Source organism: Dryobates pubescens, chromosome 14, assembly GCF_014839835.1.
Source record: "Dryobates pubescens isolate bDryPub1 chromosome 14, bDryPub1.pri, whole genome shotgun sequence".
NCBI lineage: Eukaryota > Metazoa > Chordata > Aves > Piciformes > Picidae > Dryobates > Dryobates pubescens.
In genome coordinates, this window is record NC_071625.1 from 20,684,480 (window position 1) to 20,828,658 (window position 144,179).

Below are 144,179 nucleotides of genomic sequence, written 5' to 3' on the forward strand. Positions count from 1 at the left end.
CAGCCCTTTCTAGAACAGCATTCTTAGCATTGAGATTTCTCTGAAATTTCCTTTCAAGCATCTTGTCCTGGGCAGAGACCACCACAGTGCTAAATCTGGCATTCAGGCAAACCAAAACTTCCCATGGAAAAACAAACAAACAAGCCTTTCCATTCAGTTTGTACCAACATTATTAAAAATGTCTGTACTACAGGTTAGAACAGGATTCGTCTTTTTATGGTCAGTCCTTCCAGGTTATGTTTGCATGTTGTCACAGTTGTTAGATACTTTGAGTCTGTAGTGAGTAAGCACACCTCAGTTAAACGTGGGATGCTATGGCCATGCTGATGCCTGCTCTGAATTTCTGCTGTAAATTAGCATTATATGAGGAGCAAATTGTGTGTGTTAGCATAGAGGAGCAGCCCAGCAGGGAGGACTGCTTGAGCTGCAAATTCAGATGAGCAAGAAAGTGTCTTCCAAGCATAATTTTGTATTTCACTCTCTTTCAAGTTTGTTTCTGATTTGCAGCTGCTCTTCATTTTTTTCCCCCTTTCTCATTCTCCTAAGGTGCTTTGGTAGGACAGTGCCTTCAGGTGTCAATCTTACTGCCTCTTCTCTATCTCTTGGGAATGTGCTCTCTCTAGTCCCTGCCATAGCCTGTTATCATGAACAGCTGTGGACCAGTTTAAATAAATCAGTAATAAAGTTAGATTGCTGACAACAAATTATCTAGTCTATCAGCCCTTCTACTTGTGAAGCTTTATAGAACAGCTGTGCTGGTTGAACAGCTGTAGAATACACATACTAAGGATTTCTGAATTAGACCAAGCATGATTCAGTGGTGATGCAGGAGAGCCCATGTTCTTCCCACATCCTAGGCCTGAGTCTCTTGCTTTCCACACAGCCAAAATTCTCATGAAGGGCAGAGATTTGGGCTCTTTTGGCTGCCTGGACAGCATAGACTCCCCCAGGTAAGACTAGCCTTATGCTACAGGGACAGTTTGGTGGCAGCACTGCTTTTGGCCATGCTTCAGGTTGATTTCCTTAAGGTCAATGTAGACAGAGACATCACTGGCCATGCAGCCTGATCACACACTCTGTGCAGGGAACAGGTCATGAGAAACTTGGTCAGGAGGAGATCTGTGGCCCATAAACACTGCATTATCATCATGAAGCATGGGTCATCCTAATGTAGATCTTCTAGAGTTAAAGAGACAGCCACATCTCATAGTACAGGAATAAAAATTCATGAAGATAAATTAAAATAGTTCCTCCTTAGCAGGACACTTAATTGACTAGGTGCAGCAGCCACTATAGACCTCCTGCTGCAAGGCATAGGTAGATACTAATCTTCCCTTGACATAACTTCCCAGCTCTCCATCCCAGAACACCAGCTGACCCCAGATCCTGCTCTCCCCAACATCCACCTCCTCACACATTTATGGAACATCAGTTCTTCAAACTCAGCACCACTGACAAGTATCATTCATTAACTCGTCTCCTTTTCATACAGTCAAACCAAAGAGGAGGAAAAAAACATAACCTTGAGCAGAATCCATAAATGTGGATTAGGTTTTATACTGACTTCAGTGCAGACATCACCTCTGCTTTCATTACACGAGCATGCTAGCAGACCTGAGCTACCATCATACAGTTTCCATATCCCCTAACTAAAGTGTCCACGGGTCCATAAAATAAGTCATTACAAGTCCCAGTAAGCTTCCTAATACCTGACAGTGAAAGTAAGGATGGCCTTGACAGGTTTTCAGTCCCTGTGATTCTCATGCCAACAATACACTCATGGTCTGTATTCTAGTTGTTGGTCATATCCCAAATATTGCGGCAAGAAGAGCCAAGTTTCAGATATTTGATGCTAGACTGGTCCACTGGAATCTGTCCATGAATAATTAGTCCAGCTCCCAGAAAGGTGATGGAGTATGAAATCTGGGGAGTAAGATTTGGCCATGGTGTTCTCTCTGCCTCAGCCCTACTCTTCTGCACATACTGTGCAGAAACCAAGGATGAGTACAGGCTTGGGGTCAAGTAAAAAGGATTAGGCAGATGAACTGAATAGATAGGATGAACTATCTAAAAAGCTTCTTACAGCTTACTTTGTTTGAAGTAGCAGAGCTGTCACTTAAATGCTTTAGGCTAATCAGATGAGCAATCGCAGGTATTTCAAACAGAAACGTTTGGTATCATTTCATCGTCCCTGGAAGCACGTCTCTTTAGAAGTGCTCAGCACAAATTAGCCTTTTTCAGAATGTGTGAATTCTCTAGTACACATTAAATATCAGAAACATTTTAAACACTGTGATAATAGTTTGTGAATGAACCAGTATTATCTTCAAGATAATGGTTTCCTGTGTACTCACAAGATTAGCCACTAAGACAGGATAGGGAAAAAAAAAAGTGTTGGACTTTTTTTAATGAATAGTCATACACTCCTTCATTTTCTGCTAGCTACAGAGCTATTTGGTGTGTACACATATTACAGAAACAGGGCAGAATGTGGAAAGAAGCAAGACTTTTCCTGTCTTTTTTTTTTTTTTCCCTAGCCCCTTTTAATTAAATGTTTGAAACCTGGAAAGGGGCTCATTGTCTCAAAGACAGAGGACCATTTATCCCTCCCAAGCAACTAGGTAAAGCAGCACAGGATGCAGCTTGGTGACAATAATTAACCATAGAAAGACTAGAGGTGACTGGGCAAAGAGTGTTTCTGCAGAGAAGGACTTTGACTGATATCCTGTCTGAAACAGAGTGTAAGTAAATTTTATCTTGTTTCAACAGAAAGGATGTAAGCATCTAATGTGTCAGTGTGCTTTGGGCACAAGTCAGCCTGCCAGAGAAGCATACTCTGTAGATGACCTTACCAAGTGCTACCAAAGCCTTAGTCACATAGGACTCAAAAAGCAGGAGTTAAATATAAAGCTCCTGACACCCACACATATGCAAAATATACTGATCCCATGATGTCTGATTCTTTGCCATTTACACAGCCAATCTTTTCTCTACATCCTAGAGACCTAACATTTATTTCATATCCATAGCATTCCAAGACAAGACTTGGACAAAATCCTACAATACCACAAACTAACACCATCAAAACAGTATTTCTTTCTCCTAGAGCAGCCAAACCTGCTGGAAGTCAGAGTCCATGATGCAGTTTTTCTGCTGGCATGTGGGAGTGAAGATGAGCCTGGGATTTCTGTGCCTCTTTCTGGTTTTCAGTACTGGTAAGGATGATGCTTTCATACTTCCCAGGGAATAAACCAGATGTCTTGTTCAAATTCCTCCCATAGCCTCATTCCCACATCTGTAGCAGTCTTGGTTGTTTAACCCTGCTTAGGCAAGACTGATGGGCTGGAACACCAGGGCTGGTGCTATGCAGCAGAGTAGACCAGATGTTGGCAAAGGTCTATTCTTAAGTCCCATGTCATAAATCTAGAGGCAGAAGGGTTTATGTGGAAAGAGGGTTAAGGGTTAGAAGAGCTTCTACCACCTGGATCGGCAGTGCAAGTTTAGCTCATACTGGGTGAGGGTTGCTAATACAGGCATTGTATGAGGAGCTGTGGTTTACAGGCCTTTCACCCTGGATTGTCTATAGGCTTTTCTTCTTTTTCAGTTCACAGGATGTTAGGGGTTTGAAGGACCTCTGGAGACCTTAGAGTACAACCCCTCTGCCATAGCAGGACCATAGAAACTGTAGCAGGTCTCACAGGAATGCATCCAGACAGGTCCTGAAAGTCTCCAGAGAAGGAGACTCTACCACCTCTCCAGGGACCCTTTTCCAGGGCTGTGTGACCCTCACAGTGAAGTTCCTCCACATGTTGAGGTGGAACCTCCTGTGCTGTAGTTCATATCCATTACCCCTTGTCCTATCACAGGGTGCAACTAAGAGCCTGTCCTCTCCCTCTTGATACCCAGCCCTCAGATATTTATAAACATTTATTAAATCCCTTCTCAGTCTTCTCTTCTTCAGCCCCAGGGCTCTCAGCCTCTCCTCATAGGGCGGTGCTCCAGTCCCTTCATCATCCTGTTAGCCTTCTGTTGTACTCTCTCATGTAGATCCCTGTCCCTCTTGAGCTGGGGAGCCCAAAATTGGATGCAATAGTCCAAGTGGGGTCTCACTAGGGCAGAGTAGAAGGGGAGGAGAACCTCCCTTGATCTGCTGGGGACACTCTTCAATGCATGCCAGGATACCATTGACCCTCTTGGCCATAAGAGCACATTGCTGTTCATTCCTTCTGCAATACAGCCCTTGAGAACAGTACTCCATTAAATGCTTGCTCTAAATAACAAACACACACAGCCTGTGAAGGTTTGCTTAGATTTTCCTTATTATACTCTGCACCTTGCAGTTAATGTTGTGTGCAAGCCCAATGCATATCTTTACAACATTTTACTACTATTTTCTTTTAATTCTTGAGTTAAGGGCGTGAGCTCAGATCCTTAACCTACTCTCTTTCTTTAGCTGATATATGAAAGACCTGGTAAGTCTTTTAAGGCATCCTTACCCTTAGGCACTAGATGAGCTGCTGTTGTGGCTACTTGGTGGCTTGCTTTGCAGTGCTTATGCCCATCAGTTTCTGACATATAATGAATGAGAGCAGCAAAGTAACCCGGGGAGAGACCTCAACAGAGAGCTGCTTGGTATCTCAACAGGGAAAATTGCTTCTCAGTCTCTTTCTTCACTTCACAGCTTCATGCATAAGAAGAGAAAAGAGAGAGAAGCAAGTGGCAGTGCTGGCTACAGCAGGTAACAAGCAGTATGTCAGGAGACTGTGTGTGGGTGTTAAGGGGCATGGGAAGTATCGTGTTGGGCATGGAGGTGTTAGTGGACTGACCCCTCTCCCAGTGGGTGAGGAGATGACCCACCATTGGGAGCAAGGGCTCCTTGCCCAATCCAGGGCTTAACCAAGTCCCTGGTCAGCCTAACCTGTGTCCTTGAAGAAATCTAAAATGTTGTGGGTTTTTTCCCCCTTTCATTCCTTCCCAGCTCCTTCCTTCCTTTTTTTAATCTTCACTTTCTTCTATGCTGTGGACAAGTCCTGCTTTCAGCAGCTTGGTTATGATTTAGTTAGAAAAAATACTAATGTAATTGTAAAATTGCATTTCTCTCCAAGTTTGGTTTTGTTCTCATCTCAGCTTTGTGTGCTTTTTCCATCCTGGTCTGGTTTTTTTTCCACTGTCTCTCAAGTACACACAGACCTTCCTCCTCACACACACTGCTCTGCTTCTTCACAGCTTTGGGGGGGAGGGGGGGAAGCAAAAGAACATCTTGGGAAATTTTGACTTGGGAAAAATAAATAAGCAACATCAACAAGAAGAAAACATATTAAAATAAGAAGTGTGGTTCAGCTACCATCAGTTTATTCTGTCATAGCAGTATAGCCTCCAAGGCAACTAAAAAAATTAAAATCTGTATTTTCACCCCAGTTCCATGTGGCATTGGGGAAGGGAGAGCGTTTTCTAGGAACTTTCTCCTCCATTTGTGATCTGCCAGGAGAGATCTGCTGTTCTTTTGGCAGTAAATACCCACTGCCCAGCACGAGAGGGCACCAAGCCACTGGGCCTGTCTCTGTTACCCGGCAACCTGTGCTCAGGGGCAAGCTCAAGGGACTAGGGGACATAAAGCCTGACCTAAATCTTAGCCTACCATTTCTCTGCCCACTTGAGCTTGCTGTTTTCAGGCTCCTCGTTGCACTCCTGGCATCTTTATTTTCCCAGCACAGGTTTTTCAGTGCACTCCACTACATAACTGCTCATTTAGCCTGGAGAAGAAGAGGCTCAGGGGAGACCTTTTTGCTCTCTACAACTACCTGAAGGGAGGTTGTAGCCAGGAGGGTGTTAGTCTCTTCTTCCAGGCAAGCTGTGACAGAACAAGAGGACACAGTTTCAAGCTGTGCCAGGGGAGGTTTAGTCTAGATGTTAGGAAGAAGTTCTTCATAGAAAGAGTGACTGGCCATTGGAATGGGCTGCCCAGGGAGGTGGTGGAGTCACCACCACTGGAGGTGTTTAGGAAAAGACTAGATGAGGCACTTGGTGCCATGGTTTAGTTGATTAGGTAGTATTGGGTGATAGGTTGGACTCTATGATCTCGAAGGTCTTTTCCAACCTGGTCTGGTCTGATTCTATTCTATTCTATTCTATTCTATTCTATTCTATTCTATTCTATTCTATTCTATTCTATTCTATTCTATTCTATTCTATTCTATTCTATTCTGTTCTATTCTATTTTACTTGTGCCATTCTAGCAGATTTTTGCAGTACGTAAGAAGTGTTGGACATGATGATCTTAGAGGTCTTATCCAACCTTAATAATTCTGTAATTTTATGTTTCTATAAGGGGGTTAATGGCTATTTCCCTATGTATGCTCACATAGCCAGCTGCTCAGAGTCCTCTTCTTTTTCAGAGCTGCCAGCAAAGTCCTTGGATCTGGCTGCTATTAACCTGACAGAGCTGGTGAATAGTATGCTGAGCACAGCCCTCAAAGGTAATGGGACAGGGCAGGACAGGGCAGGGCAGGTCGTGCAGGCTGTCAGCCTGGCAGTCACTGAGATAAAGGGCTAACAGCATCAGCAGCAGGAGCCATAAATGCAGGGCATCTGCTCCAGAATTGATTCTAAGAGCATGTGAGCCCTGTGGATTTATAATGCAGATAGCTCTCTGCCCCCAAGAATTCAGAAATTAGTGTGTGTTTATATATAGACACAATATAATTACTTTTGGGATGCCTTCAGAAAGCACTTTATAATCCAGTGTAGGTTTGAATTTTAAAAAGTGCCAAAAAATAAAATGAAAGGAAGAAGCAATACAAATAATTCTACCCTCAGTGAAATGAGAAAAAAATGAGTCTCAGGCACCTCAGGAGTCTTTCAGAAATTAAATTAGTAGAGTCAAAACATGCTGTTCTCATAATTTGTTCCAACCACTAATTACAAGGGCATGTGTTTCTGCAGGTACCAAAAAACTCTTCTCTTTGCTGAGTGTCACATCTTACAGCTCCTTTGCCTTCCACAAAGTGTCAGTCACCATTTATAACAGTGAGTGCCTCAGTGCTTTGTTCCACACAGGAGCAGTTTCTCTCACACTCCCTGTGCACCCAGACAATGATTTATTTTTTTCCCCCCTCCATCTCTCTCTCCAGTTTCTAACGTGAAAAATGTTGACCCTGGCAAGTTCCCTATGCATTACTGCTACTGTTTGAACAACGTGACAAATGACTTGACAGGTTGGTACACAAAAGAGCTTGGCAATTTTATGTGCTTAAGTTGAATTATATTCTTTGGAGTTGAAAGCTGTAACCTGAAGTCTGCTGACTTCATCCTTATGAGTAGCATCACCATACTGAGGTCAGCAGCTGTAACTCATGACAAGTGGAAGCTCTGAACCTTGAGGAGACTCAATGAACTCAGTCCTAGATGACTGCACCCAGCCAGACAGTCTGGGATGGAGCCATCATTCAGGTGACCAGCATGGTTTCTATAGTGGAGAAGACCTCCCTTTTCTCTTTGGAATACAAAAAAGCAGCACAGGAGAAACAACCTGGCAATGCATGGTACAGTGTCTTAGTGTCTTTTCCCTCTTCTGAGATAATCAGCAGAGATGAACAAGGCCTCCTCTGCACCAGTAGACTCCAGTAACTTCACTGAGCTTAACAGGAGCAAAAAAAGCAAGGACCAATGTTTTCATACAGCTGTTTAATGGAGTGGAAAAAATCTTTCCCCTATAAACTTCATTCCCACCCTGATCTCATAGTATTTAGTATTCCAGGATGGATCTGAGAGCTTGGATTCTATGTGTGGTTAATGTAAGCGATCAAGAGTAGCTCAACAGCTAGGGACCAGAACCCATATCCTCTTGTATGTGTGTGATGACCACATACAAGCCACAATGGCTTTCATGTTTTTTCTGGAATCACATATCTCACAAGCCTTACTGCATGACGACTCAGTATGCCTTGGAGGAAAAGGGCAATGTTTTAGTCTTTCTGTCCCAAATCCATAATATCTTGGTGATTAGGGCATCCTCCCAAGCAGTGAAAATCCAGAGTGCAACACAGGGCTCATGTTTGTCACTCCCTGTTACTGCTATAGCCCTTTATGAAAAGTTGTAGCATCACACCATCATTAGTCATTTTTGAGCTGACAACAGCATGGCTATGTTTGAAGGAGACCTCAGAAGAGACAATCAGATGCCTCTTGGAAGGTCCTACATGGTAGAAGGGAAGTTAGTGCAGGCAAAGACTAGAGGCTTTAGGTCTCTTTCTACATTTAAGCAGGCTAAGCTGAGTGTTATTTAAAATTGTTCATGTGAACAGATAAATTCCATTTAAGTTTACTTTCAGGCACATTTGGTATTATTTTGGATATCATCTTTGAGAAGATATTTCTGCAGAGTATTCCAGTGGCTTCTTAAGTCTGATCTCCTTCAACAGGAACATTTTAAACTTTAAAATATTGTAAACATTGTCATGTACAAGGATATATCCAAATTATGATCATATAGAGAAGTGATTATTCTTTTTTTTGGCTTAACATGGATGTCAGAATTTGCCTTCTCGATCATAACCTTTCTTTATTTTGTTGTCTAGATTTTACAGCTTTACTTGTTGATATTGTCGGAAACTCCACCAGCTATCTCACAGAGATTTTCAAATCCAGTTCTATTCTCCCAGGTCTGCATTTCCTTTTGGCATTTACTGATGTCCTACTGGTCTGACTGACTCCTGGCATGGAAACAAACATAGAAAGATGCCTAAAAGCCTGTTGCTCCTACTAAGCAGTATTTCTGTTGCAAAGCATGGACTGCAGTTGTAAACAAAGTCTCCTTAGAGGATCAAGATACACATATAACATTTCTATGTGTAATACAGAGACATACATGTTTCTGTGAGCAGCTATATTGTGCTTGAAAAATTGCTGAATTATTATTATTATTAAATACTGCTTTTGGGGGGACTTATGATTCCCAGATAACTATGGGCTTTATTTTCAGAAGCTGTTTTGGGGTTTTAATGTAAAAATACTTGAAATTTAGAATTTTCATTAGATAGAAATATTTCCCCTGGAAACAGCATTTGTATTTGCAACTGGTTCAAGGTTTTTGTCAGAAATCAGATCAGAAGGAAAATATTTGGCCAGCTACAGTAGCTGCATACCATTTTGTGTTTGTGTTTTCAACTGTTCAAGATAGTATCAGATAATGAAAACTGGTAACAATGACCTGGTTTACATATTTTTTTTGCCTTTCAGTGCGTCAGAGCAATGATTCTGATTGTATCTACATCTGTGTGATGACAGGACAGACAGGTAAAAGTTAAAACCATTTCACCTCAAAATATTGCCCTGCTTATTCTCATTAATGGCATACCAGAAATGAGCCTTTCCCCATATTTGTAAGCATTTCTATTTGCAGGGAGAAATTTGTCTGACTTTTGGGAAATGCTGGAAAAGTCTCCTGTTGTTAATTACACATTTTCCAGCAATGCATCTTCTGACCTGGGTAAGTATATCCTGGAGAATAAAAGAAGCAGCAACAACAATGAAACCCACATGCAAGTAGCACTTGCAATGAATACTCCATCCTCGGAACGTAGAAATATTTCTTCAAATATGAATTAATATTTTTATTATATGTTTATACTATCATTATACTGGAATGTTTTATATTACTTTGTGTTCTGTAATATCACAATTCTAAGTAACAATTTCCAATTTTTAAGTTGCTAGCTACAAGGTCTTCTAGTTGAGGAACAAACAAAACTGACTGGGATGAGAACTATTGCAGAATTCAGTGTTGGACTGGGGAGGCTCCCTGATGCTCTTAATTTAAGTGGGTAATGGCCTTAGCCCTCAGCATCCATTTCCTCCTGCCTTTATGAGAGCTGCCTTCAGAAAGGACATGAATATATTCAGCAAGTGTGCTGCATGGCTTTTCCACCCAAACTTCCTTCCCAGGTTGAGCTGCACTCCAGATGCTCACCTCTCATTGCTGCCCAAGACTATTTTCAACACTTGACTGAAACAGGAAATAGTGAAAGCAGTGGCAAGATTACCTATGCTGAAGCCTGTAGGATGCTGTTAGAAAAATGGCATTAATTTAAAAAGACAACAACTGTTAGATCAGAACCTAATTTACTTCCTTTTAATCACACAACATGTGATGGATGGTGAGCATTCTAACCCCATCTTCTTGTACCTCGAAGACCTAGATTCGGTTTTTTCAAGCTTCGTGAAATTGCAGGAAGACTCAAACAAAACACTGGCTGCATCGACAGAACATGTGTGGACTTCAAAAAGTAAGCAAATATTGTCAGATCTAATTTATATTCTCCTTGATTAATGTCTTCACAAGTGAGCATGGGGTTTTTTTGCTGCACAGTACTATGTATACTCTGTACTACAATTACAGAGTAAGATGGAAGTTTGCCCATAAACCACAGAAGATCATCTAGGTCAGTACTGCTCTGAATGGGGGAGGGATAATAAAAATTGTGTGAAAATCCTTTTCATTACAAAAAGAAATTTTCTCAAAAGGCAAAGAATCAAAAAAATGGTTGTTGGTATTAATTTTTTAAAAACTATTTCCTCTCCATTTTATTGTCCCTTTTTTCTTCCTTTTTCTCCATCTTTCATTGCCATTCAGTTGTGTGTACCCAGGCATTTAATACATTTAATTGCATTTATTTTCACTGCAGGGCTACATGATGGAAAAGTACTAGTCTGCCTTATTTTGCAAGGCTTCACACTTGCTTGCATGTAGCAGAAGCCAAAAGAAATTCAGACCTTGACTTCATACCTTTGTCACTGCAGCTGCAACCCTCCACAACAAAACATCTACATTTCCCCTAGCCAGTGTGCTGTCTTTTTGTCAGCTCTGATTTGCTTAACCACATACTGACCTTTCCATTTCTTCTGGCCCAAACTGTCATTCCTGCTTCAAAATGTCATCAGTTCCCAAAATCCAGATTCTACCCTGCAGTACCTGCCTGCTCTCCTTCACACAGACAAGAGCTTCCACTTCTTTCTTCTATAGTGAAGCATTTAGGACATGAAAAATAATTTATGCAGAAAACCAAACACCACCACTTTGCAGGAACATTTCAGTTCCTTGTTTTGCTTATGAAAGCTTGCAATGTTATCTGCTTCAAGTATTATTGACACTCCCTATGTTTCTGTATTTTTAATGACACTGAGAGGTAGCCACTCACCTGCCAGGGAGGCACTCAGGAGGTAGATGAGATTTCAAGGGTGTGTTTTTAACATTAATGCCTGCTTGTGTGATGTGCTCATTGCTGCCATAGGGCACCAGCATCCACAGCATGTTGCTGGTGCCCTCCTCCTGTTTCTGCCTCTTCTGCTTCTCCAGCTACCAGGATCCCTCTTGTCCAGAAAAAGGAGGAAATCCCCACCACGAGGTTCTCGGCATGGCCAAAGACTGCTGGAGCAAAAGGATCACTGCATGTGGATGATTCCAGACCAGGAGGCACAGCCATACCCCCTCCAACTGCTGGGAGGAGCTTAGCCCTGTTGCCAGCTCTGCAGCCCAGCACCAGTGAGTGTGGCAAGGAGTGATGCTGTTTTACCCTGCTAGCAGGGGGATTTAGACTAAAGCTGAAACTGCATCTTTTGAGGTAGAGGCTGGGAGGCCCTTCAGGGAGACCTACTCTAGGTCACTAGTGAGTCAATTTCTTATTGTAAGGAAAAAAAACCCAAAACCAAAGCCCAACACATAACAAACAAACAAAACCCAAACAAACAAAGCAACACAAAAACAAACCACCAGTTATAGGGCCCATCCTGTAGTGTCATATACTTTGGGGGGGAAAAATGAAGTCTTGCTTTTCATGGACACTGCTGACAGATTAACTCCAGATTTTGTGAGAGGATCTGTGGAAAGGCAATACAGAGCTGCTTCTCTTGGTCTCCAGCAAACATATATTCTTCAAATCCTACATTTCCTTAGCCCTCAGTCTCCTCAAGATCTAGCAAAGTCCAGATTTTATCCTTCTTATTTCATCTGGACATTTTTATACGACACTGGAAATATTGGGTGAGGGAAATATTGGGACTCTGGCTGTTGAGCTGTCTCATCTATAGCAATTCTTCTCACTTGTCAGATATAAAAAATATCCTGAATGACATGAAGCATGTATCTTTCTGTTCCCATAGCTGACATGGACATGTTTTGGATGCAGACAATGTCTCCTCAAGAAACCAGCAAAGTGATGCAAACAGAGCCAGGTGAGATGGGTCTGAGATAGTAACAGAGCATGTCAATTGGCACATTTATGAAATGTAAAATAAGATCTATAGAAATAGCTGTAGATGTAGAATGCATTATACATCAATATCTATGGAAGTGCTTATTAGTGGTCCATAGTTATATTCTTTTTCCTCTAGGTTTGTCTTCCTCAGTACTTCCTTTGCCACCACACAAGCCTGGTGTGTCACTAAAACTGTACTCAGCTACCCGTAAGTAGCTGCGTCTTGTGCAGCAAAAACAGAAGTGTGTTTGAAAGTGTATCAGTGTGCATGCAGAAATAATGTGCATTTAATTGATATGGTATCTTATGTACTTAGAACGTGTCCAGTTCTGGGCCCTTCAGTTTAAGAAGGACATTGAGACTCTTGAATGTGACCAGGGAAGGGCAACGAGGCTGGGGAGAGGCCCCAAGCAGAAGCCCTTCAAGGAGAGGCTGAGGGAGCTGGGATTGTTTAGCATGGAGAAGAGGAGGCTCAGGGGAGACTTTATTGCTCTATACAACTACCGGAAGGGAGGTTGTAGCCAGGAGGGCTTTGGTCTCTTCTCCCAGGCAACCAGCACCAGAACAAGAGGACACAGTCACAAACTGTGCCAGGGGAAGTTTAGGCTGGAGGTGAGGAGAAAGTTCTTCACAGAGAGAGTTGTTAGCCATTGGAATGTGCTACCCAGGGAGGTGGTGGAGTCACCACCCCTGGGGGTGTTCAAGAGGGGATTGGACGTGGCACTTGGTGCCATGGGGTGCCATGGTTTAGTAGTCATGAGGTCTGTGGTGACAGGTTGGACTTGATGATCTTTGAGGTCTCTTCCAACCTTGGTGATTCTGTGATCCTATGACTGCTTCATGCACAATCACATATTCAAAGTGTAAATTCTGCTGTGCTGATGGAATGAAAATAGGTAAATGCTGTGCTTTTTTTTTTTTACATGGATTGACTATTGCAGGGTCTTAAATTTCATTCATTTCAAATTAAAATATCATTCATTAAATCTCCCTATTGAACTAAATATTAAGTCAGTCCGTGACACATGAAATCTACAGAACTGCCCTGAGTTTGCAGTGCTACAAAACTCCTCTTCAGCTAAAAAAGGATTGTTATCAACTACATTTTCAGGAAGCTTTTCTTCTTGTTAAGCACCACAATAGTTAGAAATTGAGAGTTAATGCAAGATGATGTGCCACTCCACTCATAAATACCTTCTGTTCACATTAGCAATACATTTCTATTTACGGATCATTTTTTAGTAAGAGATTACGTGCTTTGGAAAACTGGACTTGATTCAATGCCTGGTGGACAATATGAACTCTGGGAGGGTCCAGCATCTGCTTTGGTTGCTGGATGTGTGCATCTGCACAAATTTGCAAACCAGGAGCAGCACTCAAGGCTACAATGTGGAATAAATCTCAGCTACAAATTCAGGTCTTGAGAACTGAATACAGCTAGTTCAGCTCTAGGTACTGGCATCAGGGACACTTAAAACTAGGTAAAATCCTGTAGACATTTTCAGTACCATTGGGATCCTTCCACCCTGTCTCATGCCCTTGCTCCCAGTGGTCACACTGGAAACCAAGTCACCTGACTAGCTGCAGTGCAACGAAGTACAGCTGAAGCTGCATGTATGGCACAGTCCCTAATTGTGTGTTTCCTATCAAGCTAGTTAAGGAAGCAAATTTGGGGAGTATGTTGGTGTACATGTTCCAGCACTGATACTTATAGGGAAAGCACATTGATATTATTATGATTTCATACTGGAGAAAAATCCAGACTACTGATCCTAGGATCCAGGTAAAATCTGTGTGCCTGTATTCCAGATGGGAGCTGTAATTGTCTGCTCTTTGATGCAGCATAATCTTTTCAAGAAGAGAAATTTAATAGCTACCACTGAGGTCAGTGTGGAAAATCCTACAGTGTACGACACGGGCAATAACTGTGTTCAGCCCAAGACTAGGAAGGTAAACAATGGTCCCTACTTTTTTCAGATTAAGCAGGTGGCTCCATTCCAAAGTTTCCTGGGTTTAAGACTATGTCCTGCCAGTTTGGCTGCGTGGAGCTGTGATGGGAATAAGAGCTCATGGGATGGTCTGGCAAGAGACTGCTATTGGTCTCTCTGCTGAAACTGATTCTGTGGGTACTACAAATGAATGGGAGCACACCTCCTGCTGGGTGGTGAGGACTGTCAGAGGGAATTCTGTAAATCTGTCCCCCAACTGATTGGCAACTGTCTAAGAGAAGCATAGATGCTGGGTGGTGCAAATATATAGGACTACATTTTGGGAATATTCAGTATTATTTGACTTAATACTACAGGTAGAAGCAGAGGAATCTAAAGAACTAAAATGCTAGTCAAGTAATACTTTTGCAAAGATCTGTTTGGACATGTAAAAAACACAAGAAAAAATCAATGTGATGAAATAAAGGTCTGCAATTTCTGAAGGATGGTAGGCAAGGAGAGCAAAAAATTATATAATATTATAGGGGTTGTGATGGATTAATAGGAAACATGGCAAAATAAATTGCACCACCCTGGAATTGTCAAAGGAAATAATGGGTCTTTGATGTGGATGCTGCTGATGTGGATGCTTTGATATTAAACTGCTGCTGACAGCCTGTCAAAACAGGAGAGGCAAAGTGGAAAGCTGATCATCACCAGCAGGTTTTTTCAAGGGAAACTGCAGTCATATGGTCCTCCTCTGCTAGTGGAGATGACTCAGAGCATTGGGGATGCAGCCAGCTCCCTGATTCCATAAAGACAATCCCCCAGGTCTTCATTTTGGTATTAAAATCCATGTTCTGAATTCCCTGCTAATACCACCATTTCTAATGGTATTTTTCAATATGGACTTCCCTTGTATCATTGCTGAATTCCAGCAAGACTTTATTTGTCTGTAAAGGTTTGGGGTTTTCTGGGGGAGGTAAATATATCTGAGTCAGAAAGATTCTTTCACAAATCTTCAATTTTTCTGTCTCTGAGAATAACCACATAGTAGCTGAGCAGTAGCATCCTACAGTTTTGGCATCATTTGCTTTTCCCCTTAATTTTGCTGTTGTTGCCTACAACAGCAATCCAAGATCAGGATTCTGTGCTGTTACTTTTTGTAGCTTTTGCTGATTCTGACCAGGTTTTTCCATAGCTGCCAGCCCTCTTCTGGTTGGCTGAGTTTATCAGTGTATGTTGGCTTTATTGTCATAATTTTCTTAAAAGAAAACATTAACTCAGTCTGTTAGAAAAGAAAGCAGTTGAGAGTACACAACTCAGTGGAGCACCTACTTTCAGAAATTAATATTGTTATTAGAGATAAAATGCTGACCAGGAAATAAGGTTTGACAAGAGGATCAAGTGATCAAGACTCACTGGGACTGAGTCAAGGAGCAATTGTGGATGTTAAGAAGCTTTTTGAATCATGGAGATTAAAAAAACAAAACCCAAATATTATATATTTTATCTTTTTTTTTTTAAATCTTTCTCTCAATTTACTGCTCTTTAAAGAGATTGAAATACTGGAGTTCTCCTCTCATGCCTCAAGACAAATATTTATTGAATGGAGAAAAAAAATGCCAATGTCATATAGTATGACACTCTTGGTGGTGTTAAAAGCAGAATTTGAGATAAACTGGGCTTCCTTACCTTGACTGAGGGCACAGTAATATGTTCTGGTAATTAACACCTACCAAAAATTCTGCACAAACCCAAAGGTCTCATCATGTCTTGTCGTCTTTGGGTGACTTCTACTTGAGGATTAAGTAACAGCCAGCCAAATGGAAGTGACTAGACTTGTGTGCCTGGTCCATAGTGTTTGTTCATTTGCTGTTGCGGTTTGGTGTGCACACTACAGATATTGGAGACCTAGAAGTGGGAGCCAGCCTGTTCTGAAAAAGCTGGGAAACATGGATTTCAGTGAGATCAGGGAATGGAGTCACAAAATGCTGTCTGCCTGCATATATCAATCATACATTTGGGGAAATAAATCAAACAGTGAGACTGCAAAACAACAAAGACTGAGGACTGAGACTTTATGCCAAGAAGTAATTTCTTAAATCACAAAAGTGGATGCCAGCTGATCAAATACACAAATGTGTGTATTAGACCATGCAGGGAGGGAGATTTTAAGTCATAATTATTCACAGTAGCCATAGCATTTCTTTTTGCTGAAGGCAAAATTTAATCTCAGTGTCAGAGGGATGTGATACTGAATTAATAAAGGAGAAGTCTGTTTACTGCAGCAAGAGCTGGTCACTTATCTGCCTGTGACAGTAACATAGTCATTTCAAACAGACAACAGCGAAGATCTGCACAGAGAATCTGTGGTTCCTGTATTGTCTGGCCTCTTTTGACTGATTCAATTCATAGAAAAGAAAATTCTTAGAAAGAAACTCCTGAAATAAATCCCTGCTTCTATTTTATTAAAATTTCAATCCAAAGCAGTAGGAACTTATGAATTGAATACAAAAGAAGACATTTATTGCAGAAGAGATTAAAAAACAAAAAACCAAACATTGCTATGAACACTGGAAATTTTAATTTCAGCAATATAATGTGAGCATGCTATCCAATCCAAATAAAATTAAACACAGCATTAATTGAAATGGATTTTCAGCATTAAATAAATGCAGCATTATGTAAACACAGCATTCATTTAAAATGAAGTGATTGTCAAACATGAAAACCAAGTAATTTGTTTAACTTTCAGCTTCTTTGTTTGATTTCTCTTTCCCACATAAATTGAAATTGCAGTCATTCAATTTACATTTAGATAAAGCTGAATCTCTGCTGGCAAAACACAAAGCTTGAGTAAAGCAATTACACCTGTTAGACAGGCTAGAGAGTACCCACTTCAGTGGAGGCTTTAAGATTCCTTGGAGTGTGGCCTTTATCAGGTTTTAATTATTCACAGTAACTTTTGCATCCTTTTGCATGGATATCTTGTATTAAACCCTCATTGCTGCATGCTCTGATGTTTAGTTATTAACATGAAGAATGTTTATTAAAGCCCTAAATCATTAATTTTTAATTGATGTCAAGTTGGAAAAAAAATAAATAAATCAGTGTGTCAAATTCTATGAAGTGGACAAAGCCTCATGACATTTTCCAAAGAGAAATAGGACTCACTCTTGCCCATCCCTGACTAATTGTGCCTGATGTTTGTGTAGTGCTTTCAACACACAACTAGCTTTTGAATTAGCCCTTGAGTTTGAAAGCTGCAAGCATCTGCCTGATACTCCTCCGTGATACCTGCTACTTTGGGCAAGCACTGGCAGAAGAGAAATAGTTTCATAGTGCTCTCTTTCAGGTTGGCAGTGCCTTTATTTTCCTCCTGCCCATGAATGCCATTTTATATTAAATTTCTTGTCAGCATTAGACAGCTCAAGCTTATTTCAACAGAACTTCATTAGTCCAAATTTAACCTCTGTAACCTCTCCTATCACATGACATAAGATGGCCCAAATCTATAAAGCATGTGGGACATGTGAACCTGGAAATGCAATTACACTGTCTGAGGGGATTATCCTCTGCAGGTAAGGCAGTTTATCTACACACGGCCAAATCTGCTGCTAGTTACACAAATAGAAAAGCCAGTTGACAATCACACTGCAGCTACCTTCTCTCTGCATTCAGGCTCCTCTACACCAATAAAAATGTATGTGAGTGGGACAGTCATATCATGCAAAATGTGCCCTCTAACAGCTTGGTCCCTGGTCTTCAGAGCCCCAGCATGGTGTTTACAAGGATGTCCCTCACTTTCCAGAGTGGTGGCATAGTGGAGACATTCCTGTAGAACTATTGCTCTGTGCAGGGGAAAACACAGGTGTGCATGTAGCTCCTTGGAGTCAGATGTGATGCCCTGCAGCGCAGGTGGCTTTACTGCAGTGACCCAAAGTGTCCTAGTGACACAGCATGTCCTCCTCAGAGCCCTGTAATTAAATATGCCTTTTAGCATACAGTATATATTCACAGAATTATAGAATTGCATTTTTATTTTCTATCAAGTCCTTCAATTCTGACCTGTTGTAATGCAACTGTTAGCTAAGGTACTATATGGTGTGTGACAGATAATGGTTTGGAAGAAAAGACTATGGCAGATGTTAGGTTTCAATACAACAGAAAACCCTGGAAAAGGCTTCAATTTCCCCATACCTTTTCTCAATTTCCCATTTTCACCTCATGTTCTCTTCTATAACAGAGAGTCTGAAGAGACATTGTAATTGTCACAGAAAAATTGCATAGCAATTCAGGATTTTTTTATAAGCTGCCATCACCTATTCTGTAGTACTGCTGTCTCTGCAGTCGGGCGCAGCTGCATTTACTGTCAGGATGAAATGTTTGATGTGCAAATGTTTATCTCTTGCTGCTGACTGTAGAAGTTTCAATGAATAGTATAAACTAGCTGTTTTTCCTTTCAGTTGGCTAAAAAGAGGGATAGAGGGAGTTCACCCCCAGGTACATCATTTCCCTGCATTCTTCCTAAGTTAAAATAGTATCGTGGTGGTCTCTTGAAGGAAAAAACCAGTAGTTAATGAACTGGCTTCTGGCAAACAAATAATAAAATGAAGAAATTATTCTTAGTTCCTCTAGTTATTTGTCAGTTTTCACAAAACCTGTGGGAATGTATTTATCTAGAGGTTCTTTACCCATCCCTAAAAACTGGTCTGAATTTAGCTGATTATTCAAACTACTAGAAGCAAGAAGGGGGAAACTGACAGGAAGTCGTAACCTCTGCACGAATGAAGTTTAATTTATTAACAAGGTGAAAAAAAAGTGATGGTAAGAACATTAAGAGGCTGTTTGTTTAGTAGGTCAGTCATATTTAATCTAGGATTCATGTTTAGAAGGTGGGTCAAAGGACACTTGTGGAATTAGAGGTGATTTTGTTCATTGAAGTAGCACATGCATATAGAAAAGATCACGCCCAATAAACTTACAGTGCCATTCTTTGTCTTGCTTTACACTGATGTTTCAGTGGCTACTGAACCTTAACCTAAACAGGAAACAGCAGCAAATTGCATCTTTAGAGTTGTTCCTTGCATTTGTGATAAATGAAAGAGAAGTGGATTTAAGTAACTAACTAATAATGCTAAATAATACTAAATAGAACAGAATACTTGTGCTTTCATACAAGCAAATTCCAGGCTGTGTGCCGTTTCCTTTCAATTATATGCCTCAATCATATTTGATTTTAAGATCTCTACACAAGTTTATTAATCTGCACATTTCTCATAGTCCAGATATGGGGTTTTTTGCAAGAAAAATCAGTGGAACAAGCATTTCAGCAAGTTCAAAGTTGCATTTTTCCCTAGGGTGCCCACAGGCGATCCTCAAAGAGTCCCGTGTGACCTCACCTCCTGTCACTCTTATAGTTCAAAAGATCAATCCCTGTGTGATGGAGTTGTGTAGGTTTTTTCAGCTATGCCTCTGTGTTGGTCAGAGAAGATATTCCAGGAAGGAAGCTATGAGGTAAAACTTGGCACTTTTTCCTCTCTCTCTCTCTGTTTAAAATGCTCCATCAGGCTCTTTTAAAATGACAATTTGCAGTCACCAATGCTTATTTTTAAGAGTCTGTGGTTACTGGCTGAGACCCAAATGGGTCCTCAGTGCACTAATCAATGCCTGGTCTGGTTTCCAGTGTTCTAACAAAGTGAATAAAACTGAGCTGAATTTTCCTAAGTATCTAATAATAATATCTAATAGCACCATTGAGGTTGCAACCCAGCTTTTTATTTCCATGTTCATTATTAGCAGTATGATATCCGTACAGCTGTGCTTATGAAAGGCAACAAGCTACTACTCTCCTCACTACAGGTACTGTGTTGAATACTATTCCTGGTTCTTGAATAATGCAAGTTATGTCTGTGAAAGAGTCAAAAGACTTGCTTACTCTTACAGTAAGTAGATTTTTCTCTTTATATCTTTACATACCATATTATGAATGCATAACAAAAAGGTTCAGATTTCCACAGGAGTATTAACTATCTTTCATGAGATAGCTATTTCATCTCATAATATTTTTGAGGGATTAAAAGAACCCCAACTTATTATTTAACTTTCATTTATGTTTTTAGCATTTTCCTCCTCTAATGACAGGTTTTTTTGTTGTTGTTGTTCTTTCAGCATTAAAACAAAAATGCCTTAAAAATATCTGTGCGTCGCTCTAGAGCACTGAAGAATTCTACTGCAAATTGGAAGATCTGTGGCAGTTTTATTAGTTGCCTCCTTCATTCCTCAGTGTAAAAATCAGGATGCAACATGTTAATTGCAAATATTGGTGACATGACAAGCTATTAACCAGATGATAACTTAGAAATGTGTCTTTCTCCAAGGCATTGTAAAAATAATGTGTAAAAACAGATGCATTTTGTAAGTGATGCAACTGCAATAAAAGCATTGAAAGACTTTTAAAAATCATATTTTATGAAGTGTACTTGTATGGTTGACTAGTGAATGGAAATAGCTTTTCTGCTTTTATTTACAAGTGTAATACAGTAATCAAAATTTACACATATAAAATAATTTAAAAGAAACATAAAATACTGAAGAGAAGAAGGATTTTCCTAGTGTTAAATGCATGCAGGTTATCCTTTATTCCAAATCAAGAGTCTACCATTACTTCAGCACCTCATCTAGTGCAGAGCTTGGCCAAAGGAATGTTCACACCTATTGTAGTCTTACTGAGTGATATATTGGCATGAACTCACCAAGATTCATCTCCTTTCTTATATGCATCTCTGGTGAATTAAAAGCTAGTACTAAAATGGAGTAATGAAACAAATTGCATGATCCCGTATTTTGATCCACCGCTGATCTACGTGATAAAGGACACTTGTGTGTGTGTGTGTGTGTGTGTGTGTGTGTATAAGAAATTTCTGCAGGAATACAAGTCCCTTGACAGAGGGCAAACTTCTCTGCAGTGATAGGGTGAGCCTGAGACAAGTCCCAGCATTGGGACTGTAGGTAGCAGCCATATCCATTTTTAGGTCTTGGGAAAGCCTGGGAGCTACTATCTGCATGTGTTCATGGGGAAAGAGTTAGAAGGTATCACACAGTTATGGGTGTCTTCTCAAAGAAGCTGAGAAGGGATTAATAGTAGGTGTTCCAAATGACAACCTTGTCACAGTTGTTTAAGATCTACTGTTTGGATTTCCCAGGAGAAAAGTGAAAACTGGCTGAGGGTACACTCTGCCCCAGCATGCAGATAATGAAGATGGTAAATGAGACTGAACCCACTATGGACAGCTGGAGTACACCACTAGTCGCTGGCCACCAACTAGACACTGCGCTGCAATCCACCACCCTCTGGGCTTCATCATTCAGCCAGTTTTCAGGCTGTCATTGGGCTCCTCCAGCTCATACATCAACAGCTTGTCTAAGAGTATCTCGTGGGAGACAGTGTCAAAGGCTTTCTGAAGACAATGTAATTTGGAGGGCTTTGGTAGAGCCAAGCCTTTTGTTCGCAAAAATATTTTTGCAGCTCATGCTTTGCCGTAATCCACAGTTTGTCACTTCTCTGTGCTAGAACTTGGTGGACTGTTTGCCTTTGTTGATGGCATCTTTGAAGGGTAGATGCATCTGGCCCCAGCAGAAAGTGCACCTTCTCGATCAGGAGAAGCCTTCCTAAAGCTCATTGGCTCAACCTTCTCCTGGATTTCATTCAGCTTTGGATCACAGCCACTGTGGATAGATGAGAGCAGACTTCTAAACCCTGAGGAATACCAGTGTTTAAAGCTGTATAAATTTTCACTCATCTTTCATCACTGAATGGTGCCTCTTGCTAGCCTATTAAGGCCACATTCAGATCCCCCAGAGATTTTGTCAGTGATTAATAACAAGGAGATGATTGTTACTTAATTACAGCCAAGAGGATTAGGGAAAGTTACTATACAGCAAATGCACCTGCAGAACAGACTTCTCAGTATAGGTCCTTTACATGGCTGGAGCTATGTTACTGGGATACACTGTGGGCATAATGACTTTAAGGAATTTCATGGAAGAATTAATTAATAAATGTTGAAGTGGGTTTGATAAAGGAAGTGATCACATGGGTGAGGTATATACCCAAGTGAGTATAAATAACTTAGTACTGACTTGGTTGAAATCCATTTGTTCTTCATCCAACTGCTTTTGAACAGCCTCCCTCAAGGTAAGCCTTTCTAGATGTACTACGTAAAACAGGAATCAGAAAGAAGACAATGTAGAGTAGGTTAGCTGGGACTGTGGAGTTGGAGATTAAAGTACAGGTAAAGGATTTGATACAACAGACTGTAAACTTGTCTTGTAAAAAACTCCATGCTTGACTTAAACGATCATTTTAAATATAGGGTAAACTGTGACTGTAGAGTGAAGCAAAGTAATATAATGAGTTACAAATTAACTGGGCTCAATAGAAGTAATCCCAGAATGCCTATTCATTTATATAATGGTTTACAATATCTGCCTAATTCTGCCTAATATTTTACTTAATTCACCAGGCATACCAGACTGCTGTATGATGTTTTCCTGTCACTGGATTAAACACAGAATGATTGTAAATCTACTGATGTCCCTGTCAGTGGTGGTGTACAGTGGTAAGTGACAACATATTTTTATGATTTTTTTAAATTATTATTTGGCATTTATGCTTAAATACTATTTTAAGTGTGAACATTTGGAAGCAATACTTTAAAAGTGTGCCTTCTGTCTCCTCAAACCTAGTTGCTCAACACCCAACTATACTGAAATGTTTACCTATGGAGCAATTATAAACCATTTTCCTCAGGATTTGTAGTGAAGTTAGAAATATTTAGTGGGCTTAAAAATATAACTAAAAACTTGCAACTTCCCTTCTGCTAGCATTTGTCATTACTTAAGTTCTTTAGACTCTAAAAAAGTTGCAAGCTTATACTCATTAAATGCATGTGTATTGCCTAAATTCTCCAAAACATTCAGTGCATCTCGAAATGTAATTCATGTTCAGCCAAAGCTCCTCCTCTAAATTTTATTATGAATAGGATTACTTTTTTTAACCTTCATGTAACTCTTTAGATTTTACTGTCATGGGTGAAGAGCTTCCCAGTGACAGGGATGGGCAAACATTTCAAATTTCTGCAGTTCCTGCACTCTCTAAGACTGCTATTAAGAGTAGCAGTGTGCAGTGAAGATAAGGACTCTGAGGAGGTCTAGCACCATTTCTGGTCACTGCATGGTGATATTTCTAAAGGCAGAAGAAAGCTAAGCACCTTGGTATAGAGAAAACTCTGCACTGACCTACTTCAACTTCACCAGTAGCTTCCCATTTAAGGGGCTGTGTGCATCTGAAATCAGTAAATAAACAGGTCTTACACAGAACACATGGGCTGATAAACATTGATCCAGCTGACACCTGAAGACTCCTACTATACAAATAGAAACCTGTAAGAATATTAGCAATTTCCACAGCAGTGTCAGACACAAAATATCTATACCATTTATTAATGAAAAATAAAGGGTTATTTAGTCTCCAGATGTAAAGTGGAATATATATATATATATATATATGTACAGAGAAAGAGGGAGAGAGAACCTCTACTACACTCAGAAATATTTGGACCTTCAGAAATTGGAATGAGATTTTCCCCAAACCCAAAAAATCCCTGCCACAACTTTTAGATTCTTTTCACCCAGGCCAAGCACAATCTGAGCACAAAGAATTAAAATGTTACCATTTCAGAGGTTTAGAGAGGATCATTGATTTATAATCATGTGGGATCTGTTCTGCTATCTCTGCTTTGAGGCCGAAGCAAATGCCTGTGCATGAACTGGCATCTTTGTGAGGAGCTAACGTGATTTACCCTGAATAAATCAAATAGGTTGGGTTTGCTGCACACTGACTTTCCTGGCACAGTCAAGGTTTCTGCTGCTGAGGATTACTATGTGTGTGCCCATGCCCTGTGTTATGACGTTTTAATTAGCCACAGTTACAAAAAACAGCTGCAGGTGCACTGATGGTTTTTTGATGGGATTTTTCAGATTGCATTTCAGAAAAGCATTGTGAGCATAGCAACACCATAGACAGAGTCCAGAAACGTTTTAATATGTATCTGAGGGATGAAATAAATGTTATGATTATGTTAAACAACTGGAAAGCCCTAGTCATCTCAGGATATGTGCCAAGTCATTTAGCAGGCTTCAGAGAAAGGCAAGAGAAGCTGACCTCCCCAGGGACTTAGGAGGTTTAAAGGATTGATTTTTGTAGTGCAGCCTTTCGCAAGCTGCACAGGGAATGAGCAGGACCCACAGCATAGAAAAGACATGACACCAAAAGAAGAAAAGACAATCATCCAGGAAGTATTTTCTCTTTGTTCCTCCTTCAACAATTTAAACAAAATGAAGCAATCATGTTAGCAAACACTGGATCATTGATCTTGACTTGGAGATAATTAGGAATATCGTTCTCTGTAATGAAAGGATTTGCAGAGCCAAAGATTTGCCAAGCTACTGACCCTGTGGCAGAGATTTTTCTCCAGGGGTGCTTCAAATATTTATGTGTTAATTGGTGTGTGCAAATTAAGTCTGCAGGGAAGAAATAAGGGCAAGTGAAGGATACTGGAGCAATCACAACCTCCAGCAGTTCTGTGCTGTACCTTTGTCTGTTCTCCTGTCTGTCTCATTTCAACTCAATGAGAGTTGCCAAAATTTTTGCTGAAAGAACTAAATGATCAATGGCTATCCACCAGCCCACAGTGGGTTTGAGCCATAGTGTTATGCAAGGTGAATACTGGTTCTAGATGCACTTGATAGAACATGGCTTGGGAGAAGGAGGCTTTGGGCCAGTAAATAAGAGGCAGTTTTCCTTTAGCAAACATATGTACATTATACAGTATTCACTGCTATTTATTTTGCAAGACTCACCATTATTTCACTTGAATCTGAATTCCTCATGGCTGTCAAGCTTTCAACAGACTTGTTCCAGTTCTCCTGAAAGTCCAGCCTTTACTTGGAGACCTCTTCTCCTTTGTGGAAAACAGGCACTTTCCCTTGGACCCACTGCAGTGAAGGACACTTCTGTTGAATTGCTGTTCACCTAAAGGCTTTTCACTGTGACCAAGATGTTCAGGAAAAGAGTAATATAAGAGGAAGTACCTCTTCCTGCCTCCCTCAATCCCACATCCATATCTGCCACAAAACTTGACAAATTAATTGCTGGAGGCATGTAACTGTTACTGTGAACATCTTGTTCTCTTCACAGAAGTTGTAGGCATTCTGAGAAGGCCATATCTACAATCTAAAAGAAGAGAAAGTACTATATTTTACTAATCCTCTGCCAAAAGTAGAGTTAAGCCTTACATCTAAAAACCCCCACTACTCTCCTTTGCTCTCTTACATCTATATTTATTTATAACCACCAACTATGCCATGAATTTAATGTTACTTTTTTTTAGATTCTTGAGACAATAAACACCCTTGACGTCTTGTATTTAAAGAAATGGGCTGGGGTCGGAGTGGCTGGAGAGCTGCCAAACAGAAAGGAACCTGGGGGTACTGATTGACAGCCACCTGAACATGAGCCAGCAGTGTGCCCAGGTGGCCAAGAAGGCCAATGGCATCCTGGTCTGCATCAAGAATGGAGTGGCCAGCAGGAGCAGGGAAGTCATTCTGCCCCTGTATTCAGCACTGGTTAGGCTACACCATGAGTCCTGTGTTGTTCTGGGCCCTTCAGTTTAAGAAGGACACTGAGACTCTTGAACATGTCCAGAGAAGGGCAATGAGGCTGGGGAGAGGCCTCGAGCACAAGCCCTATGAGGAGAGGCTGAGGGAGCTGGGATTGTTTAGCCTGGAGAGGAGGAGGCTCAGGGGAGACTTTATTGCTCTGTACAACTACCTGAAGGGAGGTTGTAGCCAGGAGGGGCTTGGTCTCTTCTCCCAGGCAACCAGCACCAGAACAAGAGGACACATTCTCAACCTGTGCCAGGGGAAGTTTAGGCTGGAGATGAGGAGAAAGTTCTTGACAGAGAGAGTCATTAGCCATTGGAATGGGCTGCCCAGGGAGGTGGTGGAGTCACCATCCCTGGAGGTGTTCAAGAGGGGATTGGACGTGGCACTTGGTGCCATGGTTTAGTAGTCATGAGGTCTGTGGTGACAGGTTGGACTTGATGATCTTTGAGGTCTTTTCCAACCTTGTTGATTCTATGATTCTATGAAAAAGGGTAAGTTTAAATAGTTACCAAGTAAAACATTCCCCCTGAAAATCATGCAGAATATAAGGAGAAAAAAAAAATTGGGAGGGGAAACAACAGTTACTAGATTTTACCCTGGTTCAAGACATGGTGAACAAGAAAAATAAAGTCTGTAAAATCTACCACAGTAACTTCAAAAGGAGAACTGAAGAGAGAAACAGTGATATGAAAAGAGGTTAAAAGACAATGGGTAATAAGGACTCAGAAAACTAAACCTGCTGACTTCAAGTCAGTGAAGAGCACAAGGGTACAGAGTGGAAAAATCTGGGACAATGCAAGCAGTTGTGCAACTAAACTAGTTTGATACAATTCTGCTGATTTACTCCAATAAGAGCTGCTGTTCAGAACAGCACAGGAATATACAGGTTAGCACATCCTCAGTAGCAATACCTGTTTAGCAGAAGACTGATTTTAAAGATGTTGTCAACATGACTTATCAGTACAGTTCTGGGCTTTCCTGGGTGCAGATGGAGCTGGGCAAGTGTTTCATGACTTTGATAAATCAGCTGGCTGGTGTAGGAAGGTATCGAAAATGCCTGCGGTGTATGCATCATAATGAAGTAGATGTTTCTGCTGTTGCTGGGTTGGTTTGGTTGGAGTTTTTGATTTGTTTGTGTTTGTTTTGTTTGGTTGGGTTTTGTTTGGGGGTTTTGTAGCTGTTGTCATTGTCTTTTGTTGTTTTAGTTGGTTGGTTTGAGGTGGTTTGTTGTGTTTTAATCTTTTTTCTTCTTAAATTTGCTTGCTGAGGTAGGTGGCCAAAAATTGGAGCCACCAGCATTCCTGCCAGAGCTTCTTGACACGCCTGAAAGAATCTTAAGTAAGAATGGTTTAAGCTTTACTTTCTGCAATATCTGCAAGGCAGGGGGGGATCACTCACACTCCAGGAGCATTGTGGGGAAGTGTGCTGTTGGCACGTAGCTATTAACTCTTATCTCAAAGTGGTTTAACAAATGAAACCAGGCCAGGGGCAGTCTGGGGACAGTTCTTGTCACTTACTTCTTTAAAAAGAAGTGTGGTTTATTTATTTTTTTCATTTAGACAATGCCACATTCTTCAATGGAGTCTTTCAAAATGTGGAAAGTGTTGCATTGTTTTTTGGTAAGTACATGTTCCAGTTGTACTCGGGCACTGAACAGAAATCCCCTGGACTTTCCTTTTAAATATACTGAAAAGGAAGAGGGATTTTTGAGACTGGATTTCCCCAAAGATTGTTACAATACAAAATACTGCTGAATGTTAAGCATTGCTGAATATTCCTATGTTACTGCCTTGTTTAGACTCTGCATTAGCACAAATATCACCTACATGAGAGCCACACCTGCCTCATCTCCATTTACCACTTACTTTGTTGCTATTCTCTTTGCAGACTGCCTGGGTTCTCACTTCACCTGGTTACAGTCCATCTTCACTAACTTCCCTGCCCTGCTCAACTTTGTGAACAAAATGAAGTGTGTTACCGGTTTATGTCCCAGGGATTTTGAAGACTATGGTTGCTCTTGCCGCTTTGAGATGGAGGGGTTCCCCGTGGATGAAGCTGATGAGTAAGTCTTATCCATGAGCTGTTCTCTTCTGACTCCACTGGCTGTCAATGCCCTCATGCTCTGGTGACCAGAAGCATAACACTTGTCCAAATGATTTAAAGATAGTTGTAAAAAACTAGAAGAATTCTTCAGAGTGAATCCTACATGATTCATGCCTGTTTAGTCTAACCATTACTTACTTGCAACCTAAATATCTGATATAATGTACCAAAGATAATTTTTGACTCTGATTTATCAGCCCTATTCTGTGCTATCCCTACCTGACAGTGAGCACTGTCATTTTGCTGAGCCAAAACCCTGCCTTGGAAACAGCTGTAGTTGAGATGATCATAATCTACAAGATGTGGTGATCCATTTGCTTCTTTTTCCTCATAGCTCAGAGTCCCTCTTTATTTTCACACAGTTTGAAGTGGAGAAATAATCCCATCCTACAGATAAAAGCAGAGTCCTCTACAGCTATGTGTAATTCCGCCAGTACAACTCTGGTAACACAGCTGGTTTAAACTGGTTACAAAGAGCAGTCATTAATGTAACAGGTTAAGTACATACCCATCTTCTTGACACATGCTACTCAGTGGTCTCTAAATTCTGAACAGCTCTTTGTGAACAAAACCTCATTCATTTCTTTGTACTATGGAATTTTCTCTCACACTTAAGTCAGTGCCAGAAACTGGAGGGCTGTTAATAGGGAGAGTGGGTGAGCACTGATCTGAGCAATTTAGTAGGTTTACAATCTTCCAAAAGTGTTAGCACTGGGAGCTGTGCAATACATCAGCAATGTAAGCTCATAGTGGACTGCAATAAAAATGTTAGCATTTGAGTGGGATTTAAGTATCAACAAAATCAGGTTACAGATAAGTATGACTTCAAGTGGCAGTTAGGAGGTTGCCCTGAATACCTTTGTACATGCAGAGGTTTTAAGACCCTGGGGCATCCAGGCACAGAGAAGAACACTCTAGCTCAATGACTTTTCCCAGAAACAGACTCCTCCAAACTCCACTGTGTGCTTTGGAGGGATACTGCCCCAGAACCTGAGGGGCTAGTGGATAAAAATGTAATCTCAGGCCAGGACAATCAAATGATTGTTCATTGTAATGGCAGGAGGTGTGAAAAGAAATTTAAAGGGAATAAAGATCCATCCACATCTAAATAGCAAAAAAGTTTTTCTATAGTGTAAAGTAATTCATTAGTTCCCTGAGTGAAGTCCGCAGTGACTCAGAAGGGACTAATGTCTATAGTTAGATGGAAATTAATCCATCGACTTTCCAGCATGCAATGGCTGGGAAAATGAAGATCTAACCTTACTAATGGAAAAAAAAATAAAAGCCATGGGACTTCTTATGAAAGGTTTTCTGAACAATCATGATGACATGCTGAAATGAGAGCTCAAGTTAGATCAGTGGATTGATACCTGAAGAGCTGAGCACCTGGTCTTATTCTTCACTTAGCTTCATTTTAATGCAGAACAGCATAAATACAGAAATAGCAGGAAGTTCCATCATCAGTTTTGTCCTGAGAAACATCCACAGAGTCACTTTGTGTTTACAAATTGGTTAGTAGATTTCCTTAGCAGAGCATGGCACCCTCACTGCACTTTGCAGTAAGTGGAGACTGATCATTGGTTTGCCACTGACACAGATAATGCTTTTGGTTCAAGGGACTCTCCTCCAAAACAGTGGCTGCTACATGTCTTTCTCAGACACAGTTCCTACAGTGCTGCTTAGAAAATAATTTTTCAAACTTTGGGGATTTTTGCTGCTATTTCTATTCCTTGGAAAAGAGCTGAACATCTCACTGCAGGTTTTAAGGCACTGGAAAATGTTTATGCCCATAAGCCCGACCTTTTCCCATTTGCTAGACTAGCCAATTGTCTTACTTAAATTAGGAGCCCAGTGTACCTCCATATTCCACAGGGGAAGAGAAGTATGTCCAGAGGACAATCCATGTTTTACAATCCCTTGCTTGTTCAAGAAATGTTGATGTAGTTGTGAAGCACTTAGCAAACAACAACTGCAGGGAGTTTGTATTAGATTTACTATGCAGTTAGAGGAGCTCTCAGGTGCTGCCACCTCACTGGTACTCAGACAAAGACAGGAATTGGTCCCAAAACAATTCTTCAGATGGAGCTTACAAACTTCAGTCTCACCTCTGAAACAAGCCACAGCAGTGTTTGTGGTGCAGAGGAACTATCAATGCCTCTCTGCTGAATGCTATTTGCCCTCTCCTTTATTTAGTACATTTATATGTTCTGCTACAGCAGATTACAGCAGGGAGCAAAACTGCTACTGGTTAGCAGAGACACTGAGTGCAAACTGGGCTCTGAGACTTCATCAGCTGAGATAACAATAATCATGAGCTCTGATTCACCGCTGGCAAACCTTAAAAACTCTGATCACAGTTAGGACTTGGACTGTGTCACTGGCTGTGAGGACAAAATAAATATTGCAATAGTTTTGGATTTTTTTATTTACTACAGTGAGTGATTAAATATGAAGGCAGCCTGCAAGGGGCAGATGTTTGCTCCCTGCTGTGGTCAGTGAAGGAGTGCTTCTGTACAGCGTTGGGTTCAGGGTCTTGTGCAGGGCTGTGGATGATGTGCAATAACACATTCACCGTGTCTTTAGCAAAAGACCCCCATGAGCTGAACTAAAGGTAATTCCTTACTTTGTGATCACAAGTTTATCCTTCCTTCAAATGTCAGTGTTGTCTTTTACATTCAGCAAGGTCAAGACCAATGGCAATTAAATAAGAGACCCACATTCTGAGTCCACATCTCTGAAATGAGGATTTTTCAACCTAAGTCTAACAGCAAGACCCTGCTTTATTTATGTACCGATTGTATGTGGGATAAATGATGACCAAGTGTTTTCTTGGTGTTGCATTTATAGATGATGTTAGTGAAGATAGATGCTTCTATAATATAGGAGTAGGTGGCTTGCCTGTTCAAAAATAGCTGAAGAGGATTTATGGGGAGCTTGTTGTTATAGCTCACTTTTCATGTCTATTCATAGCTGAAATGAAGACACAAGGTTGCTAACTGCCTTTGTTGTTTGGTGGTAGGAGAAATCTGCTTTACTCCAGTGTGAGGAAAGTATTTCCCCTTCTGATGGCTAGATGGTGGACTTTAGTTCCAATTGTTGCACAGAAGAGAAAGAAACAGAGGATAACATTGAATGTATTTATATAATCCCAATGAGACAAGGAATTCACAAGGCATTGCAGAGACTTTTAATATTTCAGGAAGACTAGCCTCTGTGCAGTTCTCCAAATCTGCAGAGAGAAAGATTTTTGGAAGAGCTGGAGCCGAGACTTTAGAGCTGAGATGTAAGAACTCAGTTTCTGCAAGAAAAGTAAATGTGGTCTCCCACAGCATGCAGACCTCTTTTGACATTTTTTTGCATTCTTAGGCGAGAAGGACATGAAAGAATTGCAGTCTGATCTTGAACTGAAATGAAACCGTGTGAGCTTTGTGTTATTTCATGTTTTTAGCTGCTGTTTTCAGCACCGCAAATGCTATGAGGAAGCAGTGGAGATAGACTGCACATGGGATCCATCAAAGATTTCTACAGATGTCAGCTGCTCTACTGAAAACTTGACATGTGGTAAGATTAACCTGTGCATGAGCATAATGCTGAAGCTTCACCACGACCAAGAAGTTCTTTGTGGTGTATCTACCAGAAGTCATATAGAAATTAAGCAGAAACAACCCCCATGTATGCATTTTTAAGGACTTAAGTTTTCTGCTCAGTGGCAAATGGAAATAGGAATACACAGAAGTACAAAGTCCAACTAGGTAGGAAAACTGAAGACTAGAAACTTGCCAGGGCTTCTTTAATGGGCAGTTTCTTGCTGAGGTCTCCCTGACTTTGCAGGACCACTAAGCATTGCTTGAGGTATCTCCACACATCAAAAATGCAGTGGATGCTGGTGAAAGGTCTGAAGAACACATCCCTTCTGAAGTTTCAAGGCCCAGTATTCACATACCATATTCTTTGCTCACAGCATCATATACACTCCTCGGATGCAGTGCAGAAACCATGCTATTATAACAGGAGTTACTCCATGCAAAACTAATACAGTCCTGACAAGTGCGGATGGCAGCTCTTTAACACCTAATCAATTCTAACATAATTTTTCAGTAAATATTGATAAGCAGAAAAGACTACATACTGCAGCATGATTTGAGGATCCCAGCAAAGATGAGCAGAACCCACAAACCAGTACCTTTACCACTTGTTAAGTAACAGTCATATCCAGTTTGCTTTTCTTGTTTCTCGTTAAACCAAGTGAATTTAAATATGAATAGTACTTTTTCCACCTCTTTCCATACTTCAGAAAAAAACCCAGTCCCTATCAAAACCTGAAACAGAAGTGTGACAGCTGTGAAAGGTCAGCATTGTGTTTTGAAACCCCGAAAGATAGAAGGTTTAGTAGTGGGGAAAACAGTATTTCCTGGGAAACTGTTTCATATACTTTATAAAGAGCAAACCACAAATTACATGAAAGGCTTGGCTTGTGGACTGTGACTTCTTGAGGTTATGAGGAATATTTAAATTAAGTTTGTGAAATGTCAAATTTGATATCAACTGGATTAAATTCTCTATGGATAAACTGGAGGCAGCAAAGCACTGCTCTTCAGAATGAATTGGCACAGGCAAGAAGTCTGCTGCCAGCAGTGCCAGGCTACGTTGGATGGTGTTTTGAAAACAAGCTGTTGAACTATGAAATTTGACTGTGTTTAACCTGATGAAGCACAATATAAATAGGTTTTGACTAATTAATACAGACACAAACAGTACAGGGAGGGAGAAGCAGGATGTGGAAAAGATATTTCAATAGTACTTTGTTTGGATGTTTATTTTATTTCCAGAGTTTGGGGATCCCTGTGAACAGTTCCTTTGCAACTGTGACAAAGATGCCATTGAATGTTTTGTGAATGCACATATTAACTCTTCCTTGAATGGGCTGGATGTCTCCTTCTGTCTATCTCTGGTTACAGGTAATAATAAAGATCTGATTGATTGTCTCTCCTGCCAGTTTTAATGCTGGCATCAAATTTGACCCAACAAAAATGAAGCGGTAGCTGGGTGATTTCCTGCACTAAATCTGGCAGTCTGTCCTGTTCTCTGTTTCATGTCTCCTACTCTGTTTCATTTACTCCTACTCAAGTGAATACTGAGACAGAAGAACAAAGTGGACTAATTGCCATCCTGGAGCAAGTCCAGAAGAGGTTACTGAGGTGTTGAGGGGGCTGAAGCACATGATGAAAGAGGAGACATGGGGAGATCTGTTTGCTGTCCTTAATACCTAGTGGAGTGTATAGAGCAGTTTGGGCTAGACCCTTCCTGGAGGTGCACAAGGGCAGGACAAGAGGAAGAAGACAAAACTGCAATAGGGAAATTGCAATTAGGTATGCAGACTTTCTTTTTTTTCTTTTTTTCCTTTTTTTTTCTTTTTTCCTTTTTTTTTTTCTTTTTTTCCTTTTTTTTTTTTTTTTTCCGTTTTTTTTCTTTTCTTTTTTTTCCAGGAGGCTCCTGCCAATCCTGTGAGATTCTTGCCAACCTGAATCCATGGGTGATACTTGGGGTGATTAGTGACCCACCAAGGTTACTAGCAGGAATGCCAAACTGAAAATACTGCTAGCTCAATTTCCCTTTAAATCATGCAAAAACTACCTGAGAAGGCAGAAAATAGGCCTCCTCTGATACTTGGCTTCCACCTTGGAATGAAAATCCTTTCTATACATAAAGGGGATATTTATCTCCATTGTCATACACTAATCTGTTCTCTGGAGCTAAAATTACAGCCTTGCAAAACTGAATATCTGTCCTGTAGGAAAAGGGCAGGATTAAAAACTTAATTCATATGGATTGCAATCAGAGCATGGCAGGGGGAGGACCCTTTAACTCCCAAGCTGAGAGAGCTGTGAAAATGTGATGCTAGTTTTTCTAATCCTTCAGCTCATATTCACATCCTGCAGTGGTAGGGACATATATACACATCTCTATCACCCTCTGGATGTGTGCATCTCTTCATGAATAGTTCAAGGCAGAATTAAAGGCCACAGGAAAGTTTGCATCAAAGCCAGAAAATTGTTTCATGTAACCCAGTAATCTTTCACTGGGATCAGATGGCTCTAATATAAAGTATGGCAGTTCCAACACATTACAAATAAAGGGGAAATTGTGAGGTGCTAATAGGAAAATCATGCTGGTTTTACCACTGCTGGGAAAGACAGATTCAACTTCAGCTCACTGAATACCTCCACTATTTTTAGGCTCCTGATTATATTTCCTAAAGGAAAAAAAAAATAATCCTTTGAGTGAAACATTTTTATTTGGTGTTCACTCATGCTATTACCTTTCTGTGTAGCTGTTCTGCCAGGTTCAGGCTTTGAAAAAAAGAAAAATAATCACTCCAGCTGACAAATTTCCAGGAAAAGGATTTCACTAGATTATTACAGAGAACAAACAAACCAACCCTGAATGCAATGGGGATCTATTTGCCTAAATATTTGCTTCAAGACAAACAAACACCATGAACTCCTGATTTATACTGTTCAGATTAAACAGTGACAAACTCCCTTCTAACACTTCAGTCTGTGAGAGAACTTTGTCCTTTTCAGAAACCACCAGCAAGAGAGTGATGACAACACCTCACATGGAAGGTATGTCCTTATCTCTGTAGTTCTTTGACTGGAGTATAACAATTGAGATAAATTTGTACTCAGAAAAATTAGGTTTTTTGAAATCTTTGAATTCCTTTTTGAGAAGAAATGAAAAATTTTAGCAAGATGTCAAAATATGTAAGAAGGGAAAAAAAGGTCTGATAAACTAAAGCACCAGTTTTGTGACAAGCTTTTACACGGGTGCACAGGAAAATTTCAGCCAAATGGCTCTTTTCTGAGAAGGAATCCAGAAGGGAACTCTGAATGTCCTTTACAAATAGTATAAGAAACATGTTGAAAGCAGCTTCAAAATATTTTCAGATGGATCCTTTTCTATTGCATGCACACTTAAGGCTCTGCTTCAAAAAGGTCCTGAGCCAACCACCTGGACTTGAACATTCAAGCTTTCTGTCTAAAGGTTTAATTCTTTTAATACCTTCACTACAGGCCACATTTTAAAATATGTACTGAAATGACAATTTAAAGAATGCTGATTTCTAGCCAGTTTCTGTTGTTGACTTTGACACTTAATTTGGCTTAGGCATTTAAACAAAATTTGTACTGTGCACTGCTGAGTAGAGTTTAGTATAAGCAAATGACTAACTATTAAGGCAGGATTTTAATAGTTATGTAATTATCAATAATTAGGCTTGTATTTGTTATATTTGTATCATATAATAACTGTGCAGAAAGCACAACAGTAGTAATATTCAGAAACAAGTTCCATTTGGATGGCCTCTGATCCTGTTATGTTGAGATGAAGTACTCTAATGTGCATCCTGAGGTATGACTCTGGAATAAGAATGCTTTTACGTTTGCAGATCTCCTTCTTCATGGGACTGACAAAACAGAGGCTGTGACTGCATCCCTAGAAGAAGGTTTGTAATTACAGTGCAAGAAGCTCTCAAAAGCTGAAAGACTGAAACACAAGAATAAGTTGTTTGCTTTCTTTATGCCCTGATATAAAAGTAGATATAATGGTCTGGTGATCGAATTCAAGACTGAATGAGAAGCTGATATTTTCCAGTGTATACACATGACATGCTTAGCCACTGTCTACAGTAAGTTTCCCAAGGGCTCAGAATGAGCACTTTACAACAAACCCTGTTTTCACCCAAATAGACCTTTTTTTACCCTGGGAACACAGGTTGCAGCAGGTGAGCTGTTTGGCAGAAACATGCTGTGTGAGTGTCAGCCACTGGACCCACAGCCAATTGCATATTTTTTGCCTTTGAAAAGACATTTCATTATACAAGAACAAGCAGTGGCATGAGGAAAAATTTCAGCATGGCTTATGGTAAATGAGCCAGCAGTTTTGTGGTTTATTTATTTGCAATGTGGAGGTCCAGGCTGAAGTCCCTTTTATTGGTGTGTTTTGGGTGAGTTCCTAAACCATGAGACCAAGTGGCTCTTCCAACAATCTCAATTTTTTTTCTGCTACAATCGATAGCTGTCATAGTCAGGAATGGATGCTTGCAAAATCTCATTGCTGAGGTGTGAGAAAGCTCTTCTCTCCCTACCTGCATGGTGTGCACTACAACACAAGAGGTCACAGACAGAAGTCATCCAAAATCATGATTAGCTCTGTGAGGGGACACCTAGTAACTGAGGGTCAAGTCATACAATACTTAAATAGAGGAGACCAGTCTTGGACCAGCCATTGTCCAGTTCTGTTGGTGCACTCATGCAGTGTGGCCTCATTGCAAACAAAGCCATCCTGTGGTGCACTATGTGAATGCAACAAAGACTCTGCACAGCTCAGAGAAACTTGGAAGTAATTTTAGGGGAGTGGAGAGTGGTAAGTTGTGCTTTTGAGAACTTAAGAATCTGATTTCAAATGGCACCATGCTACTCTATGTGAGCTATTGCCCTAAATGCTTCAGACTTTAACAGGCAGGCTTTGGGGTTTTTGTTGGTTTGTTTGTTTGTTTGTTTTTCTGTTTTTTGGTTTGTTTTAATTTATTCAGTTTTTAAGAAGTGCCACATGCACAAAGGTACCTGCCTGGAAAGGCTTTGTGCCAAGTATAAGTGCTGGCAGTTCCTTCATACCTATTATCAAGGTTGGGGTTTTAGCAGATATTTTTTTGTTGTTGCTTAACAACAGCTCAAATATTGGTTCATGTTGCTGCTTCTGGGAAGCTTGGTAACAGAAAACTCCTGAAGGAGTGAGTGCACTTGCATTTGCACATCTGTAAGTATCATCCTGTAAAAACAAATTGCTCATGCTCTCCAAAGAGGCATAGATCATCAAAAGCCTCTTTAGGAATTTTAGAAAGCTGAAAATGTATCACAGACAGACTTTGAAGGAAACTTTTGGAGAGCCACTTGCCATTTAATGGTTGTCTCCCCATTTAAGCCCAAAGAGGCTTCAGCATTGACAGCTGTGGGAAATGCATGAAAATAAAGCTACATACTGCTCAGAAACTCCTTCAAAGGCAAAAACATTATTCTTCACATTGCAACCTCCTAACAAAATGCAAAAAGAAGCTGAAATTTTTTGATCATTTGACAGTGTGTTTATCAAAACACAGCTGACAAATAAATGTTATCAGGTAAAGGCATAAACTAGAGGTTAGGGAAGTATTTGGCCTTATAGCTGTCTATCCATATTTGACTTTCAATGAAGGCAAAGTGTTCATGTGAAATGCGGCATCTTTATGCAGCAGTGATCTCACTGTTAGAGACCTAATCTTGTTTAGGGTATTTGTCAAAGAGATTTAATAAAGAATTTGAGACTTCAGTCATATTTATGCTCCTGCTTTGTTAGTGTAAGGCACATTATTTGAATGCAGGAAGGAGATTATTGTATCAATATCACTTTGTTTACAATGATCAATGCACTGCTGAGAAACCCAGGCAAATCTCTGTAGATGAAATGCCTGGATCTTCCTGCTTTACTGAAAAAAAGCCGCTTGACTTTTCTTAAGAGTCTATGCTGACAACTTGTTTTCCAACTTTACATTTTCTGTTTTCAACAGTGATTTCTTTTGAGCCCACTGAGATTGTCCTAGGGACTTCCAAAGATAGAGGTAAGAGTCTGATTATACTTTTGCTGACAAATCAGGCACTCCTGATTTTGGTTTATGAAGCTCTGTGCCATCACAGTTAAAAATCTGCAGCACAAGATTTCTGGATAATCTCTCTAGTTCTTCTGCTGACTTCCACATCCTTCAGCAAAACATTTCTCCCAATTACCCTCTTTATAATACAAGGCTAATAGTGATGGTTAAGCTTTCTGATATGTTGGGCTAGATGATCTGGAAGGTCTTTTCCAACCTGGTTAATTCTATTCTATTCCTATTTGTATTTCTATTCCATTCCATTCCATTCTACTTCTACTTCTACTTCTACTTCTACTTCTACTTCTTCTTCTACTTCTTCTTCTCTTCTCTTCTCTTCTCTTCTCTTCTCTTCTCTTCTCTTCTCTTCTCTTCTCTTCTCTTCTCTTCTCTTCTTCTTTCTCTTCTCTTCTCTCTCTTCTCTTCTCTTCTCTTCTCTTCTCTTCTCTTCTCTTCTCTTCTCTTCTCTTCTCTTCTCTTCTCTTCTCTTCTCTTCTCTTCTCTTCTCTTCTCTTCTCTTCTCTTCTTCTCTTCTCTTCTCTTCTCTTCTCTTCTCTTCTCTTCTCTTCTCTTCTCTTCTCTTCTCTTCTCTTCTCTTCTCTTCTCTTCTCTTCTCTTCTCTTCTCTTCTCTTCTCTTCTCTTCTCTTCTCTTCTCCTCTTCTCTCCTCTTCTCTCCTCTTCTCTTCTCTTCTCTCCTCTTCTCTCCTCTTCTCTTCTCTTCCTCACTCCAGAAATTCATTGCAAAAATACAGCAGGTAGGTCATGAGCATGATGCCTCTGTTTTTTGTACAGTTACCACGAAGGACCACAAAGGCACAGCTCCATCTCCTCCCATCATCTCACTAAAAGGTCAGTGGCTCACAGCTTTCCTTTTCCTTTGACTTACACAGCAATACTTCATCTATAAGCATCATAGTTAAAAATCCACACACGGTGATGACAGGGCTGCCAGGGAATCAAATTTAGATCAGGGTCAGATAGCAGACACACAAACAATAAAAGCAGACGGAGAAGCACTAGCTGTTCATTGCCTCCAGCTACTCATTTGCACTCCTCATACAAATATTTGTGAGAACCTCTTCACATAAGGTTTTCTGATATAATGATTGGTTTTTAAGTTACCTTCACTGCATCTGCTGCCAGAAGAGTTTGTTTTGGTTTTGCCTCCTCCTTTTTTTAAACAGAATTTCACAGAATTCTTTCCCAGTCTAAAACCTATTTCAGCTTTTGCAGGTGTTAGTGCTTTGAGTACAGCCACACTGGTAGCTACAGCTAGAAGTGGGCCACCTTGGTAGACTTGAAAGTTTTTAGTGGTCTTTTTTATATATAAAGGATTATTCAAACAGACTGAGATGCACCAGAAAAATGTGAAGGAACAATGAATATGAAGAGAAGAAAGTAGTAATTTTTTGATCCTGATTATACCATCTGAATGGTATCCATGTCTTCCATCCCATCACAGAAATTTGGCATTGCTGTACTAAGCACTGGTCAAAGTCATTAAATAGTATCATAGTATCAGTCAAGATTGGAAGGGACCACAAGGATCATCTAGTTCCAACCCCCCTGCCATGGGCAGGGACACCCCATCAGCCTGGCCAGAGCCTCATCCAGCCTGGGCTTAAACACCTCCAGGGGTGGCACCCCAACCACCTCCCCAGACAGCTCATTCCGGGGCTTCACCACTCTCATGGTGAAGAACTTCCTCCTCATATCCAGCCTGAATCATTCCATTCCCCTGAGTCCTATCACTACCTGACATCCTGAGAAGTCCCTCCCCAGCCTTCTTGTAGGCCCCCTTCAGATACTAGAAGGCCACAATTAGGTCACCTCAGAGCCTTCTCTTCTCCAGACTGAACAGCCCCAACTCCTTCAGTCTGTCCTCATAGGAGAGGTGCTCCAGCCCTCTGATCATCCTCATGTTCTTCTCTGTTAACTTGAATGTATCAGAAAATCTGTGTGCTGTGTTGAAGATCACCACAGCTCCCAGCAGATTATTTGTAGTATCTATTCTTAGGCTAACACCACAATTTCCTATGCTCCTGCTTTATTTTCCACATCAAGCCGGAATCTCTTTCATTTCAACACATAACTGTCAAACCAAGTGGCAGAAAATGTGAACCATGGTGAGCTATTAAGGTGTTGCTCTTTATCCCTTTTTGCAGCCTTTCATGGGCTTCACTGTGTTCTTAGCAGTACTTTCATATTTTTGTAATCTAGTCTCTTATCCTAGGACAGGATATTTTCAACACATAGTAAAGCCAGAACTTGAGAGGGGAAAAACTTAAAGAATTTGCATTTAATCATGTGAAGAAGTTCAGCCAAGGAATTAAAAAAAAACAAAGGCTTTTAAAATGTGGAAACACAAGTTCAAAAGTATTTTCAAACTGTCTTGTTTGTGAAATGCCACATTCTTCATACTGACATTTAGAAAGAAATGAAACCATTTTATTTCCATTTTGTAACAGTTTTAATTTATAAGTTAGTTTACATTGAAAAAAAAAATATAAAAAAGATTCAAGTAATCCAGGCTGGGGTCGGAGTGGCTGGAGAGCAGCCAAACAGAAAGAGACCTGAGGGCACTGATTGACAGCCACCTGAACATGAGCCAGCAGTGTGCCCAGGTGGCCAAGAAGGCCAATGGCATCCTGGCCTGCATCAAGAATAGTGTGGCCAGCAGGAGCAGGGAAATCATTGTGCCCCTGCACTCTGCATTGGTTAAGCCACATCTTCACATCTTGAGTCCTGTGTCCAGTTCTGGGCCCCTCAATTTAAGGACATTGAGACACTTGAACGTGTCCAGAGAAAGGCAACAAGGCTGGTGAGAGGCCTCGAGCACAAGCCCTATGAGGAGAGGCTGAGGGAGCTGGGATTGTTTAGCCTGGAGAAGAGGAGGCTCAGGGGAGACTTTATTGCTCTGTACAACTACCTGAAGGGAGGTTGTAGCCAGGAGGGGCTTGGTCTCTTCTCCCAGGCAACCAACACCAGAACGAGAGGACACAGTCTCAAACTGCACCAGGGGAGGTTTAGGCTTGAGGTGAGGAGAAAGTTTTTCACAGAGAGAATTGTTAGCTCTTGGAATGTGCTGCCCAGGGAGGTGGTGGAGTCACCATCCCTGGAGGTGTTCAAGAGGGGATTGGATGTGGCACTTGGTGCCATGGTTTAGCAGTCATGAAGTCCTGGGTGACAGGTTGGACTTGATGATCTTTGAGGTCTCTTCCAACCTTATTGATTCTATTCTATTCTATTCTAAAACATTCCTGATCAATAATAAAGCTTTGGGTAATCTAAAAATAAAAAAGATGTCATGCAATCCTTGCTGAAACGAAACACTCCTGACCAATAATAAAGCCTCAGATAATATAAAAATAAATATCAGTTTAAGATAAAAAAAAATTCTTATGGCTGGTTTTTGTTTGTTTTCAATGTCCACTTACTTTCCCCTTTATATTTCCTTGTGGTTACCACACAGTAAATCCTTCAGCTGCCCAGCTCTGCATCAGTGAAATAATCTTCTTCCATTTAATAATGTTGCTCTTGGTTTTGGTAAATTCATGTGAACGGACACCTTTTTAAAAGCAATTTTATTCAGAAAATGACATCTTAGGACATCTCAGCTTCACTTCATCTCTCTGTAAGGCTGACTAACCAGCAATCCATATAACCAGCGACTGGCACAGCTCTTTACCTCAGTACATAACATACAGAATTAAAAAGAACAATCAGCAGTTAAACCAGTCATCATTTAACCAGCATCTCTTCTCCTGAAAGACAGGAGATGTGAAGAAACAGCCAGTAGGGATATTCATTGCTTTTCCCATTCTCATCCTGAAAGTGTTTTTTTTTCCTCTATGACCATCAATCCACACCAGTTCTGCCTGAGGATATTATTGTGACTGGTTATCTAAAATTGAAATCTTGCTGTTTATTTTCCATACATTCTGCTTTTCTCTTTCCACTTAATCAGAAGAGGATGGATTTATGGAAGCTGTGGTCCCAGTGGAAGAGATAACCACCTCCCCAGCCCCATTCCCAGGAGATACTAACTCAATGCAAGTCAAAATTGTCCCCACTGCAAAGATTCTTACAGCCACATCTACAAGGGCAAAAGAAAAAGGCAAGTAAAAACTGAATTATAACTACTCTAATTTACAGCAACTCCTTATTTCTGTTTTCAGCTATCCAAGGTTTCAGCATTTCTCATAGGTACATAAAATAACACTATTTTCTCCTCAAATCTGGACAGGTTACATAGAATACAGGGTGCACACCACTTAATGTACTGGAAAAGGCAGTTCACTGTAAAACACAGATCAAGAAAGCTCAACTAATCATTAATTAACAGTCTTTCAATGACAAAATAAACATATGCTAGAAGACTGCCACTTGATTATGGTTCAGAATATGCACTTTTGAAGACATTACTGAAAGAAGAGTTTATTCTACCTTTGTAAGTCTTATCTATGTGTATGTCATCTGTAGAAACAAGCCCTGCAAGTGGTAGCCGGAGCACAACTTCCTCTGGAATAGGTCTCAAACTAGTGCAGTCTGATAGGGGACCAAATGAACCTGCAGGAAAAGGTAAATAATTTTTTTTTGGCTTTTGTCTGTTTGTTTGTTTTTTCTAGTTATATCTAATGAAATATTCAGTTATCTGTCTATTAAAATAAAGGTAGGTTCCTATTACATATAAAAATAGTTATACTAAACTAGGAGGGCATGCACATATGTATTGGCAGTTGTAAGAGCAGCAGAAGTCATCACCTGGAGACACTTCCAACAGTTTAACCTCTTCCAGCAACGTGCTATCATTAACACTTACAAAACCTATTTATAATAAGGCTATAAGCACATTTTTTAAATGCAGTACAAGATCTAAAAAGAGCTCTGTAAATGTTTCCCATTGCTTTTGTTTTAGGCAGTATTTTAATCACATCTTTAAGTCACTTTATTTTACAAGCAGAAGCAGCAATAAAAGGAACTTCCCCTGCTCCTCACTCTGACCTCTTGCCAAAATCTTGCCAGTCAGCCTCTTTCTCACCATTCCTGATACTGTTTCAACTCCTGATCAGAGTTCACAGAAATCCCAAGACATTTCAGACCTGTCACTGCTCTAAATCCACATTGGTGGATTGTCCCATGCATCTTGTTAGGCTTCTCAAGGGAGAGAAGCAGTCCCAGAACTGGAAAAGAGCAGGCATGAAGAATCAACCCAGCTTTTCATCAAACTGGAAAATTTAATTGCAACACACCAGCTATAGAAATTGTGCATCAGTGCATGAAGCTGGTGTTTGTTCTTACTGACTTAACATGATTGAGCAAAGACTCAAGCAGGTGTATGGGCAGAATATCCTGCTGGGGGAAGCAACCCAGAGTTGTCCCTGGAAGAAGCATGAAGAGTCAGTTTATTGCTGCAAAAGGAAAGCTGAGAAGAGTCATGAAAGCAAGGAGGATGCACAGAAAAGAGAAGCTTTCCTCTCTCCCATGATCCAACCATCAGCCTATTCAAGTCCTTTTCCTGGAAAAGCAGCAAAAGAGGTCTTCTTAACATCATTTTTTTTCCCTGATACAGAGCACAGTCTTCTCTCAAATCTTACAGATGATCCCCACAGTATCAGTTTTCCAGAGTGGGTGAAGCCCCAGAGGCATTAGGGTTGGGACACGGAAATGCCAAAATGTCAACAGCGCAGTGACCACGCCAACAGATTGCTCCTGCATTAGGGCTAGGGGGTATCATAGCTTGAATTGAGCTATATTTCAAGTGAAAGAAATTGTTTCCTCCAGCACAACATAGTTAATTATTGCCCGGCTATTGTTGTGCAAGCACAGGAGGTTAGGACTCTACTTTCTGAATTAATCAAGACAGAATGTAGTGAAATCTAGGTCTGAATATTCTAGAAGAAAAATGTAACTCTGAAGGATTACAAAGGATATTAAGGACACTCATTGCAATCCAATTTGACTTGCAGCCCTATCTTCATAGGGATCTCTCTCCCCTTTAAATATTTTCCTTCCACTTCATCTATCTTGTTCAGAAGTATTCTAAAAAGCGTAGGTCATGGACTGGAACAATAATTTAGAAACAGCAAAATGTTGTCCTTAAAGGTTTCTGATGGCTCTAAAAATACATCTATGGTCGCCAGGATGCAGTGAAAACATGATGTGTCAAACTGTATTTTTTGCTTTACAGTATGTGAGCGATTAACCTTTCTTCAAGAGAGAGGCAATGGAAGAGAGAAGAGGGAGCTGCCCCAGCTAGGAGAAATGCTGTTCTGTTTAACCGAGCGATGCCCAGAGGACTTTGAGTCTTACGGTTGCTACTGTGGCCAAGAAGGAAGAGGTTATCCTACTGATGCTCTGGACAGGTGTGGGCTCTTCTAGAATCTGCCATTAAGTGTGGCTATTATTGGGGTGCTATGGACCCACAAAGATGTTGTTTGGCCTGGTATAGCTATTTGTCAGCAGTCAGGCCACATTTTGGGGAAACACTGTCACTAAGACACAGTCTGTTATTACATCCATGTTCTAGAAGGGAGCTACTAACTCAAAATAAGAAAAGAGCAATGGAAGGTAAGTAGAGCAGAATGAAGAGTATCAAAAGAAATGAGGATAAGGGTTGCAATGGAACTTGGCTAAGAGGTGGTTTGGAAAGTGATTTATGAAGATTTAACACACACCCAATGCCACACTATCCTCAGAATAGAGTAGAACTTGGGTGAAGTACTGCCAGAGCTGCAGCCCAAGAGACCTGCCATGGTCACCTGTGTGCTGTCATGGTATGACTGACAAGAGGAGGAACTCTGGAGTAATGCAGAGAATTCAACCAAATCAATCTCTGCTGAAATTATTGTATACAACTAAAACCCTCCCTCCTGGTAGAAGTTCACAACAGGTAGGGCCATATCAGGGCTTAGTGTAGCACTCAGCATACAGCACATACCTGCACACAAAGGAGACTGAACACAGCACGTGACAGACAAGTCAAGGCTCTGGCTATCATGATGCTGTTTTCAGATTTACAGCCAACAGTATCTGAACACTTGAAGACCCTTCTCACAGTGGATTTGGTCAGTTACAATTGTAATTATCTGGTTTAAAATGAAACCACCCTCACCAGCACCACCTCCCTCCCAGTCCCAGAAAGCTACAGCACTTTTGAACATAGGATACAAAAAGAATTAGGAAGCAGGCAGTGAAATTAGGAAGAGGTATAGGAGGAGACTAGGAACAGTTTGGATTGTTTTCCTTCTGCTTTATGGAAAAGATTTTTCTGTTATATGAAATCTAAAATTCCTTAGGTTTAATGGCCATTGCAAAGAAAGAGACAAAATAATTGCAAATACTCTGTGCTACAGGAAGAGCAGATATTTTTTCCATTTACATCTACTGCTTCAGGTGCTGCTTCTCTCATCATTGTTGTATGGAACAAGTTAAGAAACTTGGATGTGCTGCAGAAAGAAGTTCAAGATCTGAAGTTGTTTGTTTTGATCATAAGCCAAAATGTAAGTTTGTGTTAGAGAACTTTCTCATGTCCTGATGAGAGAGCACCAAGGCATTACAGACCAAATGTCACCATGCCTGTGAGCTGCTTGAGCTGAGTATGGAGACAGAAAAAAAATTGGCTTACAAAGCTATCAATAGTTACTATAACCTGAGAGAAAAAAAATTTGAAATAAAGATTATTACACCAGGTCAAGCTGAGAAAAAATATGTTCAGATACTTTATGATGGGAGGCAGAAATCAGCCTATTGTTGTCTTTACAATCACAAATTCAACTAAAGGCAGTCAGACCTTCAGCTGCCCAGTGCCCTGGTGTCAGGCTTAGATTTAGATAACTAAGGGTGAATTTGGAGACTAAAACTCAAGGCAGGTTTGAAAATATTATTTCCAAAAGCTCATCTACCCCTGGAAAATTACACATTGACTAATTGCAATGGCTGTCAAACATTAACTCTGAATTTCCTTTTAAGGTATTGGTTGGACCATCTGTGAGAAACTACTATGTGTTTGTGATAAAACAACAGCTGAATGCATGGCTTCTGCCTTCTTCAATGAAAGCCTTAAGTTTCCACACAGGCATGAGTGCCAAGGGGAGAAAATCTCATGCCCAAAAGATCCTTATGAGAGGCCTTCAGTGGGCACAGAAATAGGCACCGAGATTTCCAGCTCCGAGGAGAGCAGTGAGGAGGAAGGTCCACTACTGAGTGTATTAAGAAGAGCAAAGAGAGAGACACTCCGAGCCGCTGGAAACCCCAGAACTGTGCAACATGGAGGCAGATAACCAACCGCACCGTGTGCACCTGAGAAACGGCACCGAGACTTTCAGTCAGTACCTTACTCTGCCTCACCACTGTACTGCAGTACACTTTCCAGCATGCAAATCATAGACTAAGTATTAAATGTTAGGCTCTTTACTATAGTGAAGTCAGCACTATGGACCATCTGTTTAGAGCAGATATTGCCTTAAATAATTGACAGCATCTTTATAGTTTCATTAGATTTCTATATAAAAACTGTTACGATCAAAGACTAATGTTTGTTCACTGTGTAGATGGTTCAGACTGGATCTTGCTGCTGATGATTAAGTATTTCAGGTTTTTAATTAAACCAATCTGCAACTACTCCAAACTCTTTTGCAGACATTTTTGTTTAATGAGCTTAGCACAAAGCACTCAAAATAAGAAGGAATTCATTTTCTTCTATCTAATTTCCATTTTCAACATGGCTTCTGTTGGTCAGTCAGATCATGACAGTAAAAGACACATTGATAAAAGACTATTGATAAATAGTCCCTCCTCACCTCTCCTGTAGGGCTGGAAGGCTACTATAACATCTCTCCAGAGCTTTCCCTTCTCCAAGCTGACCCACCTCAACTCTTTCAGTGTCTCCTCATAGTGGAGGTGCTCCAGCCCCGTCATCACCTTTGTGATGAGCCTACAATTAGTCATAGACTATAGAAAGAAGATGCCTAACCTTCTAAAAGTTCCTAAGTATACATGAAGTTTTAATTAATGCCTGCAGAAATTAGGAACAGAGGTGCAAATGAAAAAAAGATGACAATACAAACCTCTCAATATTAAGATGTATCTCAAGTGAGTTAGAAAAGGTCCTAGCTTCTTGAAAATGAAGAAGGGGGTAACCAGTAACAGTATAATACTCAGCCCCACTGGATGGCATCACTGTTTGAAGAACGCTACCTATGGGTATAAATGTATACAGACCTTCACACACAAGGAAAGCTTGCTTCCTTGAAACTGATACCTCAAGCCCAGTATGCTTTCTAATGAGGGAGGCCTGAAAAGCACGGCTTACTTTATCTTCTTAAATCTTACATACTATTAGGAAATGATTTTTGTATTGTGCATCCTCAAATTGTGGTGGTCTTAGTAATAGTAATGGTTTAATCATAAATAAAAAGCATTAGTTTAATGATGCTGAATGCTATGGCATCTGCAAAAGCATGTAACAGCAGGCCTGTTTTAAAATGCAAAAAAATTGATGACACTGACATTTTAACTGTGAGCAGTAAAAATTAACTGACACCTTAGAAAACATTCATTTTAAGTTTTGATCTATTTTATTGCTTAAATATAGATTGCACAGTGTGTTCTTACATTTACTGAAACTGGTTCATTACATACAGTACAGAATATATGACCATCAGAACAACAGACAAATTTGCCCTACTCTGATTCTGACACAGGCTACTCCTATCTTTTGAAATTAACATGGATTTAATTTACTTTAAAGTGATCCAATACCAAAAGCTGTAATTTTTGAAAATGACATAATGAGAAAGAGAACCCAAAGCAAAAGCTGGTACACACTTAAACTGCTGGATACCAATTTATAAACATAGTGACAGTACTCCCACGTGTTGCAGGCAACACAGGGCCAGTATACATATAGAGCTTTTATGTTCTGCATCTTGTCTCAAGAACATAAAGAGATAAGTGAAAAAAAAGCAGCTTTACCCTGTAGAATAGCATTCTTAATTAATTTGGTTTGATTCATTAGCTACATATAACAATAGCTACCAAAACAATACATTTTACAGTCACTCCCATCTTGCAGCAGTCCAGAAAGGCCAAAGTGAATCAATTACTAACCAACAGACTCCCTGAATTTCCAGAAAGGAAGAAGTATCAAGTGAACATACAGAGTGTTACAAGCTCTTAATTCCCTGCACAATACCTGCACAACACCTGCATTTCCCAAACAAAGCTCATATGAATATTGAAAATATGGAAACCTATCATTACCATAACCAAGAAATACTTCATAAACAGAAAATGAAATGCTGAAACTAAACATTTCCACATGCAGCATTCGTGCAACAGAACTCAATCACAGAAACAATCCTGTATTTACAGCACAGTCTCCATACTGCAAGAGTGCAAACAGAAGTACATCTTTTATTTCTGAGACTCCTTATTTTCTTTTTGTACAAAAGTGCACAGTGTTATTCTTATAAAATGACAGTGGATAAGTGTTTCACATTGTATCCCTTGGATAGATTTATTGTTAAAAAATTACACTCTTCATATAGGCCAGAAAACTATTATGTCTTACCTTAAAAAAACAAAAAGTGAAAACTAAAAGCTAGAGTCCTATTTATGTGTAGACTGTGGTCTGATCAGGCTGACACGCTGCAGCAGTAAAAATCACAACGGAATGCTGTAGATAAGGGGCTGTTTCGTCATCCACTAACAGCTGTGATTGCACTGTTAAACTGAAAAGAAGGTCTCAATTACCTTTTGAGTTTTGTGAATGCTTTCTGAAAGTCTCAGCATGTTATCTCATAGGTTTAGGTAGCTGATATTTCTCTGATGTTGCATTACATCACGCTTTTAAAAGCAGTCCAGTGGAATACTGCACTACAGTTCAAAAAGCTTAAAATCCTTTTTATAGTAGGTTTGCAAATGCTCGAAACAGTCAGCAAATTAGCTGGCCTGATAACCATTCAGATCTTAGAATTATGCAATCATAGATTAATTTAGCTTGGGACTTCTGAAGGTCACCTAAACTAAGCTCCTGCTTAAGGCAGGGCTAATGCAAGTTAGATCACTTTGTGTTCACGGCCTGATCACTTCATCTAAACTGCTGGCTAACTTAAATATCTTACATTTATTATAGATATTTGAGAAGATTTGTTCATGGCTGTGTTGCTTCACTCCAAAGCAGACAGATCAAGGGCCTTCAAACATTAACTTCCTATTCATGACATCAACAAAAGTTGTTTTTTCTTTTGCCTGCAGAATTTAGTGAGTCATAAAGACAGCCGACAATAATAATCAAAATGTCAGTGATGTACTATACCAGTTTCACATTATTTACATTTTGATTGCATACTCAGATACATAAACCTATGAAAGTTATGGTTTCTAGAAAGGTTTGAGAAAAGAAACAAAACCAAACAGAGATGCATCTCTAAAATGCTTCTGCTTGAAAGCATATGTAATAAACTCTTAGACTTTAAACGGTTTCATCCTGTTTTCTTTCAGTTTCTAAAATACCATTAAAAAGCTGTAATAAACTACAGAGAAATAGTAGAATATATCTGTAATTTCTATATTTATGCTTTTAAATGCTCTCAGTTTAATTTCTGCTATACTAAATATATTTCTCATGTATTTATACTAAAGCAGACAGTAAAATACTACTGCATTTTCAGAAGTACAGTCTGTAAACCATATGCCTTAAGACATGAAAAATATTGCACAGTTCAGTGCTTCCAGAGGAAATTTCCCCTCTTACACAAAGCAGCTAATTTGAAACAAGAAACACAGGACATATATCTCTAAAAAGCATGTTATGTGATGCATCCAAAAAATACTTAAGTGTCCATTTATTAATTTACTGTACTTGAACACATGTAAGACACTGTTTTTTCCTATGTTCCAAAACAAGGATGTTGATCAGTTATGATAGCATGAACAAAAAGGAGCTGAAGCAGTGCTCCACTGGTTACATTTAATGAGATGAAGCAAGTCAAAAGCATTCTATTTACACTTGTAATTGAGATGGAGAGGAAAACAAAACAAAAAGAAAAGAAAAAAAGGCTTTAACAGGTTCTTCAGTTACAATGCCTCAAATTGAAAGGAACTTACAGAAATACAAATTCTGAGAGTAACTGAAATATTCACCAATATGGCAAGACAAGTTTTAAATGTGACTTTTACATGTACTGAAATGTGAAAATGAGGAAACGTGACATACGAGAAACCTGACTTCAAATATGTTACAGGACAACTCAAGACATTGTCATGAGTTTGGCTAGAGTAATCTGTATTTGGCTTATGTCCATCATTATCAAATTATTTTAGATGAAATAGTAAAATTGAAAACTCATCTTTTTCTGTCTATTGTACTCTACTCTAAATAATGTCCATCAGACTTCAGAAGACACTTAATACACACAAAGATCTGGAAACTTCATCTCGTAGACTGGAACAGACTGGTAATGAGCATGTCCAGCAGTAATGGTCATCGTTCCTGAGGGGCTAGGTGGAGGACTGTGAGAAGAACAATCAATACATCAAATTTATTATCACAGAATCATGGCTGTTATTACAGGGATTGCTTTCTGTTTTATAAACCTTGAGTACTGTGTCCAGTTCTGGGCCCCTCAGTTTAGGAAAGATGTTGACTTGCTGGAACGTGTCCAGAGAAGGGGAACAAAGTTGGTGAGGGGTTTGGAACACAAGCCCTACGAGGAGAGGCTGAGGGAGCTGGGGTTGCTTAGCCTGGAGAAGAGGAGGCTCAGGGGAGATCTTATTGCTCTCTACAACTACCTGGTCTCTTCTCCCAGGCAACCAGCACCAGAACAAGAGGACACAGTCTCAAGCTGTACCAGGGGAGGTTTAGACTGGATGTTAGGAAGAAATTCTTCATAGAGAGAGTGATTGCCCATTGGAATGGGCTGCCCAGGGAGGTGGTGGAGTCACCATCACTTGAGGTGTTTAGAAGAGACTGGATGGGGCACTTAGTGCCATGGTTTAGTTGATTAGATGGTGTTGGGTGATAGGTTGGATTCTATGATCTCGAAGGTCTTTTCCAACCTGGTTAATTCTGTATTCTGAACCACAATATTTAGTTAATTATTTTCTACCCATTAAATGTGTTTAAGAACATTATGAAGTGACCATCTGAAAATAGTCACAATTGCTTTGTAACTCATCTTTCATTTATCATATTTTTCTTGCATAAAGCCTTACCGAATGGTGAGTTCCAGTATCTGTGCAAGTCTATCATGGAGCAAGTTTGCCTAGGAAAAAGAATGAAAATGGAATTATTATTAAGTAGTATGTATTAAACCAGGCTAAAATGATTGTGCCAGGCCATACCACATAACCGCACAATAAATCTACACAGCTTTTCCTGTCTCAAACTCTTTTCTCACTGCTGCAATGATTCTGAGCACCGAAGAGGCACATGCGATTGAGTGAGCCTGTCTTTGAGCACAGGGAATTATATAGCAAATTTTGCTGTTGCAGATAGAAGTTTAAAAACCGGGAACATATTTAGTTATTGAAGATATATAATGGGGTAAGTACTGCTCCATTTATTCAGGATGAAATATGAACTCACTGTGAATTTAGATTTCCAAGATAGCAAGGAGAAACACTAAGATGAAGAGTGTATGAGATCTCCACTCCTTTTCAAACCATATGTAACAGTCAAAAGCACACTTTAAATAACTAGAATCTCACAACATAGATAATAGTGGAGACAATAACTGAACTTCTTTAGTAACAGCAGCAGTAACATGATAACATAAATGCCCTTTAGCCAGCACATCCCCATTTATGTTTATTTTAATATCTTCAGTGCTATCTAACATTTTTCAGGAACTCACTTTGGTTTCACACTGTGCTGCAATTTCTTCAAATGGTGCTTTCTGGAACTTTTCAATCACAAGACGTCTTTTTTCTTTCTCCTGCTCTTCAAGCCCATTGTTATCTTAAAAAAAATGAAAAAAAGAAAAAAAGTAAATTTGATAGACAAAGATTACATTTGCCTTTAAGTGACAAACTTCACATGGGCACTGCAGAAGCAAACACGCACTGTATTTGAAGTGATGGAACCATACTCAAGCAAGCTGTCATCTGTCATTGCTTCTAAAGCAAAAGGCAGAGAACCTCACTGAGCTGGTCTGAGGACCTCACTTTTGCTCCATTCTTACTGTGTGCTTTAATTACAAGCACATGTTGTAATTTGCTTTATGATCTGGACTCAAGACTGCACCTATCACTCACTGCATACTAGTTCAGCTTCAAGAGAAAAGAAGGGAGTGTTCTCCTTCCCAGTGTCATGCAGACAGGTGGGTAGAACTTTCTATTAGAATTTGGGCAAAGTGAGTTCAACCTCTATAGGCTGAGTGACTGACAACCAGCTGGAACTTCCCAGTATCTAATGAATTAAAGTACCTCACTGATGAGGCAAGTTTGGCAAACTCAGATTGAATTATTGTTTACAATGTCACTGTCTGCTGTTGAAAACATGAATGTCTAAACCATTTTTGGATGATATTTTGGTGGCTGAACAGCATTAATTGCCAATTATGTATAGTGACATATAACAAAGAAACTGGGTAATTTTGAGTTCTGGAAGTTGGGTCACTTGCCAGAAAAACACTCTTTAAAAAATGAGTGGTTTTGAAGTTCACAACATGTACCTTGTAATCTCCTTTTCTGAATGTACTGAAGACATGAACATTTTTAATATGTAAAAAAGTATTTAAGGTGCTTTATAATTAATCACTCAATAGAACTTCAAAATCTCATTATTTACCATTTGGGCAATGAGGGCAACATTCATAGATAACAGGCATTTCCAAGGCTTTTCCTTCAGAAAATCAATTTAGAAATAAGTCATGGAAATGTAAAATCAATTTCTACCTGGAGAGATACATATATAATGCTAATTATGTTATTCTGGTCACACCTTTTTCTCCAGGAATTCTACTGTCATCTAGAACCATGCTGCGTAAACACGATTGTAAGGAATAGAATAGAATGGAATAAACTAGGTTGGATGAGACCTTCAAGATCATCGTGTCCAACCTATCATCCAACACCACCAAATTAACTAAACCATTCAACCAAGCACCCTATCAAGTCTCTTCCTAAACACCTCCAATGATGGTGAATCCACCACCTCCCCAGGCAGCCCATTCCAATCTTACCGATTGCTTTCTTCAAAGCTTCAAAAGTGATTTCTTCAGTATTATCAACCTAAATACAACGAAACAAAACCTCTTCAACATCACATAAACTTCTAAAAATATAAGGAATGCAATAATAATAATAAGGCAAAACCAACAGTTTTTCTGACTTACAAGTTTCTAGTAGCTTTATCTGGAGTTTTTTATGACAACTGATGGATCACTAACTCATATTTTTAAGCCACTGAGTTGTTTCTATGCTGATAAGTCTGAGTATTGTTTCATAGACAACTGTTGTGAATATAGCAGCTGTTTCCACTGCTTGAGTTTTTCAGTCATCAGTGATGTGGTCATCAAGGTGCAGCCAGCAAAATTAGAAAATAATGGTTTCCCCTTAAAGCAGCTGAAGGAGAAATACTTTGTTTCATGTGCTTCTGATTAATATTTTTTTTTGTTTTAAGAGAGGCAAACAGTAATTAAACTGAGATACTACCACATTAAACTGGGACTCCACACAAACATTTTGTTTTATCTACAACTACTATATTCTCTGCATAAAACATTGGCATAATCATTTGAACTCTGAAATGGAAGTTTTTCTCATTTAATCCTACTTTCAAGAGATGTTCAATCACATATATCACATAGTTTTAGAAAGGAGTCTAATGACAAACACACCCGTTCCCATTATGAGCGTTTACTTTCTTCACAAAGCTAAAGATTGTGATAATCTGTCTTGTATTTCAAAAGCTTTTTTCTTCTGACTCCTAAAATTTCATGTAGTCTGTCTGTATCCTTGCTAAATCACAATAGCAAGAAGGGAATAGAAAATATCATTTGAGGTAACATCAACACAAAGCAGAAAGGAGTAATAAGAATAATGCAAAACACAGCTCCCTTTTGTCAGTAACTTCCAAGATGACTCTTGCTTCTTTGTGATATGTTTATATTGTATTTTTAGCTAACATTCAAGCTTGACTCTGTCCAGATGTTCTGTTTCAGCCCTTAGCTGGTTTTAAGCTTGAAGCTGCTAAAGGCAGGATCAATTTGCAGGTACAAACATCTCATTTTCAATGCTTAATCTCCACCACAGGTAGCAGAAATCTGGTTAATAAAAATCATCAGAGCCTTGAAAAAGATTCAGTAGAAACAGAAATCTATTTTAGGAAATACTTTAAGTCAAGTGTTAAAAGATGTGAAATAATTTTAATTATAAAGCAGTCTTCCTAAGGGATAATTAGCACAAGCTCCTGAATACTACATATGAACTGTTCATTGCTACTTTATCCTTCCTGTGACTGTGAAGCGCTTCCTGCTAAACTCTTCTGGAGGGGAAAAGTGACATTTTAACACCATTGCGTATGCTGTCTGCCTCACCTTTACCTGCCCTTTCCAAAGGCAGCAGATCTCTCACTAGTCTTGTACCTGTCAACTCTGTGTGGATAAACAACATTCAGATACTTCAAATGATGCAGGAATCTGTTTGATCCCTCAAAATGCAAAGAAAATATTTTAGAGTATTTACTCAAGAAAGTATTACTTGTTTGGCATATATATGTACTGCTACCCTATATCCTGCAGTACTAGCTGTAAAAAAATATGGTGAGAATATAACTTACATTTTTACACTGCAAGATCAGTACCACTGTCTCTGTCAACACATTTCTACGAACCCAAGAGTTTAAAAAAAAGCTAAAATGGTTTAACTTTTCTGTAACTATTTGATATTAAACTTTCTGGGGAAACTTCATTTGCATTCTTCCACCCCCGATGCTGCTGTAAAATCCTGCGATTTTCATACCTTGTCCTCTGTGCCGTTGCCAGGCAGAATATCCACCTGAAGAGAGATTGTGTCCACAACGCTCTTCCTCCTGGAGAGTCTGTCCTCATCTAGAGGAAAAAAACAACTTATCTTGCTTTCTGCAGAACAGTCACCCAAATGCCTACACATTAGATGCAAATTTGTCTCTATATGCCTATTTAACCCAATATCATCTATTTTATCATTTGGATTGTTGTGGGGGAAAAAATCAGTTACTGCTCTAAACTATTAAATGTGAAGGGAAAAACCTTTTTATTGCTCCTTTCCCCTCTCATCTTGTATCTTGCCAACTTTCCCTTAAAAGTCAAGAATTAAAAAAAAATAGGTAAGACCTTATTCAGCTGCATAAGAAATAACATAGCACATGATGATACATTGCACCAGAGTAATTTGCAAATTACACTGCAAATTTTTTTGATTTTATGAAATTGAAGTAGTAAGGTCATAATGTGAAGGCATTCTGAAAGAGGAGAGGGCTTCTTGGAAGATGATTTGTTGACAGAAGAAATAAGAGATTTCTGAATGGAAATTAGTAACAATCCTTCCCTATTCGTGTTGCAACAAACTATCAAATTAAGCAGGTCTGAAAATTCTACTTGGTGAAAAGACATTTTCTGAAATTCTAACTTCCTACATGCTAGCAGGTCCATCTGGCCTAAAAAGTTGTCAGAATAAGACCAACTGTGCTGATACTAAAAAAGAACATCTTATTCTCTTTTATGCTCATTAACGCATAAATAGATTCTGATTGAATGATCCATCAGTTGAAGGATCTTCCTTCTGTAACTGCATCCTTAACACACCAATAACCTTTTCTCTCTTTTCACATTTACATAAGATTTTAAAAAACAATAAAAATACATTTACACAAGGATCCTCTGATAAATGGAGGATCGAGCAGCTTGATTTTCATTTATCGCATTTCCAAAGCCATGAATTATGATATTACATTTCAGATTTTACCCAGGATCAGGCTATTATCATTATCAAATAACAGCCTTGCACTGCAAAATGTAAGAAGCACCTATAGGCACTCAATACTAACATAAGGAGAACAAGTGTTCAAGTACCCCACCACAAGGTAATTTATGCTGTTTCTTCCTTTGTTTAAACTACTTCTAGCAGAGTGCTTTTGCAGTGCAAATATTGAGCATGAACAAACAGAATTCATTCCTGCAGAGCTGAACATACTCAGCTTTTTAAAAGCAAGAAATAGCTTTCAGAAGCCATAAAAATGATCAAGAGGCAGTGAAAGAAGATGATTAGTGAAAAAACGCCTGAGTTCTAACTGTCTTTGCCAGGTTCTCAGAGACTCTGAACATTTGAAGTGACATTTTGAAGGATTTACTGAAATTTTAATCCCTGATGGCTCCCTGATTGGTACACGACCCATTACACAGAGTCTGAGGAAAGCACCTCAGCTCTTAAAAGTAAACACAAGGCAAAACCCACATCTTTGCTGCCATCTTGCTGCTCTCTCTGTAACTGATGCACAGACACTTTGGATAGAATTCATTTTTGTACCAGATCTGTCACTATATACACCTAACAAAAATGCCCATTTGTCTTTAATTTCAACATGTTACGTGGGTAAAAAATTGTGACAATTGCAGGTCTTTTTGTTATGTGCTATATAAAGCTCATCTACACACACAGGAAGGAGCCCAGAGGCACAAGGGCAATGGTGGAGCCCAATAGCCACTGCCCTGGCTGCCAGGGCTCTCTTAGGAGCCCTGATCCCATGGTCAGAGGTGGCATTCATCCCATGGGGCAATTGGAGCAGCAATCTGGGTCACTCCACTGCCTGAGGCAGGTTCAGTCAGATTAACACAATCACAAAACCGATACTGATAGCCCTACTGTCTGCTCAGAAAAAGGAAACAGGAAGTTTGATATTGAAGAGTTCCAAATCAAGAGTAAACACAAAGGCAAATCTTGCAGCAGCTAACATAGCTAAAGGAATATCAAATAGATAAGCAAAAACAAAAAGGCAGGAAGAAACACTAAGTACACCACAATTTCTGGCTTTAAAGGTCTTCTAAAAGCATGGGGTTTGTAGACTGTGCACATCCTACACCGACACACCACAGCTAGCAGGACAGCAGGCTGACCTACAACTCATTGTTACCTTTTGACTTGTGTCTGCATTTATGAGGTTTTTTGCCTGATGGAAATAGAGCTAGATTTTAAAAAGTTATACATGTATAGACAGAAAATGATTACATGTACATTTAGTAGCTTCTTCCCCCCCATCCATAGTAAGGAAGACAAAAAGGTACAAGGAGTTGCAAATATGAATGTTTTTCAGGCTAATAGGTGCCAACACCTGAAACAAAACCAACAGGATGATTTTATACCTACAAGTCATTGTCAAGAATTACATAAATGATATTCAGACATACTACAAATAATTAGGGTAAAATATTTACTGACCTCTTGTATTCAACCACAACTTTCACAGGTATATACAAAAATGGAATCTTTTACTAGAAGTAATGTTGTTTTGAAACACTCTAGTAAAAATGAAACATTTCAGTGAAATGAAAAAGGAAAAGTTTCGTAACTCCAGAATACTCATCTTGGGTCCAATTTAGTTAAATGAAAACCTTGGAAGCTCACTATCCCACATGATAACAAACATGGAATCATTTTGGCTACTGCTTGTTACAAAAAGACTACAGAAAGAATAAAGCCCATCTGATTATCATATTCTAAGATTTAGCATTGAATATGTTTGTTTCTCAGCATACAAAGAAGCAGCTGTCTAATACTTGCAGCCAAGCTCTCTTAACCTTGATGTCAGAACTTAGGTCTTCCTGTGTAGGAATGCACTTTTATCAAAGTATCCAGGAAAACTCTAGCAAGGTCACTTGGTTATGAATACTCCTCAGTTTTCAGAAGAGGCTTAACACAAATTTCAAATCACACTTTCTCATTCCAGTCTCTCTCACCCAAAGGCAGTAAAAAAAATAATGGAGAATGTAACATTTCCTTACTTGCTACCTACTCTTCCACCAATACTAAAATGTAACCTTATCTGGTTTTTTTGGATGTTAGAAAAAACTGATCTGCCAAGTATAGCAACATTTTCCTTTTTAGAAGATGACAACCAACAACAGAAAATGAACACTGCATCTCTGTCAGAACATATCACTAGTCTGCCTGCTAGCAGACAAGCCCACATCTGCTGGAGAGCTCATTCCTTCCCATAGCAGCTTATTCGAGAGCAGGAAGCAATGCTTCTTAACCATACTGCAAGTGTGACAGACCTGCCATTCACTGCCCATATGCACAATGCTGCTTTCTCTGTATGAGCTACAAAACAGAAATCACATTTTCCTACTAGGTACTTTCAATTCACAAAAAAGGTCACGCTTCAGCCTGACATGTTCCATAGTCTTTTACAATAGCAACCAGTTATGTACGCCACAAAACATACAAGGTTAATGAATAGATTCTTCAAATTTATTTATTATTTTCAGTAAGTTGCTCAACTGGCTGTTGAAATTATGTTAAAAGTTGAAAACATACAATGTCATGTGCCAGCTACTCATTCATGCATTATTCATGTATGCTGGGTAGCATGAACTCTCACAAATTTTCAGGCATACTTTTATTTTCACTGTTACCTGACACTAAGCTAGCATAGACAACTAATGGGAAAAAAATGTAACATTCTTGATTAAATTAATATCTGCTTATTGAGAATTTGACTAAGACCAGTAACTCAATACAAGGCCATACTGCAAAAGGATGGAATATGCTCTACACAGTGTTCACATAAAAAGGATGAAGTATGCCGACCTGCATAATCCCTCCTCACTCAAGTTAATAGAGGAACCCAGCAATAATCACTGCAATCTTCCCAGGTATCCTTTCTAAAGTAAATATTTCATTAAAGAGAGTCAAAGTAGGCTCAAGAACTTTCTTGTAAATCTAAGAAAGGAAAATAAATCTTTAAAAGACACAAAGGTTAAACTTCTTAGCAATAACACAGTAGCTAATGAGAAAAAAAGTGAGAAAATGAAACTATACTATGATTCAGTTTTGTTGCTAATAAATAGTCACACTGCAATTCACTGCCACACAATGCATTAAGAAAGCATTCTTAATAACTGGTACTGATTAGTTTTGCCACTAATCACCACTTACCTGTTACCTGGGGTACATATGGAACTGACAGTCTTTCCACACTGTATCCACTGCCTCCTAATGATTCTGCAATCTTGTTCGTCAGGAAAAATAAATCTTTTTCATGCTTCTCTAGGGATTTTGGAAGACTGTCAAAACATATATTTGAAATTATTATCACTAGAGATTTGTTCATTAAGTAAAATATTTTTTCACAGTCTTCAAAGAACCAGAAAGGGTCAGTGGCAATGATTTGATGGAAATAAAACTTGCTTGTTTTTTTTTGTTTAGGAATGAATATACTCCCCCAAATTAGTCCACTGAATATTTCTGCCATGTTTTAAACTACTTTAATACTTCTTGTTTATCTGAAATACATTCCTCACCTGTTTTGCTACACCTTGAGAGAATAGTCTCTGTTAAATAGAAAAAAACTACAGAGTAGTATTTGCCACCTAGCAGCAATGTGCCCTTGCAGCAAAAAGGACACAGGGTATCCTGGGCTGCATTATGAGTACTGCCAGCAAGTCAAGGGAGGAGATCCTTCCCCTCTACTCAGCACTACTAAGGCCATACCTTGAGTAGCGTGTAAAGGGCTAGGCCCCCCAGGACACAAGAAACATGGAGTTAGGGAGTCCAACAAAGGGCCACTAAGGTGGATTATGAGACTGAGGCATCTCTCTAATGAAGAAAGACAGAGAGCTGGGATGGTTCAGCATGGAGAAAAGAAGGTGATTCTTACCAGAGTGTATAACTACCTTAAGGGAGGGTGTGAAAAGACAATAGAGCCATACTATTTTCAGAGATGCCCAGTGACAGGACCAGAAGTAATGGGCACAAACTGAAATACAAAAGTTTGTTTGAACCTCTTTTTTTCGCTGTCAGGGTCACTAAGTTCTGGCACAGATCGCCCAGAGTGTTTGTGGAGATGTTCCAAAGACATCCGGATGCATCTGCTTGAACAGAGAAGTTGCACCAATGATGTCCAGAGGTCCCTCCCAACCTCACTCACTCTGATTCAGTGACAATGCATTTTGCTGTGTTCACACTTACACCAAGCACCATATTGTGCAGATAAAAGTGCCTCTGACTACAACTAAAAAAACTCAGAATATCATATACGCTTTTAACATTTGGTTTTCTTCTGCTTATTCTGTGCATTATTAAAGCTCTACATTATTTTTCACAAATGAAACTACCTTAAGGATCTGCAATTTTTAATAGTAAAATAGGTACTTCACTGTTCATCTACTTACTTGCATTTGTCTTTAAAAATTGTTTCTGGTAAAAAATAAGATGCTTCCAGACTTCTAGTTTCAATCACCTGAAAAGAAACAAGACAAACTGATTAGTTTCATTGCTATTTTCTCCAAGGACTAAGCTGTTTAATGAAGCTCTACTGTAGCAGATTAACAATCCTTCACTAACATCTACCTCATTGCAAGTAAAGCCTTTAGAATTTCTTTTGACCAGATAAAGATTGTGGCACACAGCTTTCAGACTAAAAATCTGTTTCTCAAGGTCTTGTGCACATCAGTACTGTTTTACTGAAATCAGTGAGGCTATACATTACATATGGCACCATAAACAAAATAAAAATGCTATACCTTGAGAGAAGATTGTTCTGTGCATAATTTTAAGAGTCACCAAGTAATGCCACCAGTGACTGAAGACAAAGAGCAATATTAGTGGACATAAGCACAGAAGACTAACATCAACCAACCACTTGACAGAAGTTACTTACCCATTTTACAACAGAGTGCATACTATTCTAAATTACTTGAATTACATAACTGTGATACCTTGCTGACATGCTGACAAAAGGCAGGAACTGCAATCATCTGACTCAGAAAGTTTAGATAGGCTGCCACCAATGCCATGACACCACAACGGTTAAACATTGGCAGATTGTCCTCATTGATGATGGCGACGTCCTGAAATATAAAGGATAGCATTACACATCCCAAAGTTAACAGGTTGTCCCAGATACATAGAAGTCAACGTTATGAGCAGTAATACAAGCTGACAGATAGTCATTATCTGTTACTTCGCATTTAATAGTTCTTATGTTCAAATTCTAGTCTTCCAGCACACTCCTGAATTAAGTTTATATTGATCAGAAGTTAAGAGAGCTTGAGGGATTCAACCTCTATGAAGAGAAGCAAATCTACTCAACTCAAACTTCTGCTTCTCAGGTAGAAGTCAATGACTGGTAGTCTTTTGTCCTTACTGCCTGCAGATCATAACATTTTTTCAGGAAAAATATAAATAGCATTTGAATAATAAAAAACCACTTTAGAGTCAAAGATACTCTACCACAAAAAGAATTATTTAATGCTTATTAGCACTTCTGTGTTGATTCAGAATGTATTATTTTTGCTTTATTAAAGCTCCTTTTCATCAAGAACTTGGTTCAGTAACGCATTTTAAAACTAAAGACTCACTCTGCATTTCAGAGGTTTCATAACGCAGGTGCACACTAAAGAATGAGGCTAGGGGCAGAGTGAACCGGGAACAGAGGACACAACTCCCTCAAATTTCCACAGCACATGCTAGCACTGTATTTTTTTGAATGCTTTTATTTCAACACAGATCCTCCTACTAAGTTAAGCAGTTTCACTGAGGACTACAAGCAAGCATGAAATAATGTTTGATCCTGTAAAGGAAATGTTAAGGCATGAAGCCTGTCAACACACTGTTAAAATTTTACTCCAAGATGAGATTAAATAGCCTGGTTTGACTAGTATTTCCAACACCAGTTAACCAAAAGCTTGCTTCCAAGGTGTGGACAATGCATGCATTTTATATAGAACAATGCTGTAAGATGACAAGTTGTAGGAATACCTTGTTAATCCACTAATGAATGTCTCAGTTATTCTAGGGAATGTCTCAACAAATTTCCCTATCTGTTCTTTTCTGAAGAGAGCATACTGTAGAGGTTTCTAAGAAAAATGTTTAGTTGAAGCTTCCCTATGAAGTACCTAAAAAGTGCACTGAATGCTGCAATTTCTAGTTTGAAAATCAATACGCAAACAAAGAGTAGGTATGCGTATTTCCAACCACAAATATAAACTGCCAAGCAAGGAATCCAATAGGGACTTAGATTGATACCTGCAGAGCAACAGCTAATCGAATGAGGTCAATAACCACTTCTTCATTGGCTAGTTCAATTGTGGTAAGAGCTAGAGATGTAAACAGTAGTTCAAAGTTTTTTTGGACATTGTCTTCTTCTTTACAGCCTAAGTAGATGTGCCTGTACAACTGCTGACCATGCTATGAAAAAACAAAGACAGAAAATTAGCATTAAAATCATAGCACGATAAAGGTTAGAAAAAATACTTAAAGGTCCTATATTTGAACTCCCTATTCCAAGCAGGGACAGCTTTGATAATAGACCATTTTGGATAAAGAAAACCCAATCTATGTATACACATACCTATGCAGACAAGTACATGATTAATCAAGAAGAGCACTAGTTTTTAACAAGTTTCTTCATAAATACAATACAGTTCTATTTCATGTTGAGGTGTACAGACATGATACAGAAGATTGCACATTCCTACTGAAGTATTCAGAAAAAATAAGTGTCTTTTTATGAAAAGGAGGATAAAAAATAAAAAGTGTATCTTGAACCACTCTCAAGAATGTTCAAGTAATGGAGAAGGTTTAAGGATTATCCTTCTGAAGACATCAAATTTTTCACTAAGCAAGTCTTGAACAGCAAACCAACAAAAAATTCTGGAGGGTGTTTCAGGAGATGAGAAAGGCTTATGTGCAGAAAGAGGCTGCAGCTGTAGTGAAGAACATAGGTTAACTAATGAAAGACTCTCAGCTTCCAGAGTGACTTTCTTTGTAACACTGTGCTTAACCAATCTTTTGTAAAGAAACTATTATCTCAACGCCAGAAAAAGAAAACCACACAGAAAGACAGAATGAGAAGCAGGTTTTGCATGCAACACACAACTCAGTACCACCCCAGCATTCTTAATCTGTAGAGGATACAGGTCTGCATCAGATGACAGATAATTTTCAAAGTAAGGACTAATAGTTTATCTCTGGAAGTACTAGGTCAGCTTTATAAGGAGAAAATACCCCTCATTTTTAACATCTACTTTTGAAGCAAAGCATAAATATTGGCCTTTTTAATATTTCTGAAAGCAAATATATAGTTGTTTAAATATATATTTTATTTAGGAAAAAGGAAAGAGCTATTAAAACACAGAAGCTATTACAAAATAAAATGTTAGCTGCTTAAAGACAGTATATTTGGAAAAGTAATGAACTGATCCACCTCACTACTAAAGAATTGCACTTAGAAAATTTGTTGCAAAAACAGTAATAGAACAAAAGCAATGCATCTGATTCAGTTATTCTATCTTCCTTTTAGACAGAGAAGTTAACTTTTTCAAATATATTACCTTTTTCATGAAGCTCACATCTTGCCTTGAAATTTTGTCTCGTTTTATCTTTAGATCAGAAACATCTGGTATTATTCTACAAAGGAAACAAAAGTGTCCTTTTAGCAAAAAGAAGTTGAAAGGGAAGATGATGTAAAATATAAGAACTACTCGAATCTTAGAAGTAATTTCCACTTTAATTACACCCATGTTTAACAATAACATTCATATTTCAGTTGAAGAGGAAGAACCATGCACAGAACTATGACAAGCCCTTTTTTTTCTAATCTACATGAAATACCATATTCTATTTTCCACAGTTAAACCAGCAAGCATTAGGAACAATCATTTAAGGCACCATGCATAGAGGCTTATCTGTGAAACTCTTGTCATCAATAGTGAGAACTGTGCATTTATCTAAACAGTGCATTAACATTTCACATTTGGAAAAATACTTAAAAATCAAGTTCTTATTCAGATATTAAACTAAAATTTCAAGCAGACCAAAGTCAACAAAAGGAACTACCGTATCCCTCGGAGCTTGGCTCTGTTGTCATGCCGGTCAATGAGATTATGGAGTATTTCTAAGACCAGCTGCCTTAGCTCAGAGTCTTCCATGAGTGAAGGAGACAATAATGGGTCCAGAAATGGTGGAGGAAGTGCATTAGATATTGTTGTTGCTTTGTATCCCGAAGTCACCTGTAAATTGTTGGAAGTAAAATTAATGTGTGTCATTATTGCACCTTAAGAATTACTTGCAGTTGTCATTCACCTTTTAGTGGGCTTGCTTTGGCATCTGAAAGGTGGATTCAGTCTGAAGTATCAAGTTTTGAAGATTCATAATCTCATTATGAATTTGGAAAGACTTTAAAACTCACATTCAAATGACCTCTCTCATCTGTTTTAAAGTGGTATTTCTCAGGATGGTTCCTGTACTAAACTCACCCCCCAAAAGAGGTATTATTTAGGATTTTATTTTTTTTTTAAACAGGCTGTGAAAAGTTGCAGAGTATAAAATGAAGATGATTTTTGAGGTTGTTTTTTTTGTGTGGCTTGTTTGGGTGAGGGTTTTTTCCCAGTTTTAATTTTTTTTCATCACTTGTTTTTCTTTTTTCTCAGTTTTGTGAGGTTACATGAAGGTCTCTAATCTATCACTCCGAAAGTGGAAAATTGCTAATATTACAAGCAGTAAGGCTGCAAATAAAAGTGCATACTTTGAACAAAGTGCCAAATTTTAATTGTCTGTATAACATTAAGTGGTCTGCCTGTCTGTATGCATGACAGCAGACTAATTATGTTATGAAGTATTATTGTTTTGTAAAGAATACATGATATACAATGCTCAGCTCAGTAGACAGAAAAGGCAGCGTTCAGTAGTTTCTAGCTCTTCGCTATGTACGCAGATTAAACCTGGTATGCCACAACAAAAGCCTTGCTCTGAACACAATTTTCTCCTACATTTCTCCCCAATATCTATCCATGTCTGGGTAACTGATTAAAAATCAAAACATTCCCTTCCACATCTTTGTGCCAGGATGGGATTTTACTTCCATATTCTAAAAGAGGTTCTGAAAAACAGAAGTCAGTGTCTAACATGTTGAATTGCTTCCACATGCATTATTTGAACCTTTTAATGCATACAACAGGCTATGCAGCACTCCCAAAAAACTAGAAAAATTCCTCCTGACTTCAATGGAAACTCTTAAGATTGGTGAGATGAATGTGGTCAGGAACAGTGAGGCATAGTTGAGTCTATCCTTAATGAAGACAACATGCAAAATGACCGCCTGCAGCCCTTTCTAACTTGTTTTCTCTCCTTCAGCTGTAACTGAAACTCAGCTCTTTTGCAAGACAGAATATAGGCTTTCATATTCTGACAAATGAATAACAGTTTAACTGATTTGCCTAAAACCACCCTGACATTTCATGTCAAAGCTGGGAAAGATAGTAATTTTGCAGGAAAGCATTCCTCTGCTTTAGTCATCAAATCATTCTTTACGGTATTTTTGCCGCTTCAGTCACTAAACATTTTTTGGCTTCTGAAACAAAATAGGCCAGGATTCTACAGGCAAGAGCCTCTTTTCCCACCCACTGCTGATCCTTATCACAATGTATTTCCAGAAATAGTCTTTGAAGTTCTACAGTTGAAAAATGTATTTGTGACAAAACATTTAATCATACCTTACAAGAAAATTGGGAAATACCAGGAAGGTAAGAACAAAGCTGCCTAAGGCTCCAAGGGCTTGGAGACATGCATGAATTCCTTGAGTTTTAAAAATATTACCCACTCCACTAATTGCAGTTTCTGTGGAGTCACAGACAAAAGTGATTTCACTTTGATGTTGCCAGCGTTGCTGGCAGAACTAGTCAAATCAGCCTACTCTATGATGTTCTTTTGGATCTGCAGTTCCAATTATAACTGATATTCACTGAGGGGCTCTAAGAGATGGAGGAATATTTCTTGAGCTGCTTGTATCCTAAGTTGGGAAAGCGCTGTCATCATTTACCCAGCAGAACTTCAGATTTATGTAATATGCAGTTATGCCTAATTCCATAAACCAGACTTACAATACTACACTTAAATCTCTACATGTAAACATGAAAGTGAAACATTGTGTGTTGGTAACTTCAAATGACTTACCATAAGCAAAGATCTCAGCAACATGATTTGAATCCTCCTAGTTCCCATATCACTACAATTGGAAAAAAGATGAAAATTAGTTTGCTGCATATGTTTGCTAAATAAATAGGGAAAATCTAAATCCAAAAATTCACTGGGATTTCTGCAGTTTGATTCTTAATTTGAAGTCAGCTTGTACAGGACAAATCAAAACCAAAATCATTTGGAATTCCTGCAGATATTTAAAATGTAGCCCTAGTTGAATTTCCCTCATTCACAAAGCACACATAAAAGAAGTTACAGAATTAACCATCATTAAGCAGATAATTTCATATGTGGGGAGAAGAAACGTTTTAGTGAAGAATAAGTTGCATTCCAATCAGTTATCATTAACAAGTCTGAAGATTGATTTCACACTGCTGACCCTGATTAAGATTGCATAGTATGTAATACAGCCCCCAATGAGGGGGAATTTGGATTTCACTTTTCTTAATGTTTTTCACTTCTTATCAGGATTATAAAATCTAATTATTTTATTAGAAATTAAAAAATGTAGGCTATACAAACCCAAGGTGACTGGTATCCAATGATTGTGAAGTTGTCCCCAAAACAGGCACTTTTCCCATAATGAACATCATAATCTCTGATCTCTGGTAATCTGGAAGATTGCTGCCAAAAAATCCTAAATAAAAAAAAGTAAATTAAATCACTGACAAAAACAGAGAGCAATTTCCTGAACTGGGGGGAACCTTAGGGAATTAGAGAGACTCAGGACCTGGACAGGGCCAGGAGTGAGGGCAGCTGTGCCCTCCTCACACCCATGAAAGCAGCACCTGGGGAACACTGGAGGTCACTTTGTGAGCAGGAAGGAAGTGTAGTTCTGCCAAATCTGACCAGGGAACAATGGTAACCACCCAGCTGGTGGCCATGTCCTCTCTAAGATCTGCACCCACCATGACTAATGCAGCTGCCCAGATAGAGATCTGGTGGGAACATGCAGCCACCCAGGTGTCAAGCTGTGTGATGTGTCCTGTTCTTACATCAGTACAGCACAGCAACAGTAAGCACACCCATGGGAGCTGTGTTCAGGTAAAGGGAGAAGCAGGGACATGTAAGTGAGCCTATGTCACTGCCATTACTCACCAATTGTTTGAATAATAGCATTCTGGACAATCCTCTCATCACTCTCCTTGGAGCTTGTGCTGAAAGTGGCACTTCCTGCTGAGCTGCGCCTATCACTCAGCTCAAAGTCAACACTGATGCGCAAGTGCTTCAACAAGGTATTAAAAACCTCCAGAACTGTTGGGCCTGGAAACAACATGTACCAATGAATGCAACAGGTAAAGATCTCAAGAAAATAAGAAATGACCTTCCAACCCCTTTTCAGCATGAATCAGATTAAGCTTACAAGAAAAGGTGAAATTCACTGTTTAAAGGGATATGGCCTAGGGATAAACTTTCGAAGTGTGCCTACACCTTGGTATTTTAGAAATTATTTTTGACTCAGGAAATGCCATCAGGCATACAGGTTGCACTAGGTTTGGCAGAGCTGGAGTTAACTTTCTCCCTAGCAGACTGGGTGGTGCTGTCTTCTGGATTTGTGACTAAAATATTGCTGACAACACACCAGTGGTTTTGGCTGTTGCTGAACAATGCCAGCAAGTGTTAAGGTTTTTCTTCTGTCCAAATAGAGAGTAGGTGGGAGTGTGCAAGATGCTGGAAGGAGACACAGGCTGGGCCAGCTGCCCCAAATTGACCAAAGGGCTATTCCTCTCACAGCAGCTGTATCACATAGTGCGATTACTCTTTGTCATTTTGTAGAGTCACACGCAGTTCTCTCAGATTTGTGACTTCTTACCAAACAGAAACTCCTGCCTTCCACAAAGTTGAAAAAATTAATAGATATATTTTTACAATACACAGGAAAACAGTCAAAAGACTAAGTAAGTATGCACCTGTAAACCAAGTAAGAATTAGAGCATTTTTATCTGGGGGTTGGTCTCTTCTCCCAGGCAACCAGCACCAGAAAAGAGGACACAGTCTCAAGCTGTGCCAGGGGAGGTTTAGGCTGGATGTTAGGAAGAAGCTCTTCATAGAAAGAGAGATTGGCCATTGGAATGGGCTGCCCAGGGAGGTGGTGGAGTCACCATCACTGGAGGTGTTCAAGAGGGGATTGGACATAGCACTTGGTGCCATGGTTTAGTTGATTAGATGGTGTCGGGTGATAGGTTGGACTTGATGATCTCAAAGGTCTTTCCCAACCTGGTTAATTCTATTCTATTCTAACAAAGGAGAAAAAAGTAATCATTACAAAGCTTTCTCAAAATATATGCTTTAGTCTGAAAATAAAGCAAAAATGAGTGCCATTCTTCAAACCTATCCTTTGACCTGATGCCTTTAATTTAAAACAACTTACCTATTGATCCTTTAGCTGCTATTGCAACTGCTTCCAAAAGAACCTGAATAATGCCAGCACGAACGCGTGGTGAGTCCCTTTTGCGAACATCAAGGTGTCCAAGAATTTCTTGTATTACATGATGGGAGTATTGTGCCTATTAAAAAAACCCCAAAGAAACAGAAAGAAAAGTTTCATCTGTGAGTTCAGTAAGAGTAACTCATACATCATTCAGCTATAGTCATGACCATGTTCCTATTCCGCAACATTCTTACTCATGAACCTGTCTAAACTTCAATCAATTCATGATTAAATATGAATTAAAATAGCTAACTATCATGACAGATGAAGTCACAGAGGTCAATCCATCCCAGTTTACAAAAGCTTACAGTATTAAAATATCCAGGAACATCTTTTGGGTGTCTGTCACAGACACAAACAAACCAACAATCAAATTTTGATCATGTTTACAACAGACAATACAGCTTGTAACTGATTAGAAAAAAAAATCAATCAACATAACACATTTACATGTGAAATTGGTTCCTTCAGTTGTAAAAGCAGTACAGCTGTACTGGCATGAAGAAATGACCAATTTAAAGTGAGATTTATATATCAAGCACAGTGTCAGATCAGCATGCCTACCCTGCTCCTTCCTCTGTAGTGTGCCGAAGGACTTCCATACTACTATCCATTGAGAATACTTTAACAACTTTTTTTTTCCCCTTCTACAAGTGTGTATTAAGTGAATGTAAATTAGAAAACTTCAAAAACCATGATTAGGTTAAGTGAAAGGTTTAAAGACTAAGACAAAGGAGTTTGTGAAAGGCATCTTCTGGATTCTTTGATTCCATCTACCACCTATAATTATCATGGTGAGGTGAGCATTTAACCCCATCTCATGTGCTTGAAACATGTACACAAGGAAAACTAACCCTGGAGAAAATCCTACCTGTATAGAATACATGATGATTTTGAAGCAGGAAACAGCAAATTCATTGGGATCCCAAAGCCTGTGATGGTCTAAATGCCTGTAACAAAAAATGAAGAGATACTGAATGGCAACTTGCTGTTTTGTCAAAATTCACCTCATAGGGATTTTCTCCATACATAAAGCTTCTAAACAATGACTTGCTACCTAGAGCAGAAAAGTAAATCTTCTGAAAAAGGATTTGGTTTTAGGTAGCGATAACAAAACATTTAATATTTTCATAGATTTTTACTCTAAATAGGATGAAGAATTTGTTTTGAATCTAGAGCTATGAAGCAATTAAGGCTGAATGTTACATCCAGAACAGAGATTTTAGGAACTCTTTTCTTTTTCACAGGAGTTTCATAATATTTACAGAAAACAAACAAACAAAAAGAGCTACTCTTTGTATATATGCCCCTTCATCACTCTGAAGTACTTTCTGCAAGAAATATCAGAATCAAAATGATAAATGGATCATTTTGTCTTTTACTAGGATAGGAATCACCAACAATAAACATCAGCTTACAGCAAAGACAAGAAATTCTGCTTAAGTACTATGCTGAAATCTATCAAAATAGCACACATCAAGTTTTCCAGAAAGGATATCCAAGTATTTGAAAAACTTGACAAAAATAAATGCATTTTTAATTCTAGAAGACAGAAAAAAAAATTATTTGGGATGCCTTTTAATTGGAATGATTTCAGTTTAAAAAAGCCACAGCTGCAAACAAAAAAAACCCAAACAAAACCTCAAAAAATCTGCCCTTTCCTACATAATCTAAATATGCCTCAAATACCATACTTGAAAGCATACAGGTAAAAGCAGTCAGTATTCTGCAAAGGACAAAATAAAAAAGACACAAAAAAAAAGGACAAGAATGACTGGATTATTTAACTAACTTTGCCTAGAATCTGGAGGTCTCAATTAACTCACTGGCCAGCTGCTATCAGTCTAGTGACTCAGCTGAGTACACTGTGCTCCTTCAAGGTTGATTAAACCTGCTGGCATAAAACTACCCTCTCTCCTGTGCCCTAAATTATTTTGCAGTCCATTGCAGAGCTAAGAAAACACACTGCAGTTTTGACATGTTACATATCTTTAACAGAAATTGCTACAGGAAAGAATTTTAAAGTGTCATTTGAAGTGCCAAGAGTATAGCACATTTGCACTACCAAATATTAAGCTGGACTACCTGTTAGGGATAGCTGCCTTTCTAGCGCACATTCCAAACAGAAAGAAATTTACCTCTTTAAATCCTTCAAAGCTTAGTGGCTCATACCACATTTATTGAGGTCTTCTTTCTTCCAAATATCATTCTAGTATAGTCCATTATTTTTTGTAGATGATAGCTTATTTTAGCTAACCTGTTTAGCTTTTGTCTCATCAAATATAAATGCATACTCCCCAGTATCTTCTCCTGGTTGGAACTGATCCTTTAGTATTTCAGGGAAGCACATGCGCTGTTACCCTTGATGGTTCTCTTTACATGCCCCAAAGATCCATTCAGCCAGAGTGAAAAAAACTTGATAGCTGCAGTTAACCACAAAGAACTTTCCTCTCAAAATAGACACACAATTTTCCTCTTCCAAAAAGGCAAGATATTAGCTGCTTCAGGTAGTTGAACCAATGGCAAGAATCCATTTGTGTTGTTTAGTAGGTCAACATACACTCTAGCCCCAGGTATTTTGGAGGACTGAGAAACATTTTTTAATGAAACACTCAACTTTGCAACAGTTAGACTCCTACCAGACTGGTACAATAGGTATACATGGTTAAGTAAGATAATAGCACAGTTCCTTGCATTTAATGCTTCTGGGTATAAAACAAGGTGCTCCCAAATTTTTCTGTTCTCAATATCTACCCTAATTTCTTTTTGCATGTCTGTTCATACTTAGCAGTTTGAAAATGGCTTTTGGCAGCTTGAAAGCCTTTCAATCTATGAATGGAATACTCGAGACTTTGTGGAAAGAACTAGGCCATTCACATGACAGCTTGGTATCTTGAAAATCTACAATAGGAAAAGCCAGGGTTTGCAAGCAGTATCACTGAATCTAGAGCTTCCTGCAAAGGTTGCTTCTGAGAACATGGCTAATTTGCAGACACTAGCAGGGGTGAGAAAAGTAGATTTAAGTGATCTCCACCTTTTTTTTCACATCACGTTTTAAGAAGCAACTAGGGCAATGTAGAGAACTGAAAAACACTGAACTTTATAGTTAATTACATAGAGTTCTAATTTGTACTGTAAGCACTCGCGCATCATGTGCATACTGCGTGCACATCTACCCTTCACAACCGAATGAGCTGTAAAAGATATTCCTCAAAGAATATGAAAACATGTCTTGGAAGAAAACTGCAAGAAAGAGAAATCTCAGTTTTTTACATTAATCCAGACACAGTATTCCTTTGTGCTACTTGTATTTCATTTGGCTGGTCTCTTCACTGACTGCAACAGTCACTTCTGGGACATTAGTATCTTGAACAAGCAGCTCCATTTTCAAAAGAAAGGCCAGCTGAGGCATCAACCTATCTAAATCATTACAACGCACTTCTAAAATTGGTACAACGTGACACACATTTCTCCGTAAGTACCTTCAAGCTAACAGATAGGCAACAAGGTGAGATAAAAAGAGGGGCAATTTTTTGAAGAAACATGAATAAAATCTTTTGGGTTGTAAAGGAGGAATGAATTTATGCAACATAATTAGAGGATGAAATAACAAAAACCTTTAAGATGAGACCTTCCATGAATTTAACTTACGCGAACACTGGTCTGACAGCATTATTCATATTTCCATAGGTTGCTCGCCCTAAGAGTTCCCTGAAACAATTCTCAGCCAGCAGAGCAGGATTTTCTTCTTTCTCTCCTCCTGTAGGAGAGGATGGAGGGCCTATTCTGCTGAAATAAGACAAAACCACATTGATGTTACTAATGATTAATATTTGTTTTCCTTACTATACGCCACCCTTGGCTTTACCACAAGTCATGCTCTCGAGCTAGGCCATAATTCTATCTCAAATATGCATCACACTAGAATTCTGAATAAAATATTTCACTCTCACCCAGCAGGAGTATAGATCAGCATCTGCCCACTTACTGCTAGCTGCTCTACGAGTAATTATTTATATGGCAAAAGCAATGGCTGTTAATACAGATTTAACTTGTTACCCACTGCATGTTGATCCACTGCACAAAGGCCATGACATCATGCAAAAAGTTAGCGAGTGTCATTTTTTTTTTCAGACTAATGATCTCGTTCACCTGCCCATACTAAAGCCCACCACTGAATTCGTACTGTGTGGGTGAGTGTTAAATAAAACTCCAATACTTCTGTACAAACAGATGGCTTGCAAGTTGAAAAAAAAAAATCTGACTGAACTAACTGGAACATTATCACCCACACAGGTACCTCCAGCTAAGAGTGTGTACAAGTTAGTCACCTTCTAACTACCAGCCTCCCGACGTTACTATGGAAAGCACAGTATAATAGCATAATAGTAACTGTAACATCTGCATCAGTACATACAAATCTCTTAATTTTTAATCTCAGTTAAAATATAATACTTCATCAATCTCATTTTTGTCACATAGTATTCTTTACCTCTATGGTACCACTGGGCAACTGGATTTCCATAACAGTAACACAATACGTTATTAAAATCTTGTAAAGGAAAACAACCCAAACACCTTTCACATTTGGAAATATGCTTTTAAGATGTAAATACTGAGGTCAGTTTCCCTGTACTTTATTTATAAAAGTGGCCCTTGCTGAGTGTTTTTTTTTCCATTAAAGGCATTGCTCTGAAAGAAATACAGTAACTGATCTTCTGACTGAAGAAATAACAACAACAAAAACATATTAACTTCATTTTATATGGAGATTTTGATTTATGACTTACTAAATCTTGCAGTGCAAAGTTAATGTTTTATAGTAATGGCCAAGTTCTGTAAAGTTCAAATATTCTAACTTTCTAGTTTTCCTTCTCTCCTGGTAACTGGGAATTAGGATGACTATTTAACATCGACATGGTACAAAAAGAGAGTAAGAATGTTGAATTAAAGACAGAATCCCAACACAAGAGAAGGAAAACTGAAGAAAACACTCACTGTTTTGGACAAACTAAAACTTACTGGGGCCTGAATTCAACCACCAAGCTTTGACAGGAATAGCCTGTCCTCACCTTGGAATAACCAAATATCAGCAGCTGCACTGCAAACAGTGAAAGGTAAAGCCTTTCTACAAGTTTCCAGTTTCCCATATTCATGTTTTGTGTTTTGTTTTTCTGTTTTGTTTGGGTCTTTTTTCAATTTTTTTTTTTGTTGTTGTTGTTTTGGGGGACTTCTGCTATTTTTTTCTTTGCCCAAAGTCATCTCCTTTTCAGCACAGAAGAGACCTGAATTACTAAAAAAAATTAAAGGCATTTTATATGTATTTCTAAATTGAAGTGCTTGAGGCATTGTGCCATTAAGCTTTTACTAATATTTCAGCTGACCCGTTGAGAGGTGGGAGATTGAGGAAAAAAAACAGTATTTCAACCTAAGGTGCAATATTACTAATTGAGAAGCATTGTACTTATAGATGGCAAACTTTTTTTTGCACAAAACACATTATAGACACTTAAACAGGGATTCTGTCATCTACATTAGCATTATGCAACTGCGCATTAGATTTGTTGCCAACTGCAGTACACCAGAACCTTAATTATACTTTCAGTTCTGCTGTGCAAGGTTGTGCATTAAATATCTGTTAAAGTGTTCACTAAGAGCATTTGCTTTAGTTAATGTTCATTCTTCAGCATCATAAAACCTTAGCTTTAAAGCCCTATAAAGTCAAATACTGAAATGCCACAAGTCAAATTAACATGCTAACATCATAGTTGCAATATCTTCTGATAGTAAAATATGTTCCCGTGCTTTAAGATTCTTGCAATCACAGAATGGTTTCAGTTGGAAGGGACCTTAAAGAACATCTAGTTCCAACCAACCCTGCCAAGGACAGGCACATCTTCCACTAATCAGGTTGCTCAAAGTCCTACCCCAAATGTCTTTGATCTAAAAGTTGCAACATAAACACCCTGTTGCCTCTGGTAACATCAGTGACCAGAAATAAAAATACCTGTCAATATCATCAATTTTTTGCATATTAAACAGCAAAGATGGTACTATCTTGTCCATGTGCTGAGGTTCCCATATAGTTGCTCGAAGTTCATCATTAACCGTTTTTCGCACCACTCCCTGAATGCCCCTGATTCCAGCAATTCGGATCCTAAGGAAAGAGAAAAGATCCTTCAAATTGCAAGCTTTTAAGAAAAATGCAGCTAACAACAATTCAAAGAGCTGAATCGATGTTCAGCTCACAGATTTTTCACAGCTGCCCAAACAATTTAATGCATAGATACAGAAAAAGATGAGTTCAACAGAAACGTAAATAATACAACGTGAAAAACCTTAAGTTTTCTGAGGTGCTCAGGAGTTAAGTCCTGATTGACAACAACTATAAAGAACACATCACTAGGGGGAGCTGAAGTAAAAAACTTGTGGTGCTTGCATTATGTAAAAATTTGGAGTATTAATTCATGAAGGCATTTCAGTTTCACACAAAGTATCATACTGCAGACATCAGGAGAATTCAATTTTAATGAGCAATTCTCAAATAGTGTAGAGCCAAAATATGCTTTTGCTATTCACAAGGGTAGCCCCATTAATTTCTCAAATGAGTTACAGAATTCAAATACATTTACAGCAACAAGTAATGCCTTTCTGGAAAGAATCCATGCAATCTGGCAGGTAAAATTCCACTTAAATATTCTAGGAGGTCTAGTTACCTAAGATTTGCAATATTTGGTCCTATTTAAAAAAGTCAAGGCTTTCATTTTCTTCCTATGGAATGAACTACTCCACTAAACAGCCTTAAAAAAAGCTGTGTTACAGACTACATTAATGTGTTAAAAACAGTTTTCTGTAATAGAGAAAACAATGGCACTTACTCAGTCTGTATTTCTGGATCGTGGTCACATGAATGGCACATGGCACTGAATCGAGACACAAAGAAGTCATAGCGTCTGTGATATGATGGTGTGTCTTCTTCTATGTTGGCAAATTTGACAAACTGGCAAAATGAAATACATTTAAAAAAAACCCTTTTGATACTGATTTCTCCCAAATGAGTAACGAGTACTAAGCTTTAGAGTGGCAAAAATACTTAACTTCAGAGAAGAAAAGCTTAAATTGGAGACCTTTTCTCAAAATTAGAGCCTTTCCACTAGAACTTCATCAGATCATTATGAAAGGTTGAAACACACTATGCAATATGGAAACACTGAACATTTCAACAAGTGTAATCAACTCATAGAATTATTTAGGTTGGAGAAAATCTTTGAGATTGTCTCGACCAGCCATTAACCTAACACTGTCAAGTCCACCATTAAACTATGTTCCTAAGTACCACACCTACACACCTTTGAAATACCTCAAGGGACAGTGACTCAATCACTCCTCTGAGCAGACTGTTCCACAGATTGGTAATCTTGTCAGTAAAGAAATATTTCCTAATATCCAATCTAAAAGTCCTCTGGCACAACCTGAGGCCATTTCCTCTCACCCTATTGCTTGTTTCTTTGCTACAACCTGCTTTCAGGTAGCTGGTTAAGCATTCAAATGTTACACTCTCACTAGAAGGTTCACTGAGAACAACATTCTGATTCACCAAAATTCCTGAAAGGAGGTTGTAGAGAGGTAGGCACTGGTCTCTTCTCACAAGTGACAGACCAAGAGGGAACAGCCTCAAGCTGCCCCAGGGGAGTTTAGACTGGACATTAGGAAAACACTTTTCATGGAACAGGTTGTCAGGCACTGGAATGGGCTGTCCAGGGAGGTGGTTGAATTGCCATCCCTGGACATGTTTAAAAGTCATGTGGATCTGGTGCTTGGGGACATGGTGTAGTGACAGACTTGGAGTGGGCAAAATGGCTGGACTTGATCATCTCAGAAGTCCTTTCAGCCTGGATGATTCTATGATTTAAGGGAAATAAACTTGGAGGCACCCTATCAGTTCTGTCTGTCTTTACAAGAAGGAAAAAGTAGAAGTCAGGGCATTAGAATGCAGTTGACTTTAATTTCAGTCACATAAAGATACCCAGAAAAAAAACTAACAACAATCCAATTTGCAAACATCTATGAACTAATGAAGGAGTAAGTAACAGTCAACATGGATTTGTCAAGAACAAATCACATCCATGCAGCCTAAATTATTCCTAGGACAAAGAAATATTTATTTTTTTTTAATCCAGATGAGGCAGCACCTGTCATCCTTTAACTTCAGTGATGCTGTTGACAAAAAAATAGACAAAATTGTCAAAGGGAAGCTAGAAATACACTGTCAAAATAACACTCTTCATAAGACAGATGCAAAAGGGCTTGGAAAAAACATAGAAACACTTGTAAATCATCAAACTAAAATAATGTATTGACTGAGCTGAAGGGGCTTGTCAGGAATACAGAAGTATTTGAGTTTCATGAAGCACAGACTTGGATGACAGAATGGGCTCATCAAATTTGCAAAGAGCACTAGGCTGGCCAGAGCTGTAGGCATTCTTTATGCCTGATTCTTGACAAACTGGAAATAGGACCCAAAATACCAAGGAAGCAATTTGTCAGTGACAAATGCAAAATATAATTTTAGGACAGCTATACAAATACAAGCCAGACACAGCTAAATGCAGAAAAGAAACTTTGGATTACAATAAGCTGCACATTTAACACCAGTCAATGCTGTTTTACTGGTATGAAAAACAAAATATATTATGATACATCCGTATCACCCAGGACATCCACAAAGAAATTTTGCAATCAAATTGGCACTAAAGCTCTTAGATGAAGTACTGTGTCCAGCTAAAGCATCAGAGCTGAAGATGGTGATTAATTGATACAGTCTTTCAATTATTCAAGGGAGGAACAAAGCTTTAAACACACCCCTGTTATAAAAGACTGAAAGACATTACATTATCTAGTCTAGAGTTGCCTAAAAGGTATTTATCTTACAAGGTACAGAATGCAGCTATAAAAAGAAAATAAATAAATGGTTTTCTTTGTTGGTAATTGAAAAAGCAATAATGGGCTTACACTGAAGCAAAGCTACCTAAGTTAGACATTATAAAACCTTTCTATTCTAAAGGGTGCAGACTGCCTGAAGACATTCTGGATTCTCTGTCACCAGCAGTTTTAAGAACAGACTACAGAGAGAAGGAAAAAAAGGTAAGAGAAAGGTTGAACATTGGCCAATTCTGCCCCAAGGCAGACAAATGTCCCATTAAGATCCCTCCACCTTTTGCCACCCAGTTTCTTCTCACCAGCTGCTAAGCACAGGCTGAAGCATCTCTTGTACACTTACTGAGATGCAGAATTTACTTTTATCAGCAGGTCATCCACATACATCTAGACAAGCCCAAAGTACTTCACTTACAGCACACTGATGTGTGCAAGTTTTGAGGTAGCTTTGCAAGCTGAAAGTGGAAGCTTTGCATTTCAGAAAAACACCAACACTTTTCCCTACTCTTTTTCTTTTATGTTTTGCTTTTTTTGTTTGTTTTGTTGTGGTTTGTTTTGGGTTTTTTTCCCTGTTTTATCTAGAACACTTATCCCTTTGTGGTGGTTTGGCCCTGGCCTGGAGGCCAGATGCCCACCAAAGCCGCTCTATCACTCCCCCTCTTAAGTGAACAGGGGAAGAAGGGGAAAAAAAATAATATAACAGAAGTCAGGAATAGGACAGGAGCAATTTTAGTAACACTAATAAGCAAACAGCAATAGACCACATGGAAGCAAAAAGCAGAGAGAGATATGTCAGTCTCTACTTCCCATCATCAGGACAGTGGTCAGTCTTGGGAAGCAGGGCTCTCTAAGCTTGGTGGCTCCTTGGGAGGATAAACGCCATGGACAAATCCCCACACTTGCTTCTTTCACTTCATTCTTATACCTAGGCTAACATCATATGGTATGGAATAATTCTTTGGCCAGTCTGAGTCAGCTGGCTCAGCCGTGTGCCCTCCCAAGATTTTGCCCACCCCTCAATGTACTCTTGGGGCAGGGAAATACTGAAAGGACACAGCCTGGATACTGGATTCGACAGTAGCCAAAACACTGCTGTATTATGAACTACTGCTGCAAAAAACCCACAGCACTAGAAAGATGCTGCGAGGAGAATTAACTCCAGCTCAGTCCAACCCAATACACCCTTTCAACTGCACTACCAGTTGACTCACTCACTGAAACCTACAGACACAGCTGAAAATGTTACAGTCTGTGAAACTGTATTCTCAGCCAGTACTGAAAATGGAGCAAAATTGTGCAAGACCAGTTACATGTCTTTCTATAGTCAGGTGATACAAAAGTGAGAAACAACCAAAACCCAATTCTGTATTGTTTACTGCCAGAGTCTGAAGGATAATTCGCTAACAGCAACCATAATTTTTTCAGCACAGCAAGTTATTAAAATGATAATTTCTCTCCCAAAAGCCCCTGGAAATGCTTTAAGTGTCTAATGTCTTACTGGTTTGTTTCACAGAATTGTCAGTTACAAAACAGAAACAGATTTCCCAAAGATTTTTCAAGAGGAGAATCTAATTAGTCCTTAGAATGTCATAAAATCCAGGGGTGGAGAAAAACCACAACACAACAAAACATTAGGAGCATTTTTCAGACATTCAGATGTCCAAGCCTACAACTGATTCACCACCAAACTTCAAAGCATATATAAGAATTGAAGCAAAAAGTTTAAAGAACACAAACCACTATGTGAGCAGCCACAAGAACATTAACTCACCTCTCATTTCATATTAGCATATTTAATATTAACTAAAATACAACATTATTTGATTAACAGGATCTGTCAAAAAAGAAAACTTTATATACCTTGAATAACTATTTTGCTAAATGGAAATTTACTGTACCAATACATTGCTTAAGAATAGAATAGAATTGAATAAACCAGGTTGGAAGAGACTTTCAAGATCATCGTGTCCAACCTATTATCCAACCCACCTAATCAACTAAACCACACAACCAAGCACCCTATCAAGTCTCCTCCTAAACATCTCCAATGACGGTGACTCCACCACCTCCCCGGCAGTCCACTTGAATGGGCAATCACTCTCTCTGTGTAGAATTTCTTCCTAACCTCCAGCCTAAACCTCCCCTGGCTTTCTAAGAATAAATGACGAACTTAAGTGACGACAGTGTCAATGTCTTTCTCCGGATGTTTCTGCTGCACCACAATGGAGCTTTGTGGCAGGGAAGCAAGTACCTGGAAGTTATACCTCTCTAAGTGGCACAAATGGCATGAATGTTCAGAAAGGTTAATTTTATTTTTTTTTTTTATTTCCTCATGTGTAGAAAAAAAGCAATTTCATCCACTGAACATACAGTATTTCTGAGGCATATTGCAGGATTAGTACTCACATGACTGAACATTTAGGCCACAGGAAAGCCAACTGTGACTACACTCTTTTGAGCTGCTCCGTCCTTCGGTGAAGTATACAATTCTACTTAATTATAGAGTTTTTTCCCCTTGTGTAGCAGTGGTGCTCTTAAGCTCTTCTTGTTCTCAATAAATATTTTATCCTAAGCACCTAAGATGTTTTCAAGAATGCTTGAAATACAAAAGTTATTAAATCTACAAAAGGACAAAACACTTATCAAAGTCCAAGCACTTGCCTGAGATACATTTACAAAGCTTTTATAGTTGTAAACATGTCATTTAGTCATAGCAAATGCTTGCAATCACCTACTGGTAATTTACAGCACTTTTACCAGGGCAAACATCTTCTATATTTGTACATTGCAGAAAGTATAAAACCAGAAATTACATTGATAATATCTTATTATTTTGAAAACAGTAAAATTCAGTCAGTATAAAAGCACACAAATCTATCATGAAATAAGGGAACATATTATCTGTTCAGAAGATGTTTGTTCCAGAATGAGTCAAGAAAGTTGGCTCACATTTCCAAAAAGAGAGAGAGAGGTTGTGTGAGTCCAGTAAGTAAATAATGCAAATTCTCAAATTAAACTCCTAAGGACATATTTTCTTACCTGTCTTATCACTTTTAGATGGCCAGTAGAGTAAAAAAATAAATTATACTTTTTAATGTATGCTGGATGTCTTTAAAGGTCAGTGTTTTGCAGAAACCTGGCATCATATTTATGTTTGAGTTATGTTGTTGAAAATATCTCCCCATAATAAAAAAAAAGAAGAGCAGCAAGAACAGCATTTTTATTTTTTTTCCCCCATCTGAGCTCTCCAGTCTGGTGTTACACAGCCTGCAATGGTCTCAAGTTGCAGATGGGGGGGAAAGGAGGTGCTGATAGTTACCGCCTTTTATAGATAAAGCTACTGTATTTCCTTGTTATTGAAACTATCATGTTTGTAGGACATAATGTTTTCATATATAAGACTTCTATAAAACTACACAGTACAGCATTAATGAGAAGTGTGTGAATTCGTTTATGTATTTCACCAAGCGTGCAAAAAAGACAGACAAAACAGAAACTTTCAAACACTGGATGGCTGCATTAACTTCACAAAGTATTAAAAAGACCACAATAATTAATAAAAAATAAGGTGGTCTGCAATAGAAATCAGTGATTTAGTTATTAATAGTTACAGTCACTGACAGTTCTTATTTTGAGTTTTACTGGAAAGGAATGGGTACCTTCCCATGCTATTTTATTTCATGCCACTTGCTCAAGGTGAGGAGAAAGTTCTTCACTGAGAGAGTCATTCGCCATTGGAATGTGCTGCCCAGGGAGGTGGTGGAGTCACCATGCCTGGAGGTATTCAAGAGGGGATTGGACGTGGCACTTGGTGCCATGGTTTAGTCATGGGGTCTGTGGTGACAGGTTGGACTTGATCTTTGAGGTCTCTTCCAACCTTGGTGATACTGTAATGTGTTCCAGCCACAGCCTGGCAGAACCCCTTCACACTGGGAAACTATGTGCTGGTTTCAGTACCCTATTGGCCCATTGATCTTGGGCAAGAGTTATATACAGGCTCATTTCTAGTTGCTTGTGCCTTGCTCAAACCTTGCGTGCTTGAACCTTGTCTGCCATGAAGTTGCCTCAAGTTGCATAGCCTCGAGTTGCCCAATCCAGCACCTGGGATAAAGCCACATGCATACACACTGCAAGCCACAAGAGAAGCCACAACCTTAGGAGTCAGAGCCAAGCCTGCTTCCCCTTGTGACCAGGATTTTGCTGTGCCTCAGTTTCCCCAGGACAAAGCAAGTGCCCATTGTGGAAAGGCGTTGTTAACAGCCTGCTGTCTGCTGAAGCCAGACCAGCCATCAAAGACTCCGTGGCATTCCTGCTGGCAACTTGCCGTGCCTGGAACGTGAGAGCGCCCTAAAGCCTCTAATACACAGCAGCAGCACTCTCTACCTGGGTACAACCAGTTGTGAGTAATTAATTCACTGCCTCTTTGGCATAACTGTTCTTGTCGAGCCTCCCCGCTCACTGTGGTTGAGCGCCATTTCGCTCCCAGGGTATTCTCTTTCTGTTATATTCCTCCCGGTTTGCATAAAATAGTTAAATTGTTAAGAGTTGCCCAAATACTGTACATCCCCATTGTAAATATATTCTAACTGTACATCAAACCTTTTGATATGTTTGGCAATTTTTATATTAATAAAAGGTTATTAATATTTTAATATTGCCGTGTCATTTCTAAATAAAGGAAATCTTATATCCCTTTCAACAGAAGCATAGAAGTTTTACCACAAATTCAAAGATTCAAATCTGTCATCTGTTCACTCCTAGACAGGAAAAATAAGTATAATGAATCCATTCTATCCTAGTAATATAACTGCTATGGTTAAAAGCAATACATTTAATTACTTGATATGAGAGATTTAGACAGTTTACATGAAATTTAGCTACTGAAATTGTGCAAAATGGTTACAGGATGAAATGTAGCATTGCTGCAAATTTCAAAGTAAAGGCTTATCGCAATCAGCCTCCAGATTCTGTAAAACTTAAGCCAAGGAAATCTTACTTTTTCCCCAGCACATTTTTTTTCAGTTTCCTCACCAGCATATGCTATCCTAGCATATGGTTAATAAAAATATCTTCCATGAGAGAAAAAGACATTGTGAACTTTACAGACACTGCCAATTTGAAATCTGAATTGCCAATCTGAATATCAACATACTGACTATTGAACTTCACCTGTCTTTAAGTATCTGCCTATATAAGGAGGTTTACCATTATGCCAAAAAAACCCCACAGCTCAAAACAAACAACTAAAATCATTGTTGCTGTACAAACTAAGCTAACATAATTTACGAACGTAGCATATAAACAAGTAATGGGAATTAGTAACATGTAGCCTGAAGATCAGGCATGAAAGTATATTCTTCATCAAAAGAATTGTAAAGCACTGGAACAGACTGCCCAGTGAAGTGGAGTCACCATCCCTGGAGGTATTTAAAAGACTGCAGATGTGGTGCCAAGGGATATATATTAGTGGTGACTTGGTAGTGTTAAGTTAATGGTTTCTCTTGATGAACTCAAAGGTCTCTTCCAACCAAAATGGTTCTATGATTTGACATAAATAAAAGTCAAACAATTGTTTCTCTGAAACAGTCATCTTCAGGTTTTCTTTAAGAAAACTTAAAAAATTAAATTAAAAAAAAAAAAAAAAAAGAACTTGTTAAAATGTTGAATGAAACTTTAGACTTTTTGCAAGAGTATCAAGTAGAGTAAGTTCTGTATCAAGGGAATAAACAAGACAGCAGCTTTTTCCAAGACTTTAATTAAAAAGAGATTTGTTTCATTTGAAACCCTGATTTCTGAGTAATCACAGGAGTCTCCACAGTTGAAGCAAGATCTGCATGTGGAGAGGAGAAAAAACTACAACTCAAATAAGACAGTTGAATCCTACTTGAAAGAGATCAATGAAGCTCCAAAAGTCAGCTTTGGGACAAAAAATAACCAAGATCTATTTGTAGCCACAATCAGACCGCATACCTTTTAGAGTGTAAGTAGACTACAGATTTGTATTGGTGAGAAACTGAATTCAATCTCCCAAAAAAATAGGGAATCCATTTCAAAAGTTCACTGAATTTTCACCAGTTTAAAGGTATTTTTCATATGCAATTTATTCTACTCTTCCAGACAGTAGCAGTTTCCACTCCAAAGTGGTACAACAGAATAAAGCACATGAAAGATTATTTAGGCACTCTACGTTCTCTGCTCTTTTTGGATTTTTAATTTCCTTTAAGAGTGTAGGAAAAACTGAGAAAAGGCTAAACATGATGGTAAACATCCTCCATGTCTGACAAAATTTAAGAACACCGGATGTCAGTATCCATGGTAAAAGCTAAGCTGTCAGTGCCAATAAATCTTGCTCCTCTGAGTCAACACAAAAAGATTTTCTTTCCTCTCCATTAACTATAGAAGGCATCTAGGGAAATTAGCATAATCAGGCTAAAATTAGTCTCTGGAATAGTGATGAAGGGCCATATAGATTCTCTGTTCTCACAGAATGTGACATCTGATTTAGGAAAAAGTAATTATTTTTGGCTACTCAGTTTTACAACAGACAAGTACAAATTATCTCCTAATTAAAGAAGTCCACTAATCTGCTTTGCTCATTAAAAACTTCACAGGGAACTGACAGGGATATCAAACATACTACCATAAGGTAGAGCTCTGTTCAATGACATTTGTTTGGTAGTAAAACATGCCTTGTAAAGCACAAGGAAGGTTGGGAGTAACAGCCACCAAGGATTTTAAACAACTGGGAAACAACTTGCATCTTGCATTTGACGGCCCAAAAAATAAGTTACAAAGCTGTCTGCCAAAGAGGTCTTGCACAGGCATTAATCTACAAACAAATTAAAAGACGCAGGGTAGTCTGGCTTAAAGATATTAAAATAAATAAGTAAGTGAAGGAATGAATACATAAATGTATCATTACTCTCAGTAAAGCCTTGTTTGGGGCACAAGGGGATACTCCCCTCCTACATCAGAGCAAGCACTCTGTGTTTCAGCATAAGAAATTCTATTCTAAAGTAGCATCACTCTGCTACACCCTCCTGTTCCCCCGAACTGCAACTCCATTTAATTTCATCAGCTGGGAATCATGGCCAAAGGAAGGTCCAACGGTTTTACAGAATCCACAAAGAACCCTTACACTGCTGACAACAGTGAAATGCAAGCATTACTTCTCCACTCGTGTAAAAGCAACCATTCTAAGATAAAACAGTCCCCATCACAATCCTAGTATGTATGAGATTCCTGTGCTACTAGCTGGGGAATATGATGGTTAGAAGGAAAATAAGACATAATACCAATCACAATCACCACTGTTTGGAAAACACAATGTAGGAACCTTCAGTTTGGCATTTCAATAATATGGAAAAATTTTTACCTCCTGGCTGATTTTCAGCTAACAGAAATCTTTCTGCATAGAATTAGTGCTGTGGAGAAGGATGTTATCTCCTGCTTCTCATACCATCTCATTGCTGGAGAGCAAGAAAACACTGTCTTACCTATATAGGAGGGCTTTGTTTTTTTTTAAAGTTTCAAAATAAGAACTGACAGAACAGCTTTCCTGTTCCTTCCAGAAGAAGTTATTTCTGCAAGGGATGAGCCATCAAAAGAATTTTAGACACTTGAAACTGTTTTTCTGCTTCCAGCTGGTATCTGCTCTGTCTTTAAACCCAAACGGTATATCCTGCCACATACAGAATCTTCTCACTTCATGTTAACTGGCAGATACTTTGTGTGACTTCTGAAAACTACTTTCTCACAGCAAGTAAGCAGAAATTGATTCTGATTTATTATTTTTACTCACAGAATTAGTTCCAAGAACTTGCAGCTTTGGTTCGCCTGATTCCAGTAGCTTGGCCACCATATGAAGGAAACTTTCCACAAATGGTTTTATACTTTGAGAATGGCAAGCCATTAGAAGTTGGTCCAATGCCTCCATGGCAATTAAAACATATCTGAAAATTAAGGGGGGAAATTGAGTGTTTTCAGGAGGGATGTCATAACACTTGGTAACAGAGGAAATACAGTCCCATTTTCTTTCCTTGCACAATTTGTTTTCAATTATAAATCCCAGCTTTCCAGTCTACAGATCCTCCGTCTATCCAAATCCAGCATGGAAAGCCAGCAACTTATCCATGCTCCTGCAGAGGCAGACAACACACTAAATAAATGAAAAAAAAAGTAGAGAAAAGCAGTAAAGAAAATTAATTATCTTAAAGAAAGGGCACTGATCCAATATACAAAGTTATACATAACAGTTTTCGACATCATGAAGGCCAAAAATGATGGCCTGTGACAGACACTGCCTTCCTCCCCCCAACTACTTTCACTTTTTAGACTCAGTGTTGTCCTACTCATTTCCACTTTCTTTAAAAATTTTCTTTTGACTCTACATTCTTTAGAAGTTCTAGCTCAAACAGAACTTATAGTATGACACAATTTTCAAGTTCCCATTTAAATAAGATTTAGTCAAAGGGGCTGGAAAAAAAACAAATATCTATTAATTTCCTGACACCCTGAATGACATTCAAGGGTGTAATGGATTTATGTGGCAAGGTTTTGGTATCAAGGGGACTGCAAAGGTGGCTTCTGTGAGAAAACATCAGAAACTGCCCCCATGTTAGACAGAGCCAGCTCCAGTTAGCTCCAAGACGGACTCATCATTTCCCAAAGCTGTGCCTTTCATCAGTACTGGCAGAACTCATGAAGGACCACAGGGGAGCAGATATTCACACTGCAGACCATGAAGGGTCCCACTGAAGCATGTGGATGTGCCCTGAAGGAAATCAACAGAAAGGCCGTGCTGAAGCACACTCCTGAATAAGCTGTGGCCCTGTGGTGTGGCCCATGCAGGAATAGCTTTTCTGGCAGGGCCTATGGTCTTTGGGGGACCCACACCAGAGCCGTCAATTCCTGAATGACTATACCACTGGAGCAGTTTGTGAAGGACTGTCTCCCACAGGATGGACCCAATGTTACAGCAGAGTTAAAACATAAGGAGGAAGGAACAGCAGACAAAAATGTCATGAGCTGACTACACCCCCCATTCCCCATCTCCATGTGTTGCTCAGGGGACAGGATGTAAAGGAGTCAGGAGCAAAGGTGACTCTGGAAACAAGGGGGAAGGTGTTTTCAGCTTTGTTTTTATTCCTCATTATCCCACTCTGTTACTAACTGGAAATGAATCAAATTATTCTTCCCCAAATTTCAGTGTTTTTTTTTTTCCCCCCATGATGGTCACTGCTGAGTGACCCCTGAGCTCACATTGACCCATGAGCTTTTTCCATCTTATTTTCTCCCTCACATCGCTGAGGAGTGAGATAGTAGCAAGGCAGGCACCTGGCTGCCAGACAAGGTTAACCCACTACAAAGAGACTGGGTGTGTCTCGCCTTCTAACTTGATCAGAATACGCAGGATGAAACGCAGCCAGACGTTAGCATCTAGTCTTAATGCTGACTTATTTCCTTACCCATAGCGATGTCTGACAACATCTCTGCTCAGTCTCTCTGCCAGGTAAGCACCGATTCGATCCAGCTTTTCTGGTGCAGAAACTGCATAGAAAGTCAGCTTCTCCATATCAGCTTTAACAAGACCATCCTAAAACCAGGCATAGAACACAGGAAAAAAAAATTTCACCAAAAGTAGAAATATTTCAAAGTGTTTTTCCTTTTGTCTACTGAACATTTAAAGATCTAAGACATACAGATGGGAAGCAGCTACTGAAAAAAAAACAACCAACAACTTAGCTGCACAAAATCAAGAACATAAAAAAATTAAGTAATATATTCTTTAAATAAATGAAGTAACTATCTTCCTCCATTGTTTTTCTCAGGGGAGAACAGGTATTACCAAAGAAAATATCTGATCAGGTATGTCATCAGGTCCAAGAAACACTTTTTGTCCTACTAGTATGCAATGTAATTTCTTTTGCTATTCCCCCCCCAAAAAAGAACATTTGATGCATAATTTTGACACTATAGTTTAAGTATTTTAGATTGTAGCCCAAATATTTTATTTCTTCAGTGTCACACCTTCAACAAGGCTGATGTTTAGGGTATCTGAAGGGTAATTGTTAGAACATAATCAAAGATAGACATATTAGTTCCAGTGTGGACTGTGATATGGATCTCCACAGGTGAGGATATAACTACCAGTTAAGAAGGAAAAGGCTTTTTGGTCTTTAGGGATTTTTGTTTGCTTTTGTTGTAAGTTCACAAAGACATTACCTTTTTTTCAAATAAATTACTTTGAAACTTTTTACACACTCATGATTAATTCATGCTTTTTTATCAAGCAAGTTTTCTCATATTTTAGAAATGCCTATAACTCTGAATCATCAGGGACTGGCTTGTGTCTTGCACTGAGCTAACTAATATTATCAAAAGCAGAGACTAAGGAGGCCAACTCAGCTTCTGAGTGATAATGAAGCTGTAAGACTACAACTGTAGCAGTTTCAGGTGTTTCTACAGTTGTAGCAAACAAGTAGATTAATAAATTTAAACAAAACAGAACTATAAAACCAGTTCCATTCTTTCAACATACTGCACACACAGAAAACTTTCCTTCAAAGCCAGTAACATGCACTTATATAGTGACTAAGACTAGTTAATACCACAGTTTGGAAAAAAGCCTATGTAAGATAAAAGCCAAGTGTTACACAAATACTGGCTGTTCTGTTCACTTCTACTTTAATACAAGATAACAAAAGGTGGTAATATATTTTAAAAATACAGCAGCAGAACCATAAGCTCATGGTCAGTCTGTACCACCATGTAATTATGTACAGATATAGGCACTACTATAAGGTAACACAAAAGTTAACTATCTTCACAGAAAGCAAGAGCTAGGCTATAAAATACTCCAAGACTATTTTCAGTGGAATGAAAAAAATGTACAAGAATAACTGGAGAAAGGGAAAGGAAACACAACAATAAAAACCTCTTTTGGATCACAGCAGTCTACCAAGAACTATAAAAACTTACACAATCGATATATTGAGAGGTAAAAAACCGAGATCTTGTAGAGAACCAGAAAATGTTTACACCTGCAGCCATAATGTGTTTGTGGTTCTAAACAGTTATCAAGTTAAGTGCTACCTCTGCTGCAGAATACTCTAATTAAATCTCTACTTCTCTGAAGAAAACACACTGATTTTACTCTTCAATATGCACAGCACTGCTTTGAAGAGGGAATTACACCAGATGATCCACTGAGGTCCCTTTCCAGCTAAGTCATTCTGCTAATGTTTATTAAAGCTATTAAGTGATAAAGATTAATTTAAGGTAGAATGTTAAAACAAAACAGAAATAAAGGGGGAAAAAAATTACTAAAGCATTAGTTACTAATCAATTTTTTTTTAAAAGTCTGTTCCTTAAAATGTAAAACTTATCACTCACTTTTGGATCTTCAGGAAATATGTTATCTACCAGACGCTTGTAGCGAGGTCGCAAAGCAGCACAGCAACAGCACACTCCTGAGGAGAGATTTACCCAAGAGCGTTAGAATTAAGTTTGGGAACTTTGGTGTTCTCATGTGAAGCGATGAGCTGACAAGCAGTCAGTTAAGGTAAATAAAAATGACTGAGAAGTCAAATGCGCAAAACTACTATTAGAAGGTAATACTAGATGGATACTAGAAATGCACCTCTCATCCAGCCATACTTAAAAACATGCAGAAAAAGCAAGATGTGTCAAAACTTAATAATATTTTAATGAAAACTATTTCACTTGCTATTTTACCTTCATTCTGAATGACAACTTCAAAACACATCTAAACATGCATTATATTCACTCCTCTACTAAAAATGTCAACTACAAAACCTTCAGCTTTCAGGCAACCATATAAAAGTATATAAAGGCCAACATATAAAACAAGCTCTCCTTTCATTACACCATTATTTTACTGGGCATGATAGGAAAGAGTTGCGTGAAAGATATTTTTCTGTGATAACTTCCACTCTGCTATGCTTTACTCATGTATTCTGACAACTCTTGCAATCTATTTCAGCAGAAAGAATTATTAAAGATAAATCTATTACGGGGCATTTTGTGCACGAGCACAATTTAAGTGCAAGTTCTCTTCAGTGGTCTTTTAACTCAACTATGTATCACCAGTAAGCTGAACACAGTTACAACTTAACACACAATGATTAAACCGGAATATTGAGAACTCTTCTGTGAAACAGTGCTGGGTTTCTCTCATTAAGTTCTTCCTCTGTTGACATCTCCTACTCACACAAGCCAGTTAATTAAAAAAAAAATAATTAATGAATCTAAATTTACATAAAAGGGGCATGCCCTAAGTAGCTAAACTCAATGCTATTTCATATGTCACTAGGAAAAAACAAACAAATAAACCAAACCCCCACAAAACAAACTATCAAAAGAGGTTATAAACCTATTTGAATTAACCCAGTAATAATCCGGAGAGTCGTACAAATATATTCTACTGAGAGTAATGCTGTGTAGAAGTTTAGGATTAAGTAAAATCATAATAAGAAAGCAGTATCCCATTAGTGTATCATGTATTTATTACTCAGTATTCAGAAATTCAAGTACACCATCAATATTCACCAAAACAAGACCTAACATTGCTAATGTTTCTTGAGCTTAGTACGGGGCTCTGCACCTGGCACAACAGCCATTGTATTTGTGCCTTCCTGTTTGATTTTCTACTGTAGGAACCACTAACACTGGTCAAGAGTTACTCAAAGCTTACTCTACGTTTGATTTCATAGCTATAACAATGTATTCTTACAACAAATTTAATAAATACTTGTCTACAGCTATTTAAAAGTTAGTAAGAACAAAAATTATTGTAAAATATTGTGTGCAAGACAGAGGCAGTTAAAAATAGTTTCTTCCTTAAAGTGACTGGAGAGACAATACTTGCAAAGAACCACAACTGAAGTTTTTCAAAAGTGTTTCAGAACTGTGGCAGCTACATAAATTGAGCGTAAAACACAGATAAAGTCACTCCTTCGAGAAGGCAGAAATATCAGGTAACAGTACTAACTCATTCTGACAGCATTATCAACAGTTTCAGTTAATGGAAACTCAATAGTATTCCAATACTGTTCTTGAAATTTAGAGCACACAGTGAATTTTGATGTTTAAAAAGGGCTTAACAATAATTGTATTACATAAGATTAGAAAATTCTCTCCTCATCCTGGATTTTCAGTAGTGTATTTACATTGCTGTATATTTTAATACAGCAGCTTACATAAAAAACCCCAAAACCTTTTCAAACAATTTTGTTGAAATATAAATGCAAAATTAATATGAATTGTCATGTTATTACAAGAATTTTCAAAGTTAAAACATTCAAGTATCAGAAAGCTAACTTATCAAAGCTTTCAGCCTCCAAACATAAAATTTTGAGTCAAGTAATTTAAGCAGAATACTGTAAGAAAAAAAAAAAAAAAGGAAGAAAATGAACAGAGATAAACAAAACCAAAATCAAACCCCAAAACACAATTAATAGTTATGAGATACACTTCGTGGGGAAATTATTCATCATTGCTCAGTGTTTTGATGTAACCAGGAAAGATTAATAAAAACACAGGAATAGGATTTTAAAAGTAAGTGTGAAAATATAGTAATAATTAAAACCAAACAGCCTCACAAAAAAACCCCAACAACCACAAACAAAAATACACACACACACAACCCCAAACCTTAACAATATACATTAAAAATAAATTGAGCTTCAAAAATATAAATCTAGGAACATTTCACTATGAAAATATTAGTGTTTCACTCAGAAAATATTAGTATTTTAAAAGACAGGGAGAAGCTGCGCAATTGAAAACTCATTCTCTGCTTCTTCGATACAAATTTAACCCAGATAGGACTTGATCCAAATAAAGAGATTTGTTTCACACAAATAAGTTGTTTGGCAGGTTTACAGAATGCAGTCACTAAGCCAGGTAAAAAAGAACCTGTTCCATTTTATGCAGATTTATCAACAAAAAATCCTATGACAACTTGCTTTCACTATCAGGCAGTGTTTGCCTTTTATGGTCTCCCCCTCAAAGACATATTTACTTCAAGCTAATACAAAGGTTAAAGTAGTATCTACTGAGCAGTACACTGTGTTACTTGATAATCAACATAAAACAATCCTTCTGCAGTAGTGGGATATTCCAAATTAAAACATGCATATTCTCTGACACTAAAGGAGTCCTGTCTTTTACATGTTAAGACGCTACACATTTCCCAGCTATGCAAGTACTTCTTTTTACACACATTCTACACAACAGCAGTAAGAAGAAACAGCCTGCATTATCAGAAAATGGTAATTTCACCTACCCAAACACATGCATGGTCTTGGTTCAAAAGCAGAATTATAATCATAGGCCTTTTCTTGCTCTATAGTTGGAACTTGAACATACTGCCTCATTCTGGATGTGATTTCACTCCCCGAATACTCTCTGCTTTTCAGAAATTTGCGCTCTCACACCAGCACAGCAGCAGTTACTTCACACGAGGGCTCTGCAGTACTGTAAGCTTATCTAATGAGCCCTGTGAAATTTACATAAAGCCACCAAACACGTGAAAAACTTCAGTATCAAATTCTGTTAATGAGACCAGGCGTGAGGCAAGAGAAAAGAATAAACGTAAAGCTAAACCCTCCGTATGTGATTCAAAGCTCACTGAATTAAGATGGATATAGTTTCCTTACTTGAACTTCCATGGAACATGCAGGTCATCAGGTCTGGGACTAGAAGGAAAAGAGTCACTACCGTTTTAGAAAATATTGTATCCAGTTAGCAGCCACCTATCAGTGGACTGATAAGCATTTCAGTCAAACAGACTTGCTTGACCTTACTGAAGAATGGTCAGGGAAAAATGCCACAATTTAAGGCATATTACTGATGAAAAAGGCTTTTTAAACAGAAGGGTTTTTATCTCAAAGTTAGAGAAGCACATAAAAAGTAACAGGTTAATGAAATTAACACTACATCTCAGAATTCAAGAAGCAAGGATTACCAAATTTAAATCCCTGACATCCTTATTCAAAGGCTGTGCTACATCAGGTAGAAAATCAATATTGAATTAAGTTTTTCTGAAGTTACTTTCTGGCTTACCATTATGTCTCATTTTATCATATTACTTCCTACATTATTGCCACTTATGCAACACAGAATTTTCATATAGATGTTTTTATAAACCATGGAAATTATAATATCTCATTTTCAATAAAGTCCTAACTAGTTAATTTCCACTAAATAATAAATCCACAGCAATTTGACTTAAGAGACTACTGCTAACAAAAGAGTGCTTACTGCAAATAAAAGCAGAGAAAACACTGATCTGCACAGAAACTCTCACCAGTTTGCCAAAGATTTCAAATGAGTTTGGCTGAATATTCATTGCTACATGTTACTCAGACAAAATTACAGAAAACCAAAGCCTTCAACTTGACCTCAAATAGAATGAAATAGAATAAACCATGTTGGAAGCAACCTTCAATATCATCGTGTCCAACCTATCATCCAACACCACCTAATTAACCCTCGCAACCAAGCACCCTATAAAGTCTCCTCCTGAACACCTCCAGTGATGGTGACTCCACCACCTCCTTGGGCCGCCCATTCCAACGGACAATCACTCTCTCCGTGTAGAACTTCCTCCTAAACTCCAGCCTAAATCTCCCCTGGCACAGCTTGAGACTGTGTCCTCTTGTTCTGGTGCTGGTTGCCTGGGAGAAGAGACCAACCTCTGCCTGTCTACAACCTCCCTTAAGGTAGTTGTAGAGAGCAATAAGGTCACCCCTGAGTCTCCTCCAGGCTAAACAACCCCAGCTTCCTCAGCCTCTCCTCATGGGGCTTGTGCTCCAAACCCCTCACCAACTTTGTTGCCCTTCTCTGGACACACTCCAGCAAGTCAACATCCTTCCTAAACTGAAGGGCCCAGAACTAGATACAAGCAAGTTCAGACCATCAAGTTTAAAAGTGACAGATTATTTTTCTCTTAATTAAAACCTAGCAGGACAGAAAACAAGTGGATTGTACTATTCATCTAAAGCTAAAATTTCTTCAAAAATGTTGTAGAGCTGTCTAATGTTGTTGTCAACAGTCTACACAACATTAACAACCTAAATTAAGATTTCATGTTCACTCACTGAATATTTTTGTTACATCCCAGGCTTAGATCTGGTTGCCCATTAGATTACTTTTTTTTTCTCTTCCAAGATTCCAAAAAGAAAAAAAATAATCTATCATAAAGTAGTTGGAGTTTAACTAACAAAGAATTTTGAATCCACAGAGAAATGCATGTTTTTATAATATCAATGAACTGTGCAACATTAAAAATACATTTGGTTGCTCAACTATGTAAAAATTGAGTCCTTGTACATTAAACTTTTCATTTTTCTGTATTTAAGAAATAAAAGAAAAAAACTTCAAATATTCATAGAAAAGAGCATAAAAAAACCCACCCCAAACTTCTTCAACCACTACGCGAACTACACCAGATTAATTTTTAACTGTTAATATCAGTTGATGCATTTAATTCAGGCAAACTGTTTTCAAGGACATTCCCCTTCAACTATTAAAAGCCAATCAAATATTTTAGACCAAGGAAATTATTCTGGCCATGTAAGGGAAGTAATTAAAAACATTCTTCAAGCTTCTATAAAAAGAACAACTGCTGTAAGGACATACTCATCAGCCATGGCAATGTCCCTGTAATACACTCCCAGAGAGAACAGAGGACTCATCATTTCAATAGTAGGAAGTCCCATCCCCCAGACAAGCCTCTTCACCTTCCACATGAGTGCTGTTGACTTCTAAACAACTGGTTTCTAGCCTCTCTCCACCAAAATGCAGCAAAGAAAATATCCAACACGGAGATGAAATTTCTGTCTTGAGAACAATATTTGTCTTCCTGTCAACCATAACAGCAAAACCTCACTAACAGCCAACGTGGAAAATTCCATCCACTACCTAGTTGCCACAATTTTACATTTATTTTTACATTGGTGTTCAGATAATTTGAAACAAGTAATTAAACAAAAAACCAAAAACAAACAAATAAACAAACAACAACCAACCAACTTTTTCCCAAGAATTTGTTCTTACAGTAGAATTGTAAAGATAATTACAAAGCAAATTCTGGCATGATATGACTTCAAGGTGTCTTCTACCACTGAAGCAGTATAGGAGAGATGCACAACATGATACAGTGCAATGTAAGCAAAAATTACCTTGAATACAAGCTTTTAATGAAAACAAAACCTGACAATGTGTGTCAAGCTACTAGTAAGAATCAAGGAAAACAAATCAACCAACCCAAAACAACCTGGTCAAATAAGCATAGCACTAAACTTCTTCACTGAAACATTCTTTTCAGAATCATTAGCAATTAGAAGTCATCAAAGAAGTTATTATCTTTAGGACAGTGCCTTTTAAAGATTTCTAATCCATTAAAAGGAAGTTTTCCATTACATTAAGTTCTCCAGTTGCACTCTTCACAAGTTCCACTGCCTGCAGTGTTTCCGTACTGTCTCTTCTTTCACCCCCACCTCTGTTGTTTTCACACAGCAACTTTGTTTTACTTGCTCATTTCTGTTCCCTACACTGCCTCCTCCTTTCCTCCTCAGAGATAATACCAGCACTCTCTATTTTTAATATAGCATTAAGAATATCTAAAATTGATCTGGTTTGAATGAAATAAGTTCTATGGCTTATTACGAAATTTTACTTCTTAGTTTTCGTCTTTACTTATCTTCCTATTAAGCTGGTCATTACAAGGTCATTCCCTTCTCACCACTAAAGCAGTAACAAAAGGAAATTTTGTTCCTCTAACTTCAGAAGATGCCTGCAAAGACAGAACTAAATAAATCTCCTTTATCTCTCTCCATTCCAGCTGGCATGGATAACCTGTTCTCAGCACACAAAAAAATCCAAACTGGGTACATTCCCACTTTCAATATTGGGTTTGCAGTCAGGAAATTAATTCCAGGTGATAAACCCAGAGAAAGAGAAAAAGAAAGGTTTTGTATGATGCTCCTATTTCTACCAATTTCACAGCAATGCATTTCATAAATCAGTGCAAAATGGGGACAGAGCAAACTAATGGACTAAAAGAGAAGGGGAAGGAAAATGAAGCTCTTTGTATATAATACAATCTCCAAGGCACAATTTGCATTATTCCTCCATTGAACAGATTCTTAAATGGTAACAAAAAAACTGCTGAAGGGCTCATTAGGTAACACACAGAGCCGGCACAATATCCTTTACCTACTATTTAATTCAGCAGCCTCCTTCCAAGACAAGCAGCATTTAGCCTACCTTCAGGGTGGACAGAGGTTCATAACAAGTAGTTTTCAAGGGCTGCCAGTGACAAAACTATTCCAAAAAGGTCACTGTCTCCCACTGGAGCCTTCAAACAACACGTCTGATCAGCAGATTGACCACCTACAGCTAAAAACATACTTGCTGAATGCCTCCAGTAGGCTTTGGTGGCTGCTACTTAAGGCCAAGTTACAGAATTCATCCCAGATGTTCAAGCTGATCATACTTTTTCTTTGCAGTTCTAGCTCCAGGCATAGGGACGTCCTTTGTGCTCAGTTCTAGTTTTGAAAGTGCTAAACTAGACATTCCACACTCTCCATCCCACTGCATTTCCTCATAGAATACTGGACACAGTCCTCTTGCCTAGCAAGGAAGAAATTTATTGTGTTGTTTTAACACTTGCTGATCATTTCTGTTTTGCTACAGAAATCCATATGGATTATGCTGCTGCCCTTAAAGCAACACCCCTTGTATATGAGTGTATTCTGAACATGAGAGAAAGAAAAGAGCACCAACAGGCGTCGGTGACAAGAATATGGGTCCAGATACAACTTGCAAAATTAATGCTCTGTCAGTTCTGAAGCATTTTAAGCTCATGTCTAAACTAATGTCAATAACACACTACAAGCTCACTTAAAAAAAAATGTGTGTCTTGGATCCAGCTTGCACTGCATTTATTGTAAGACAAGAGAACACTGCTAGTTCAGTTGTATCAGACAGATCAATTATAATTAAGAACTAACCATATTTTGTTACCTATGAAGTTCAAAAGTAGGGTATCAGCATCTTAAAGCCATTAAACAATTATGTTCTTATTTAATGAAAATTAATCTGTTTTAAGTGCATAAATTATTACATATTTATCAGAACTACAGAAGCACAACCACAAAAACATCTGTGAATGTTTATCTTCACTTATTTCCTTACATATTAATAGCTTAACACACATATCAGGAAGCAGCAGTAATTTGGTATCATAATAAAACCAAATATTAGGTTGAAATTCCTTACTTGTTCTCCTACTAAGGAATGAGTAAGCATTCACAGGCCACAATTCAAGACTGCAGATGCCCATGTGAAATCCAAGTACAAACCTTAATCAGTAAAATACTGTGACATGTCCAACTAGAATTTAGAATCACAACTGTGCTCCTGGAAAATGAAAGGGCCAAGACTTTCAATATAGTTCAAGATGGACATGAAAAGGAAGGCTGAGCAGATGCAAACAGTTGGTTTTTTTTAATCTTTGGATCTAGAATTCTGCTCTGACTTTGTGATATCTTTTAAGAAGTCTATTAAAGAAAAAAAAAATCTCTGAATTTATAAGGAATAAGAAATATTCTGAAAACAAATAATACCTTTTCTCACAGTTACTGCAGATTTACAAATCTTTACGGAAGATTAAGTCCTACTGCCATGTTTCTAGTTTAGAAAAGGAATTCAGTATTTCAAAGAAAGTTTCTAAACAGAGCACCAGAACTTCATCAGAGTTCATTGCATGAGCTCATTTATTTGAACAATTACTGCTCCCTACTACAATGAAACCGCTCCCTACTACAACGAAACCTTTTTGCTCTGAATTAAAAGCATGCAAGTTGGACTACAGCAACATTCACACTACACAAATACATTCACTCCTTAAATTCCTATTCAAGAAAGCAGCAAGTGGATCCTAGTGGTCAAGAGTGGGGAAAGTCAGTCCATGTATCATGTAAAGATAAGGCCAAAGTATTTTTTACAGCAGTTTACCTTGAACTTTCCACAGAGACATGCATTTAATAACAGAGTGGAAAACCTACCCTCCCTCCCCAAACCCCAATTTTTCTTTGTTGTCATGCATTAAAAAATAGGGCACTTGCATGCACAATCAGCATGAGCTTCCTTACCCTTTCGTCCCATGACTCAGAAATCAGCAGCAAACAATGCTGCACATGAAGGTTAATCAACTGATAGGAAAACCAGTTGCAAACTTATTTCTGTAAATAACAACAACAGCCATATTTTAATAAAATCTGAAAGAAAAACTATTTCACTGCACTTTAACATTCAATGAACTGTTCATGTATACCCTAAAAGCACACAAAAGCTTTGATGGGAAGAAAACCTCTACAGATACTCAATTTCCTGTGTTATATTCACAGGTTGTGCACCCATAAATAAGAAAAGCTTTAAAAAATAAATTCTTCAGGTTTTGACAATGAATGAATGAAATAAAATTGTTCATTGCTTGGTTATGAAGTGTTCAAAACAAATAGAAGGAATGAAAGGAGGAATGGTCACAGAATGTTAGGAGCTGTAAGTGATATCAAGTCCAACCTCCCTGCCAAAGAAGGATCACATAGGGCAGGCCACATGGGAATGCATTGAGGCAGGTTTTGAAAGCCTCCAGAGAAGGAGACTCCACAACCTGTCTGGGCACCCTGTTCCAGTGCTCCATCACCCTCACTGTAAATAAGCATCTACTCATGTTGAGGTGCAACCTCCTATGTTATGATGTTAATGGTTTTAGCAGACATTGTTGACAACACAGCAATATGAGTGATTTTCACTTTCTATGGAATTGCTCCTAAAGATTAACTATTCCAAATGGGTTTAGGATGATGCATACATAGAGAGAATTAACAGCTAACAGGAAACTACTGCTTCAGAATTAACAAGTCTTAAACAAATCAATGCAGATTCATTAAAGAATATGTGAAAGCAATAACCTCACTGGCACATCAAGTTCCTTAGGGCATCATCAGTGAAATAAACAATCACAACAAGCTACTATTTTCCAGATACATGTTTCTGTCGGTTTTTTGGGGGTTGTTTTTGTTTTTCTTAGCTTAAGCAAAGGATACATTTAGAGAAGTCACTACCTTTTCAGTGCAGAAGAGACAATTACTTAAAAATCAGCTGAATAAAAGTCTGCATCTTGGTATTGATGATGCTTGAAGTCCCTCCCAACCCTGACAATTCTATGATTATGTAAAAAAATCTGTTACATATTTTGTGATCATAGTATTACACTAGCTTCAGATATTCTGAAGTACAGTTATCTTCCCAAGCTGTCAAAGGAAGCCAAAACCATGACATACCCTTGGCACCTGTTCCTGTGCTGGTTAAATTAGCAGTTGAAATATTGACCTGATATAGGGCTGTGTTTGTGTTTCTTATACTCTGAAGTATTAGAATCAAGCAGAAGACAATTATTTGAAGTAATCCCCCATGCAACTCTTCCATAATAGCCAAAATATGAAAATTTTATCATGTATTATAAATGCACTACAAGTAGTCGACAAAACTGTCAGAAAACTAACAGGGTTTCTACTGCCTATAATATAAAGCAATTATGAAAATGCTTCATTAAGTGGAAGGTCCCATTTAGGGTTTAAAAGTCTCAAGGGTACACAAGAAACACACTCCAGATGAGGAAAAAGGTATATTGGACAGAAAGAGTGGAGAAAGTTATTAATTAGAACTACGGCTTAATTTTCACTAAAATCATTAGAATGCTTAGCTCATGAAATATTTATACAGATACATTTAGGAAGAACTGTATTTCACCAGGAAATACATCTTCCCTTCTCATTAGCAGTCTTGCTATTACTTGCTTCTTATATACCGGGGCGGGAGGGGAATAAAAAAACCCAACAACAAACACCTAGAAATGCAAAAGACAAATAAATTAATTTCCCAAAACTGTTGTGGAAAAACAAACAAAAAACCAAACAAAAAACCAAGATTATCTGCCTCTTAAAATGCATTAAGAACATTAGAATAGAATAGACCAGACCAGGTTGGAAAAGACCTTGGAGATCATTGAGTCCAGCCTATCATCCAACACTGTCTACTCAACTAAACCATGGCACCAAGCACAAATACAAGCAAAGAATTCACCCATTTTAAATTCCATTTCAAGTGCAGTTTTTCTTCCCACTATTGGCAAGGAAGCTCTACTCAAAATGAAAATTGCAATTTTAAAAGTTTTTTTTGTTTGGGGAAGGAATGGATCATTTGTTTAAAGACCTGAAACAACTTAACTGAAAGCATTAACATCCAAGAACAAAGAAAACAGACAACTGCTATTCTATTTCAAATTTGCTTTCACTTCACAAACTAAGGAAGCCACCAGTACACACCAACTGCAGAATGGTAGTCTCTGCAAAGGCAACTGGTAAAAAGCCACATGATGTTTGGAAAGATAAGGAAACAAAACGTTACTACATAGTTTAATAAGAAGCAAACAATGCATTGAACATACTTGGAGAAACATTCTGAAGTTACCCAAACAGTCACTTCACTGTAATCAAAACCAAGCCAAATCACAAAAGACTTTCCACATAACTGATACGTGTGTCTCTTAAATCAGAGTGGTCCCTTTCTAACTTGTGTTTGACAGAATAGCACAGGAGGATACATTTATATTACTACATTTCACAGCAGAAATTTAAGGGAAGAATGGGAGGGAAATACACTTGTCAAAACCCTTATTTTAATTTGCTCTCTTAATCTGCATGTTACTGTCAATCATATGAGGATCTGCTAATCTGCTGGTAAACTCACTTTAATGCAACTATTGTAAACTTTGAAAAATGTTACTGGATAGGTATGAACAAGAGAAAAGAGTAAGGAAAAAAAACCAACATAGAAATCACGAACATAGCTACATGTAAAATAAGTTATTACAGTCAGCAGCCATTATCACCCAAATCACATAATTCTTCTAGTCCAAGCAATTTCATTTTAGCATAAAATCTGCCTTTGAGTTAAATGTTTAACTGAAATCAGGGAATACAGCCAGTAAGTAGGTTAGCTGTTTCTGAAAGAACTCATTATCTAACAAACTGTTTCAAGCATCTGATTAAGTGTGAGTATCTGGAACACAATGTCCAATGGAAAAAAAAAAGAGCCCTAAAGAAATGTTTTGATATAGGACTCAGCTATGTTCTTTTCCTTAACAGAAGCATTTGTAACATTTCGTTCCATACGCAGCCAACATGAAAAAAACCAAACTACCAGAACCATCCATGTTCCATAACAGAAGCATGCTAAAGGAAACTATCTGCACAAATTATTGAACAGAGAAATTGAGAGCACACTGACAAGTGAAAAACACGTACTGCCCATACTGCAAAGGCTATCTGGTCACAGGATTTTGGGTTTGTTTTTAAATAAATGGACTCATTAATCCACAGCTTCCTTCTGATAAGCCATGAATAAATCATTTAATAACTGACATTTCAACTTCAGATGAAGATAACATTTTGTAAGTATTTCTTACATCACTGCCTATGTTATTTGCACAAGAGGAGCTACACAAAGTTATAGCAACAAAGAAAAGAACGAAAAGCAATGCTTTTGCACGGTTGCTACAAGTGCTGCAGCAATTACATAGCATTACACCTCCACTACAGACTAGGTATCGATACAAATGCATGCCATGGCTAATCAAAACAAGGCACTTTTATGTTTTCAGAGAGCAGATTGGAAATTTTCTATTTATGGGCTATTACTGTATTGTGACTAAAACCTTGTTTCATTAAGGACTCATTGGAGTACTATCATCCCCACATTCTTTGATAAGATTACAAAGAGCAAAATCAATAGGAAATCTGATAATCCAATACATAACTACTGCAGAGATAAGCACATGCAATGAAGATCCACTTAACGACGGTTAAATGAGAACAATATTTTTGGTTATCTGCTGATGTCCTCTCTCTCCTTCCCAATACTACATCCCAGTTCTAACAATATGCCTATTTATTGGACAGTTACTGTCCTCTGAATGTTCAAATACAATAATTTCAAGACTGACTTCTCAAAGGGTGTCTAGGAATAGCTAAAGCCTCCTGAAAGACCAATTAAGTCTCCTTGACCACTCTTCCCATAACACCAGTATCTTTGCCTCTCCCAACCTCCCAATCCAAACCTCCCAAACTTTTAGACCTAGACATCCCCCAACTGCTTCACCGCAAAAACAGGGTAACTTTCACCAGGAACTAATATAGAGACTCGGGAAGTCAAGTAGGAGATTACCAAAAGAGTTGGTAAGTATGACCTAAGAACTCCATCAAGCTTTCCTTTTAACTAGACATTAGTCTACTTTGTTGTTGAAGTTTGAGCTGGGTGCCCCCCTGGTGCATTCACTTCCTGTGTCCAGAAGTCCAGCCCAGAGGGATGGACACAGGAAATTGTGCATTTCCTACCATAATTCTTTGCACCACTATAAGATCCAGTGCGGAGTCTGGCACTTCCCCTTTCCTTCCCTCTCCGAGACTTGGTAACTGGGGGAGAGATCTCCCGGCCATGGGCCTGATTGGGCCCAAGGCCACAGGGGGATGGGCAGTCTCAGGCCTGGCCAGCTGAGACTAGCCCAGCAGAGGGAGGGGGAAGAAGGAGCCCTGGGGGTTTTGCATGCACCCTCAGGTGGGGATGGGATCTTTCTTTGTCACTGCGCTTTGGGTTTTCTGTAACATTCACTGCTTTCTATTTAAACTTTCATCACTTTTGCAATCCGTTTGCCTGAGTCGTTATTTCTGCCTGTGGTGGGGAGGGGATCTGCCCCAACCCATTACATTTGTTTATGAAGAACTCATTCCAGCATGACAGAAAACATTTTTGGGAATTATTTCATTCTAACAGCCTTTTCCACATTTTATTCCAAAAGATGTTACACACACATCTTGATGTGTGGGATGAGACAACACCATGTGGAAAAAAAAGCACCACAAACCCAAGAAGCCAGCCTTTCAGCCTTTATAATTTTTCAGAATACAGAGACAAACACTTTTAAGATTTCAAAAGTAACACTAAATAACAGCAACTTGCTTTGTCGTTATGCTCTAAGAACCACCTTGTAGAATCTCAAGAAGACAAAATTAGGAGGCAGAACTTTCGCTTTTCAAATGCAACAAAGCTTACGTCTTGAAGTCTGTCTCTGTGTGCATTGATAAAAAGTACCCATGATGCTTGCTTACATTAAAATCTAGTGACACTTCATTGCCACAATTTCTGGAAGGAAAATACTAAGTACTGTGATTTTGTAAGAACTGCAATACACACACGTCTGAAAGGTTACCTTCCCTTCAGCTATACGCTTTAAAAACTCATTATTATACACAGAAGAGCAATAAATGGCTGCATAGTTCTGAATATCTCACTGCAGAGAAATACTGCAATCAGTTGTTAGGTGTTCTTTAAGCTCCATCTGACTCTACAGTAATGCAGACTCTACATGCATTAGGGTAAATAATGTTAATAATGCTCCTGAACATAAGCATACTTGCTTTAGAAAAAAAAGGCAAAATGTTTGAACCCCAGACACACTCCTGTAAAAGTAACACAACAGAGGTTTCAATAGTACTAAATCTTAATACTAGACCTTAATAGCGCTAGACACTGCAATAGAAGCACAGCAGTGATTCATTTTTGTCATAAAAGGTGAAGCACAGTTCAGGCAGAACAACTCATGGTAGCTGCAAACACAGAATATATTAGATACATATATCCCTCTATTTTGTTATAAAATTTCAGGTCTACACAGAGGAATAATTTCAACTATACACCAGAAAAGCAGAAAACATCTTAATACTTCAGTAAGATGTTTTACAGAACATTGGTTAAACAACACAATGCAGAATTACTGTTAAGACATTTTTAAGTACCCAGCAGTCACATCTTATTACAAAGTTTAAGTTACCACAAAAAAAAAGTACTCAAACATTTCCTCATCAAATTAGACATTAGTGAAATTCATTACAAACCCAGAACTAAAGTGCACTCAATATAATTGGTACTGTAACTTTATGAAGACTCCTTTAGCCTCTGGATAAATCAGATTACTTGTTGGTAGTCGAATCACTTTATATCCTAAATAAAAATTCTATCTTCAACAAACAATATTTGTAATTTTTGAGAGCAAGGATTACATAGCTGTATCTTAAAATCTTTCACTTCTGAATAAAATGTAAATATTAAAACTCATCAATGTTAAACTGTGAACTTCTTACTGAAAAGGAAAATGCAAAAACCCATACTGGGTTCCTTTGAAAAACATACAGAGATTTACTATGGCAGAGGTTGGATAACAGTCACATTTTAAATATCTACAAAATAACAGCCTCATAATTTAGGGGTTTTTTTCTATTGTAATTTTGGTCGATTTTTTAACCCCCAAAGAAAACATCGTAACAGTATGCAGCCCTACATATTGTCTTAATGTATTTAAGGTAACAATACTTACTGCCAGGCATTGTTCATCAGGAATCTGTCTTCTACTTTGCAAAAATGTAACAAGCTATAAAGAAAACAAAATTCAAGTCAAGACAACAGCTTTAGAATACACCCAAACATACGTAGAAACTTATGCAGAAGAAGCCAAAGCCACATTGTTAAGCTCCAATACCAGAGGCTGTTACCACAGAAACCCAGGAAATACTTTATCTGACCAGTCTACATGTAGGTTTATCCAGTTCTTGAAATTTAGTCACTCTCTTCTTGCATCTGATGCCAGAGTAAACATTTTTCTCTATATTTACTGAGATGACCTTTTAAACTGCCACTATTCATGCTGCTGAAGGTGCACAGCTTTACAGGACACTTCTTCAGATGTAAATGACAGCAATTCCTCATGAAAATGCCTGTGGAAGGTATCTGTCCTATACATTGAAAAAATAAGTGGAAAACTCTGAGTGAAACTTCCCAAGACATTTTTGTCCTACAATCAAAAAACATAGACTTTTTTAGATTGAAGAACAGACTACTACAAACAGTAGCTGCTCAAAGGATTTTTGATGCAATTAGGTATTTTTAGGCAATTAATCAAAGTTACAGAAATCTATTTCAGGGATTAAAATATCCTAATCAACCATCTAGTTAGTATTAAAGCATTTGAAGAATTTTCTATATTAAAGCAGCCCACTGGAGTTTTATTAACTGCCAAACGTAACCCCCCTGAAAATGCACCTTTTCACTAATGAGAAAAAAATTCTCAAAGGCATTGAGTGTTGCTGTTTCCAAAGATAAAAGAAAATGTAAATTTTTTTTTTTAATTAAACTAATAGTAGTTTGTACATGTACACCCCAAAGAATAAATAAACCCCTCATAAGGATAATGCAAGAAAAAAAATGTTTTATTTAGTCACAAAATAAGTTTTCATGATCAAGCATTAAAGCAGTGTTGATAGTTCTAAAAATAGACTTTATTCTCACTGTATATGTATTTCAGCCAAATTGCTAATAGCAACCATGACTAAAAATAGTACTTCAAAGCAATTTATTTAAAATACCCTGTTCTATTACAAAGCTCTGTGTCCTTCTCCAAGGATAAACTTAGAAGGAGCATAATTTTATAAAAGAAAAAACGTGCTGCTGATTCCAACAGACATATAGAAGAGTGAAATCTCTAAATCAGAGCTTAGTTATGAATTTAGCTGTGAGATTACAGCAGAAAGATTTACTGAAGTATTACAACATAAAATTGCAAGAAGCCTGATGAGAGGTTCAAGGGAGTCAAGGGCCAGAGACTCACGGCATTTTACTGACCAACACTAGCAATCAGGAATTCAATAAATTGTGCTAGAACATTATCACTGCTGCCCCTAGCAAAGTCCACTAACTTCAGAAAAAAATAATTCAGAAATTACTAGAATAGTTGTATAAGCAACTAAGACAGGTGTTCAAACTGAAGACTGTGGTTTTGGTTTTTTTTAAAGCATGTTGTTCACTGGATTTATGATCTTTTTTTGATATGTAACAGGAACCATAAATTCAATATGGAGTGGTTTGTCTTACAAATGCAGAACAGACTACACAATTTCCTCTCCATGAAGTGTTCAATCACTGGCTGGTTACCCGCAGGGCAAAATGTAGCCCCACAGATGCTGACATCCATTACAGTGAAGCAGAGATAAAATAAACTAAGAAGCTTCCCACTATAAGTCTGCTCTGCTGTTTGTCACTGAATTAAATTTTACATATCAAGAGGAGGTGAAAAAAAGATATAATGCAGAATTTGATGACATAGAGCTTGGCTACAAACCATAAGATAAACCATGATATGTTCCATGTCTTTCAGTGACATTTGACCGATCACCAGAAGCAAGTTAAGGATATTATGTACCCATATGATGCCTCCTGCATTGGGTTTTAAAGGAGTAAATTACAAGAGTCATGTCTATTTTTATGAAGGATTAAAAGTTATTTTGTTTTACCAAGGATGTTATAGTAATTCTAAACATAATCAAAGGACAGTCAGGGCTAGTGACTGTACCTTAAAAGGCTGATCAATATTTGTATGACGAATAAGGGTGATTCTTCTTAAGAACTTTCAGTTTAAAGGAGATTCTATGCAATTTCATTAGGATAAGGAAATTCAAGATCAATTTATTATTCTCTCATATTCCAGCACTAACAGATGAATAAGAACACACTTTGGTCTACTTACTAGTTCTGATCATCTTACAGTTATATGCTTACATGTGATTTTTTTTTTGGTCACTACTTTAAATAACTGTATTAGGTTTGGCTGAGATCTGATTCTCCCCAGAGCTCCTTTCCTAGTGCTGTGTTTTGCAGTGTTGTGGCTGAGTGTTGGTAACACACTGAGGTTGTGGGTTTTAGCATTTTGCTTCCTAACTGTAGGCTGAGGGGTGGGCAAGATTTTGGGAGGGGACACAATTACCAGCTGGGCACCTATCCATTCTTCCAAATTAAGCTGAAGAAGAATACTGGTTTAAGCACCCCTAACAGTCAAAAAATCCAACTGGGTAGGCATGATCTGAAAATTTAAAAAAAAACCAACAAAACACTGCACATTAAGTTTTTATATCATTTGGTTCTCCACTCGTATTTCCCGTTTGAAAAATTAATCAATGCCTTTAGTTTGGAAGGTAGACAAATGTCCAATCCAATGCAAGATTAATGTCACACACTCACTCCTAAATATAGACAGCTAAGCTCCAGATACAATTCCCAGAATCCAAAAAAATGCAATATAAGATGGATTTACATAGTCCAGTGCAATTCTGTGACAAGTATCTGTACCTCACTATTTTCAGTTAACTTTCTCAGGTAGAGGAGCGATTCCATGCATGAGTCCATTGTATTGAGGCAAACCCTGCTCTCTCACCCATGAGTTCATCTGAACAGGCACAGCTAAAAGGATATTTATCCTGCATCGCCTTGAAGAATTCAATTTTGAGCAGATGGTTTTAGGAAAAGCCCTGCACACGAAATAAGTGTTCCTTGGAAACTCTTCCCACCATCTCAAACACTAGTTTAACTCAATATCCATTTCACTGGCAAAATTAAAAGCAATTTTCCTACACCTAAGTACACGCGCTGCCAGTGGCAGGTTAAAAATCCAGATAAACAGTTTTCTCTCTATTCCCACCACAGGAAGCATTATTTACTTTAAAAAATAAAAAAAATTACTACTTTTTAAATGTACAGTAATTTTAGAGGAACTACTTCACTAGTTAGGCTGGGCAATTAAAGTCACTGATATTGACCAAAGCAGTTTCTAACCTGTATACTTTATAATGTAGATTTCACGACCAGAAGTGTAATCCTCTCTCATTATAACTGAAGTTTAGCTAGCAAGTCTGATCAGTATTCTGATGCCTTTTTGCACTTGCAAGTAATATAAAACGTGTTTATTTTTTCTCCCAAACAAGTTTGGATCAAATGTAGAAAGAAGTTAATGCTCATCATTAACTGAAAGCATTTTCATAACAGGATGCCAAACTTTGGCATTTAATTTTTAAATGGTTGTTAAATTGCCAGACATAATCCAGTTCCCATTTTTGGTGAGGTTTTTGCTGAATCAGAAATGAATCCTATTCTAGCTTTTTTTTTTTTTTTTTTTTTTTTTAAGAAAAAAGAAAGAAAAAGTGTTGTTAAAAGGCTTCAAAAAAACCTTATGCATTAGCCTTTACATATAATAGGACACCACTATTAGGATTTTCACCCCACACCATCAATTTCTCAAGGAAATGTTACCACATGTTAAGAGCATCCATATACTAAGTCCTTCAGCAAGATGCCCTGAAAACTTAAGTTACTCTAGAACACATTTCCAATTATTTTGAATGCACTGCATAGCCTTCAGAAAGTAGCAAATTACCTATATCTTCCCAGCGCCTTGGCTGTTACTCTTGCTTTAGCTTCCCTACTCTATCTTCACAGCAAACCTCTTATGTAGCTTTACAAAGTTTAACATCTGAGCTAGTGAACTCAATTTTGATCTAGGAATTAAAAGCCTGGTTTGTTACAGGCTTTTCCACAAGTTCTCCAACAGAGCTGGGAGATCTCCTAATCCATGACATAATCTGTGATCTTTTCTTCCTAGTATCTGAGGTTAAAGTACAACAGGATACCTCCCTAGATGTATTCAGCCTAACCAAAGAGAATGTTAGTTCTCAGCAATGGGATTTGTGAAACTACATTTCAGTTATCCAAAGCATGGCTCCCTGATGCACAATTAACTTTAAAGAAAGATGAAGCTATTTAAGAAAGCTCACAGTGTAGTCCTTTCACAAATTTGCATTGCCTTCAGTTAATGCTCAGTAACACCTCGCTGTATTATGGTCCATTTGAAGAAAGCCAAATCAAGGAAATCCCCAAACCACAGTCTTGCACTGCTTCGCTGCTCTACTGATGCCACAGGGAAGTATGACCACATCAGGCACAACTGCCTACTGACAAGGTTTTGTTTATGGTGGCCTCACGGAAGGTTGTAGGACCTTCCGAAGAAGCTTCATACAGGCATCACTCAACGGCAGTAGGACCTCAGGCCCTTTCCGAGGAAAGGCAAGAGTGATCCCGCCCGCTGCTACGAGCCTGCCGGGACAGCTGTTGCGGTGAGCAGCTCGCCCACACGGACGGCGGGGTGCCCAGCCGCCGGGAACAGCACTTAGCAGCGCCCACGGACCAGCCCAGCCGGCTGCCCGGCTGTCAGCGTGCGGGACGCCGGGTCACGGGTTAAGACAATGTCCTGCAGCTTTTCCTGCCGTCCTCCGCCAGCCGCCCCTGCCACCCTGAAGAGTCCCGCTGCAACGGGTCGGCCCTAGCCTCCCGCTGACCCCCTCCGCGCCCCCGTATCTGGTGCGTCCTCTTCGCTCCTAAAGACAGCGGGGAAGGGAACAGAGGAACGTGAAAAATAGACACCTGTGAAAGCGAAATAAAGGGACCGCTTCCTCCCTGCCCCAGACTTACCGTAGCCACCTCTCCAACTCGGTTTAGCAGCCGCCATCTTCCCCCCCCCCCGCCGCCACCGTGAAGTTTCCCGCGACGCAATGCACGCCGGGAACGGTAGTTCTGTGAGGAGCCGTGTCCGTCCTTTCTCCGCCCATCCCTTCCCACACACAGCAACGACCGGGACTCGGGGAGGAAGAATAATCAGTCCTGACACGGCGCGACGGCCTGACACGACTCCCAGCAGCCTTTGCGGCACAGAGTGGCCTGCGCCCGGAGTCAGGAGGCGGGGGCAGATTTGCTGTGCGGAGGATCTAAGCTCAGTGGAAGCTACACTTTTGAGAACCTCTGATGTACAGGAGAAAACCGCATGTTCAAAAGCTTTTTCCCTCTGTAGCAAGCACTAAACTCCATGGTGCCTGGGTTCCTCCCCTTATGTGCCCCTGCCCAAGCGCTGCTGCAGGGATAGAATAGAATTAGAATAGAATAGAATAGAATAGAATAGACCAGGTTGAAAGAGACCTTCAAGATCATCGTGTCCAGCCTATCATCCAACCCACCTAATCACCTAAGCCATGCAACCAAGCACCCTGCCAAATCTCCTGAACACCTCCAATGATGGTGACTCCACCACCTCCCCATTCCAATGGGCAATCACTCTCTCTGTGTAGCACTTCTTCCTAACCTCCAGCCTAAACCTTCCCTGGCACAGCTTGAGACTGTGTTCTCTTGTTCTGATGCTGGTTGCCTGGGAGAGGAGACCAACCCCCGCCTGCCTACAATCTCTCGGTTCATGAGGTAGCAAGACTAAATCTACTCTCTGCCTTTCAAATATGGTTTTGTGGTTGTTCCTGTGTCCTATCTGTGCTGTGCCAGCTCACACAACGTGGCTTGTTCATGAAGGGACAAGCTTCTTGAGTTCATGAAGGAAGACGTTCCAGCCCAACTATGAAGTTTAATAGACGAGTCCACACTATTCTCCAAGTTTAGTTATCAAATAAAACCTCATTGAGAGATGCATTGACTTCAGTTCTGTTTAGGTTATGTCTATGTCCTGGTTTCTATTGGGATTCACCTAATTTTCCTTCTTAGTATCTAGGATAGGTTTTGATTCAATATGTGCCTTGGCATGACAAGAATGTTGATAATGTATTAATGGTTGTAGTTGTTTCTGGGAAATCAAGGACTTTGCAACTTGCTGTGTTTTGCTAGTATGCAGGTGCACAAGAAACTGGAAGAGGGCATCTGACCCAAACTAGCCAGAGAGATATTCCATACCATAGAATGTCATGCTCAGTGTATGAACTGGGGAGAGTTGGCTGAAGGCTGATCACTACTTGAGCATTGATCAGTGAGTGGTGAGCAACTGCACTGTGCATCACTTGTCTTCCTTGGGTTTTACTTCTCTCTTTTCATTACATATTTACAATATTATTATTATCCTATACATTATTGTTTTGGTGGTGGTGGTGTTTTGTTTCAGTGTCAGTTTTGTTTTGGGTTTGGGTATTGAATTTTTTTTTGTTTGGTTAGTTTTGGTTTTGTCCTTGTTGAGTTTGTTGGTTTTGTGGTTTTTTGTTTTGTTTTAGTTACTAAACTGTTCTTACCTTAACCCACACCCACAAGTTTTACCTTTTTGTTTCTGATTCTCCTCCACATCCCACTGGGTGGGGGGGGAAGTGTAGAAGCGGCTTACATGGTGCTTAGTTGCTGGCTGGGGTTAGGCCATGGCATCTTGCACTGAACCTACTTTCGTTACTTTTACATTATGATAAGCAAGATCAGTGTTTCTGACTTGTGTTATTTTAAAAATAATCCCTAAAAATGTGAAACTGGGGAAGTAAGAGACCTCCATATCTCACAGTTTTCAGCAGTATCCAAAACATATGTTAATTTGATAAAATTAGCAAGACTGTCACATGTAAGTACAACCAGGGGACTTGAAAGAGTAAAATAAAATCCTTTTTTGTTTCTATGGTTTCTGAAATACAGCTCATATTTTTGAACTTTTGGGAATATATAAAGTGCTAAGAAAAAGTGAACAGCCTGCCTTCAACAGATAGGCATATTGAGTCATATTGAGTCACTGCCTATAAACTGCCCATCAATACCTGTTGGGGTTAGAGTACAATTTATTAATGTTTCAGCCAACAGCAGTCAGCGTTGAGAAATTCTGTATAGATACACTTGTACTTTAAATATAGCTGGTGTTAATAATCCTCCTCGGTCTTCCCTGAAATGTAGAAGAAAGTTGCAATAAATTTTTCATCAGCTTAAAAAAAAGCTATGTCATGGTCTCTACTCCTCATGTCAGAAGCAGCTTCAAGTTCAAAGATTACTCTTCTGACAACCAGCTAAAGACAACTTGCTCTCTTTGTTGAAGTGTTTCATTCAAGCTATTGGTCTCATCTTTCTCTTAGCAGTGCATAAGGGAGTGCCATCTCCAGCATACTTGTCATGCCATATGGTTTCAGGAAAATGCTGGCAAATAGTGCAGTGACTTGTTCTTACTAGGGAACTGAATGAGACAAGCAGCAAGCCAGGCTGGTGCTCAATCAGACGCTGATTTAAACGTGACACTGTGCATGTCCTGATTATTCTATTTTTCTTGTTGTTTAAGAAACACTAAAGCTGTTTAAAACCAAAGTTTCAGTTGTCTGACATTACAGCTGCTGTTTGTTTACCAAGTACCTTCAATTCTCTGAGAGTTTTTAGAATGTTTTCTTCCATTTTTATTGTGTCACATCTGTAACTATGTAGTAAACTTTAAAAAGCTCAAATCATAGAAAACAATTAAGTGTTGAGACTGTTGCAAAGAGCTGGTATGTTTTAAAGCAGGCCTCTTTTCTGACATTGTTCCATAAACCATGTGGTATCTAATATTCAATAAGAATCAGTAAATCCCTTAGCATAATTGTAGTGCTGTTATTTAAAACAACTGTTTTCCTAATTTGATTTCAAAACAGACAAACAGCTGTAGTCTATGAATATGTATGTGTTGATCCCTTTGAGGTTCCTTATGTGTTATATAATGAGTAGCAAATTTAGTTGTGGAATACAAACATTTTTCATTATAATGAGGACATCAGAGGAATATCCAGCCATCTTTTTGTAATTTTAATTTACTGTCAATGAAAGATGGACTTGATCCTTTGACCGTACCTAGGAGGACAATCAAAGTAACCAGTAAGATTAAGAAAAAGTTTAATTACACAGATACAAATTTGCTGCTGGCTAACTTGCAGCCAGACTGCCTGGTATTACTTCCCTTCAGCCTAAGCCTGTCTAAGTGGACTGGCCACTCTTGCCTAAATCTTCTGAATCAACAATTCATGCCTGTATTGATCCACACATGAGCAGAACTATGTGTCCCATGTGACATGACTTTTTATTTTTATTATTGATAACCATAATGTGCACACAGCTTTTAGAGCTTTCACTCTAGAAATATCTGAGGCGTGAGACAGAAACGTCCTGTTCTGTGGCCAATAATAAAATGTGAGCTGTATTAGCAATTTGGCAGTAGCAGTTCTATGTTTTCCAATTGGATTACTAATTCACTTAAATGAGTAATCAAATGTTCAGTATCTGCAGCAAGCAGCAAAAAAGTACCTTATTTTGCAATGCCAGTGGAGGTTCAGAAGGGCAACAGGAATTACTAGTCTTAGATGGTTGAAGACTATGATCTCTTTTCCAGGAGAAAGGGAAAATTCCCAAAGGAATTAATGTGTCAATTAATGTAACAACATATTGCAAGAATGATACAGTGAAGTTTAAAATGTTTTAGATAAGGAAATACACAATATTCATCAACAGAAACAAGCAAGAGCTCAATTAGTAGTTGACAGCTGCTCACCATTGTGTTGTAAAAATCCATTATAGCAATTAATTTTGACCTCCAATAGTGAGAAAACAGTAGTTTTCATAGCAGTGACTCCATGGCTTGCTCAGCCACCAGTAAAGAAAACCATTCACAGGCATTTCATTAAAATGTGTTTTATCTGTATAATCAATTGCAAGTTTATACTTACTTGGTGGTATATTTTTCCAACCTCTTATTTTTATGGTTCATTCTATAAATGTCTGGTAGCTACAATATTTAATGGCTATCCCAATGTTGTTGATGATAGAAGCTATTTCTACCATGCATTATTAGACTGCAGAGATCACATCCTCAGGGCCTGTGTTAAGACATTTACTCTGCCATTGTTCATTTTGGCAGCAGGCAGAGTGGATGCAAACTGACAATATTAACCAGCCCTGATAGCAGAGCAGAGAGCTCATGCCAGTTCAGCCCCTCAAACCATGCAGCAGTCCCTGGTGGATGTTTTTCCTCCAGTGTCTTCTCAAGTGAGAGTTCTCAGTGACAGCTATGCTCAGTAGGAAGACAGCTGTCAGGGGGACAGCAAAAATAGGTTGGAATGATTACAGTTTTTCAGAAATTCTCAAAAAGTGCTGAGCAGCTTCTGTCAGAAAAGTTAGTGTCTTGCAAATGTCTCAGAGCAAGAATCTTAAAATTGCATCCAAAATCCCCAAATATTTTTCTAAACTATAGCCATATGTACTTGGAGAATAAAATCCACATGCAAATTAAAGATACTAATATTACAGAATCCTCAATCATGGAAGAAAAGCTCTCAAACAATTTATATATATAGACACATGTATGTGTTTGAAGACAAATAATAGTTTATAATATAAATGATTCACAGATGCTGGATTTTACATCATTGAATGTCTTAAAGTCAAAGAGATTGTGCAAGATTATTCAAACAGGAAACAAATATTGTATTGGATTGCATACTTCTCATACTTTGATTAGGATATTTTAATATCCTCTGGTAGAAGTCTCTACAGTTACATTTTTTCTGACAGATGGGAGAAATTTTGATAGATTTTTATGTTTAGGATTGATAGTGTTTCTATACAGGAAATGGGTTTATTTTACCATGTTTAAATGAGGGCTGTGTTACTACAATTTACCTTACTTGTCCAACTGAGGACAGAAGGGGAATGAGGTGCAGAACTTTCACCAATACAGATGGCAATGTGATGTCTCAGATACTATATGTGAAACTCATATTTCCTGAAGTGTTATCTGCAAAGAGAGCTGGCTGTTTGTATGGGTCCCAGATGATCACACTATAGCAAATCAGTGACATCATGTCTTAGCTGAGTCCCTGTTCCATTCCACTAAGCTCACCATATTCTGCATATCTTCACCTGAAGCATTCTTTTTCCTCTGCTCTATAATAGGAATGTTGATTACTATAACATCCAAAAATATAATCTAATTATTTTCTTCAATTTTCAATCTCAGAGCATTTTGTTTGTTTGGGGAATCAATTTGAACCCTCTAGAAAAGAATAAATGTGCTCTAATTTTTCTGCAAAGAACATTTACTCTGTGCCATTTAAAGTTCTGATAGTAAATAATACACATTATGTTTCATGCAACTTATTTTTGTCTCTTTTCCCTTGGTTTCTAAGACTTCTGCAATCACACTGGTCCTCCCCTAGCAATTTGAGAACCAGCAGGCTGATTTCAGCCACAGATAGAAATAAAAGTCTCACAAGTAAAAGGGTTCTGGAAGTTTTGTGAAAAATCTGTAAAAGTTTAAACAAAAGCAAACTGAATTAGTGTTGTCACTGAGAGAAAAAAGCATCACATGAATTCAACATGTTTTTAATGTTCCTTGGCCTGGGCTGCCGAGGCATGCTGTGCATCTGAGCTACAGATACAACCAACAGCATAGATACAGCACTGAGCCAGGCCTGACGTGTTCTTTCTTCCCAGATGGCAATGAGGGAATGAGGGAGGGGGGTGGCTACTAAAAGTATTGAGGGATGAATGAGAACATTAAGAAGACAAGAGAGCAACTGAGGTTATTACAGTGGAGGTACAGGTATGTGAGCACAAATCTATGAGCAGTCAGGTTGCACTAGTTCCACTGATCACAGGAAAACCAGTATTTTTCTTGTCAATACTGTTTGGAGAAAGACATGTCACATCCATTAAAATAACCAAATAAGTTTTTGAAAGGCCTGTGGGTAAAAGCCTCTGCTGAGAAAAAAAAAATTAATTTCCTATCACAGTGGGCCAGATTCTCAGCTTGTGTGAACTGGCAGGATTAATCTGAAATGAGTTGAGTTGTGCTGACTTAATGCCAATTGGCCTACTGGTTTAAGTTGTTCAAAATACTTCTAAGGAAATGCAGAAAATAATCAAACAAACAAAAAAAAGAAAGGAATAGGTTTAGGGAAAATAGGCATAAAGTTACATATGAAAAGCTGTTACACTGTGATAGGAAATGGTAGGGAGAACATATTAACTAAACATCTAGTATCAAATCTAGGTAGGAGATTCATCCCTTTCTATGCCAAAACATTTCTTGGTTTTCTTTACCCTGTTACAGGAAGTAATGTCAGTCTGACAAGAAGTCTTGGTCTGGTATAAAAACCTAAAGCATAGATGCAAGGGAGGGACTGGGACTGGAAGGAGGTGTCAGTGGCATAGTGAAACATCAGTGACATTAGGGACAGGATCCTGGGTGTCACTGGTGTTTGAAATACACAGTTATCTAGGTTCACTACAATAGATCGTTGTCCTGTGCTTAAGACACAGGGATCCCACCACCCTTTCTGTGTTAGCTCTTTGCTCTAAGTCTTTGCTCTAAGTGCTGCTTAATTGACATGCTGCAGTTCAAGGTAGCTAACCAATTACTTGGATTTACTCATGTACTTTCATTTATTTTTCAAAAAAAATTCCTCCCTCTCCTGCTTCAGAAGAGTCCAAACCTTTTTGCTCAGATGTTTTATAATGCTTTAACCTTTTCTATCTCTTTTGGTCAATTTTCAGATAATGCTACATCGTGCAAAGCCCTTGAGAGATTTCATAATGCAAATAACAATATAGGTGCAGCATCTTTTCTTCCTGTAGGCTTTTTGTTGCTGTTGGGTTTTTGGGGTTTTTCTTGGGGGGTGGGGAGGGTTGTTTGGATTTCTTACCTTACAGTCATAATTATTTGGCCCATGTGTCAGATGTCCTGCAAATCTATAGTGTGAGAAATATGTAAGTTGTAGAGCTCTATTTAAGATATACCAGGAGGTGGCGTGTGCCTACTTCATTTGCTCCCTCAAATTCAAGCACAGAGTTTTGCACTGCAGATACTTTATGTATTTGCTGTGACTTGGACTTCTGCCACGTTTTATGTACATACCAATTAGTGTTTACCAAATAAGAAACTGTTCTCTAATTTGTTTGCTCGTCACTTTTCAACATCTCTCTCAGTGGAACCTTTGTTTCCTCTTCAGATTTTGCTTTTGAAACTTAATTTCCATGTAGACTTTTGCATAGTGCTTATCGGTATCTGTCTGAGTTCCTCACAAAATGTAGCATGTTAATTTGCTTTACATAGCATCTTTTTGAAATGAGTAGATAGGATACTTTTACCTCATTCAAAGTGAGATACAGAGAGCTTAAAGTGTGGGATATAGAGAGTTTGCAATGCAGAAAACATGTCTGTTTGGTTGTTTTTTTCTTCTGGAGTATTGTCTAGAAGGGCAAATGCTTCTGCTGTATGAAATACTCCCTGGAAGATGCAGTCACTCCCAATATCTACTCACTTATTTCCAGTATCTCCAGTGGTTTCACCTTCTGTCCTGGTATCTGAAGTCTAAAGTCCATCTTTTCCTTTCTTAATCCTTCTGCAACAACACAGGTGGAGAGGAGTGGATGTGATTATTTACAGGAAAAATGAAAAAAAAGCCAACAAACCATTAAGTAGTTGCTAAGGGCAAGATAGGGTGTGTGGGTTGTGGGAGAGGTTAAGAGTCCCATAGTTGAGGGGAATTAAAACAAGAAGAGGGAGTCTTAAGTATGGAGAGGGTGGGAGAGAATAAATGTGGATAGAGCAAAAACTCTGATCTTTTTTATCTCAGAGACTTTCAGAGCCATGCTGGCATCAGTGTCTCTTACCAAAAGCCCACTAAAATTAATCTAATTGCCTCACAACCCCTTGGTCTTTCCAGACCCATATATATTTCTCACGTTTTTCTTTGGTTATCTCCTGCCAGCTTTCCTCCTACCCATTTGCCTTCCACATTACCACTGCTACCAAGCTGTACAGAGCTGAAATGCTGAATAAAAGACGAACGTTAGACAGTATTTCCCAACTTTTTTTGTCATTATTTTTTTCCTCTCTATAGATGATGGAGATTGGAGTCAATACAGCTGATCAGTATGATCGAGTATTGTTCCTTTATTGTTCCAGTATTGTAGGACTATAGTGCGAGCATAGTGAGTATAGCACAGTAGTGTAAAGCAAAGAAGAAGATGGGAAGGGAAAGGAAAGTGCATATCAGAGGAACTTCTACAACCTATATAAACTCGAAGAGCCTCATTGGCATGGCTTCATTGGTTCCCTATGAGTGACCACACATCGCACTATTATAGATTATTGGTCCAACTACTAATGGCACGTGAGGTTGTTGATGCAGGTGCATGTCCTGTTGTCCCAAGATAACTTTCTATGTTTATAGCTACCAGTGTCCTGCTTTAGTTACATGCTTCCTTCATGAAGGATTCACATGAGGAATCACACTAAAGAAAATTCTCAGGGCCAAAACTGATCAAAAAGGTGGCAGCTAGTAAGGCCAGCATTTCCAAAGCTGTATTACTGCTGTCAGTAAAGTAGCCTGATGCTGTCTATTATTCGTATTCTTTTTCTTTAGGCACTGGAATTCATTAATTTTGCATGAAGTGATCTAGAACTTGCACAGCCAAGTGCCATGTCCTGCAATGTAATTTGTAATCCAATAAGTTTTATCCATGCTTTCAGGGAGCAGGTTGGGGAGCAGCAAATTTATCTGACTTTTCAAAGTTAAATGAGAGAATGAAAGAGTGAGGATGCATTTAGATAGTCTGTAATATGACTGAAAAAAAAACCCCAAACCAAAACCCACTCAAAACATGAAGAGAACAGAGTGCTAAAATGGAGCTTTTAGACAGTGCTGACTTCTAAAACCACTCTAGGAAATGTTTTTTCAGAAAATCACCAAGAAGTTTGATTTCCTATGTCATCTTGCTTTATATAAGGTTCATCTGCTGTGACTGCTGTCTAGAAAATACTGTCAGTTGCTTGACCATAATGTGTCCTTTATCTTGGTGTGATTTTGAGAGAGGAACTGATAATGACATTCACACTGTTTAGCACATCTCTGAAGTTTTAAACTGGACAATATCGATAGCCCTTCCTAACCAGTTCTGTCTCAACTGGACAGGTAATTTCTGAGCTTAAACAACTGTATGTAAATTGCTTATATATTCCAATTGCTTCTATTTTCTTACGGCTTTATGAGCATCCTTTTAAAGAGAGCACGAAAGAGATGTTTGCTTTATGTTTTTGAAGTAGACTGCAGAATAAATTGCTTTAACTTCAGGAATAATAAGTTGTTGTTTCTTAGGAATAAAAACTTTATTTTGCAATACTTGAACTAGTTTCCACATCAAAGTTTCTCAAGCAGGAGAGCTTGCATACATTTCTAATCTTCTAAACTCCAATCCTCCTAGTATTGAAAATAAACAAACAAAAATGCTAGCTGAGTTAAAATAATTATATGATTCCTTTCTCCCAGTAAAAAGTGATTGATGAAAGGAATTGCTGTGTCTGATCTTCAAACCTAGTTCCCGGCTCCTACAACAATAGCAGTTAATTATTATTTTTTTTTTTAAATCCTTATTATCATAATCTGTAAATAGGAAGAAATCACCATCCAGCTGAAAGATATTTCCTTGGCTCTAGCAGAACAACGATTTCATTCACAAACTGCTGCAGCACAGATATGAACAGGACTAATCACAGGCCTTAGGTTTGCTAATTTCTGCTTCTAGTAGAGTTTTCTAAAAGGAAATCATTCATTTTCTTCACGGCCTTTCATTCACAAAGCACAAAAGGATGCAAAAATGGTATTGGTAGTACTCATTCCTAAATCATGAGCACCATACTGGATGCCTTTTATCCAAAGATTTTACAAATAATAGACTCTGAAAGAATCTCTTCCCAGGAACTTAGCTTCCAGTCATTCCTAAGGTGCCTTGCACATAGTTATATAGTTATTTAAACTGTAAATAGGTCAGTGAATAAAAGGTAGTTGCATCATGTTCTTAAGGTACCTGAACCCTTAGTTACCTTGTTGAGAAGTTATCATGGTGTTTTTGCACGGTGGACAGAAAAGATTGGCAACTTATTGCTTCCTTTACAAAGTGTTGTTGACAACCTGCTGGTATATGGAGAGGAAAGCAAATAGGTGTGGCAATCGCAAGCGCCATTCCCGGTTTGTCATGTGAAGAGTTTTGAATTCAGATTGAATTTTTTCTTTAAGTATAGACTTTAATCCATATGTAATGTTTTGTACCTAAAGAAGAATGGAACCAAATAAGTAATTTTTTTTTTACTTTTATCTCAAAGGACTGCAAGAAGTAGTATATCCTGTTGTAACTATTGCAGTATCATGCAGTCTTCTTACTTTTAATTTATGGAAGAATAACTGGGTTACTCTGATGGCAGTCATCTATTTCCTCCCACTAAAATGGTTTTATTATTCACATAATTGGATAGAATTACCTGATGAAAATGGTGTTTAGCTGGGAAATCTTTTGCTATGTGCTGTATTTTTATTACAGATGTGAAGTGTTTTGTGTGCATCATTAAAATGTGTGGCAAAAGTCTGTGCAGAAAAATGCAGGTCATCTATAGCAAAAGGTTCTTCTTCAGGACCTTATTAATAAAAAAAGTTCTGTATAAATGCTTCTGTGACATCAAGATAAAGGTGTGGGATTTGAATTGACCGCATAATCACTCTCTTGGTGACTGTGCATCATAAAGATAGATTTTTTTTACCCTGTTATAAATATTAACAAAATCTTCAGACCTTCAAATCAGTTCTGTAAACATATTTGCCAGATTCACCTCTTCCTCTCTTTCTCTCATTCCTTCTCTCCTTCTCTTTTCTGTGTATCAGGATAGCTCTGGAAGCTGTGATGATATTTACTCTGCACCTGGAAAATAGGTCCATCATATGTTACCTCAGTATGACTAGTCATGGATGACAGTACTATTTCCTTATGGCTTTTGAAAACAGAAAAGCTGATTTTACAAGGAATAAGGCCTGGCAGAATGGAAGTTCCATCACACACTCAACTGGCCTTTCATGTTATGATTAATGAACCTTGTTACATATATTCTAGTGTAAAAGGAGGCCTAATGTATCTCATGTAGGCCTAATACTAAAATTTGCTTTTCTTATAGTATGCAAATAATAAGGCATCATCTTTGTACAGCCTTGGTGTTGCTCTGTTTCTATGCACAAAAACTGTGGAGAGAGCAGTCCTTAGTTTACAACTGCTACTTGTGCATTTGATTGTTAATAGAAAGGCAACAGTGAGAAATATTTATTTATTATAGTAACAATAAAAGATTTTCTGTGAGATTAAAGGCAAACTGTTTTCTTCCTTTTTTTTTTTGGTAAGTATTGTATAAAATACAAAAAGATTAATCCACCCTGCATCTTCTCATACTACAGACATTCGTCATTGATTGCAAACTTCTGCCATGATTACTCATTCACTTTGATGTTGCATCTCCTTACTATTGTTTCACAAGATACTTCAATGTTCCCTGTATTCTTCTATACTTTTTGAAAGGCTAGACAGAAAGCACTGATGTCACATAATCATTTTGTCATCGTCTATGACCATTTCAGAGGAACAGGCTTGCATAAATATTTCTTTGCTCCCAGCTATGGTGCAGTACCAGAACAGGAGACACACTGCATCCTACCTTATCACTCCTGTTCCAGAGGGAAGTGGTCCATAAAATTATACCTTTCCACTTGGCTTGCAACAGATTATCTTTTTGCTCTCTTGCACAGGGCAAAAGTTCCTGAAGCAAAAGAAGGAATAAAAATAAATGAGGGAACGGATTTTTTTTTCCAGGAACACTGTACAGTGACAAGAAGCAAATCAGGATAATGCAAGGCAGTCACTTGTATTTGAAGTAAGTTGAAATGGGGAAGAAAAGGCAATTTTTGTCTGACAGTTACTGTGACTTCATCCTTAATTTTACTTCTCAAAGACAACTGATAAACTAAAAAACACATTAGGGAGTTTTAAAATGGCTCTCCAAAACAGGTGGAATTGATAGGGTTTTGTGATTTCTTCATATGAGATTGGTTTTATTCTTTCATAGCTTTCATAAGGAATGGATTTGTGTGGTTTCTTGTCTGGCATGAGCTTGAAGAATATTTGTCCATGACTCTCCTTGTCTTTGAAACTCTCAACAGATTTTTTATATTTTTTAATTATTTTTTAAAAGTCAGAATAGCTTGGAAAAGTGCTTTATTTAATTCTGAGAATGAATTATGATTATATCATTAATTAAACTGTGGCTCAGTGAAGGTTTGGCAGGGACAAGGTAGGGGATAGGAGGTAAAGGTTGGTGAACTTCCAGACTAATTTCTCAGTGCTTCTCTCTCAATGTTGAATCCGCCTCAGCCTGCCCTCCCATCTACGTCCCCAGATGTGATGGCTGGAGAGGTAACCTACATACATTTCCATCCCATGCTTTGCTGAGGAAGAACACCCAACAGATCAGGAGACTCCCATAAGATATTAAAATCTCAGTTAAACAGTCACACAGTTTACCTGATATGGTAGCTGATTTCCTATATGATGCTGAGTCTGATGAGGAAGGGATTAAGGCCAGCAACTTATGTCACCCAGATTTTGAATTCAAAATGATGAACAGCTCCAAAAGGCCACCTATTGCATAGCTCTTCCCCTAACATATGAAGACCTGTTAAGCTTCCTGCTGATTGAGCATACTGAGGGATGTGCTAATGAATTCTCTGTTACAGGATTATTTGTTTATAAAATGAATTGGTTTAGGCCTATTGTCGCATCTGCTGAGGTGAATGACATATATGAATGTAGGTGAGAAGCAGTACGTGATTCTCATTTGTAACCCACTAACTCAGTTCAGTGCTAAGATAAATGTACTTGCACTGCTGAAGATTCTCTTTCTTCTGGTAACTTCTCTCTCTGGAGGGAACCCAAGTAAGATGAAGCTGGAGTAAGGGGAACATAAAGGATTAAGGGAACTTTAGTACATTCTTTTATCACCCACTTCTACTGATCCTGCAGGTTTCAAGCGCCAGGGAGTCTTCAAGGCTGTTCTCCACGGTACTTCTTCCCCCCTTCAGGGTCTGCAATTTGATGGGAATAAGGAAAGTGCAGAAAGCAACAAAACAAGAAAAAGTGCCTGCAAGCTGTGAGGTACATTTAGAAGTAGGGGACAAAAAATAAGAAAGACTCACTGGTAATTGAATATTTGCATTTTGCAGAACAAATTCCTAGTGTTTTGCTCACAGGAAGAAAACAAATTTCAGAAATTATTAAGGGACAGCATGATCCTTCTCCCTGACATAGATTCTGCCTTTGCTAGGGCTGACCCAGTTCAGTTCTTCAACTAAACAGTATCTCACTAGAATATCAACATGGTGTAGTTCATACACAATGTCCCCTGCCATTGCCAAGATTCAGAATATAATTCAGTTATAAATAGAGCTATTAATTTCAGGATCTCTAGAGATATGCTGTGACACTGATGTGTAGCTCCTACTTTTACAATGTGTCTTGCAGTCAGATTGCAGAAACATTTTTATACATCCTCCAGTTCTGATTAATAAATGTATCTTCAGGGAATAAAGTTTATGTGAGAACATTTTGTTGCAAACTTATCTTTCCTGCTAAATTTGCTCGCTGGCTGAAAAATATAGTGTTTTATAAACTACTCTTACCATAAATAAAGGCATTCTTCATGAGCAGGACTCAGACTCTTGCCCTGCTATGTACGCAGGGGCAAGGCACTTCATGTGTTCTCCTGTTCCTCACACTTGAAATGAGATCAATAATTGTTACATCTTCTGTAACAAACATTCACTTCCAGTGATGCAAAGCACTTGTACTGGAGCAAGATGTTCTGATAAGATTGCAAACTGGCCTTCCTCCCACCTGCTATTTGGCCTGTTATAGCACACTTAGCATTAGCAATCCAAGCACTAAGCTTCTCCCAAACCATGAAACTGGCTTAACTACTGTAAGATGTAAGCAATAATAGCAAGAATTAGATTTCTCTTATATCCTTCAGATATTTGAGACAGTTACACTTGTGTCATATGTCAAGCTTTTATTCATGACTCATATGAAACATTAGTTCTAAAATCCAGTACTCAGGGCTTTGCCACACAAAATAACATGAGCTGTCCAAAATCACAGCACGTGGTGCACAGCCTTCTTTTCACCAACATGTGAAGCATTACCTTGTTTCTAGTTTCATATTCTAATACACCACAATGTGAACATTGCATTATTTCTAGTTTCATATTTTACTTCTTGGAGGTTAACTGCTTTGCACTTCAGTTGATTTCTGATTTTTCAAATTACTGTGTTCCTTTTGCAAACTGAGTTCAGTCCCCCTCAAGAGGATGCAGGAGTGAGAGAGCAGCTGAGTGAGCATCTGGCAGCTAGCCAGGATCAGGCCACCACATGACTTAAGGAATTTGCTTCTTAGAATTTGGTCTTAAAGATTTATCTTGATACTCGGAAGAAGCTGCCATAATAATTGCAGCGGCTCAAACAGCTTTAATGCAGCAAAACAACCCACTTTTCCAGAAACAGCATGTATTGTGAAACTAAGCAAATTAAAAACTGCAGAAAACATATTTTGTAGCACAAATTACACCCTGTGATGCATGCTGCTTCACTTTGCCCCATGGAATACTTTAATAAAGCAATTAAAGCATTTTTAAAATGGTATACTCATGAAATCATAATCACATCTATAAATGTCTTCAAGCAGGCACATGCTGCTCCTGACAGTATTAACTTCTGAAAATAAGAAGAGAAACAAATGTGAGTTCTAATGAGTCTTTCTTAAAACAAAACAAAACAGCAAAAAAAAAACCAACCCAAAAAACAATTTAAATGGCAATTTAAATGGGAGTTTTCTAGCAGAGGTTCTGACATAACTTCTTATCTGGGAGGTTCATATCTTCTTGTTGAGAAAAAGATGAAATAATTTCTTATGTTGCACACCAGGAACAGTTGTTTTGTAGCTAGCATCATCATGATCTGCAGTATTTTGTAATAAAGAAGACTCCATAGAGAGCGTGTCACTGGGGAAAAATCGAACTGGTACAGGCAGACACACAAACAGCTTTATATATACAGTAATAGAATATTATCACGGAATCTTTGAGGTTGGAAGGGACCTCTTGAGATCATCTAATCCAACAAGGATCAAGTAGAACATATTTCTCAGGACTGCGTCCATTATGGTTTTGAATATTTCCAAGTATGGGGAATCCACAATCTCTGTGAAAACCATTCCACAGTTTGACCATCCTCACATTGAAAAAGTCTTTCCTGCCAAGCCAGTTTATATCTGGTTGTCTCCCAGGCTGTACTAATGCTTGAGGTTATTCCTCCCAAAGTGCAAGACTTTTCCAGGGATTAAGTTGATGTTGACCAGCCTATAAGTCCTAGTTCTCCTTGATCTTTCCAGAGTGTTTACTTCTTTTGCCAGTCCTAGGAGTCTGTCTTCAGTAAAATAAGATGGTAGCAAATCTACTGCTTCGTATCACACTCAACACATTGGTTCAAACAGAAGTTTGTGTTTCCTTGGCCAAATGAGATATATGCTATGTTTAAAGAATAACTTCCAGTTTTTGTCTGCAAGTTTTGTAATAGAACAGCTCCCCATAATGGTTAACTGAACCATGAGGTGTACAGAATATAATTTCAGTAATAAAGGTTCAAGTTTTGTATCACTGACGGTAAAAGCATCTGTCACTAAAGCTGTGGAACACTTCAGTTGAAAGAAAGGGTTCAGTACAGGTGAAAATCAGCTAATGCACACTTTATACTGTGCAAATCTCTCTGTGGGAGTGCACATAGATTCTGTAAGCAGAAGTAGGGCAAAAAATATTGCAGAGCTCTTGGGAAGAGTTCAATGGTTTGATTGCAGCAACCATGTTGTAGGTGGATGGTACTTGCTTCCCACCTCTCTTAACCAGCACTGAGCATCAGGTAAAACTTGTCTCTAAAATGAACATACAGCACCACCTCTCGATGGGATTACTTTCTGCAGTGTGATCCTTGCAAAGTTCTCCTTTATCGTCTCTACCTCTTTGATAAATCTAATAAAAATCTGGGATAACTAACACAGTATTTTGCTGTGATGAATTTATAACAGTACAATTATTCTGCCATCGCTGCAGGCAGCAGGATCAGTCTGCCCACACAAGTCCCATAAAGTGTCAAATTGTAGGCAAATTCTCTCGTGGAGATGGCCACATGCCGACATCCCAGGGATACTCCAGATATGCAAGGACATCTGTTCTGGTTTAACTCTGGCCAGTAGCTTGCTCTCTCCCCCTCAGTAAGATGGTGAGAGAATCAAAACTGTAGAAGTGAGAAGACTCATGAGTTGAATTAAAAAAATTTAATAGCTATAGCAAAAGCTACATATTGAAGCAAGGCAAACCAAGGAATTTGTTCACCACTTTCAATAAGCAGGCAGATGTTCAGCCATCTCCAGGAAGGTGAGACTACATCACATGTAATGGTTACTCAGGAAGACAAACACAGAACTCTGAACATCCCCCTGCTTCCCTCCCTCTCATCACAGTTCTTGCTGCTGAGCACAACATACACAAAATCATGTGGTATGGGATGTCTCTTTGGTTAGCTGGGCTGGCTGCATCCCCTCCCAACTTCTCGCCCATCCCCCAGCAGTGTAAGAAGCAGAAAAGATCTTGATGCTGTGCAAGCACAGTTCAGCAATAACTAAAACATCCCTGTGTTATGAACACTGTTTTCAGCACCATATGAGCTGTAACTTTTATCCCCGCTAAAACCAATACAGCATCTTAAATGAAACTAGAATTGGACAGCTGGGTTGTAATCAATCATCCTGATGATGTTAGCCCACTTTATGTGAATTTTTGTTCTGGAATTTCTCTAGTTTGTTATAAAGATTGATCCTTGCTTTGAACTGGACTCATTCTCAACAGACATTAAATGAGTAAAAAATCCTCTCAATAAGTAGGGCCATAAGGGTGAGAGAATCCTGGAAGTCTACTAGCAATTAAAAAAAAATGAAAAAAGCCAACATGGATCTATTGTAATTCAGGTACCTACAAATATAAATAATCTAAAATTTAGATGTTTATAGAAACTATGAGAATCTCATAACTATTCTCTATTTTTGTTTAATTTTGTCAAGGACTAATTCTCTTTTAGCATCAAGGGTTAACAAGTATCATCACCAACTGACTGGCATAAATAGGTATTTTCAGGCAATTTACTGCTCTCACACACTTTCAAATTCTGAAGAAAATGAATTCATGTATGGCTCATTTCATGCACAAAGAACCAGGAGCTCAGATCTTTGAGGACCTAAGATTAATGCTGCCTGACTATATTCTCAAATTGTGGTATTCACTCACCCAGCCGCAACAAAGCACCACAGAGCTGTTCACTCACTCCTTTCAGTGTGTTGTGGAGGAAAAAATACAAGAAAAGGCTCAAGGGTCCACATAAAGGACAGAGAAGGCTCACTCTCTTATGGTCATGGGCAAAAGGCAGACTCAGGGGAAACAAAATCGATGTAATTTAAACAAAACCACCACAAATTTACCAGTTGAATCAGAGGACAGTGAGGAATACAACCCAATCTTAAATACACCTTCCTCCACTTCTCCCTTCTTCCTGGGCCTAACTTTGCTGCTTCCTCCCCTTTAGTGGTGCACAGGGTAGGGAATGGGGTGTTGCAGTCAGTCCCAGTTCATTCCATGTAATTTCTGCTGCTCCTTCCTCCTCAGGGTGAAGACTCTGCACAGTCCTTCCCTGTGGCAGTGTGGCATCCCTCCCACAGGACACAGTCCTCCACAAACTTCTCCCACCTGTATGGATCATCTTGTTGGGCTGTAATCCACCCAATGCTTGCCATCACCATCACTGGAGGTGTTTAGGAAGAGACTGGATGGGGCATTTGTTGCCATGGTTTAGTTGATTAGGTAGTATTGGATGATAGGTTGGACCCGATGATCTCAAAGGTCTCTTCCAACCTGATTAATTCTATTCTATTCTATTCTATTCTATTCTATTCTATTCTATTCTATTCTATTCTATTCTATTCTTACTACAGTGAATGGCTGCTCAGGTGTGCCTCCTGCTCTCCTTCCTCACCGAACTGAGTGTCTGCGTGGTCCTCTCTCTCATGTGTCACTCCTTTCCAAAAGAAGAGTTCCTGAAAAAAAGGAACTTGCCCAAAAGGTTTTCCTGCCTTAAATATATTATCACAGAGGTACTGGCTGGCTCAGCCTTGGTCAGCTTGGCCCATCTTTGGGCCCAGCTTGGATCTGAGAAATCTTCTCAAAGCTTTTTCACAGGAGCCACACCAGTAGACCCCTCCCCAGCTACCAAATCCCCATCAGACACAAATCCAACACTCCTCATAATAGCATTATTATTCTGTGGATGTCCTAGAGGCAACAGATTTTCTAGAGCTCTGAATTCTATAATGACTTTCATTTAAGGAACAGAAGAAAAGGTTATTTTCTGTCAGTGCAGAGCCCACACTGCAGAAAACACAAATGCATCCTTTTAGTGAGCATGAAGTCTCTGGTATAATCTTTATACCGTTCTGTTACCAAAACTTGACACTGCAGGAACTTAAAATTCTTTGTGTGTAATCCATCACTTTATAATCTTGTGCTGTTAACATAGTAAAGTGCCACAGGCTGCTGATTTATGGTTTAAAGGTAAACAATGGTTTAGAGTTTATGTACCAAACTTCTGGTCATTGTCTCAGAAAATTAAATCACTTTGTTATTGTTATTTTGTGGGCTATTAAAAAATGTGACAGCTAATTAGAATGAAACATGGCTTCATTATTCATTGAACTGAACTGCATGAAAATGCACTATTAAAAGAATCCAGAGGGGGAGGAAAAAAAAAGAATAGATGCATTGAATTAGTAACACCAAACTTGAAAAATAAACTTTCTACAAAGTACATATAAATCATTAATCAAAAAGAGTAATATAAAAAATTAAAAGCAACTTAAACCTCATAAACACATGCAGTCCTTGTACAATCAAAACTTCCACAGGAACAAGAAAAAGAAGACTTCAGGGCTTAGAAGATGAGATTGGCTGAAGAAAGAATGAGTACTTTATTAAAAATGATACTATCTGAAAAACTGCTTCTTGAAATGAAGCATTAGTCTAATCCTTCCTAACAGACACAATTATTTTCTGACCCTGTTTTTGTACCATCTTATCCTTCAAAACGAACACAAGAACAGCGGTCTGCAAAGGAGTATGATGCCGTAAGAACTTGCTGGGTTTACTTCTCTAAGTTCACTTGACTCTAGAAATGGATCCATGCCCATGACTTTAACTATAATCTTGGTTTTCATAAACCAAAGAGGAAGGAAGTAAGAACTGTTTAGTGACTTTTCTCCTGCTCAGCCCCAGGGAATAGAGAAATACGTAACTGTCTAAAGGTGATGGGCCCACTGTGTTTTTCAGGGTCGCTAACTGCTGACAGTTTATATACCCTATGTACAACACAGACCCCTACTACTCACTCACTCTAGTTATTCTTTTCTATTCTAGTATATATTTCTACATCCGTCTTCCCAGAACAGCTCCAGCAAGACCAATAGAAGACAAAACTCAACTGGAGGAAGAAAGCTTAAAGTGCTGAAGAAAAACCTAGTGAGGAGAGAGTAAGGACTACAAGACCTGTGATGTTCCCCATTGATAGCAGCTTGCAACTGATCTTGAAATAGAGAACTCAGTCATCAGCTGCTACACTTCCCACAATTGTTGAAGTCTTCAGCCTCTCTTGAATCCCCTGACACTGATGTAATCTTCCTCAGTCTCAAAGGGAAAAATCAACAACAAACCCAGGGTTTTCATTTCTTTACACACTTGAAGATTTCTGGTGGTGCTTTTGCTGAAAGGCCCATGCTGTGAAGGATTCTTTCAGCTCCGCTCTCAGCTGCCTTGTTCATCCTCAGGTGAGGAGAAACAGGTCCAAATCTGTCACTAGAAAATGCTGAAATGAATGAATAATTTTTTAAACAAAACCCTCATACATGGGGCTATGTTAGTAGAAAGTACAGCTTCTAACAGTATAGTTGTTGCAGACCTACATGCTCACATTTACTGACATTTTGCTAAGATGAACTCAAAGATGGATGCAATTCTATGACTCTAGGAGAAACACTTCTTACTCACTCCTTTTGTCACATTTTAATCAAGCTCCTGGGCCCCTCATTTTTCTCTTGCACCTTTTTCAGCCTGCTTTCCATTTGTGGGAGTAGATGAGCACATGCTCACTGACTCCTCAGAAATCCACTAGATCTAATTTACTACAGGAAGGAGCAATTGCGTTCACAAAAGAAATCTGATTAAACATCAGTTTTAAGTAAAAATCACAAGTGTTTTAAAAGAAGAGTACTAAAAATGTTTCCCTTTGTTGTTCTTTATTGTCCTTGAAATCTATATGACCTATCAATAGAAGGCACCCATAGTTTTCATCTCAAATATGCTGTTTTTTATTAATGCTTGAGTTTTTAGAAAACCTGTATAGATTTCATGTTCAGAACTGCAAAATAAATTGAATTGCATAGAGTGTCAGCAATCATAGGCAAAATGAAGCTTTCAGGGAGACATAATAGCAGAGAACATAATGGTATTTAAATTACTGAGCCATAAAGAAGGAACTATCAACAAGTGAACAAAAAACATAACCCACGAAGAAAATTCCCAGAGCAAAGTACAGTTATTTCATCCCATTAAGGGATTCAAGTTCTCTTCTAATTTTTGAAACAGATGGTATGACAAGATTGGCAATGCTCTGCAGCATAAGCATAATCTAGCTCATTCAAAGCTGAGCTGAAAATAACAAAATGAAACTCAGCATGGAAAAAGACTCAAGCTGACACATGCATGGGGAAAGAAATTCAAAACAGAAGAGGAAAGAAATTGAAAACAGAAAGAGATGCAAACAGAAGAGGAAACCTGGAAAGCAAGTGTACTAAAGGAAGCCAGTAAGGACAGATGATGTCCACTTAACCAGGAAAGGAATTTTAGCTATGCAGACTTTAATTATCCAAACTGCAACATGCCTGGGGTGTTGGAACTTGCATTGTAGACTTAGCTAATAGATCAGTGATTGAATGGCTTTTAATGGTGAAAAGTCAGTTTCTATGCCTTTTCTAAAATTGTCCCTACCTTCCTGACCTCCTCCATGGCAAACATATTGTGCTATATTTTATGGTTCAGAAACTTTCTAAATCTTGTTGTCAGAGTTACAGATTGCTCTTTTTTCTCAGCGCCCCCCAGGAAGATCTGATTCAGTTCCACAGTGACACCTTCTGAAACACCAGCACCAAATGCCACATATTTGTATATTCGTCACGGAGAAATTTATAGTGTGCTATTTATAGCAATACTTGAGTAATTACCATACATTACATTTCCACAATACAGTCCTTTATAACTGGTTACACATAATAATTCAACATGTCCTTTATTTATTTTCATGTGGGTGAAAAGTGAAGGTAATTATAGCTCATTTAGATTTGATGCGCAGTTGTGCGCAGTTCTAATTCACAACTCTCAGGACTTATTATTTGCTACTATAATACCTTCAATATTTTTCATAATGGTTTCTTTCTTGTGACTACTAATGCAAAGAATAAATAAAAAATCCTGAGTTGAATTATCTCTTAAAGAGAATAAGAGTGATACTTCATATGATGTTTAATTTTCCCTGAATGTCTTGATGTTTTCCTTCGAATCTTTTACTGAAGACCCCAGAGGTGGACTCAGTACACCAAGTAGGGTCTTGAAAGAAGGGAGTAGAGGGCAGGAATCACCTTCCTTGACCTGCTGGTTGTGCTTCTTTTGATGCAGCCCGGGATGCAGTTGGCTTTCCAGGTTGTGAGCATACATTGCTGGCTCACGTTGAGCTTCTCATCAACCAGCACTCCTGAGTCATTCTCCTCAGAACTGCTCTCTATCCATCCTCTGCCAAGCCTGTATTTCTGCTTGGGATTGCTTGGACCCATTTGACCAAATAGTGATGCCTGCTCCAGTACAGAAAAAAACAAACAAAACCAAACAAGAACACAAAAACACAGCCATTTTGTCAAATTCGGTGCTTTCCTTACAGGCTGGTTTGAATTAGCTCTTGAGTACTTCCAGGTTTGGCAGAAAAATTACAGGTGAAAGGGTAAACAAAGAAAGTCAAAATGGATTTTTGCATCATGCAGTTTTATGCATTTAACTTTGTTTAACTTTCCTTTTCTTAAGCTAAGGGTTAACCCCCTCTTCCCCCCCTTTCCATTAGGATTTCTGCAGTTATTTGGAGACACAGTTACATACAAAGGATGCCTCAGAACACGTAAACTACTTTCCACACACACACATCCCCCACCCCTACTTTTCCTTTAGGAAAGCCTCTGCCTGCTTGTGGTTACATCTCTCTGCTACCTCAGCCTGGAGAAGGTCCCTGTTGAAAAAAGTATGTCCACTGGTTACTGGGACATCTCCCACTAAGCTAAATGGCTATAGCTTGTCTTTTCCTTCTCTTCAATCCTTCTTATGATCCATTATGTTGCTCTTTTGCACATCTTTACCTGTCAGCTTGTTTTGTTTTCTTCTTCTAGTCTTTTGAAAGCTCAGCAGTACACCAGCTAGCCTTATAAAAGTCATGTAACTTAAAAAAAAAAAAAGTAATAACTTCATAAAACTCATAACATTTGTTCTGTCATGACCCTCATATTGAGACCTGACACAGCATAACCAATGACAAAATAAGGGAAAAGTGCTTAAGCCAAGTAGCAGCAGCTCATGGGCAGTTGGTTTTCAGAAGAGTTTCTCTCAACATATAATAATTTTACTTTTGTTTGGTTTGAAAGAAAGATTCTAAACACACTAAGTATTTGAGTGAAAATTATTTCCCTTTTTAACTAAAAACTTTAGGTATGACAATGATTTTCTAGGGCCAGATCTGACATTTTTCAGTAACACAGCAAATGACAATAAAAAAAGCTTTGCATTTGATTGGTAAGAAATCCTTGCTTGAATAATGGGTATTTTATATTTCCTGAATAAATTCTCATGTTCCCAATTAAAAAGGGTGTTTTACACAAAGTATTTTTTTCTGACTTGACTTTAATTCATTGATATGTGAGTCATTAATATATATTGTTTCTGAAAACTCCCTAAGGCAGCAAATGAAATGCCATACGGACAGATCATCAGCTGGAAGGCACTGTTTTGCAGTTAATATGGCTTTTGTAACATAACTCAGTTGGTTTCTTAACTGACAATGCATCTTGGACTCTAGCATTACAGGCAGTTTTGAAGTGCTGAGAATCACTTTGGGTATGTACAGAGAGGGATAATTGTGGGAATACATCCAGTCCTTGCCTCTCAGTGTGTAAATGCTGCATGTCTGCTCTTGTGGATGTGAAGGTTCACCATGGGTCTTTTGTGTTCTTATGTAAGAACCTGTTTGCAAACCCTCATGATGATTTTAACATGATTGTAGTGTATGTAACACACTGACTGACTGCACAGATCCTTGATAGTATAAATGGCCTCAGATGAGGGAAAGGGCTTGGGAAAATGCAGCAGAATGATGTAAGTGCTTACAAGAACTAGTGGAGAGAATGATAAGGTTCAGTTTTACCCTGCACTTGAGGGAACTCTGGTCCAGCTGTATCCCACTCAAGAATATGCTCTTCTACCCACCTAGAAAGGCTGGGAACTTTCATTCTCTCCTGTTCTGGCTTTTTAATACTCATTACATCCTGGGACTTAGATCTAAGTTAATGTCTTGACCACAGACATTGGGGAGTATTTTATATAGAGCTAAGTATAAAAAGGTCAAACTGAAATGAGAATATTAGAAGTATTTACTACAGCCAGAGATGACATTTGCCTGACAAATCCCAAACTGTTCAAATTCCTCTTACCATGGAGGTATTTTTATTAAGAAAAATGGAGATTGATTTGGTTTTCCAAACTGACATGATTTCCTGGTATGTTTATTCATCTAATAAGCTGCAATGTGTGATGGGGAATTCATCGAGGATGAATCAAGCAGTCAGTGCTGAGGATGAGAATTCCAGATGCTGTGAACTGCCCTCTGGGAGTACCGCTCTCCCTGCTGCTTCTGTACCCAGCCAGGAGAAATGAGTCTGCTGGTACAGGGCTCAAAGCAGGCAGGGTGACCGGCTGCACACAGCCTTCCCTTGCTTCAGGTTCATGCCCTGCTGGGACTAAGATCCTTGAGGAACTAAATCATGCCTCTAACTAGGGAAATAATGTGTTGATGTTTTCTTAGGAACACAGAATCTCCTCTCACATTAACAGCTGGCTGGCTGAAGCACTGCTAGCACTATTACTACTCTGCTTGCAGAGAAGGCTTCTTTCTGGCTTGACTGACTAAGAAGATAGTTGCTTGAATTTTTTACCCCTACTTCTTTGAAAATCACTGTGTTATGATATCATTACCAAGTAGTGATGCAATACTCTGAGTAAACACAATGGTGTCAGGACAGAAAGGATTTCACATCACAGTGACTGAGCTGAAGTAGTATTCTTTCCCCTTCTTGCTAGCTGCCTGGCTGCTTTCTTTCTCTTTCCCTATCACTCATCAGTGTGTTCCTTCTCTCCTTTCCCTTATGAAAGGATGAATGTTTCCTCTCCAATTCTTTTTAAACTAATGGGAGGTATTGTATCTTCCATTTAGTTCTTGGGCTCTAATCTATCCAAAACATACTCAGGGAGAATTTTATCATGCTCCAGAAATCTTTATGTGACTTTAGGGACTAATAATGAGCATTTAGCAGCTCATTTATATACAATAGAAACAGAGATGGAAAACCCAGGGGAATGAGAAATAAAATGGCTAATCAAAGGAAAGAGATAATTTCAAGATAAAATGTGATGGAACTATGAACCAGAGAAATACAAAAGTATCTTCTAGCTTGCAGAGGTTGTGGAGGAGAAGTCTTGTTCACTTGGTGAAGAAGAGCCACTGAGGTCAGGAAAGAGTACTCCTGTTGTCATAGTTATGGCCATAGATTAAATAGTCATTTTCCTGAACATTTGATCTAGTAAGACAGAGAAGCACAGCTGCTGACCTGCAGTTTACATCTGGTTCATCCATCCAACCTAGAGTGGCTGTTAAAGGAATAAGACCTATCCTAATCCCTGAGTATTTTATTTTGGGACCACAATGTCCTTGTACAGGGCATGTCAGGAGCTGGTCCTGCCTCTGCTTCTCAGAGAAGATGAAACAAGGAGCAGATATCTGCTTGCACAAACGGCTGAGCTGAAATGGGTGGTGCTGTCACTTCCATGTAACTGTAAGGAAAAGGAATACAATCTGCACCCCACAAATAACATAATGGACCTGCTTTTTAAAGCTTTAGAGTTATGTTAATTGGATTGTCATACTGAAAGAGAAACAATGAGTAAAAAGCCTTCCTAGATGAAAAACAGGTCTATAAATATCCATTCCATGCTCTTTGCTGTTCTGTAAGGTGTCTGATTTAAATTCTATATCCTTAGCACATTAACAGGACACAGTCATAAATATTTAATCTTTGTTACTGGAAATGAAACTGGATGTATTTGAGCCTTCTGTGCCTGTGAAGGGTTTGCTTTCTGGGTCATGAGGGACTGCATTGAAATTATTTTGCAGATTTTTCTTCCTTGGTTTGGAAATTGTGAATGATCAGCGAGGGTTTCTTTTGCCATCAATGAGAAGTGATACTTCCTCTGCATTATGCAGATGAGAGATCCCAATTCTGGTCTTAATTTTTCTTAAGCAAATCTGTAAAGGTAAAAGCTGCTTTCAGATTAAATTATGAAATTTTGTGTTTTGGGACTGAATCTGAGGGGCCCTGCAACACGTATTTCCCAGTCACCTGCATATCTGGGGAGAATCCTCCATAGATCCTTTCTGAGTGTAGGAATTAAAAAGCAGAATCCATTTACTCAAGTTCCCATGCAGAACAATTAGGACTTTGATTTCTTGTAGCGTCTTTTGGCTGATTTATGCTATGATTAAAATTTTTGTTGCTGAGGATGCATTATGCATGCAATATCTGATGAAATGGGATCACAGTGAAATCTAAAAATAGAGTCATTCAAGTATCCTTAAAAGAAAACCTGACATGAATACTAGCTCACACATCAATGAAACTGAGCTGCAAAGGCACTCTCCTCTTATCCATAGTTCATGCAGAATTTAAAGCATAGGCAGATCTGCTGTGCACATTTCTACCATCTAGATCTCAGAGGTGATTTGATGTAATTTGGTTTAATTTAATGAGACTATAAAACTGGCAAGGTGTTCACTGAGTCCTTTCATACTGCAAAGTTGATAGTTTGCCCATTTTTCCCAACCCAGTTAACATGTTGCAGTTTACTGGTCATGACTACTCCTCATCAGACTGGTGATTGCCACCTAAAGTCAGGGGTAGGATTCCAAACCACCTTTTATTTTCTCTCAGGTAAAAGAACAGAGCAACTCAACCATACATGAGTTGCAAACATTGTTGCCCAGGGAGGTGGTGGAGTCGCCGTCCCTGGAGGTGTTCAAGGGGAGATTGGACGTGGCGCTTGGTGCTATGATCTAGTTGTGAGGTCTGTTGGAACAGGTTGGACTTGATGATCCTTGGGGTCTCTTCCAACCTTAGTTACTGTGATACTGTGATACTGTGATACTGTGATACTGGTATCAACAAAGTAAGCATCCACAGCCTAAACATCTGCTCTCTGCCTGCATCATTGATTTGAAAATGTGTTCAGCAGGTTCAGGGTTTAAGGCTGATACCCATCACCTGTTTATCGGCATCCTAGTAGCTGGATCCACTGCTGTCTAGTCACTGATGACCCTAAACCCTGTTCCTCTGTCCCCTTTCCTTGGAATGGACATAGCTAATGGTGGGAACATCATTCAGCCTCTTCCAGAGTGATGAAGAAGAGAACGTGTGTTTGGCTAGCTAAAGAGAGCTATATACACTTTAATCTGTATATTCACTAAGTGAAAATATCAGTTACCCAGCATATGATAGGGGATCTGCTCATCCTTGGGTGGTGCATCACTTCAATTTTGCCCTCTTCACAGAGCTTGAAAGGGGAATAGGAAGGTAGAGAGACCATAAAAAGTTGTGAGGGATTCTTCCACTTCAGGCACAGAAGAATACAATGAATGTTAGAGAAGACGTTAATGACAAATAGAGAAATGAGAATTGTTTGCAAAAAAATTGTTTCTGTGATAGAAAAAGCAGTGTGATTTCTGGACTCCTGCTCTCCCAGAGCACAAATGAGTTTTAATGTTTGCCTCTATGCTGACATTTCTTTCCTTTTCTCTGGAGCTAACCCTGAAGAACACAAACCTCTCTTTGAAGAATTCTTGGTGCAACTTACTATCTGGATTTCAGTGTGATAGTAACTGCTGTCAGAGCATGGAAATAACAGTGGGCTTCGGGTTTGAACACAGCAGTTATAAACAGACCTGCCTGTAGAGAGCACAGAGTTGATCTTGCAAACATTGTGTACAGTATTGACATTGGCTTTCTCCTTAATGAAGAGATTTATTTGTTCTACATTTGTATCCTCAATGATGGATGGCTCTGGCAGAATATCAATGCAATAGGTTATTTCTCAGGCATTTGAAGACAGCCTTTCCCTAAAATCGAGATTTCATCACTTTGAGTCTTGAGAAAAAAGCGTTTTTTGCTGCTTTCCCCACTGCAGCATGCAGTGTCTGTAGCCTGATCATTTAAGGCACATTTTCAGCCTTTAAGTAAGCTTTCACTACTTCACACACACAAAAGGCACAGCCTTTCCGTAAGTGTATGTAGAACAATTAGCCTGTTAACATTCAGCAAAACAGAGATTACTTTAATTATTTCATTTGCAATTGCTGCTTCTAGTCTGTTTTGTTTTGAATAACACAACTACCCTAGTTAATGACTGTGGCACAGCCAGAAATCAATAGTGAGGTAGAAGTGCTTGCAAGCAAAGGTATGTGCAACGTGCCTTCACACCATGCTTGATTCTTACCCTTTAAAACTGATCAGTTGAAGTTGCTAGCATCTCCATATTCAATGTTATAAACAGTGTTGAATGAATGCAGATTTATCCTCCCTATGGTGAGTAGCAGTGACTATAGCAGCCTGTTATTTGATAGTATGTGACAGAGTTGCTGCTTTTGCTCCAATTGTGTGGATTTGTACTTTCAGAGAGGAAAGCTCCAGGTTTATTCCCAGTTAATGACAGTAGCACTAGTGCCTGAACACATGCATTATTTACATAGAAACAAAATTTAAACTTTAAAAGAGGAGAATATTTTAGGTATATTGTTCCTACTTTCATGAAGCAGTGGGAAACAGTGATGCCATAACTGAAAGAGCAATGCAGTTGGATCCATCTGTGATACACTCAGAAATGACAATGCAGTTTTGCCAAGGGTGAAATTATTCTAGACCCATTCCTGACTAATGAGCTAATGATCCATCTCCCCATCAAAAAAGGCACTTCCACACTATGAAATGTTGAAAATCCCATTAAATTCTCAAAAAATAAATGCATCCTGAGAATTCTTTTTTATTATTCATATCTTTAGGAAGGATAAATCCATCAGCCAGAATGTTATTTTTCTGTGAACCTGACAATCTAAGTCGTATGCAGTTGAGATTGCAGTAAGTTCAGGAAGTTGGATTGCTTGTTGGTTTTGTCCTAAATGTATAAACGTGCTCCTTTCTGTCCAGGAAAACAAACAAATAAAAACCCCCAAAAAACCCAAACCAACCAACCCAAAAAGGCAGTTCTTCCCCTGATCTACATTCTTAAAGATTGGAGGGAAATATTTCATTTAAGCCAGACAAGAATATCAAATATCTTTGGGGAAAATAAGCAAGTTTGGGTCCTGAAATATTAATAGAAATGTGAATTCCTTTAGTATCACACTCATATAAATTTTTCAATAGTTTTAGAAGTAAAACTCAGGAACATGCTTATTGAAAAGTCTAGTTCGTTACTGGGAAAGTGAGAGAAATATTTTATGCACCCTTCTCACTCTCTTTGCAGATTTTGTTTTTTGTATTTAGACTGAGTTCTTAAAGTATAGCTGCTTACAAAGGTTTAAGGTGAAATTCCATTTCTGCTCCACTTCCTTCCTCCCTTCTCAGGAAATGGATTTTTTGAAACAAACATTTTTTTAGGGCTGAATCAGTGAGGATGGCATTTCCACTCAGTTAACATCAATTCTGTAGCAGTCCTCAGGGATATCACAGCCTAAAGATTATGCTTAAGCCCATCTGATTCTCACTACTGTACTGTGCTCTGAGTACATTCCTCTTGTTTCTGCCCTTTGTTGTTCCTTGGAAAAATCTTGACTTTATTATATGAATTGATTCAGTTCTTCAGTTTCTAAAATGAAACATTTTGCATCCATTTTGATTTTACAGATTAAATTCTGAGCTACTGAGGTCTGACAGATTTTTGCTATGCTTTAAAAATATTTCCTACAGCTTGGTAACCTAATGGCCGATACAATTTGTGGTCCAGTTCCATTTAAGGTGTTAAGCTTGTGCTCCAGCCTCATTCCATTTAAAGGATCTTTGCCCACCGATGTTGACTATCAGAGCAAAAAAGGAAAATCATAATTTTATGATCAAAGTATTTGAACTATTGGAGACACACTTAACAAGTAGATTCTTACCCCAGCCAGTCCCCAAGGGTGGGCAGTGTCCCCTTTGATTCCTTCCTTAGAAGTAATCCTGTACCCCTGAGGATCTCACCTATAGCAGGAGGATGTACAGGGCAAGACAGTTCTTTTAAATAGTGAGTTTCAATATCCCAACCTGCAAATCCCTGACAGTCAGGTCACAGAACTATGGCTTCATATGGTCATGCCTAGACTCTTTACCAAGCATTTTGGTTTTGATGTAGCTCTAATAATACGTGAGATGCACAGAAGAGGAGGGGAAAATGCTGTCATGCATTAGGGCCTGAAGGCCTTAACCAGCACCTGTTGTGTAAGCACAACTCTCCTGCTAGAATAGAAGGCAAGGGAATATTTTCATAGCTGCTATAGACAAAAAGGTGAGTATCACTCAGGTATGGACATATTTATCTATTTCCAGCTCAGGAAAGCGTCCGTGTGTGTGATTACACAATACAAGGTGCTTGAACATTGTCCTAAATAGAGCTAACGCTGCATATTTAAGGTCTTTACAGACAACCAGCATACAAAATGATGCCTGGTTTGTTCATAAATACTATTTATGAACAAATAAGCATAATCAGATATGACAAAGAGTAACAAATTATGTTTATCATGGAAGAAGAGATAAATTCATCTTTTCCAAACCATACCTCAATTTACTGGGTGCTCAGCACAGGTGAGAATCACACTGGAGGTGAGAAATCTGCTGTTGGAACAACAAAGTTTCTCTAAATCAGGTAGATGAATAATTAAGAAAGGCAGCACTTCTGACAGTCTTATTTTAGCCATGAATGGCTTCTGTCCTATTTTTACAGCTGTTATGTAATCTTGAATGTTGTTTATGACAAAATGAAGAAACCCAGCACCTTGCCAGCCTAAACAATATTTTATGTCTGTGTTAAAATGAGTTATCCATCCCTTCATTTATGCCCTTACAGTCCTGGGACATGGGAAAACTTCATTTTGGTTTATTTACAGTATTGTACAAAAAATTGCTGCAATATGGAATGCAATTATTTTTCAAATAACGATGAAGATTGTATTGTAACTCAAAAGTAGAACCAAAAATCAACAGATGTAACAGATATATTTAAACTAATTACCAACACATCGCAGCAGAAACAGGCACATGGCGCGTGGATTCTTTTTCCTGTACCAACCATCTGATTCGTGCCTGTGATCATTAATTTAGCACATACTGAATTGTATTTTCAATTCCATCTCAGAAAAAAAAAAGAAAATCAACACATTCTCCAGTTTTTCAGATTCGCACATTTCTGTTGTGGGCACCCAAAGCCTATCTGAACCTTAACAGCCGACAGCGTTATTTATCAAATAAATGTCTAACAGCCCACTTCTGCAGATGTTGAAATTATTACATAACATTCTTGGCAGTAATCACTGACTGTCCCAAGTAAAATTTATTAGCTGCCACAAGTTGAACACAAATGAAAATTTTATAGTAAGAGGTAGGTTTGAGGGCAAAGAAGGGAAGGAGTGTTAGAGTACACCCTTACCAATGGTTTTGGTGAGCAGTAGCTTATGAGTTGTCTTTGAGTCTCCTACTAGATGGTCTGCTAGCAAGCCCCCAGTAGAATTATAGCAAATGCAGACTGAACTGGAACTTGCACATCTTAAAACTGTGCTAGAGCTTCAGTTTAAAATGTGTAGTTCTGAGGAACTAGATAATAATAACTCCTGAACCGTATGAAGCAGAACAAGTAAAATATCAACAAATGTTCTTCCATGAGCTGTCCCCTTCACAGTAGCAAGGTGGCTCTCATGAGTTAAGTTCCTTACATTAACAAAATGCTGCAGTTTGTACCTGTTGTTAGGAAGGAAAAACTGTTTCTTTCACATGCAGAAACTGCATATTTTTACACTTATTCAAGGTCTTTGCAGAGGAGGTTTCTGAGTTTTTTATTTCATTAGCAACATCTCAGTGAGTGATATTAAATCTACATGAAGAACAGCATAAATATTTGAAACGAGAGCATGGGCAGGAAACGTGGCAAATTTGATGCTGCCTAGTACCTGTTCTACAGCCTGAAAAAGTAGACTGGGTGGCTGTTGCTGAGGGAGATGCTGACATTTATATAGATATTTATATAGTAGTTAGTGCTGGGGAGGAAATATGGACCTCTCTAGCAACGACAGATGTTACCCTGTCTCTAAAGCTTCTCTGAGGCTTTAAACGTGTTTTTCCAAAGAAAACCAGTTGTTACCTTTCTTTCTTTAGACACCACTCAACTTCTGAGATGGTGGCAAAAGAATGTGATGACATTTTGTTTTGTGGAAACCAGTGAAATTTTCTAAGGGTCCCTAATGCACCGGTAGTTGGTGGCATCACTGGTAGCTGAAAGGCAGAGTAAAATCCATGTTAACCCAAACACATATGACTTTTCTGCACCTATCTGGTTTGCAATATCTATATGACTGTATTACTGTAGACCCCTACCAACTAGTCTTTACCAAGTTTATCTTTATAAGGAAGGAGAGAAAGAAGAAATAATTATTCCTGCTTTATATATGGAGAATGGGGATATACAAAAATGACTTTGGAAATCACAAAAAATAATAATAAAAAAAAGAAGCAGGATATAAGAGACAGATTTCAAGATGTTCAGGCTGTCATACAGAGCTATAGAGATCTTTACACTGGGATTGTCTTATTACCTGGCAAAAAATATGACTTCTTCCCTTCCTATCTGACCCAAGGAGACACCTGCCTCAATACAATGAACCATGCACTTCACTTTGGGTGGGCACTCTGGAGGTTGTTGGAAATTAGAAGAATCTCTGTGTTTGTAAAGAGAATTGGGAATTATTCCTCCTTCAAACATCATCACGGTACAAAGCTTCTTAAGATCACCCGTTACCTAAACCTAGCTCTTCTCTTGGTGGCCTTTGTGAAGCCATCTCATGACCGTGAGAGTGCAAACCTGTTTCCTCAAACTCTCAGGTTTTATCAGGACCAGGGAGCTGCCATTTCCACAGCTATTCTTCAATCCATGTCTCCTGGTTCCGTGTCTCCATGAAACTTCAACACTGCTTAAGGTGAGCTTAGCAGAATAGGCAGAGGAGGGAAAAGGACTGTGAGTGGCACCATGCCAGGTACCTCCACCTGGCACACAATGTAACCATTTCTAGTAGACCCTACTTAGAGCCAGAGTGAGCAACCAGGACAGTACTGGTGAACAGAAGCTCAGTGTTGCCACTCATGCCTCTGAGAAAGGGAATGATCATTCTCACTGTCTGCTCCTCAGGAACCAGCACTGTCACAAATTCCCTTACCTCAGACTGGCATGCAGGGCTTGATCTGTGCACTGAAGGTCCACAGACCACATGCATCAGGTACAGAATGGTGACAGCTGCAGGCAGGGATTATTGCAGACCATCCGCAGAGCTCTTCCTTCCCTCAGACTGACATGGCACCAAAGTGCCACAGAAGTGGTCTAATTCTGCTTTGACAGGCTCTGCTCATCCTCTGCACATATTAATGAAGACCAGTTTGAGAACAGCAGGCAAGGAGGTGGGTGGTAGCTAGAGGGAAGATTAAGAATAGCAAGTTGAAGTGTAAGAGATGTAAGAGAAGCAAGAGTGAGGTCTTTGATATTTCAAAGTACAGTTCACTAGGAACCCACAAAATCATATTTTTGCAGGCAGTTGCAGCACAACATAAGCTTGTACAAGTACCCTAGCCCTTCTGTAATGCAGAGATAATTTAGAAGAGAGGTATGTCAAGTGTCTTGGCATTACTTTTTTAACAGCTGTGAAAGCCTCTTTGCATCTCTTTAAAGAATAGCTTCTTATATGGGAAACTGAATAAGATGCCTTTTGTTTTCAGGCAGTCTCTGCAGTGGAGAGGCTGTGGAGGATCAAACTGTGAGGTAAACACTGAACACCACCTCCACATGGCTAGGCTACAAATGTTCTAATATTTTAGTATATCCATGATCAAAATTCTGCTATACTTGGTTGGATAAAGGCTTCCATTTCCTTTCCTGTAAACTGCTAGGATGTGACAGCTAAGATCTGTTAGGTTTTTCATTGCCAGAATCCACAATGTTTCCTAAACATAAAAGTCCCTTCCCTTCCTTTGCATGACAACCAAATTGAATGTTGGCCAGGTCTCATCCCACTGCACAGTGAACTTTAGCTCCAGGCACTAAACACTTGACTCAGCTTTCTGAGAAATTATAACAGGAGAAGGAAAATAATAATAAACAGTAGGGAAAAAGTTTGAGGTAGCAGCATTAATGGGAAGCATCAGAACAAACCAACTGTGTTTGTAATTCCCAGTCAACAGATTTGGTGGCAATGCACCAGCAGCTCAGCTGGTTTCTTATGGCAGCTGCTGCTTTAAGCCAAAGTGGGTTTTGAGGTGGGGTTGTGGTGCAGGCAGGCTTTCAGGCTTAAAACTTTTAAAATTGTATTTATCTCACACAAAAAATGATGGCAGAAAAGAATTTGGGACAGGGAGGAGGATTTAAATCTACAATACAGCTACCTAAAGAGCAATGGAAGGAAGCAACCTAGCTACTGACTGATAAGAAAGGTAGGGCAGAAGCAAGTGGAGGACTTTGAAGATCAAGAAGATAAGCTAGCATTTACTCTGGGGAAAGAGAATGTGACAATATTTGGCAAACATAGAGTAGCATCAGGAATAATGTGGCCAGCAGGAGCAGAGAAGTCATTCTGCCCTGTACTCATCACTGGTTAGGCCACACCTTGATTACTGTGTCCAGTTCTGGGCCCCTCAGTTTAAGAAAGATGTTTGGTGGGACTTCTTAATTATCCAGGAGAAAGGTGAAATTTCCCTCTGCACACACATTCTCACCTCTGCATCCCATTCATCTTCCTTGGTAAGGGAATGGATAGCCAATGATGGGAGATAATACTGGTAATTCATTTTCAGGGTTGTTTCACCAGTATGGGAGTGATACACAAGAAAATAAACAACAAAAAATGCTTGTCTTGCTCCTAATACTTTAGGAGACTTTGAACACTGTACTGGTCTCTTTTGCTTATTTGAACTGCAGTTCTGCTGTCTCCCCATTTTAAAAAGTAAACTCTCTAAAGGTTCTGTTTGTAATGTGCCAGGTAACACTGTTTCAGGCAGGTATCTTTGAGTCTACCGACTTATTACTGGGTTTACTGAGAAAAGACTAATAGCCCCTTTCAGACCTCAAAACCACACAATTTCAAAAGTGTAATTTAATGGCTTCTTAGGAGGAAACTGTATAGTCATTCTGGGAATGAGTCAAGTCCCTCAGCCCATCAAGGTTTGTCCAGCTGTCTTACTCCACTTCCCCTAGGGCATCCTCTAATCTGTTTTCAATGATTCCAATATTTTTTTACCTCAACCACCTTGCTTTGGAAGCAATGTGCACATTTATGGATCTGTTTACCACTCTTCGGCTGGAGCTTGTTTTCCTTTGTTTTATTCGTCTTTCTCTTAGAAAGAAAATCCCAGGGCAAAACCCTCACTACAAAGCATACTCTGAGCTCTGAGGGTGATCTTTGCCTTTCCTTTTACTGGCATTTTTTTAAAACT

General features: G+C 38.6%; 3 protein-coding genes across 3 annotated transcripts; 2 read left to right on the forward strand and 1 right to left on the reverse strand.

Annotated features, from left to right (window-relative positions):
• Nucleotides 1–3,112: 3,112 nt before the first annotated feature.
• Nucleotides 3,113–20,446, forward strand: HHLA1 (HERV-H LTR-associating 1). Its single transcript, XM_054167413.1, has 15 exons — nucleotides 3,113–3,215; nucleotides 4,682–4,738; nucleotides 6,396–6,476; nucleotides 6,943–7,026; nucleotides 7,131–7,214; nucleotides 8,577–8,660; nucleotides 9,238–9,294; nucleotides 9,401–9,487; nucleotides 10,191–10,283; nucleotides 11,354–11,539; nucleotides 12,157–12,228; nucleotides 12,388–12,459; nucleotides 19,543–19,699; nucleotides 20,045–20,127; nucleotides 20,354–20,446. Exons 1-15 carry the CDS (start codon nucleotides 3,137–3,139, stop codon nucleotides 20,395–20,397), a joined length of 1,320 nt encoding a protein of 439 aa, XP_054023388.1. The 5' UTR covers nucleotides 3,113–3,136; the 3' UTR covers nucleotides 20,398–20,446.
• Nucleotides 20,447–26,858: 6,412 nt separating this feature from the next.
• OC90 (otoconin 90) lies at nucleotides 26,859–46,023 on the forward strand. The gene is made up of 15 exons (XM_054167552.1): nucleotides 26,859–26,973; nucleotides 27,182–27,247; nucleotides 27,469–27,528; nucleotides 27,797–27,971; nucleotides 31,461–31,573; nucleotides 32,842–32,970; nucleotides 34,597–34,638; nucleotides 35,460–35,516; nucleotides 37,617–37,667; nucleotides 38,491–38,547; nucleotides 41,666–41,815; nucleotides 42,154–42,279; nucleotides 43,889–44,063; nucleotides 45,094–45,200; nucleotides 45,670–46,023. Exons 1-15 carry the CDS (start codon nucleotides 26,859–26,861, stop codon nucleotides 45,978–45,980), a joined length of 1,734 nt encoding a protein of 577 aa, XP_054023527.1. The 3' UTR covers nucleotides 45,981–46,023.
• A 3,520-nt stretch (nucleotides 46,024–49,543) lies between these two features.
• Nucleotides 49,544–91,729, reverse strand: EFR3A (EFR3 homolog A). Its single transcript, XM_054167124.1, has 23 exons — nucleotides 91,557–91,729; nucleotides 88,643–88,719; nucleotides 86,716–86,843; nucleotides 85,050–85,200; nucleotides 75,190–75,311; nucleotides 74,319–74,468; nucleotides 71,963–72,100; nucleotides 69,183–69,261; nucleotides 68,252–68,387; nucleotides 66,979–67,143; nucleotides 66,403–66,517; nucleotides 65,857–65,908; nucleotides 63,742–63,914; nucleotides 63,237–63,312; nucleotides 61,930–62,091; nucleotides 60,621–60,752; nucleotides 60,075–60,142; nucleotides 58,840–58,967; nucleotides 54,667–54,755; nucleotides 52,887–52,935; nucleotides 51,558–51,661; nucleotides 50,917–50,966; nucleotides 49,544–50,214 (listed from the first exon to the last, which is right to left on the reverse strand). Exons 1-23 carry the CDS (start codon nucleotides 91,645–91,647, stop codon nucleotides 50,109–50,111), a joined length of 2,541 nt encoding a protein of 846 aa, XP_054023099.1. The 5' UTR covers nucleotides 91,648–91,729; the 3' UTR covers nucleotides 49,544–50,108.
• Nucleotides 91,730–144,179: the final 52,450 nt, after the last annotated feature.

Coding starts and splice junctions, on each gene's coding strand:
- HHLA1 (XM_054167413.1), top strand. CDS start 3,137: ATGATGCAGTTTTTCTGCTGGCATGTGGGAGTGAAGATGAGCCTGGGA. Junction 6,477..6,942: donor GCTGAGCACAGCCCTCAAAG/GTAATGGGACAG, acceptor GTGTTTCTGCAG/GTACCAAAAAACTCTTCTCT. Junction 12,460..19,542: donor AAAACTGTACTCAGCTACCC/GTAAGTAGCTGC, acceptor ATTTTTCCCTAG/GGTGCCCACAGGCGATCCTC.
- OC90 (XM_054167552.1), top strand. CDS start 26,859: ATGACTTATCAGTACAGTTCTGGGCTTTCCTGGGTGCAGATGGAGCTG. Junction 27,972..31,460: donor CCCGTGGATGAAGCTGATGA/GTAAGTCTTATC, acceptor TCATGTTTTTAG/CTGCTGTTTTCAGCACCGCA. Junction 45,201..45,669: donor TTTTGATCATAAGCCAAAAT/GTAAGTTTGTGT, acceptor TTTCCTTTTAAG/GTATTGGTTGGACCATCTGT.
- EFR3A (XM_054167124.1), bottom strand. CDS start 91,647: ATGAGGCAGTATGTTCAAGTTCCAACTATAGAGCAAGAAAAGGCCTAT. Junction 85,201..86,715: donor GTTGTCAGACATCGCTATGG/GTAAGGAAATAA, acceptor CTTAATTTTCAG/ATATGTTTTAATTGCCATGG. Junction 52,936..54,666: donor GCAACGGCACAGAGGACAAG/GTATGAAAATCG, acceptor CGTTGTATTTAG/GTTGATAATACTGAAGAAAT.